Source organism: Heterodontus francisci, chromosome 16, assembly GCF_036365525.1.
Source record: "Heterodontus francisci isolate sHetFra1 chromosome 16, sHetFra1.hap1, whole genome shotgun sequence".
Classification (NCBI taxonomy): domain Eukaryota; kingdom Metazoa; phylum Chordata; class Chondrichthyes; order Heterodontiformes; family Heterodontidae; genus Heterodontus; species Heterodontus francisci.
The window spans coordinates 96,197,845-96,319,740 of record NC_090386.1 but is presented as its reverse complement, the minus strand read 5'-3'; the positions used below and the strand labels follow the sequence as shown (position 1 = coordinate 96,319,740).

At 44.9% G+C, this 121,896-nt stretch overlaps 1 protein-coding gene across 2 annotated transcripts; it reads right to left on the bottom strand.

The window, feature by feature from the left end:
- Window positions 1-367: 367 nt before the first annotated feature.
- On the bottom strand, window positions 368-108,966 carry rims4 (regulating synaptic membrane exocytosis 4). 2 transcript variants are annotated; one of them, XM_068048876.1, is made up of 7 exons: window positions 108,928-108,966; window positions 76,343-76,349; window positions 52,083-52,224; window positions 15,565-15,677; window positions 8,629-8,730; window positions 5,342-5,481; window positions 368-586 (listed from the first exon to the last, which is right to left on the bottom strand). In XM_068048876.1, the coding sequence occupies exons 1-7, from the start codon at window positions 108,949-108,951 to the stop codon at window positions 368-370; spliced, it is 747 nt and encodes a 248-aa protein (XP_067904977.1). In that variant the 5' UTR covers window positions 108,952-108,966. The 2 variants fall into 2 exon arrangements, with proteins under 2 accessions (XP_067904977.1, XP_067904976.1); XM_068048875.1 differs by lacking the exon at window positions 76,343-76,349 and having other exon boundaries at window positions 108,924-108,966.
- Between the last annotated feature and the right edge of the window lie 12,930 nt (window positions 108,967-121,896).

Below are 121,896 nucleotides of genomic sequence, written 5' to 3'. Positions count from 1 at the left end.
AATGTGCTGGTTCACAGAATGAACCTCTAAGAAATGGTAAAAAGAAAATCAACTGGCACATTGACAAGGTGGTGAGGTCATAGAAGTCTATAAAAAAAACTGAGCATGGTTTTAGACAATTGCCACATGAAACAATGCAATTATAACCCGCCCTCACAGGGACGGTGTCAATCACGGAGGTGTAAATTACCTCCTCCCCTCTTTGACGCCATTGCCAGTCGCTCGATTATCCTTTTGCCGAAAGAGGCTCCAGGGGGAACGACCGAGTCAAACATGCATCGCGTGGAAGGACACCCCCTCCCTTCAAGGGGCTCTCACAGCCCGTACACCCAGCAATAAATAAAGACTGAGAAAGGTTTCGCTGTCGTTATGATCGGTCACAGCAGGGTCCGACGGTGCTCTCCAGGGAGAGCTGTGAGGCGTTACGCAACAGTGGGGCCATAGGCGGGTCCACCATGGAGCAGGTGGGGAAGAGCTTGTACCATCCAGTCGCTGTACTCGAGAGATCCAACTCTTCCAGCAGTACCTGGGCCACGCCCATGAAGTACTTGCGATCCATTCTGCCATAATTACCCCACACAATAACCTTCCAGGGTAGAGAGAAAGGAAGAAAGTCAATTGCACTGGTGAATTTTAATCATGCAATCATTGTAAACATACTTTTTTATTTTAATATGTATGGTGGGTGGTAGAAATTGCTTCTCGTTGTGCCCAGTTTCCAGACAGGGACAAAAGGCGATCAATTCCGAAGGCCCCAAGGCCATTTTGTTTGCGATCGTTTTGCAGCCACCCTCACCATTTCCCCATAATAAGCCTGTAATTTTTTTTTCTCCTTCAAGTATTTAATCCGATTCCCTTTTGAAAGCTTCTATTGTATCTGTATCCACAGGAGCCAGAGATTAACAAAGCAAAGTGTCAGCAAGAAAATAAACCACCTCAAAAATAAGGAACTTGCATTTCTATAGTGCCTTTTACCACCAATGGAGTGCTTTTGAAGTGCTGTCACTGTTTTAATATAGGGAAAGCAGCAGCCCTGGGGAGCTGCCTGCCATCCACTGAGAAAGGGAAAACTTCCAAGGCACTCTGAAACGCATGGAGAGTTGGCATTCCCCAATGGCAATGATCTAAGATATGACAGCCATAAAGTCTAAAGTAACAAAGGTGGATCAGACTCCAAAACATAACATTGCCAAAATGGTCTTTCTTCATTCTTGAAGTCACTTAAGACATGTTTCAATAATAAAATATCTATTTACTAAAAAAGGAGTTCTACGTTATATTCAATACAAAAATTCATCAATCTCAGAAATTAAATGATGAATTGAGTTGACATCTACTGCTTTTTGTGGGAGAGAGTTTCAAACTTTTACTACCCTTTGTGTAAAGAGGTGTTTCCTAACTTCTCTCCTGACTGGTCCGGCTCTGATTTTAAGGTTATGTCTCTTTGTCCCACACCCACACCACCCCACCCCCCCCCACCCGACCACGACCCCCACCATCGGAAATAGTTTCTATCAATTCCTTTCAAGATCTTAGAAACCTCAATCGAATCACTCTTTAAGCTTCAATATTCCAGGGAATACAAGCCTAGTTTGTGTAATCTAAACTCTCGAGCACTGGTAACGTTCTGGTGAAATTGTGCTGAAAAATCACACTTTAATTATTTTTAAGCTACTGGATTTATTCTTAAACCTTTGCAGAATCACCAGTCCTCAGTAAGTAGCCAGACCTCATTGTTTGCTCCTGGTTTAAACTGTTACGGAAATAAAACTGACCCAAGTGAATGTGTAAACAAATTTACAACAGCAATTCTAACATCCATTCCTTGAAGGGACGTCAGTTCAAGGTTATGTTCTGTACACTATTCTGTCCAAGTTAAGCAACACAATCCATCGAATCATAGAATAGTACAGCACAGGAGGAAGCCATTCGGCCCATTGAGTCTGCATCAGCTCTTTGAAAGTGCTATCTAATTAGTCCCACTCCCCCTACTCTTTCCCCGTACCCCTGTAATTTTTTCTTCTTCAAGGATTTATACAATTCCCTTTCAAAAGCTACTATTGAATCTGTATCTACAGAAAGCAGAGAATGATGAAGCAAAATATCACCAAGCAAATAAAATCCATCAGAAATAAGGAATCTGCAATTCTACAACATATATTCCAGTCGTTGAAGTACTTTTGTAAGTGCTGTCACTGTTGTAATGTAGGAAAGGTGGCAGCTAATTTGTGCACAGCAAGCTCCCACAAACAGTAATATGATCATGACCAAATAATCTGTTTTAGTTAGTTGGTTGAGGGATAAATATTGGCAGTGCCATGGGATCTTTTATATCCACCTGAGCAGGCAGATGGGGCCTTGACTTAACATTTCATCTGAAAAAAACAGCACCTCTGACAGTGCAGAACCCCCTCAGAACTAGCACTGGGGAGGGGGGGGGGGGGGGGGGGGTGTCAGCCTGGATTTTGTACTCAAGTCTCCGGAGTGTGGATTGATCTCACAAATTTAAATGTTTATCCAGTGAAATCAATGCAAGCAGTGAGCACAGAGGATCTAACTTAATCCTCTAAGAATCTGATTCATCAGGAAAGATGTCCCAGGAGTTGCCTGTACTCAGCTTTTACGGGTGTGCTTGCACTGTGGGAAACACTTTAAAACTTTATCATGGGCTCTAAATATTTAAATGATGTGTGGCGGGTTGGGGTTGGGGGATATGGCCTCACTATTTGTCTGTCAATTGATGACGTGAGGATATTTGTCCAATTCTCTGACCCACATTGTTTGCACGGGTGGGTCCTTGGAAAGCCTGGGTTCCTCAGTCAAAACCACCTGCCTCTTTGACCAAACCTTTCGTCACCTGTTCCTAATATCTCCTTCTTTGACTCGGTGTCCGATTTACGCTGCTGAGAAGCACTCCAGGGCATTTTACTATGTTTAAGGTGCTATATAAATGCGAGTTATTGAAGTCACTTGTCAAACTAGCTGTGGAAAATGTAGCAGAAGTTACATGGCCTCTCAAGAATGCAAAGGTCACCTGTGAGTGGGGATTTAAAGCCCACACTCAGAGCTTTGCAAAGCTACGTACAGCTCCTTAATTGCTAACACATCTATAATAGCAGATATAATTAACAATTAAACAAAGGTCTCTTGCAAACAGAGGAATGATCACTGACCCTTCCTCACACACAGATATAATCAAGTGAAGCAGGGTGCAATGTAGTCATTTGCAAAATTTGTTCACTGCGGGACTGATATCAGGGGACAAAATAACGGTAACTAGATTATCCATGAGGAATTCTTTAAACAAAGGACAATGGAATTCTGGGGTCTTCAGGGAACAGCATTGGCCCTTGTGGTCAACAGGCAATGCGTAGAATCAGTCACCACCATTATCCTGTCCCAAATCCCATGGATGGGGTCATTTAAATCAGGGTGGATATACAATGGGAGTTGCAGGAGGTCTGGGCTGTCCCGAGGGAGTGATGGACTCTCCAATGAGATCAAGGAATCAAAGACTTCCCAACCTCTTTTCTGCAATTCCCGGGATAATGCTTCCGTAATTGTAACAGCAATCAGTTAATTGCATTTTGAATTTAGAATCATTAAGGCCATATCCGGTCAGAAACAACAGCAACTTGTGTTTATATATAACACCTTTAACACAGCAAAATGTCCTAAAGTGCTTCACAGGCACAATTATCAGGCAAACTTTAGTGCCGGAGCCACATTCACACTCACAAATATACACACACGCTCACACACACTCTCTCACATACTCAACATACACACACACCCACACACACACTCACAAACATACACACGCACTCACACACACTCAACATACACACTCACACATACTCACACACACACACATCACACACACACACTCTCTCACATACTCAACATACACACTCACACACACCCACACACACACTCACAAACATACACACGCACTCACACACACTCAACATACACACTCACACATACTCACACACACACACTCACACATACTCACACACACGCACATCACACTCACACACACACACTCTCTCACATACTCAACATACACACACACACATACACACACACACTCTCTCACATACTCACACACACACATCACACTCACACACACACACTCTCTCACATACTCAACATACACACACACACACACACTCTCTCACATACTCAACATACACACACACACACACTCTCTCTCACATACTCACACACACACACTCTCTCACATACTCAACATACACACACACCCACACACACACTCACAAACATACACACATACTCACACACACACATCACACTCACACACACACACTCTCTCACATACTCAACATACACACACACACACACTCTCTCACATACTCAACATACACACATCACACTCACACACATACACTCTCTCACATACTCAACATACACACACACCCACAAACATACACACATACTCACACACACACACACATCACACACACACACTCTTTCACATGCTCAACATACACACATCACACTCACACACATACACTCTCTCACATACTCAACATACACACACACCCACACACACACTCACAAACATACACACACACTCTCTCACATACTCAACATACACACACACCCACACACACACTCACAAACATACACACATACTCACACACACACATCACACTCACACACACACACTCTCTCACATACTCAACATACACACTCACACATACACATACACACACACTCTCTCACATACTCAACATACACACATCACACTCACACACACACACTCTCTCACATACTCAACACACACACATCACACTCACACACACACACTCTCTCACATACTCAACATACACACATCACACTCACACACACACACTCTCTCACATACTCAACATACACACATCACACTCACACACACTCACAAACATACACACACACTCTCTCACATACTCAACATACACACTCACACATACACACACACACACACATCACAAATATATACACGCACTCAAACATACACAGTCACACACACATCACACATACACACACACTCACAAACTCACTCACACACAAACATTCACATGTTCACATGCATACTCACACAGACACACACTCGCGCATACTCACACAATCACACTTCCACAATCGCACACTCACTTACACACACATGTGGATGAAGCCTGCAACACTGTGAAGTTTGTACCCAGTTGATCTGTGCACTGTCCATTTGCTCACCCAGTCCTGCGACCTGTGACCTCTGAGTGTGACAGCCCTGCCCACTCTGTCCCTTCATTTACACATTGTCACCTTAAGACTCTCAATCCTGCTCCGTACTGACCTGCAGGATCTTTCCCTGTGGATTCTCAGTGAAGACCAAGATCTGCTGATACAGGGGGTCCAGAGATTTCCGGGCCATCTTTGTTTTCTTTTTTGCAACACAAGTTCCGTTCTCCAACAGGTAGAGTTTAATATAAGCAGCTGAAATAGGGGGAAAGAAACAGATTATACACCAAGAGCATAAAATTTACTCCATCCTGTAAAAAATTCTCCTTTGTCCGTGAGTGGAGTGATAAGAAGAGCAGAGACTCACCAGGAAAAACAAGTAACAATTTGTAGTATTTTGCAGCATTGAGAACCTCAGTCTGGGCAAGACTGGGGCGACCATTAATCCTCAAAGGGACTCACACAGCTGTTGGTTCCATTGTGGATTTTAAAGGCATAAAAGAGTCAATTCAATTCCACCCCAAAAAACTACCTCCCCCAGATTGAGGGAGGGGCAAACGACAAATTCAGGGAGTCAAGTGGATAGTCAGGGGTGGAGTTTTTTTATATTCATTCATGGGATGTGGGTGTAACTGGCCAGGCCAGCATTTATTGCCCATCCCTAATTGCCCTCGAGAAGGTGGTGGTGAGCTGCCTTCTTGAACCGCTGCAGTCCATTTGGGGTAGGTACACCCACAGTGCTGTTAGGAAGGGAGTTCCAGGATTTTGACCCAGTGACAGTGAAGGAACGGCGATATAGTTCCAAGTAAGGATGGTGTGTGACTTGGAGGGGAACTTGCAGGTGGTGGTGTTCCCATGCATCTGCTGCCCTTGTCCTTCTAGTTGGTAGAGGTCGCGGGTTTGGAAGGTGCTGTCGAAGGAGCCTTGGTGAGTTGCTGTAGTGCATCTTGTAGATGGTACACACTGCTGCCACTGTGCGTCCGTGGTGAAGGGAGTGAATGTTTGTAGATGGGGTGCCAATCAAGCGGGCTGCTTTGTCCTGGATGGTGTCGAGCTTCTTGAGTGTTGTTGGAGCTGCACCCATCCAGGCAAGTGGAAAGTATTCCATCACACTCCTGACTTGTACCTTGTAGATGGTGGACAGGCTTTGGGGAGACAGGAGATGAATTACTCGCCACAGAATTCCCAGCCTCTGACCTGCTGTTGTAGCCACAGTATTTATGTGGCTGGTCCAGTTCAGTTTCTGGTCAATGTAACCCCCAGGATGTTCATAGTGGGGAATTCAGAAATTGCAATGCCTTTGAACATAAGGGGAGATGGTTAGATTCCCTCTTTTTTGAGGTGGTCATTGCCTGGCACTTGTGTGGTGCAAATGTTACTTGCCACTTGTCAGCCCAAGCCTGGATGGTTGAGGGGGAGTGGTTGGTCGAGGGGGAAGTGGATGGTCGAGCAGGGAGTGGATGGTTGAGGGGGGAAGTGGATGGTCGAGGGGGAAGTGGATGGTCGAGGGGGGAGTGGATGGTTGAGGGGGAAGTGGATGGTCGAGGGGGAAGTGGATGGTTGAGCAGGGAGTGGATGGTCGAGGGGGAAGTGGATGGTCGAGGGGGAAGTGGATGGTCGAGGTGGAAGTGGATGGTCGAGGGGGAAGTGGATGGTCGAGGGGGAAGTGGATGGTTGAGGGGGAAGTGGATAGTCGAGGGGGAGTGGATGGTCGAGGGGGAAGTGGATAGTCAAGGGGGAAGTGGATGGTCGAGGGGGAAGTGGATGGTCGAGGGGGAAGTGGATGGTCGAGGGGGAAGTGGATGGTTGAGGGGGAAGTGGATGGTTGGGGGGGAAGTGGATGGTCGAGGGGGGAGTGGATGGTTGAGGGGGAAGTGGATGGTTGAGGGGGAAGTGGATGGTCGAGCAGGGAGTGGATGGTTGAGGGGAGAGTGGATAGTCGAGGGGGAGTGGATGGTCGAGGGGGAAGTGGATGGTCGAGGGGGAAGTGGATAGTCGAGGGGGAGTGGATGGTCGAGGGGGAAGTGGATGGTCGAGGGGGAAGTGGATGGTCGAGGGGGAGTGGATGGTCGAGGGGGAAGTGGATGGTCGAGGGGGAAGTGGATGGTCGAGGGGGAAGTGGGTCGAGGGGGAAGTGGATGGTCGAGGGGGAAGTGGATGGTCGAGGGGGGAGTGGATGGTTGAGGGGGGTGGATGGTTGGGGGGGAAGTGGATGGTCGAGGGGGAAGTGGATGGTTGAGGGGGAAGTGGATGGTCGAGGGGGAAGTGGATAGTCGAGGGGGAAGTGGATGGTCGAGGGGGGAGTGGATGGTCGAGGGGGGAGTGGATGGTCGAGGGGGGAGTGGATGGTCGAGGTGGAAGTGGATAGTCGAGGGGGAAGTGGATGGTCGAGGGGGAAGTGGATGGTCGAGGGGGAAGTGGATGGTTGAGGGGGAAGTGGATGGTCGAGGGGGAAGTGGATGGTCGAGGGGGAAGTGGATGGTTGAGGGCGAAGTGGATGGTCGAGGGGGGAGTGGATGGTCGAGGGGGAAGTGGATAGTCGAGGGGGAGTGGATGGTTGAGGGGGAAGTGGATGGTTGAGGGGGAATTGGATGGTCGAGGGGGGAGTGGATGGTCGAGGGGGAAGTGGTTAGTCGAGGGGGAGTGGATGGTTGAGGGGGAAGTGGATAGTCGAGGGGGAGTGGATGGTTGAGGGGGAAGTGGATGGTTGAGGGGGAAGTGATTGGTTGGGGGGGAAGTGGATGGTCGGGGGGGAAGTGGATGGTTGGGGGGGGAGTGGATGGTCGAGGGGGGAGTGGATGGTCGAGGGGGAAGTGGATGGTCGAGGGGGAAGTGGATAGTCGAGGGGGAAGTGGATGGTTGAGGGGGAAGTGGATGGTCGAGGGGGAAGTGGATAGTCGAGGGGGGAGTGGATGGTCGAGGGGGAGTGGATGGTCGAGGGGGAAGTGGATGGTTGGGGGGGAAGTGGATGGTTGAGGGGGAAGTGGATGGTTGAGGGGGAAGTGGATGGTCGAGGGGGGAGTGGATGGTTGAGGAGGGAAGTGGATGGTTGGGGGGGAAGTGGATGGTTGAGGGGGAAGTGGATGGTTGGGGGGGAAGTGGATGGTCGAGGGGGAAGTGGATGGTCGAGGGGGGAGTGGATGGTCGAGGGGGGAGTGGATGGTTGAGGGGGGAAGTGGATGGTTGGGGGGGAAGTGGATGGTTGAGGGGGAAGTGGATGGTTGGGGGGGAAGTGGATGGTCGAGGGGGAAGTGGATGGTCGAGGGGGGAGTGGATGGTCGAGGGGGGAGTGGATGGTTGGGGGGGTGAAAGTATGACTAAGGTTGGAGGTGGGGAGGGGTCGGTAAAATAGGGGGTAGCCACATCAAGATGGCTCTGCAATGCATTCCCACTGCTAATTACCTGGCAGAGACTTTGTGCCTGATTTCGGGGTGAGTCCACGGGCTTGAATCACCTCCACCTCAAGCTGCCCGTTCCTCTCCAAAATTCCAATTTCCACATCACCTGTCAATCAAATTAGAGCAAAAAAATCTCTGGAATGTTAGTTGATCAGCCCTGCATAACCTGAAGCTTCCCAAGTTGGCAGAATGCGGTTAGGATGGCAGGAAAGGAGAGAAAGACCTGCCTTTCTACAGAATCAATATACTGTGCATGCTGGAATTCTGAAATAAAAATCAGGAAATGCTCAGCAGATCAGGCAGCATCTGTGGAGAGAGAAACAGAGTTAATGGGCTGGATTTTCCCGGGGGCGCCAGGACCCAACATTGGGGCCAAATGGGGTCCCAAGCCCACACTTGCCAGGAGGGAGACCGGCTCAGCATTCACCAGGGTGGCGGCTTCTTTAGTAGGGCACCTTCATGCGCACTGTTCTATTAAAGAGGTAGCTGAGGCTGGAGACCCAATCAGAGGGCCTGCAGTTCTGGAGCCTTGGCAGCCCCACTGCGAGAGGTCAGCGCTGCTGAGACAGGTCGTTGACCGAGAGGGTGCCTCAAAATGAAGACACCTCATTAGCCTGCACAGTGGCGATCATATATCCAGGATCTAGACTGGTAGGACCAACGGGCTCCGATGGAGCAGTATTGGTCACAATTGTGGCCTTTCCTACCTGGGCCCCCTTCTAGATGGAGCCTCTGGCCTCAATGGCCCACCAGCCTCCTGCTGTCAGGCTACCTCTGTTCAGCTGGTGGCCTTCGCACATGGCGGGGGAGGGGGTCACTCTGCCAATGGCAAAATCCCAACACTTCCACAAAATCATCTCTAATTGAGCATAATTGGCTGCCCGCCTCTGTGGAGTGGAGTGGGCAGCCAATCCTCTTCCCAGCCCACTATTAGGAAATATCCCTGGTAGCGGGAATGCATCAGGGAGACATGGCCCTCCCATCTTCCCAGCCCCCACCTCCAAACACACCATCACAGGGCTGGAAAAATTCAGCTCAACGTTTCAGTTATCTCTGTCCCTCTCTCCATTGTTGCTGCCAGGCCTGCTGAGTATTTCCAGCACTTTCTGTTTCTACTGCATTCATATAGCACCTTTCATGACCCAGGATGTCCCAAAGCACTTTACAGCCAAAGAAGTACTTTTTCAAATGTACTCACAGCTGTAATGTAAGAAATATGGCAGCTAATTTGTGCACAGCAAGCTCCCACAAACAGCAATGTGATAATGACCAGATAGTCTTTTTGAGTGATGTTGGTTTCGGGATAAATATTGGACAGCACACTGGCAAAAATTCCCCTGCTCTTTTTCCAATCGTGCTGTGGGATCTTTTACATCCACTTAAAGGTGCAGTTGGGTCCTTGATTTAACATTTCATCCAAAAGGCAACACTTCCAACTGTGCTCAACCCTGTACTGGGTGCATCAGCCAAGATTCTGAAGCTGGAGTCTCCAGAAAGCTACCTGACCTTATGAGTCAGAGGAGAGATCATTACCCACTGAGAGAAAACTTCAAAAATTAAGTTTTCTTTCTCTGTTCAGTCACATAACTCTTGGTGAGTCAAACACATGCTCAGTATATTTTTGGATGTAGAGTTGTGTGAGTTTTAAAGCTGTGATTTAATTAGGGGCCCAAATCACCTCACGAGGCATGGGACTAAAATCGGATTGTTACTGATAGCACCTAACTCCTGAGATTCAATTACTGACTGCTGACCATCTGTTATTATGAGATTGACAACTTTCTCATGAAGCGTTAATGTTATATTAATTGAAACCTGGGAATCGGGTGAATAAGTGTCAGCTGGTTGGCCTGCAATTACAGTGGGGGGTTATTACTGCGTTCTGAACACCACTATGAGGAATTGTTTGCAGGAGCTTGATTATTCTCAATTATTCACAAGAATCATTTCAATTCTTAAGAGTTTATTCAATAGTTTGAAGGAAATGGGAATATAGAATATTGGAGCAGGGCAGGTACATGGGATTAGGATGTTGATCATGTGGAAAATAAACACCAACAGTGACTGGTTGGCAAATGGTCCTTTTCCATGTTGTAACTTCCATGTAATTCAGTAACTTTGGTGAATAATTTTCTTCGTGATTCAGAACAAAGTGATACACTGACACCATGTGGTAGAAAAGCAGAATTGAGGCTGCATCAGAGACGGGAGGGCGATCCAACAGGGGGAGCCGACAGCAGTACTGAAAAACAGGCAACTTCTTTTAAAGAATCTTTAAAGAATCTCTGCTACTCAGTGCCTCAAGCATTATCGGTCTATAAAGGTGACCTGAAAGAGGTCTTGTAAGAGAATTAGATGGCTGTATTGGGTCCCTGTTGAGGGATATTTCCAGTTTAACTGATTAGGAAGCAACAGGGGACATGGGTTTAAACTGTGGTATAGACTGAATGTTGAGTAGCTCCTCTTATCGCAAGGAGTAGTGAGCGTCTGCAATATGTTCCTGGCTGGTGTGCTGAGTGCTGATCTCTGCCTTCAGGAGGGACCTAGACCAGTTCCTGACTGGGACAGAGCTATAGACGGCAAATGGCTGTACAGATATCACTTGGTCCCTGGGATCTCCTGGACTAGTTTTGATCATCTGAGGGGGTTGGAATGGAATTTTCCAGAGTATTTTTTCCCTTGTTCGCTTTTTTTTGCCGCTCCTGAGAGATCACACGGCTGTGGGGGAAGGGGAAGGCAACGGAAAGACTTGCATGTAAGGAACAGAAGCCCTTTATTGACACAATTTTCAAGCTGGGCATTCAACCAGAATGCTTTGGGAAGCTGCGAACAGTGTTGATGGTGGAAAAGCTTGTGATAAAATTAAATCCTGCAGATCTTATGCAAAGCAGCAAAATCAGATGGTGCAATCAAGAAAGAACAAAGTGAATGTGTAGCTAAAGAAGACGCCTGGGTAAACAATAAGGAATTAAGCCTGGATGAGATAACACAGAACTCAACTGGGCCTCTTCAATAAACAATCCTTATCAGATAGTTTGTCAGCTAATGGTTGAGATTTGCAGAACTGTCCAGCCAATCAGCTGTTACTGTGGTCTTCATATGATGGAAATCTTAAGTAAGATGGACAATGTCAGGCTGGTTTTAACTTTAAGTTTTAAACAAAGAATGAGATATATTATTGGTCATCATGATCTAAGACTATCATCGATAGGTCAATGAGGCCTTGGCGATGTAACATCCTGTCCACTATTGAAAGGAATAGATATAAAAGAAGCTGATGATGATCATTACTGCAGTCAAGGGAACCGATGATTGGAAGGAGAGCTGCAATCAAAAGGAGATGACCACTTCACAGTGACTGCATGACCATTTACTTCGAACATATTTGGTCTTTGCATTGCTGGACCGCGAACAACAGATGCCCCTCTACATTGCTTTCATTGATCTCACCAAAGCCTTTGACCTCGTCAGCAGACGTGGTCTCTTCAGACTACTAGAAAAGATTGGATGTCCACCAAAGCTACTAAGTATCGTCACCTCATTCCATGACAATATGAAAGGCACAATTCAACATAGCGGCACCTCATCAGACCCCTTTCCTATCCTGAGTGGCGTGAAACAGGGCTGTGTTCTCGCACCCACACTTTTTGGGATTTTTTTCTCCCTGCTGCTCTCACATGCGTTCAAGTCTTCAGAAGAAGGAATTTTCCTCCACACAAGATCAGGGGGCAGGTTGTTCAACCTTGCCCGTCTAAGAGCGAAGTCCAAAGTACGGAAAGTCCTCATCAGGGAACTCCTCTTTGCTGACGATGCTGCTTTAACATCTCACACTGAAGAGTGCCTGCAGAGTCTCAACAACAGGTTTGCGGCTGCCTGCAACGAATTTGGCCTAAACATCAGCCTCAAGAAAACGAACATCATGGGACAGGACGTCAGAAATGCTCCATCCATCAATATTGGCGACCACGCTCTGGAAGTGGTTCAAGAGTTCACCTACCTAGGCTCAACTATCACCAGTAACCTGTCCCTAGATGCAGAAATCAACAAGCGGATGGGAAAGGCTTCCACTGCTATGTCCAGACTGGCCAAGAGGGTGTGGGAAAATGGCGCACTGACACGGAACACAAAAGTCCGAGTGTATCAAGCCTGTGTCCTCAGTACCTTGCTCTATGGCAGCGAGGCCTGGACAACGTACGTCAGCCAAGAGTGACATCTCAATTCATTCCATCTTCGCTGCCTCCGGAGAATACTTGGCATCAGGTGGCAGGACCGTATCTCCAACACAGAAGTCCTCGAGATGGCCAACATCCCCAGCTTATACACACTAATGAGTCAGCGGCGCTTGAGATGGCTTGGCCATGTGAGCCGCATGGAAGATGGCAGGATCCCCAAAGACACATTGTACAGCGAGCTCGCCACTGGTATCAGACCCACCGGCCGTCCATGTCGCCGCTTTAAAGACGTCTGCAAACGCGACATGAAGTCCTGTGACATCGATCACAAGTTGTGGGAGTCAGTTGCCAGTGTTCGCCAGAGCTGGCGGGCAGCCATAAAGACGGGACTAAAGCGTGGCGAGTCGAAGAGACTTAGCAGTTGGCAGGAAAAAAGTCAGAAGCGCAAGGGGAGAGCCAACTGTGTAACAGCCCCGACAAACAAATTTCTCTGCAGCACCTGTGGAAGAGTCTGTCACTCCAGAATTGGCCTTTATAGCCACTCCAGGCGCTGCTTCACAAACCACTGACCACCTCCAGGCACTTATCCATTGTCTCTCGAGATAAGGAGGCCAAAGAAGAAGAATTGCTGGAACATCTTTATTGTTAAGAGGAAAGTAAGAAGGGAATTGTGTTGCCATTTAAATATATCAGCACTTTTTTCTCTTTCTTCTTTTCCTTTAATAAATGACCCCATTTAACTGAAGGGCTATTGGGTGAGTCATTAATTATTTCCCTTGTAATTTGTGGGTCAAAATGAACTACAAGCTTGAGAATAGGACAGCAAGTCTTACAGCATTTATAGAGCACTTTTCACGCCCATCGAAGGTCCCAAAGCACTTTACAGCCAATGAAGTATTTTTGAAATGCAGTCACCGTTGTAATGTATGAAATGCCGTAGCCAATTTTCACACAGCAAGATCCCACAGACAGTAATGTGATGATGATCAGATGATCTGTTTTTGTGCTGTTGATTGAGGGATAAATATTGGCCAGGACACAGGGGAGAACTCCCCTGCTCGCCTTCAAAATAGCACCTTGGGATCTTTTATAGTCACCTGAGGGAGCAGATAGGGCATCTATTTAACATCTCCTCCAAAGGACAGTGCAGCACTCCCTCAGTACTGACCCTCCGAAAGTGCAGCACTCCCTCAGTAGTGCAGTAACCTTGACTTCTGTGCTAAGGTTCGAGAGTCAGACTTGAACCCACAACCTTTTGATGTGTTACTAACTGAGCCATGGTTGGCAGTTGAACTATTAATTGGAAGTGTCAATGTTGCAGCCATCATGAGATGTGGGGCAGTCTCAATGGACCAGCTACACTTTATTTGCCTGCGAATGTCGACTGTTCACTGAAGTAAGCAGCAAAGTTTCCATCACCTTGAGATAGCAGTAACTGCAGCAAAACGTTCCTAAATATGTAAAATACATCTCCCCGGCTATTTCACTGAGATTAATGCAGTTTAGTTAAAAAGTTCATCTTTTACAACTGGCGAAGTAAATGTAGTGTGGTGTTTTCGAGATGAATATATCTCAATAGGTCTGGAATTGGGGATGGAATAAAATAATCATTGTGGAAAGGAGAATGAAACCAGCTGCAAATAAGGAATGTATTTCACATTTTAATTCATTTTATGAGAATATGTCACCAAAACCAGACCATAGGTGGAATAAACTCAAGAAGGATTCCGAAAGTACCCCACTGTTACTGAAACCATCAGTGTTAATAACTTTGTTCAAATAGCAGAGAAGAATATCAATAAACATATTTACACATTTATCACGGCAATTAATTGTGCAATTTCAACCTAAACGTCTGTGATTCTCGATAATATACACAGGGGCTGTGATTCTCTGCAACATAAACATATTAAAGCATATATTATCCCAAAGCTTCTGGGATCTTGCTGTGCACATTTAACAGCTGTGATTTTCCATAGTACAACATTTCAAAAGCAGTTTTTTGGCCATAAAGCACCTTGGGACATCCTTGCTACAGAAATGCAAATTGTTTTTTTCTTTCTTTCTGTATGGGAAGGGTTTTGACAGAATTCAACCTCATTCTTTATCTCTCACATTCTGTCTTGCCAATGTTTACTGGTCTGTCACTTTCTCACTTTTGCTGTCTCACTCTCTGCCTCTTTAACTCTCACTGATTTTCTCTCACGCTCTCAAACACATTAGCCCACCCGCCATGATATGCGCTAGTGGGTCGAGGGGGTTCATATTTTAAAATCGGGGGCACGCCCTCAACCCGCCATATAAAAACCTGCTGCCATTCTTATAAGAACATAATAACTTAAGAACGAGGAGCAGGAGTAGGCAATTCAGCCCCTCGATCCTGCTCCGCCATTCAATACGATCATGGCTGATCTCATCTCGGCCTCAACTCCACTTTCCTGCCCGTTCTCCATGGCGGTGGGTTACGTGATGTGTATGTGCCCTGCAGGGAGGCAGGGCAAGTCACTGTCATATTTAAACCAGGCTCCCAGGGTGAAGATAGGAGCCTGATTTGAGTTGAACAATTGCGGCCAGGCTTCTCTGGGCCCGGAAGACTCGTCAGTGTAAAGGAAGTGGGAGCTGCCGGTTCCAGCAGGTTTAGTGGCTCTTACAATTCTCCTTGTAAATCAGGAGGACCATATTCTCTCAGTATCTTTCACACATGGCGCGCAAAAGCTCATAGGGTTGATACTTAAGTTCTAACTAACAAGGTACCAAGAGTGTCTTACCCATCGATGGTGTGGCCAGAGTTTGACGACCCACAAACTGTGCAGGACCCATTCCATCCAGGAAATCCCTGAACAGCCCATCAGATGCCAGGCAAACGCCACTGTAGTTCAAGCTGAAGAGAGAAGAACTGTCCAGTTATTGGTAAGACAATTTAAATCTAACAAAACAAATACCAACATACGAATTAGGAGGAGAAGTAGGCCATTCAGCCCCTCCTGTCTGCTCCACCATTCAATAAGATCATGGCTGATCTGTTTGTGTTTCGAATTCCACACTCCCATCTACCCCCGATTATCTTTGATTTCCTTGCCTAACAAGAATCTATCTACCTCCACCTTAAAAATATTCAATGACTCCGCCTCCACCACCTTCTGAGGCAGAGAGTTCCAAAGTCGCACAACCCTCTGAGAGAAAAAATTTCTCCTTATCTCTGTCCTAAAAGGGCAACCCCTAATTTTAAAACAGTGCTCCCTAGTTCTAGACTCACCCACAAGAGAAAACATCCTTTCCACATCCATCTTGTCAAGATCGTTCAGGATCTTACAAACTTCAATCAAGTCTCCCCTCACTCTTCTAAACTCCAGTGAAAACAAGCCCAGTCTGTCCAACCTTTCCTCATAAGATAACCCGCTCATTCCAGGTATCAATCTAGTAATCCTCCTCTGAACCACCTCCAACACATTTACATCCTTCCCTAAATAAGGAGACCAAAACTGCACACAGAATTTGAGAGTTGGTCTCACCAATGCCCTGCATAACTGAAGTATAGCATCCTTACTTTTATTTTCTATTCCTCTCGTAATAAAGGATAGCATTCCATTAGCCTTATTTATTACCTGCTGTACCTGCATACTAACTTTCTGTGACTCCTGCATTAGAACACCTAGATCCCTCTGCACTTTGGAATTCTGCAGTCGTTCTCCATTTGAGTAATACTCTGCTTTTTTATTCTTCCTGCCAAAGTGAACAACTTCACATTTTCCCACATTATACTCCATCTGCCAGATTTTTGCCCTTTCACTCAACCTATCTATATCGGTCTGCAATCTCCTTATGCCCTCTTCACAACATACTTTCCTATATGGCTGTAACATAATAATTAAAGCAAAATACTGCGGATACTGGAAATCTGAAATAAAAACAGAAATTGCTGGAAATACTCAGCTGGTCTGGCAGCATCTGTGGACCGGAAACATTGAGCTGTATTTTATAAGCTCGCCACCAATTTCGGCAGCTGCGGGCCACACGCCAAAGAGCCGCCAAGATTCCAAATGCGGCGGCTCATTTAAGTAGCCGGGGCGGGCCACCCCCCCCCCCCCACTCCCCCCACTCCCTGATCATGTGGAAGGGGCAGGCTGTCCGTCCCTGGCAATGGCGTCAGCTGCCTATTGGCAGGCGCTGACGCCATTTTTAAAGGGCTGTTAGCTCTAACGACATATTTAAACATTTAAAGAAAAATTTAATTAAATTAATTAAACACATCTCTTTTGCCCCTCTCCCCCCCATACCAATTAAATTGATTATTTTCCCGTTACCCCCCCCCAAAAAAAACTTACCTTTACCATATGAACTACCCCCCCCAAACTGCACAAACTTTAGACTACATCACTTCCCACCATCCTCTACACCCCTGCCGTTAATTTGACCCCATCCTCTCTGCCCCCGCACTGAGAAACGTACCTCTCCGCCCACCCCCTCCCCGCCAGTGTTGCACCTCATTTCCCCGGATGAGGAGCTGAAGGCGTGGGAGTGCCGACTGCCGGGCCAAAGATCACAGCGGGACACCAGGAGGCGATGTAAGTTTATTTAAATTAATTATTTTAATTGATTTAAATATTCAAATTATGGTCCTGTCGCCCAGTGGCAGGGGAGGCCGCTACGGTGCCTCGCTGTCACCGGGAGGATCAGGCCGGGCCCTGCCGGCATCGAGATCTGTGGCGGGCCTCATCCGGAACCATCTTCAGGCACCCACCCCCCCTCACGGATCCCGACGTCGAGGGCTCCTTAAAATCCAGCCCGTTTCTCTCTCCACAGATGTTGCCAGACCTGCTGAGTATTTCCAGCACTTTCTGTTTTTATTTTTGGCTGCAACATAATCCTTTTATTGTGTTCAACCGAATCCAGACACACGCAACGTCTTTAAGCAGTAGACATACTGAATAGAAGCATAACTTTCATCAATCCTTCCCATCCTGACTCGCTCTACAAATTGTTGAGGAAACCTCAAGATCTTTATAAGACTTTAATCATGTACATAATTTAGATAGTTTGTTATATCCTGATAACTGTTATTGTGAACAAGACCATCAGAAATGAGGTAGCTCTTACAAAAAAACAGACGCCAACTTGTTACCATGGTGCTATATTGTCCACTTCCTATCTCAAGAATGTCTTATTTATCTCATTTCTCAATGTGGTCACAAAAATATGTCAACAGACATGAATCCCTCATCCTGCACTTTCAGAAGCTAAACAGCACAGTCGGTTAAATTGTACCCTAACACATTAAGTGCTAAAGCATCTGGGAATGAACAATTTTATCTCTTTCATTATTTCTAGCTACAATACATATCCATAAAAAGAAAGCAAAAACCAAAATATGTATGTCTACAGAGCCCTGAAGGTAGCAGGACAGGCAAGTAAGGTGGTCAAGAAGACATATGGGATACGTGCCTTTGTTGGCCAAGGTTCAGAGTCTAAGAGCAGCTAGAGTACAGTGTACAATTCTGGTCACTGCATTATGAGAAGGATGTGATCACACTTGAGCGGGTACAGAGGAGATGTTGCCAGGAATGGAGAATTTTAGCTATGAGGAAAGATTGGGTAGGCTGAGGTCTTTTTTGTTTGGAAGAGAGGAGGCTGAGCGAAGATTTAATTGAAGTGAATAAAATTATGAGGGGCCTAGATAGAGATAGGAAGGACCTAATTCCCTTATCAGAGAGGTCAATAACCAGAAGGCATGGATTTAAAGTAATTGGTGGAAAGATGACAGGAGAGTTGGGGAGTAATATTTTCACCCAGAGGGTTGTGGGGGTCTGGAACTCACTGCCTGAAAGGGTAGTAGAGGGAGAAACCCTCATCGCATTAAAAAAAAGCAGTTGGATACGGACTTGAAATGCTGTAACCCACAGGACGACAGACCAAGAGCTGGAAAATGGAGTTAGACTCTTTTTCAGCTGGCACAGACACGATGGGCTGAATGGCCTTCTCCTGTGCCGTAAATCAATCTATGATTCTATGACAACAGCAACTACACTTCAGAAATACTCCATTGTCTGGGAAGCATTTTGGGACATCCTGTGGTCATGAGAAACACTATACATTGAACGTCTAACCACATATTCATGCCATCACTAAGAGCGCCTAGTTACACCTCCATAACATTGCCCTACTTCACCCCATCTCAGCCTATCTGCTGCTGAAACCCTCATTCATGCCTTTGTAACCTCTAGACTTGACTCTTCCAATGCACTCCCACATTCTACCCTCTGTAAACTTGAGGTCATCCAAAACTCTGCTGCCTATGTTTTAACTCGCACCAAGTCCCGTTCACCTATCACTCCTGTGCTCGCTGACCAACATTGACTCCTGGTCAAGCTACATCTTTTTTTAAATTCTCATCCTTGCTTTCAAATCCCTCCATGGCTACACCTCTCCCTATCTCCTCCAGCCCCACAACCCTTCAAGATCTCTGCACTCCTCTAATTCTGGCCTCTTGAGCATCCATTGGCGGCCGTGCCTTCTGTTGCCTGGGCCCCAAGCTCTGGAATTCCCTCCCTAAACCTCTCCACCTCTCTTTCTCCTTTAAGACACAAGCTTTTGGTCACCTGTCCTAATATTCCCTTACGTAGCTCAGTGTCAATTTTTTTTGATAAGCCTCCTGTGAAGCACCTTAGGACATTTAACCAGGAAACCAATTATTAGGGGCAGGTTACATTAATTTTACGCAATCTGACTTTGAAATTGTTATTCAGCAGTATTATAAAACCAATTCCAAACTGGGATTGAGTCATATGTTGTGTCTGATTTATTGTTTTGGCTGAATATTACAGCCTAGAGTGATTGTTAAGAAGCTGCATCAATGGCCCTTTGATTATATGACTCTGTAACAACACTGGACAATACAGCCGTAAACCATGATCACATGTTCACATTCCGGGTCTGTATTGAGTCAGGGTGTCAGTTCAAGGGAGCTTCAACTGGGCTCAGTCTCCCTGGATTAGTTAGAAAAAGGTTAAAATAAAAAGTTGCTGTAGTTTTTAACTATTAATTGCTCTATAGTGCCTCCTTCTGCCAGAAACTGTAGAAGCAATTCCACAAACAGCAGGAAAGGATGGGCTGGGTAGGGGGTTAACAACTGAACTGGAGCAGATCTATTTCCCACTGATTCCCATTTTAATGCACTGGTTAAAATAAAATCAGAAGGGGAAATGGATAAATAAACTGAGTAAATCAATCCTTGAACATGGCACAGGCTTTTAACATGAGCTCACCCCTTTATTTAAAAGCAAAATACTGCGGATGCTGGAAATCTGAAATAAAAGCTGGAAGTGCTGGAAATACTTTCTGTTTTTATCTCTTACCCCTTTACTTGTCCAGTTCACCCTCCCTCTCTCTTGCTGTTTCCTTCCTTCTGCCTCTCTCTTTCACAGACACAGGACAAGGTAATCAAGTTGTTCATAGATTTGCTATATGCATTACTAAATAAACAGTAAGACAAACTACAATTTGTTAGTTGAATGGAGAGATGACACTTTCAGCTGGTGGGAGCTCTCACAATTAGCCAAGGAAAAATGAAAGAATGCAGCTCAAATTTGAAGCCTTCGCCTCCAGAGTGTGCTGTCAGATGCATTTTGACAACATTTATTCATAAGAGATAAATAATTGTTCTAAGTTCTAGGAGGTAATGGGATAGATCACCAATATTGAATAGTCAGTTATCTAAACATGAACAAGTGGAAGAGATCTGTCAGAATCATGAATAGGATTGAAGTTTCTGTGCCTGAATCTGCAAAATTATATCAAGGGCAGGAATGACGTAAATTGGTGACTTTCAATTTTATAGTTTGGAAGTGACTCGAACATCAATATTAGATTTCTATAGAGCAACAATGGCCCCGATTTTTCTGTCAAAGTAATGTAGGTATTTAGCCCTGAATGGTATGACATTTGCAGGCAAGAAGGAAATGCGCAGTTAAACGCAAATATCCAAAGGTCGTGCCGTTCCACTGTTAGCTTCACACAAACTGCATCTCGCTCAGGGCTTACCACTGAAATACGTTGAGCGGCATGACGTTGCTGTATTTGCGCATTAGATATGAACTAAACACGCCACAGGAGCTTAAATCTTGTCCATTTCAGTCTAAGTACCCTTTTAACAATGTGATAAATGCTAATTGCTGCCAATCAACCTTTCTGGTACTGAAAATGAACAATTACAAGTCTCATTCCTTCAGGTTTTAAGAGTTTTAGAATTAAAATTTCTTTTAAAGTCCTTTTCCTTTCTCTCTTTCTTTCCCCCTCATTATTTCCCTTTCTGTACCTGCTATGGTGTTGAATAATCCACTCTAATTTACACTTCCTTCTGAGTCCTTGCCAACTGTTAATTTCACAATCCTTCAGTTTGAATCATAGGACCGGATTTTATTCCAGCAATAGGGGTCCCGCTGGCAGGCCAGAAGGCAGGTGTGGGAGACCCTGCCTCGGCCCTCCTGCAGACCCCCATTGCTATTTAATGGCAGGCAGTCTGATAAATGCCCGCTGTCAGGGATGGCTCCCGCCTCCAAGAGCTGCCGGTTTTATGATTGGTTGGCAGCTCTGCAATACCAGCAGTGCCACTGGGAGCGATGCCCACTGCCAGTACAGCAGAGGAGGTGTCCGGTGACCCCGGGAGAGGTAATTGGGGTCAGGATCACTGGAGGCCATTCATGCAGGCCCCGGCAACAAGGCTGGGGAGAGAATCGTCCTGGGTGGGGAGGGGGGGAGGTGGCCATTGCCACTGGGGTGGGGGGGGGGGTACCCTCTGGGGATCCTTGATTGCCCCCAAAGGAGGGAACCTCCATTGACTACACTAGGAGGCTGCCAGGTTTCACCTGGCAGTGCCTCCCCACAGTGAGGGACCCCTCCACCTTCAATAAAATTGAGTGGAGGCAGAAATAGGCCCTTACATGGGTGGCCATTTAATGGCCTCAATTAACCTGAGGCAGGAAGGCCGTCCTTTCCCGCCCAGGACAAAATGGCAGGGGGCCCGGGTGATGTTAGGAATGGTGGTACCTGCCATTTTGTTTCCAGCCCACCCCACCCCTCCCCCGGCCTCCGAGCCTGTCTCCAGATGAAGCACAAAATCCTGCCCATTGTGTCATAGAAAATTACAGCACAGATGGAGGCCATTCAGCTTGTCGTGTCTGTGCTAACTCTTTGAAAGAGCAGTTGGGCTTTGTCCCACATCCTGATTTTTGTCCATAACTCTGAGCGTTCCGCATCCTCAAGTACCCGGCCAACTCCTTTTAAAAATTATTTATGGAATCAGCTTCCACCACCTCTTTAGGTCAACATTCCAGATCCTGACAATTCTGAGCGAAGAAATGTCACCTCATCTCCCCTCTAGATCTTTTGTCAATGATTTTAAATCTGTGATCTCTGGTTATTGATGCACTCGCCAGAGGGAAACCTTTTCCCTATTTATTCTATCAAAATCATCTTGAGATGAGAGACACCTCTCAACCTTTTCTGAACCAAAGAAAACAGTCCCAACTTTTCAAAACTCTCCTCATAAATGAAGTCCCTCATCCCTGGCAACATCCTGGTAAACCTCCTTTCTACCCTTTCTACTGCTTTTACATCTGATTGGTTAAGAAGGTACCCTGTCGCTTGCCCTCTTCACCCATGTCCCAGAGGCCCTGTTTCTCCGACAGGAATCTCCGACAGGAAAAGGTGGTCCAATGTTTAGGAAATAATCCCACTCATTGGATTCTGAAGAATGAATTCAATAGGTATGACTGAAACTAATGACATTTTATGGGATATAGAGAGATAGCAATTGGGTTAGGTCCACTGGGATTCAATGCAACAGGATGAATGAGAAGTTTTGTTCATTCAAATTCTTCCTAATGGGAGTGAATCGAGAGTGGTTTTGTCTGTTTAAATTTTACACAATAGAAATGAATGACAAGGGAGTTGCCCATCGAAATTCTACACAATGGCAGTAAAATAGGGAGGAGTTTGTCCATTGAGACCCTGCATAATGGGAATAAATGAGAAAGGGTTTGATCCAGTGGGATCTGAAACACTGGAAGTGAATGGGAACAGGTCGTCCCCACTAGAATTACATATAAAGGGCTTGGCCATTGGCAACCGTGCAATGGGTACTATAGTGTAGTAGTTATGATACAAGGCTAGCAGAGATCTTGAGTTTAAATTGTTTCATAGTAAGTTATGAAATGCATATAAATCTGGAAATTTATAACGAGGGGAGCTGTTGGATTGCTGTTAAAACCCAACAGGGAAGGATGTCAAACACAAAATAAAAGCAAAATATTGCAGATGCTGTAAATTCGAAACAAAAACAGAAAGTGTTGGAAATACTCAGCAGGTCAGGCAACATCCATGGAGAGAGAAGCAGAGTTAACATTTCAGGTCAGTGACCTTTCATCAGAACTGGACGTCAAACTCCTTTACCTGATCTGTCTTACATGTAACTCCAGTCCCACACTAGAAGGTTGATTCTTAGTGGCCACTGAAGTATCTTTCTTTGTTGAAAGAATCACTACAGAAATCCCACCAACTTCTCAGAGCAAAAGGACGGGCAGTGATTGTGGAAGCAATATACATTTCCAGAACAAATGCAAAAGCAGGTTGGTGGGATGGGCAGACACGTGGCCGATGACATTTAATGCAGAGAAGTATTAACTGGTACATATTGGCAGGAAGAACGCGGAGAGGCAACATAAAATAAAGGATACACTTTTAAAGTAGGTTCAGGAGCAGAAGAACCGAGGGGTATATGTGCACAAATCTTTAAAGGTGGTAGGGCAGGTTGAGAAAGCAGTTAATTAAGCATGTGGGATCCTGGGCTTTATAAATGGAGGCAGAGTACAAGAGCAAAGAAATAAAGTTAAGGTGGCGCAGTGGTTAGCACCGCAGCCTCACAGCTCCAGTGACCTGGGTTCAATTCTGGGTCCTGCCTGTGCGGAGTTTGCAAGTTCTCCCTGTGACTGTGTGGGTTTCTGCCAGGTGTTTCAGTTTCCTCCCACAGCTAAAGACTTGCAGGTTGATAGGTAAATTGGCCATTGTAAACTGCCCCTAGTATAGGTGGTGGGGATGTGGTAGGAATATGGGATTAATGTAAAATATAGTATAAATGGGTGGTTGATGATTGGCACAGACTTGGTGGGCTGAAGGGCCTGTTTCAGTGCTGTATCTTGAATAAAAAAGTAAAAGTTATGATGAACCTTTATGAAACACTGGTTTGGTCTCAACTGGAGTATTGTGCCCAATTCTGGTCACCACACATTAGGTAGGATCTGATGGCATTAGAGAAGGTGCAAAGAAGATTTATGAGAATGATTCCAGAACTCAGGAGCTTCAGTTACATGGATAGGTTGGAGAAGCTGGGGCTGTTTTCCTTAGAGAAGAGGAGATTTGATAGAAATTTTCAAAATCATGAGGGGTCTGGACAGAGTAGAGAGGGAGAACCTGTTCCCATTGGCAGAAGCATCGAGAACCAGAGGACACTGATTTAGGATGGTTGGCAAAAGAAGCAATGGCAACATGAGGAAAAACCTTTTTTACTTAGTGAGTGATTAGGATCTGGAATGCACTGCCTGAGAGTCTGATGGAGGCAGATTTAATCATGGCTTTCAAAAAGGATTTGGATAAGGACTGAATTGGATTTCTCTGAAGGGAAATAAATTGGAGGGCTATGGGGAAAAGGCAGGGGAGTGGGACTAGGTGAGTTGTTCTTGCAGAGAGCTGTCACAATTCTATGATTCTATATTATCCATTGGGATTCTACACAGTGCAGATAAACGGGAAGGGGTTTGATTCATTAGAGTATAATACAAAGTGAACAAAAGGGCAAGGGACAATATGTGTTAATAGGAAGCGATTCTCATCAATGGGAATGATTGGAAAAAGTGCATTGGTCCACAAGAATTGTGGCCCACACCCTAGGGTTCTAAAAGCGATAGCTACAGAGATAGTAGATGCATTCATGATGATTTTCCAGAATTCTTTAGATTCAGCAATGGTCCCATCAGATTGGAAGTTGGCAAATGTCACACCACTTTTCAAGAAAGGAGGAAGAGAGAAAACAGGGAATTACAGGCCAGTTAGCCTAACATCAGTCATTGGGAACATGTTGGAAACTATTATGAAAGAAGTCTTAACATTGCACTTGGAAAAGCATAGTATGATTAGAACAAGTCAGTATGGTTTCACTAAAGAGAAATCCTGTTTGAAAAATTTATTAACATTTTTTGAGGATGTAACTAGTAGGGTAGATAAAGGAGAACCAGTAGATGTAATATACCTGGATTTCCAAAAGGCATTCGATAAGGTGCCACATAAAAGATTAATAAGCAAGATAAGGGCTCATGGTGGTGTTGGGGGTAATATATTAGCATGGATAGAGGATTGGTTAACAGACAGAAAGCAGAGAGTGGGCATAAATGGGGAATTTTCAAGTTGGCAGGCAGTCAATAGTGGGGTGCCAGAAGGATCAGTGCTGGGGCCTCAGCTATTTACAATCTATATTATGACTTGGATGAAGAGACAGAGAGAAATGTATCTATGTTTGCTGATGATACAAAGCTCGGTGAAAAGGTAAGTTGCAAGGAGGATGTAGAGAGGCTGCAAAGAGATATAGACAGGTCAAGTGAGTGGGCAACACAATGGCAAATGGAATATAATGTAGGGAAATGTGAAGTTCTTCACTTTGGTCATAAAAATGGAAAAGAATATTTTTTAAAAATGTGTGAAACTGGTAAGTGTTGATGTTCAGAGAGACTTGGGAATACTCGTACAAGGAATGCACAAAGTTAACATACGGGTACAGCAGGCTATTAGGAAGGCAAATGGCATGTTGGGCTTTATTGCAAGGGGATTAGAGTACAGGAATAAAGAAGTTTTACTAAAATTGTACAGGGCTTTGGTGAGACCGCACCTGGAATACTGTGTGCAGTTTTGGTCTCCACATTTAAGAAAGGATATACTTGCACTGGAGGCAGTGCAGCGAAGATTTACTAAATTGGCTCCTATGATGAGAGGCTGAGTAAATTGAGCCTATATTCTCTGGAGTTTAGAAGAATGAGAGGCGATCCAATTGAGATATACAATATTCTGAAAGGGCTTGATGGGGTAGAAACTGAGAGATTGTTCCCACTGCTGAGGGAATCTAGAACACGGGGACACAGTCTCAGGATAAGGGGTCAATCATTCAGGACTGAGATGAGAAGAAGTTACTACACTCAAAGGGTCTGATGAAGGGTCACTGACCTGAAACGTTAACTCTGCTTCTGTCGCCACAGATGCTGCCAGACCTGCTGAGTATTTCCATCATTTCTTGTTTTTATTGCACTCAAAGGGTTGTGAATCTTTGGAATTCTCTACCCCAGAGGGTTGTGGATGCTTCGTCATTGAATACATTTAAGGCTGGGATAGATAGATTTTTGGTCTCACAGGGAATCAAGGGATATGGGCAGTGGGCAGGAAAGTGGAATTGAAGCCCAAGATCAGCAATGATCATATTGAATGGTGGAGCAGGCTCGATGGACCACATGGTCTACTTCTGCTCCTATTTCTTGTGTTCTTTTGTTCTTGTGAATGGAGAAATGGAAGTGCATCAGGTAGGATTTGTCCATTGGAATGCTATTCAATGGAAGCGGGAGGAAAGGGAATCGCTCAGTGAGTTTTCATGCAATGGCAGTGAATAGGAAAGGGCTAGTCAATTGGGATTCTTGTAAATCGGAGTGAGGATGGGTTTGTCCATTGGGATGCTACACAATTGGAGTAGATGAAAGGAAAGTTTGAACATCAGAAAGCATTGTCTAGATCCAGCCTCAGTACACTGGGAGTTGACTTTAATAAAATAATCAAACAAAGTGCAATCAGCAAAAATTTTCAACTGATCTTTTCCTTAAAAAGAAATCTATCTGGTCAATTAACATAAGAGGATGGCTGCAGTGCATCAGCAGAAAGTTTAGATAAATCTTGTTCAACTACTTAACAAAACAAAATGCACTCAATTAACATCATTAAAGAAGGATTTATTGATTGTTCACCAAACAGCCGACTGCTCTGCACTGGATTTTATTGGGGACTAGTGGAATTCTTGTCCTGGGTACTGTGCTGTGAGTTAGTGAGTGAAGGCCAACATAATTAACTTTTTAAAGGGTAAACGCTCACAGTTTCTCCTGCAAATTTTCTTCATTAAATAATAACCCAGAATAATACCAGTGATGAAGTGGGATGGAATGAGCTGGTAGCAGGGATTTTTTGCTGCCCTTCACCCAGGTTGATAGCAGAAAAGAGAAATGGGACGGAGTTCTGTAATGCAGGATCTCCACCCACTCCAGGAAGGAAAATAAAAATGAGGCAGTAATAACGTGGTGACATCAATTCCTCCATTTATTGTAATTTCTGCCTGATTCAAATTGATTGCATAGAACTACATAGAAGTTATAGCACAGAAGGAGGTCATTTGGCCCAACCTATCTATGCTGATGTTTATGCTCCATACGAGTCTCCTTTTTTTTTTATTCATTCAGTGGATGTGGGCGTCGCTGGCCAGGCCAGCATTTCTTGCCCATCCCTAATTGCCCTTGAGAAGGTGGTGGTGAGCTGCCTTCTTGAACCACTGCAGTCCATGTGAGGTAGGTACACTCACAGTGCTGTGACTATAAATATAAAATAGTCACCCAAAAATCTAATAGAGAATTCAGGAGAATATTCTCTACCCAGAGAGTGATTAGAATGTAGAACTCGCTACCACAGGGAGTGGTTCAGGTGAATAGTATAGATGCATATAAAGGGAAGCTGGATAGACGCCTACGGGAGAAAGGAATAGAAGGATATGTTGATCGAGTGAGATGAAGAGGTGTACGACGAGACTCTTGTGGGGCATAAACAACCAGCATAGACCGGTTAGGATGAATGGCCTGTTTCGGTTCTGTAAATTGTTATGAAGGTGCTTCCATTATTAATATTTTTGAGGACTTGTGTTTAAAAGACTGTGGAAAATACCTGAGGAGATGCTGGGTTTGTTCTTTTTTAAAGGGTCACTGGAAGGACACTTGGGACTTTGTTTAAAAACAGACACTTACTGGAAGTCACATGCCTTAAGCTAAGTAAACAGCCGGAGCCTTATGGACGATGGCACTATTTGAACTTAGAGAATTCACATGTCTGGGTTTATGGCTCAGGAGTTTTGGTTTCATTTTTGAATATTGTTTGAAGTTCAGTTGGGGTGTGAGCCTGCTAAGAGAGAGAAGCCACCAACTCAGCCTGTTCCACCTCTTTGAGGAACTCTGAGAATCCAATGTGAGAACTGAAGAAACTGATGCAGCATTTCTCCTGAGAAACTTCTGCAATACTTCCTCCCAACATCTCCTGAATGACCTGCTTGTGAAACGATCCTCGTGACAACTGCATGTGTCCAGTGAGACCCATCTACATGTACCTAGATGCCAGATCACAGAGCCATCTGGAACATTCCCAATCTTAGCCTTCTTCTTCATGAATGATCAAATATATAGCCAAAGTATTTTTGTTTTTTGTAAAGTTGATCTCTGCAGAAAAGCTTCTTTATTTTTCCTTTAACCGGTGTGCATGTGTGTTTGGTTATTTTAGAAGGGTATATATTTCAAACTGTGTGTTAAAGCTTTGCATCTTTATTGAATAAGTCTTGCTTCGTAATAAATCAATAATTTTGTTGTTTACTAAAGAAACCTGGTTGGTGGATTTTTATTCTGAAACTAAAATAGATAAAGTATATAATTGACCGTATCCATATTTTTAAATGTATATTGTGACCTGTATAATAGTGGGACTAGAGGGAGACAGTGCACTCCGCTAACCTCGCTCGTAACAAAATACAATATAATTCTATGCCATTCAGTCCCTCAAACCTGTTCCACCATTCAATTAAATCATAGCTGCTCTGTACCTCAACTCCATCCACCCACCTGGCTTCTATAACCTTTAATACCCTTACCCAACAAAAATCTATCAATCTCAGTTTTGGCATTTTCAATTGACCCGCAGTCTCAACAGCTTTATAAGGGAGACAGGTCCAGATTTCCACTACCCTTTGTATGAAAAGATGCTTCCTGACATCATCCCTGAATGGTCTGGCTCTAATTTTAAGGTTCTGCCCCCCCTTGTTCCCCCACCAGAGGAAATAATTTCTCCCCCATCTACCCTGTCAAAACCTTTAAACACCCCAATTAGATCACCTTTAATTGTCTAGACTCAAGGGAATAAAAGCTTAGTCTATGCAACGTGACCTCATAATTTAACCCTTTTCGCTCCGGTAACATTCTGGTGGATCTGTGCTGTACCCACTTTAGAAAGAATTATGCAGTGAGCAGCCTCCAAACCCACTCTTTGTTCTGGATTCTTCCCTCTTCCTCAAGGGCATCTTTAATCATTTCCAGCTGCCCTTTTAACCCCTCTGTAAAGGGGCTTTGGTTAGAGATAAACCAGCCTCCCTCTTGCCTTTGATGAATGGAGAACAAACTCTGCTGTCGACATGTTAATGGTTGTTCATCAGAAAAGAAGTGATTTTTTAATTTTTGTTCAGCAGGCCACGTTGGCATGGCAGTCGGTTAGGTACAATATGTGCCATTATGTCTGACGGGTCTGTGCTGTACCCCTTTTCATTTAATCACTCCTTACTTCCACCCAATCACAAATCTCCCTTTTTTTTTCTTTTCCTCCCCTCCCACCTTGCCCCGCCGCTGCTGTTGCTTAAAACCTGTTACTTTTCCCAGTTCTGATGAAAGTTCACAGATCTAAACGTTAACTCTCTTTCTCTCTCCATAGATACTGCCAGACCTGCTGAGCATTTCCAGTATGTTCTGTTTTTATTTCAGATTTCTAGCATCTGCAGCTATTTTGCTTTAGTCTTTACCCCTCAACAGTGCAGGGCCATCTAGCCCTCTGCGATAACATCGCTAAGTGGATAAATAGTAGGAAAAAAATGACTCGGGGGTGCGGGGGAGGGGTTACATAGAATTACACAGACTGTTCACAACAGTAACAGTCTATACTCCCAGCCTATCCCCATCAACATACTCTCTACTTCCTTATTCCTCATGTATGCTTTTAATACATCTATGTTAATTGCCTCAGCCACTCCCTATGGTTGCGAGTTCCACATTCTCACCACTGTCTGGGCAAAGACGTTTGTCCTAAATTCCTCTTACAGTTATTAGTGACTATTTTATATTATAGTCCCTAGTCCCAGTCTCCCCCACAACTGGAAACATGGGTGGAATTTTACCGGCCCCCATGTCGTGGCCTAGGAGGAGGGGGTGGCTGGTAAAGTGTCAGATAGCAACATTGGGATGGCTCCCAGCGGCAGCAACAGCAGCGGCTCGGCTGCCCACCGACTAGAGGAGGGCAGACAATTTAGACAAATAAAGCCTCAATTAAGGGCCATTTTCCCGGACCACTGGCATTTTCCTGGTGGCAGTTATGCCCCTTGCTGCAGAAGGAGGTCATCAGCGGCGAGGAGCCGCCTCCCTGGCAGGTGAAGGCCTCCTTACGCAGATTCCTGGAGGGGACTATTGGAGCCAGATGGCCCAAGGAGGAGGCCACTAGTAGCAAAGGCCACCCTCGCGGCTCCGATGCCTCCGCTTGAGGGGCTCCCCTGATCGTTGGGGCCTGCCTGCTTGGTCCCGGTGGAAACAGAAACTCTCTGTCAACCTCAAAAATGGAAATGCACTCATGTTTCCCTTTCTGCCTCAGCAGCAGCCACCTCTCTTGGTGGCACTGCCGAGGCTGCAGAGCTGTCGGCCCTCTGATTGGGCTGGAACAGTGGAAGACCCGCCTGCCATCCTTAATTGGCCGCCTCCCCTGCCTCACGGCTCTTGATTGCCTCCTCCTGGCAATATCGCTGGGGGATGTCCAGCCTCCCGCCCAAGTGTGCTGGCCACCCGTAAAACTCACTGATGCAAGACTTCGCCCCCCCCCCCCCACTGGGAAGGTTCATCTACCCTATCAAACTATTCATAATTTTAAAGTCACTTTCAGCCTTCTCTTTTCCAGAGAGTTGGAATGAAGGATGTCTTCCACTCCTGAACTCAGGTTCAAAAACTATGAGCAAGTCCTCAGCAGCCAGTGTTGTTTTGTGGTACACATCCTACCCTAGGCACATACAAATAGGAGAACAATTGGTAGCATCATGGTTATGTTATTGGACCAGTATTCCAGAGGTCCTGATTAAGGATCTGGAGCCTTGATTTCAAACCCCTCCACAGCAACTGGAGAATTTAAATACATTAAAAATCTGGAATATAAAAAACTAGTATCAGTAATGATGACCATGTAACTACCAGGCTGTCATAAACATCCATCTGGTTTATTAGTTTTCTTTAAGGAATGAAATCTCTGTCCTTACTCTGTCTGGCCTATAATAGACTCCAGATCTACAGCAATGTGGTTCCCTTTACAATGGCCTAATAAGCCACTCAGTTAAGGGCAATTAAGGATGTGCAATAGAAGCTGGCCTTGCAGTTGATGCTCACATCCCATGAATAAAAGAAAGGAGGCCACACAGGTCCTGTTTTGCCATTCAATTAGGCCATGGCATCCAGTTCCACAGGTACCAGTTGTAATCAACCTCACCCAAGCGACCATCTGTCATACATGAGTGAGTGCTCAAAGGCTATGGGAGCCTTTTCCTCTTTGTCAGATTTTCTGTGTCTCCCTCTCCATCTGCTGTTCAGCTGTTACCATTTACACCTCCTCTGGACCCATCCTTTCTTTCTCTGTCTCTCCACTTCCCTCTTCTCTGTTTAATCTATCCCTGTGACCAAGCTGCCCGAATATCTCCCAATGTATCAATGTTTGTCGAATAACACGCATGCAAAGCGTTTGGGAAGTTTTATCGTATTAAAGAAACTAAATAAATGCAAAATTATCGTTGTCCCATTTAGCCTTGCACCATTAATTCCTTTTGTCATTTAATGACTCCCGCCCTATCACAAACCTTTTGTTCTTTCTCTATCTCCCCGTCCTTTTGCCCTGTCTCTCAAAATCTGTTAACTCTCTATCATCTTCCAGTTCTGACGAAAGGCCATCGACCTGAAACATTAACCCTGTTTTCCTTGTTTTTCACTGACGCTGTCTGACCTGCTGAGTGTTTCCAGAATTTTCTGTTTTTATTTCAGATCCCAAGTATCTGCAGTTTATTAGTTTTGTTTTTACTTCCCTTTGTCAAGTTTTGGATGCCAGCTCAATATTGCCAATGAGGTTGGTCAGGCAAGATCTACCAAAACAAGTTATACCCCCATCTGTAGAACTGGTCATTTCTGAACGCCTCAGGAGGGATATGGGTGGGAGGGTGAGTTGTGAGGAGGATGCAGAGAGGCTTCAGGGTGATTTGGACAAGTTGAGTGAGTGGGCTAATGCATGGCAGATGCAGTATAATGTGGATAAATGTGAGGTTATCCACTTTGGTAGCAAAAACAGGAAGGCAGATTGTTATCTGAACGGCTATAAACTGAGAGAGGGGAATCTGCAACGGGACCTGGGTGTTCTCGTACACCAGTCGCTGAAGCATGGCTGTCTGACAGGCAGTAAAAAAGGCAAATGGTGTGTTGGCCTTCATAGCGAGAGGATTCGAATACAGGAGCAGGGATGTCTTGCTGCAATTATACAGGGCCTTGGTGAGGCCACACCTGGAATATTGTGTGCAGTTTCGGTCTCCTTATCTGAGGAAGGATGTTCTTGCTATAGAGGGAGTGCAGTGAAGGTTTACCAGACTGATTCCTGGGATGGCGGGACTGACGTATGAGGAGAGATTGAGTCAGTTTGGATTATATTCGCTGGAGTTCAGAAGAGTGAGAGGGGATCTCATAGAAACCTATAGAGTTATAACAGGACTTGACAGGGTAGATGCAGGAAGGATGTTCCCGATGGTGGGGAAGTCCAGAACCAGGGGTCATAGTCGAAGGATACGGGGTAAACCTTTCAGGACTGAGTCACCCAGAGAGTGGTGAGCCTGTGTAATTCGCTACCACAGAAAGCAGTTGAGGCCAAAGCATTGTATGTTTTCAAGAAGGAGTTAGATATAGCTCTTGGGTCTAAAGGGATCAAAGGGTATGGGGGGAAAGTGGGAACAGGCTACTGAGTTGGATGATCAGCCATGATCATAATGAATGGCGGAGCAGGCTCGAAGGGCCGAATGGCCTACTCCTGATCCTATTTTCTATGTTTCTATGACCTTGGAGAGGACACAGCACAGATACACCAGAATAATACTGGCACTTAAAGGGTTAAATTACAACTGCAGGCTGCATTGACTAGGCTTGTATTCCCCTGAATATAGGAGATTAAGGGATAATCTAATTGAGGTGTTTAAAATGATTAAGGGAGTTGACAGGGCAGATAAAGAGAAACTATTTCCTCTGGTGGGGGAATCCAGAAGGATTGGAAGGAGGGCAAGGCAAGTCTGGGATGTGAACAGCTCACGCTAGTGCAGTGGAGGTATCAGGAGTGCTGCTGTTCTTCCAAGCTCCAAATTCAGACAAGTTAGCATGCATAAACGCATGTCCTTGTTGACAGACTCCACTGATCCCTTTAACAGCCACTAGTTAGACAACAGCAACTGCATTTATATAGCACCTTTAACGTAATAAAACGTCCCAAGACAGTTCACAGGAATATAATCAGACAAAATTTGACACTGAACCACATAAGGGGACATTAGGACAGATTGGTCAAACAGGTAGTATATATAAATGAATTGGAGGAAAATGTAGCTGGTCTGATTAGTAAGTTTGCGGACGACACAAAGGTTGGTGGAGTTGCGGATAGTGATGAGGATTGTCAGAGGATACAGCAGGATATAGATCGGTTGGAGACTTGGGCGGAGAAATGGCAGATGGAGTTTAATCCGGACAAATGTGAGGTAATGCAGTTTGGAAGGTCTAATACAGGTGGGAGGTATGCTGTAAATGGCAGAACCCTTAGGAGTATTGACAGGCAGAGAGATTTGGGCGGACAGGTCCACAGGTCACTGAAAGTGGCAATGCAGGTGGATAAGGTAGTCAAGAAGGCATTCGGCATGCTTGCCTTCATCGGTCGGGGCATAGAGTATAAAAATTAGCAAGTCATGTTGCAGCTGTACAGAACCTTAGTTAGGCCACACTTAGAATATTGCGTGCAATTCTGGTCGTCACACTACCAGAAGGACGTGGAGGCTTTGGAGAGGGTACAGAGGAGGTTTACCAGGATGTTGCCTGGTCTGGAGGGCATTAGCTATGAGGAGAGGTTGGAAAAACTCGGATTGTTTTCACTGGAACGACGGAGGTGGAGGGGCAACATGATAGAGGTTTACAAAGTTATGAGCGGCATGGACAGAGTGGATAGTCAGAAGCTTTTTCCCAGGGTGGAAGAGTCAGTTACTAGGGGACATAGGTTTAAGGTGAGAGGGGCAAAGTTTAGAGGGGATGTGCGAGGCAAGTTTTTTACACAGAGGGTGGTGAGTGCCTGGATCTTGCTGCCAGGGGAGGTGGTGGAAGCAGATACGATAGTGACGTTTAAGAGACATCTTGACAAATACATGAATAGGATGGGAATAGAGGGATATGGGCCCCGGAAGTGCAGAAGGTGTTAGTTTCGGCAGGCATCAAGATCAGTGCAGGCTTGGAGAGCCGAATGGCCTGTTCCTGTGCTGTACTGTTCTTTGTTCTTTGTAGGTTTCAAGGAGCGGTAAAGGAGGAGAGAGAGCTGGAGCAGCAGAAAGGTGGCTCCTCAAATATCCCCATCCTCAATGATGGGGGAGCCCAGCACATCAGTGTGAAAGATAAGGCTGAAGCAGTTGCAACAATCTTCAGCCAGAAGTGCCGAGTTGATGATCCATCTCGGCCTCCTTCCATCACTGATGCCAGACTTCAGCCAATTCGATTCACTCCGCGTGATATCAAGAAACGACTGAAGGCACTGGATACTGCAAAGGCTATGGGCCCTGACAATATTCTGGCAGTAGTACTGAAGACCTGTGCTCCAGAACTTGCCACACCCCTAGCCAAGATGTTCCAGTATAGCTACAACACTGGCATCTACCCGGCAATGTGGAAAATTGCCCAGGCATGCCCTGTCCACAAAAAGGAGGAAAATCAAACCCAGCCAATTACCACCCCATCAGTCTACTCTCAATCATCAGTAAAGTGATGGAAGGTGTTATTAACAATGCCATTTAGCAGCACTTGCTTAGCAATAACCTGCTCAGTTTGTATTCTGCCAGGACCACTCAGCTCCTGACCTCATTACAGCCTTGGTTCAAACATGGACAAAAGAGCTGAACTCCTGAGGTGAGGTGAGAGTGACTGCCCTTGACATCAAGGCAGCATTTGACCGAGTATGGCATCAAGGAGCCCTAGCAAAACTGAGGTCAATGGGAATCAGGGGGAAAACCCTCCGCTGGTTGGAGTCATACCTAGCACAAAAGAAGATGGTTGTGGTTGTTGAAGGTCAATCATCTGAGCTCCAGGACATCACTGCAGGAGTTCCTCAGGGTAGTGTCCAAGGCCCAACCATCTTCAGCTGCTTCATCAATGACCTTCCTTCAATCATAAGGTCAGAAGTGGGGATGTTCGCTGATGATTGCACAATGTTCAGCACCATTCGTGACTCCTCAGATACTGAAGCAGTCCGTGTAGAAACGCAGCAAGACCTGGACAATATCCAGGCTTGGGCTGATAAGTGGCAAGTAATATTCGTGCCACACAAGTGCCAGGCAATGACCATCTCCAACAAGAGAGAATCTAACCATCTCCCCTCGATATTCAATGTCATTGCCATCGCTGAATCCCCCACTATCAACATCCTAGGGGTTACCATTGACCAGAAACTGAACTGGAGTAGCCATATAATTACCGTGGCTACAAGAGCAGGTCAGAGGCTAGGGATCCTGTGGCATGTAACTCACCTCCTGTCTCCCCAAAGCCTGTCCACCATCTACACGGCACAAGTCAGGAGTGTGATGGAATACTCTCCACTTGCCTGGATGGGTGCAACTCCAACAACACTCAAGAAGCTCAACACCATCAGGACAAAGCAGCCCACTTGATTGGCACCCCATCTACAAACATTCACTCCCTCCACCACCATTGCATAGTGACAGCAGTGTGTACCATCTACAAGATGCACTGCAGCAATGCACCAAGGCTCCTTAGACAGCACCTTCCAAACACGCGACCTCTACCAACTAGAAGGACAAGGGCAGCAAATACATGGGAACACCACCACCTGCAAGTTCCCGTCCAAGTCACACACCATCCTGACTTGGAACTATATCGCCGTTCCTTCACTGTCGCTGGGTCAAAATCCTGGAACTCCCTTGCTAACAGCACTGTGGGTGTACCTACCTCACATGGACTGCAGCGGTTCAAGGCAGCTCACCACCACCTTCTCAAGGGCAATTAGGGATGGGCAATAAATGCTGGCCTAGCCAGTGATGCCCAGATCCCATGAATGAATTTAAAAAATGGTTTACGGAGGGAATTTCAGAGCTTAGCGCCTAGGCAACGGAAAGCAAGTCAGAAGAACCTGGATAACTGATCAGAGCGTGGCTGGCTCAGTGCTGGCGAATTTTAGCTCGGGGTCATGTAACATGTAGGAAGTTCTATTACCATCCATGAGGGGCCTTACATCTGGCAGATACCAGAACACCTATATAATCGCCCAAGCCAAGCCCCGCGAAATTAGTGCCTCTTCCCCCATTGTGTGCCTGATGAAAGCAGCACACCTTGGGGGCCCAATTTCTCCTTGTTGATTCTCATTAAATGTACAAACAGTTCAAGAATGCAGGTTATCAACTTCCCTTGAAATGAGTTTCTTTAACTTGTTTTGTGTGCCAAGTCAGTGATTTAAATGTTAATCGCTTCGAAGAGACAGGAAGGTTCTGCCGCGATCAGAGGCGACCATGGCTGTGACTGTGACTTGGGAAAAGGACGCTGTGTGCTGACAGACAGACAATAACAAGGATCAGCCTGGATTAGGGAGAACTGAAATGATTCACGAAGCAGGCAGGAAGAAGAGGAGCTCAGTGCCGAACTAGAAATGTGATTTGACAGCCAGTTAAGACAGGCTGTTTGTACAAAAAGCACTTCAGACAGAATCAGAAGGCGAGGTCACGATGGAACAGAGACGACAAGAGAAATGTTAATTATGGGGTGAACTCATTGACAGAGCAACTACATCCAGGGAATATTAATGCGAGCCCTGGAAACAGCTGAAGAGGCTGGGGCTCTTTTCTGTAGAAAAGCAATGGCTGAGAGGTAAACCTGATTGTGTCTTTCAAATTAAGTAGGAGTTTGATAGGGTAGAAGCAGAGATGTTGGGCAGAATTTTGCTGACAATGAGGAAGCCACGATGTTGGGACACAAATCGGGTGACAGGCCACACGGGTGGGGGCTAGAAGAGGAAGTGCAATTTGATCACGGCCGTCCAACTACCCCAAGCGTGGGAGCCGGCCATAACGCGGACTGGGCGGGGAGGAAGTACCAGCATCTGACAAGCCAGCGCCATATTTAAAGGGGAGGCAGCACTCTGTGGTAAGGCAGCACAAGCAGAGGAGAGTGAAGGGGAAGCCTGACAAGTATGGCGACAGTGATATGGTGGCATCTAGAGGACGGGTGGTGCCCAGGTTCAGCAATGCCTCCCAGGAGGTGCTCCTCCAGGCAAAGGCGCAGAGGGAGGTCTTAAACCTTCGTGACGGCAGGAGACGTAATATTACTTATTATTAATAGCAGGAGGAGGTCAGCAGCTGTGGGTGGTCCCATGGACATGGTTGCAGTGCCGCAAGAGAATTTTTTTTATTGATTCACTGGATGTGGGCGTCGCTGGCCAGGCCAACATGTATTACCCATCCATAATTGCCCTCGGGAAGGTGGTGATGAGCTGCCTTCTTGAACCGCTGCAGTCTATGTGGGGTAGGTACACCCACAGTGCTGCTAGGGAGGGAGTTCCAGAATTTTGACCCAGTGACAGTGAAGGAATGGCAATATAGTTCCAAGTCAGGATGGTGTGTGACTTGGAGGGGAACTTGCAGGTGGTGGTGTTCCCATGTATGTGCTGTTCTTGTCCTTCTAGTTGGTAGAGGTCTTGGGTTTGGATGGTGCTATCTAAGGAGCCTTGGTGCATTGCTGCAGTGCATCTTGTAGATGGTACACACTGCTGCCACTGTGTGTCTGTGGTGGAGGGAGTGAATGTTTGTAGATGGGGTGCCAATCAAGTGGGCTGCTTTGTCCTGGATGGTGTCGAGTTTCTTGAGTGTTGTTGGAGCTGCACCCATCCAGGCAAGTGGAGAGTATTCCATCACACTCCTGACTTGTGCCTTGTAGATGGTGGACAGGCTTTGGGGAGTCAGGAGGTGATTGCTTGCTGCAGGATTCCTAGCCTCTGACCTGCTCATGTAGCCATGGTATTTATATGGCGACTCCAGTTCAGTTTCTGGTCAATGGTAACCCTTAGGATGTTGATAGTGGGGGATTTAGCGATGGTAATACCATTGAATGTCAAGGGGAGATGGTTAGATTCTCTCTTGTTGGAGATGGTCATTGCCTGGCACTTGTGTGGCGCGAATATTACTTGCCACTTATCAGCCCAAGCCTGAATATTGTCCAAGTCATGTTGCATCTGGACACGGGCTGCTTCATTATCTGAGGGGTTGCGAATGGTGCTGAACATTGTGCAATCATCAGCGAACATCCCCAATTCTGACTTATGATGGAGGGAAGGTCATTGATGAAGCAGCTGAATATGGTTGGGCCTAGGACACTACCCTGAGGAACTCCTGCAATGGTGTCCTAGGACTGGGATGATTGATCCCCGACAACCATAACAATCTTCCTTTGTGCTAGGTATGACTCCAACCAGCAGAGAGTTTTCCCTCCGATTCCCACTGACTCCAGTTTTGCTAGGTCTCCTTGATGCCACACTTGGTCAAAGGCTGCCTTGATGTCCAGAGAAGTCACTCTCATCTCACCTCTTGAATTCAGTTCTTTGTTTGTGTTTGGACCAAGGCTGTAATGAGGTCTGGAGCTGAGTGGCCCTGGTGGAACTCATACTGAGCGTCATTGAGCAGGTTATTGCTGAGTAAGTGCCACTTGCTAGCACTGTCCATGACAACTTCCATCACTTTACTGATGATCGAGAGTAGACTGATGGGGCAGTAATTGGCTGGGTTGAACTTGTCCTGCTTTTTGTGTACAGGACATACCTGGGCAATTTTCCATATTGCAGGGTAGATGCCAGTGTTGTAGCTTGGCTTGGGGCGCAGCAAGTTCTGGAGCACAGGTCTTCAGTACTATTGCTGTAATGTTGTCAGGGTCCATAGCCTTTGCAGTATCCAGTGCCTTCAACTGTTTCTTGATATCATGTGGAGTGAATCGAATTGGCTGAAGTCTGGCATCTGTGATGCTGGGGACTTCAGGAGGAGGCCGAGATGGATCATCAACTCGGCACTTCTGGCTGAAGATTGTTTCAAATGCTTCAGCCTTATCTTTTGCACTAATGTGCTGGTCTCCCCCATATTGAGGATGGGGATATTTGTGCAGATTCCTCCTCCAGTTAGTTGTTTAATTGCCCACCACCATTCACAGCTGGATGTGGTAAGACTGCAGAGTTTAGATCTGATCCGTTGGTTGTGGGATCACTTAGCTCTGTCGATTGCATGCTGCTCTGCTGTTTGGTACGCAAGTAGTCCTGTGTTGTAACTTTAGCAGCCTTCAATGTCACAAAAGGTACATATGAAATGTAAGAAGAGGGTGCCCACCCAGTCATCCCCATCGGCCATGACCAGGTACCATCATTCGCTGTCAGATACATAGCAGCCCCTCTCAGTGGAGGAAGCTGGTCAGTCAGAGCTGACCACTGCACTGCCGATACTGACTGGCTGAATGCAGCAGGCATCACTGTGGTGTAATGATGGACATTGAGGCTGCCACCAACATAGGCGTGCAGTGTGGCTAAGATAGGAAAATTTCAGTCTATTTCTGTGGTTGCAGGAGAAGAGCTCACAATGCTAGAGAAAGGCGAAGGACTGGAGAAGGAATAACTCATGCTGCTGATCCCGATGGAAGAAGAGGTGATGGAGCTCAGCAGCCTGGAAGCAGGACAGTCTGTAGCTGATGGTGAGATGGTTCCAGAGACACAAGACAGTGAGTAATAGAATAGGCCATTAAACCTTCTGGTAAGCAACAACTCTAGCACTCCTATGCCCATAACTGAACACACACAGCTCCAGTTGAAGGAGGTAGTTGAACGTGCAGTGCCCTCATCACTCTTCTCTCTCTCTCTCACAGGTCAATTCAAAGACGAGGCAGCAGCCGCACCAGCGGGAGAGCTTGGCGCCTAAGAGGAGGAGGATGTGTCACTTTCCACCTCACCCTCCACCAGCGCAGAGATTTTGACATCAGTGGGCATTCAGTCGTGTGTAGGAACGGTGGCACCATTGAGTGAGCACAGCACAGATGTGCCCAAACAGTTGACGGAGACAGTGACAGTTGCGGTCACTGCCAGTCGGAGGATAATGGAAGGGCATGGCGATGCTCAGCTTCAGGCTGATGACATGCTTCAAGAGTGGTCAACAAGGTAGCAGATGCTGGAGCTGCAACGTGAGGTGTGTGGACATCCGTCAGAACTCACAGAGGCTTTGTGCACCCACCCACAGACGATGGAGGAGTCCATCCAGGCCACGTGTGCAGCCATGACTCTGGCGTGTGCGTGCATGGCCTCCTCCATTGAGACAGTGGCGACCCTCCTGGAGAGACACATCCAGCATACCACCCAGGGGATGCCAGAGATGCACGATGACCTGAATGCCCTCACCTCTTCCATGAATTCTGTGGAACAATGGCTGGGTGAGAGGGGCATGAGTCACCTGGAGACCTCGCCAGATGTTCATGCTTCTCTGGTGAGCAGCGAAGGACAAGCAGGCTTGAAAGGATGGGGGAGCAGCTGCCTGACGCCCCTAGGGGCTCCTCTCTGGGCACCCCTGACATGGACAGCAACTCCTCAGCCGCTCTGACTGTGACACCAACACCTCAGGAAGCCGCAAAGACGGAGGCAGCTCTTGCACAGGTACAGGAGACCCCCCCCCCCCCCCCCATTTGCCAGGGTTCTCCAGGCCTCAGGCAATGGACATCGAAAGCAAAAAGGTAAGCAGTCTGACTCCACCTCAGCTGCTTGCACAGGGGGAGCACAACATAGGAGCACCCGCAAGCGCACACCTAAATCCACCTAGCTGCACTTGGAGATCACTGGGTGGTCGTTTGTTATTACCTATCCGTGTGAAATGAAATGTAACCTGCTGCACCACAAAATGATTCCTGCACCATTGGGCCCTTAGGACCTGGAGTGCTGTTGATGAGAATATGATAGAAAGATCCATTCCACATGATGCTAAAGCATTTTCCAGGTCTTGGCCTAATGTCATGACCTTAAGATTGTAAGAATATTCAAGAAAAGGGCAACAAGGCTGTAGGAGGGAGAGGATTTAATTTTTTACTTGGCCGTCTAAGGAAAGCTAATTGTGTTATTCCACACTGCTCTGTGTACAAGCACAGCTAAGTGTCCTATGCAACTATGTCATTTATGAACATCATCAGTGATTATATTACACGCTATGACACACATTGCGTATTTTCTGTACTATGTCTACACCAGGTTATTTTTCTATTTATAAGTAGCTATGATGCTGTAAAGTCATTATGGACATGAAGTCCAAGGCGGTCTACGAATGGTTATCATGATGGTTTAGTGAAGACAGTAGCACTGGTTTTCCTCCGATGCTGCTTTCTGGGGGCTATTTGCACAGGATGTAGTGGAAGTATGCTCTCCCAGGTACAAAACATCAGCACCTAAACATCTAGTCCGGTCTAATTCGATTAGTCTAAGTCAGGGGCAGCATAGTGGTAATATCACTGAATTAGTAATCATAGAATCATAGAAGGTTTAAGGCACAGAAAGAGGCCACTTGGCCCATCGTGTCTGTGCTGGCTGAAAAACGATCCACCTATTCTAATCCCATCTTCCAGCATTTGGTCTGTAGCCCTGCAGCTTACAGCACTTGAGGTGCATATCCAGACTCCTTTTGAATGAGTTGAGGGTTTCTGCCTCAACTACCCTTTCAGGCAGTGAGTTCCAGACTTCCTCCACCCTCTGGGTGAAAAAGTTTTTCCTCATCTCCCCTCTATTTTTTTTCTACCAATTACTTTAAATCTAGGCCCCCTCATCACTGACCTCTCTGCTTTGGTGAATAGACCCCTCACCTCCACTCTATCCAGGCCCCTCAAAATTTTGTACATTTCAATCAGATCTCCCCTCAGCCTTCTCTGTTCCAAGGAGAACAACCCCAGCCTATCCAATCTTTCCTCATAGCTGTATTTTTCCAGTCCTGGCAACATCCTCGTAAATCTCCTCTGTACCCTCTCTACTGCAATTACATCCTTTCTGTAATGAGGTGACCAGAACTGCACACAGTACTCCAGTTATGGCCTAACCAATGTGTTATACAGTTCCAGCATAACCTCCCTGCTCTTGTATTCTATACCTCAGCTAATAAAGGAAAGGATTCCATATGCCTTCTTAACCACCTTATCAACCTGCCCTGCTACCTTCAGGAATCTGTGGACATTCACTCCAAGGTCCCTCACTTCCTCTATACTCAGTTTTCCCACTAATCATGTATTCCTTTGCCTTGTTTGACTTCCCCAAATGCATCACCTCACACTTCCCCAGGTTGAATTCCATTTGCCACTTTTCTGCCCACCTGACCAGACCATCAATAACTTCCTACAGCCTACATCTATCCTCCTCGCTATCTACCACACAGCCAATTTTTGTGTCGTCTGCAAACTTCTTGATCATGCCCCCTATATTTACGTCCAAATCGTTAATATATACCACAAAAAGCAGGGGACCCGGTACTGAGCCCTGTGGAACACCACTGGAAACAGCCCTCCAGTCGCTAAAACAGCCGTCAACAATTACCCTTTGTTTCCTGCGACTGAGCCAATTTTGTATCCACCTTGCTGCATTTTCTTGGATCCCATGGGATTTTATTTTTTTAACCAGTCTGCCATGTGAGACCTTGTCAAAAGCCTTGCTAAAATCCATGTAGACCTCATCAACTGCACTACCCTCATCTATCATCCCTGTTATTTCTTCAAAAAATTTGATCAGGTTGGTCAAACAAGATCTTCCCTTAAATCCATGCTGACTATCCTGGATTAACCTGTGCCTTTCTAAGTGGCAGTTTATGCTGTCTCGCAGAATAGATTCCAATAATTTGCCCATGACTGAGGTTGGACTGAGGTTGTAATTATTTGGTCTCTCCTTCGCTCCCTTTTTGAACATGATCTGAAGGCTGAGGCTAATACTCTTGGTACATGGGATCAAATCCCACCATGGAATTCAATAAATTCAATTAATTAATTAAAAAATCTGGAATTGAAAGCTAGTCTTAGTAATGGTGCTATGAAACTATCAATTGTCGTAAAAACCCATCAGATACACTAATTTCCTTTAGGGAAGGAAATCTGCCATCCTTACCTGGTCTGGCCTACATGTGACTCCAGACCCACAACAATGTGGTTGACTCTTAACTGCCCTCTGAAATGGCCTAGCAAGTCACTCAATTATCAAGGGCAATTAAGGATGGGCAACAAATGCTGGCCTAGCCAGCGACACCCACATCCCATCAAAGAATAAAAAAAGAGAAACGTGTCAGTATTAGTGACTGGCAAGGCTCCATGAGATGTGCCTTGCCTGAGCTCCCTCAGCTGCATTGGCATTATCTGTTTGGTCTGCAGCCCTATCCAAATCTTCCTCTGAGGAGGAGAAGGAGGTGTTATGCTCTTGGAAGTCCTCACCCTCCACAGGTTCTCCCGTCTTTAGTGCCAGGTTGTGCAGAGAGTGGCACATCACCACGATGCGTGAGACCCTCGATGGTTTATTTTTTATTCGTTTGTGGGATGTGACATTATCACTATGCCACCGCCTCCCTCTATATTGAAGGACTCCATCAGATCTATCTCGGCATCCGAATCTCATTTTCCGAAGCCCTACAGCCTGCACAATGATCGTCCTTGTTGCCCTGCAACAGTTGTTGGATGCTTCCTCGGCATCTATGCTGGGTTTCCACACAGGTATAAGGAGCCATGTCTTCAGTACATGGCATTTATCACCCAGTATCCATCCTCGAAGGCATGTGGTTGGCCTGAAAAGCTGTGGAACCTGGACTGCATTAGTACGAAGGTGTTGTGACAGCTTCCCAGGTACGTTGCACAGACCTAAAGGATCCATTTGTGCTGATCAGAGACCAGTGAGTGAGTGGAAGCCCTTCCTGTTGATGAAAGCTGCCGCCTGGTCCATGAGAGCCTTGATGGCCACATGTGTGCAGTCACTTATACCCTGCACCTGGGGGAATCTAACAATGGCCCCAAATCCTCTTTGCCTGACTGGCCAGATTGGTGTGAAACCACACAAATTGACTGGCCTTCCTGAACACAGCAATCGTGACTATCTTGATGCAGCAATGAGCCGTAGACTGGGAGATCCCACAGATGTCTCCAGACGAATCCTGGAATGATGTTAAGGCATAATAATTCAGCTGTGACTTTTACTATAGGCAATGGGTTCCCACCACTTCCCACTGGGCCCATTCCCCTCCATCATAGCACACAACTCCGTGATCGCCTCCCTAGACAGGCACAGCCTTCAGCAACACTGTGCTCCGATATCTGCAGGAAGCAGAGCCTCTGCTGGTAAACCCTCTCTGATGGGTAGCATCTTCTGCGCATGAGACTGGTTGCGTGCCCCTCTGCACCCTCCTCGTCTGTTCCCCCTTCCACCCTCATGATGCTCCTGCCCCTCTGATTGTTGCAGCCTCTCTCATGCTTCTCCTCACTGGAGGTTTCAGAACTGGACTGCAGGAGACACATTGTCACTTGCAGGTCTCACTACTCAAGGCCACTCACCACCCTTACACTGCGTACATAAGTTCCACCTTGGAGAAAGTGCTCAGTCTGTATGCCTCTGATGTGATCGCCATGTTTGTGCAGTCTCCAACTTGTCACTCGTGCGATTTATTCGCTCTCACCCTCCCTGCACTGAAACGCTGCTGCTCTCACTCGCTGCCAAATGCAGCCAACACTGACCTGTCGCTGAGCGCCCACCTCCTTATAGGCGGTGGGGTTCTGAAGCTTCATTCTTCTTGTGCACCCTTTTTATGATTCCAAATCCTCCAGAAAGTAACTTTTAATTGGCTCCTTAACAAGCTCAATTGCCTGCCTGCCACCGACAAGCATGGTCACCACCCGGCAGCACAGCCGCCTCTGGAAAAATTCAACAGTGGCGTGAACACATCAGGCTTCTGTAGTAACATGTTCCCTTGCCATTTTGCCATTCCTCCTGCTTCCCAGCTCATCGGCAAGGGTGCAAGAAAATTCCACCCTTTGTTTCCATTTTTGGGGGAGTCCAAAACTAGGGGCCATAAATGTAAGATAGTCACTAATAAATCCAATCGGGAATTCAGGACAAAGCTCTTCACCTAGTGTAAGAAAGGGCGCAGTGCAGATCCTCCAGAATGATATAGGGGCTAAAAGGATTAAATTATGAGAACAAGTTGTATAGACTTGGCTTGTATTCCCATGAGTGTGGAAGATTAAGGGGTGATGTAAATAACGTCTTTCAGATGAGTGAAGGATTTGATAGGGTGGATTAGACAGAAACTATTTCCTCTGACAGGAGAGTCCAAAATAAGGGGACATTATCTTAAAATTCGAGCTCGGCCATTCAGGAGTGAAATCAGGAAGCACTTTTTTCACACACGGTTTAGTGGAAATCTGAAACTCTCTCCCTCAGAGGAGCTGTTGGGGCTGGGAGTCAATTGGAAATTTCAAAACAGCGTGATAGATTTTTGTTAGGCAAGAGTAGTAAATGTTACCAAACCAAGGGGTTAAATGGAGTTAAAATGCAGATCAACCATGATGTATTGGTGGAACAGACTCGAGGGGCTGAATGGCCTTGTCCAGTTCATATGAACATACAAACATATGAATTAGGAGCAGGAGTAGGCCATTTAGCCCCTCGAGCCTGCTCCCCCATTTGATAAGATCAAGGCTGATCTGATTGTGGCCTCAACTCTACTTTCCTGTCTACCCCCGATATCCTTCGACTCCCTTGTCAATCAAGAATCTAACTAACTCAGCCTTAAAAATATTCAATGACCCTGTCTCCACTGCTCTCTGGGGAAGAGAATTCCACAGACTAACAACCCTCAGAGAAAAAAATTCTCCTCATCTCATCTTAAATGGGAGACCCCTTATTTTTAAACTGTGTCCCCTAGTTCTTAGTCTCTCTCAAGGGGAAACATCCTCTCAGCATTCACCCTGTCAAGTCCCCTCAGGATCTTATATGTTTCAATAAGATCACCTCTCATTCTTCTAAACATCAATGGATACAGACCCAACCTGTCCAACCTTTCCTCATAAAATAACCCCTTCATCCCAGGAATCAGTCGAGTTAATCTTCTCTGAACTGCTTCTAATGCAATGATATCCTTTAAGTCAGGAGACCAAAACTGTACACAGTACTCCGGTTGTGGTCTCACCAACGTCCTGTACAACTGTAGTGAAACGTCTCTACTTTTATATTCTATTCCCTTGCAATGAACAACAACATTCCATTTGCCTTCCTAACCACTTGCTGTACCTGCATACTAACTTTTTGTGATTCATGTACCAGGACAGCCAGATCCTGGCTGTGTACCACCGAGTTCTACAGTCTCTCTCCATTTAAATAATATACAGCTTTTCTATTCTTCCTGTCAAAGTGGACAAGTTCACATTTTCCCAAATCCAATTTTCTATCAAATAAGTATGATGTTGGTGTTTCTATAGTTTGAAACATGAGGCCAATGGAAGATCGAAATGCGACAAGGTTTTCCAGCATTCGTTAAGAGAAAAGAAGTCTTGCATTTCTATAGCACCTTTCACAACCTCAGGATGTCCTAAAACGCATCACAGCCAATGAAGTATTTTTGAAGTGTTGTGATGTAGGAAACGTAGCAGCCAATTTGCACACACAAATAGCAATTTGATAATGACCAGAAAATCTGTTACAGTGATGTTGACTAAGGGATAAATATTGGTCAGGACACCGGGGAAAAAGTCTTCAAAATAGTGCCATGGAATCTTTCTACATTCTCCTGAGAGAACCTCAGTTTAATCCCTCATCCAAAGGACAGCACCTCTAACAGTGCAGTGCTCCCTCAGTCTGGATCCTCCAACAGTGCAGCCCTCCCTCAGTACTGTAGTGGGAATGTCAGCCTGAAGTAGGATTGAATGCACAGCTTCCTCCCTCTGTAAAGGAGAGAGGTAGCACTGAACTGTGCTGCCATTCTACCAGTGCACTACTTGGGTCTCCTGCTGTAATGGCAGCAGGGATTAATGAATGCTATCACTGTACGGTGGGGTGAGACATGGGGAGAAGAGTAGAGACTAATAATACTTTAGCTGGTTTTGTTGTGAATCTTTTGTTCCATCGTCTAGTTTTTGCTCTTATTTGCATATTTATTTCCCTTGTCTGCAATTTGAAACTAACTTCATATTACAAGAAAGCAGCACTGCTGTTAACAGAGCCCTGCACTCGTAAAATTCATTCACTGCTGATGACATGATGCTCGTAAAATATTGGGGATGAAATTCGCCTTGGGGAGATAGCACAAAACAGGCGCCAGCGAATCAGCAACTCATTTCACACTCCACCTGATTCTCTATTGCATTGGCCTCGATTGTCAAGAATATCAGACCGAGCGTGAAACAGGCTGCTGATTCGCTATCTGTCAAGACCAATTTCACCTTGGTTTTTTTCTTTGTTTGACTGGATTATTCCCAACTTGTGTTCCCTAGCAACACAATGAACCGGTTCATTATCTAAGCTTGGCTTGTACGCCCTTGAGTTCAGCAGATTGAGGGGTGACCTGGTTGGGATCTTTCAAATGCTCAAAGATTCAGTAGGGTAGATAGAGAGAACCTATTCCCTCCGGTGGAAGAATCCATATGAAGGATATCAAGAGAGATGGAGCAGAGGCGGATAAATGGAGTTGTAATACAGATCAGCCATGATCTGTTTGAATGGCGGAGCAGAGCAGAGGGTGATAGGACTCCTCCTGCTCTGTGTTCCAGCTCTCTCTTGAAGGAATTCGACAGATCAGCATCCAGTGCTGTAACTGGCAACCTGTTCTACAGGTCCACTATTCTCTGGGGAAAAAAATTTGAGATCTGGACTTCACTTGGCTTTCTGTTGGTAATGTAATATCTGTTTTTATTTCACACTCAGTGAGTAACAGGGGAAGGAAAATCAGGGTGGTCCATATAGCAGTTGTATTCCAGAAAGCCAGGCAGTGAAGGTTAGAACTGGAGCCAAGCTTTACACACTTTTATGAGCATTTATTTACAAAGATACTCATTACAAGCATGTACCTTCTAATCCAACCACCTCAGTTTCACTTTGTTCCCATTTATAGGAACACAAGTGATTCCCCAGCTAATTGCCTACCATCTGAATACAATTAAACACAATTAATATACAATTAACAATATCTGACAGCCAATCTGCTTGCTTTACATCACTGGAGACTTTGAAAGCTTCTGGATTGGTTGATACATCTCTGGGCATGGTGACTGAACCATACAGCTCAACAAGATCCCATGTTTGATTCCTTGTCTGTGTTTGTTCACTGTGGTGGTGGTAACAGGGGCTGTGCAAGGCAGAAAAACGCACACAGGTCCACAACGCGCAATCCCAGGGGTTCCCGGTCCAATACAGGGCCCCCACAAGCATGCCTCATTTAAACCAAGTGTATTGTGACATGATATGCTGTATTTAGATGTCAGGATGTGGTTTTTCCCAAAGAATGGTGTACCTCTGGAACAAGCTGCTGTCTCTTTTGATGAACCCTGACTTGATGAATTCCTTCAAGTGAGAGCGCGACCTGTGTCTGGCTGGGCTGAACTTCATCTCTTACATAGGGAAGGTGGTGCAAGGAACTTAGGGCCAGAGTGATCTCCTGGACTAGTTTTTCTTGTCTCAGGGTCTTGGAGAGAAATTTCCTGTCTGGATTTTTAGCTTTTGTTTGCCTCTCTCAGGAGATCACATGGTCTCAGTTGGGGTGGAGGGTTGATATGTTGTGAGACACAAGGTATCACAATTGTGTGGGACCGTCTGAATGGACCAAAGTGTCATTCATTACCTGTCGGTCATTGTTCGTATTTTCGAATATGAACATGAATGTGGCCAATTCCTTCACCATTTTGTTACATGTTTGGGGTGGTGGGTGGGATTGTCTGCAGGATTGTGGAGGGACCTCGACTATTTGTGGTGCCCAGGGACTCAGGAATTCTTTATCCAGCTCTGGTGCCAGACTTGGGTACAACAGCCCTGGTCCAGGGAGAGTAAATAAGTCACCTGGGCTTCCTACTCCTTACTGCTCTTCAGTGACTCCTGCTGGGAAGTGCAGGTCAGCAGACTTGCAACTGAGGATATATTGAATGCTTGAGTATGATGCCTGCCATGGGCAAATAACTCTAAGACCACACACAAATAAGGTAGACCAGAGAGCAGCTGTCAACTCTGGAGCCATGGCCCACTTCCCAGGGGATTACATGGCTGGGGGGAGCTGGGGAGGAAGGGGGGAAGTATCTAGTCATGATCCTTGGATCATCATGGTGTGTGGGGAAGGCTTGATGGAGCAGCTGATCTCCTGTCCATCACTTTTGGATGTTTGTAAGAGCTTAAAGTACCTCAACTGATGAGTTATGGGAGAAAATTAGGATCAGGAACAAGTGAAACATAATAATTGCACGATTTTTGATGGTAGACTTGTGGTATTGGGAAATTATTAGGAAATGGACCCATCATCAATTGTTAGACTTGTTCTCTGTTCTGTTTCACAATTGCTTTGACAAAGAAGAGATTTGAAACATTGGACTCACTCACTGGGCAGGAGGTAAAATTAGGAATGAATCTGCTGTCTGATTGACCAGTCCTTTGTCTCCTTCATCGTCAGGTCAGACTACCTGAAGGTACTGGGAATATGGTTTGGAGGGGCCGGGGTGTGTGCCAAAACCTGGAAGGAGCGAGTAGCCATGGTAAACGATAAACTGAGCATGTGTGAGCAGCATTCTCTCTCCTTTGTGGGTAAGAACCTGGTCATCAGGTGCGAGGCGCTCACGTTGTTACTGTACGTGGTGCAGGTCTGTCCCATACCCCAGTCCTGCTCTGTGGCGGTCACCCGAGTCATCTTCCACTTTATCTGGAGATCCAAAATGGACCATGTCCACAGGAACACAATGTTCAAACCTCTAGATAAAGGGGGCAAAAACATACCCAACGTTGCCCCCATCCTGATGGCCACCTTTGTGTGCGGCTGCATCAAGCTGTGTGTAAAACCCCAGTACGCAAACATGAAGTAACACTACATGCTGAGGTTCTATCTGCCCCCGGTGTTGTGAAGGACGGGTCTGGCCACATTGCCGCGGAACGCTCCATCCAGTTGCCGCGGAACGCTCCATCCAGTTGGACTGTGCCGTACCAGCTATCTTTCGTGGAAAAGTTTGTGCAGAAAAACCTTTAACCACCAATCCATCAGGCAGTGGTCTGCACAGAATGTCCTCAAGGCCCTGTGGGAAAAGGAGATGGTGGATCCTGTTGGATGATTCCCCGAGAAGATTGCCAAAGTCATTTGGCAGAATGCCTCATCATATCAAACAAGCACCAAGACGTAGATTGGCTGATGGTGAAAAAGGCCCTTCCCGTCAGATCCTTCCTGCAGGCCAGGAATTTCACTGCCTCCACACGCTGCCCTTGAGGTGGATGTGGTGGGGAAGAGACTGTTGCCCACCTCCTTCTGGAATGTGCCTTCTCAAAGCAGGTGTGGAAAGACTTGCTGTGGTTTTTGTCAAGGTTCATCCCAAGCAGCTCTAACACAGGAGTCTATGCTTTATGGTTTGTTCCCAGGTACGTAACTCAGATAAATATCAACTGCTGCTGGAGGAATTTCAATTCGGTGAAAGACGCTCTTTGGTCTGCCTGCTCTTGAAGACCAGCAAGTTGCAAAGAGTTGTCCACGACCAAGTGTTGCAGACTGGTACATTCTAAGGTCCAGGACTACATGCTGAGGGACGCACCAAAGCTTGGGGCAACCACCGTAAAGGTTCAATGGGGAAAGACCATAGTGTAAGGTCCTCCCGCCATAGTGAACCGTGTGGCTGGAACCTGTGTAAAACTCATCGGGCTGAATGCACCAAAATGTTTTTTACTATGTCATGCCAAATAAAGGCCTGCTACCCGACCCGAACCCGACGGGTCTCGACGACGTGTGTTGGGTTTGGGTCGGGTTGGGTTGCACTTCTGGGTCCGGCGTTTGGGCTCGGGTCGGGCCAGGTCGGATACGCTCTATCACAGGTAAGTGGCTCCGCTGTTAATGTAATTTTTTGACAAGAAAGTTGGTTTTTTTACTGTTATTTTAAGCTTGTGCAGATCAGCAAGAAAGTGAAAAACGGAAGGTAAGTTTGCAAAACAGGTCTGGAAAGGGATGCAATGGTTTTTGTTGAGTTTCATCCTGAGCAGCTCCGTAACGCAGGACTCAATGTTCCTAGGGCTGTTCCCAGGGACACACTGAAATAAACATCAACTGCTGTTGGAGGACCATCAACTCAGTGAAATACATAATTTGGTCTCCCAGAAACCTGCTGGTCTTCAAGTGAAAAGAGCTGTCAACGACCGAGTGTTGCAGACTGGCATATTTCAATTTCCAGGACTATGTGCTGAGGGACACACTAAAGCTTGGGGCAGCTGCTCAATGGGGAAAGGCCACTGTAAGACCCTCCCGCCGTAGTGAACCGAGGAGATGGAAATCTGTAAAGTCCCTCGGGCCGTATGCACCAGAGAACGTTTGACGTGAAATATAAATGTGCATTGTAAATATAATCTGTAAAGGCAAGTGTATTGAGGCACCACATGTACTGTATTGAAAGAAACTGATCTGTATTGCACTTAATGTAATGTCAAATTTGAACTGTTATTGCATAAAATTTGTAAAAATACATTGCATAAATATATTTTTGGAAAAGAAAATCTCTTCCATTAACTTCAGTTTCACCTTCACTTGGGAATGATAGATCAACTCAAATGCCGCTTTTCTTAATTCCTCACATTCGCCTCTCACCACATCGAAGCCCCAAGACCCTCAGTTGGTCACGCCATTCATTTTACTACTTACTTCCCTTCAGATCCATAGCTGTTCATGCTTTCCTCAATGGACTCATGGCTGGCTTGACGCACGGTTCTGCTTGGCATTTCGACAGCAAGTCCCGTCTCTGTGCTGCGTTGGATTGCACCTCGTAGTTTTCGACCATCTCCATCTGCAAGAAGAAGATTAAACTGTCAGACAGCACTGGAGTTCCATCCCACAGGAATATATGACTCCTAATCATTTTCCCCATACTGGCCTTCTCAAGTTGAATCATTAGAAGAGTAAATCGCAGATAACTGGAGAATGCCTTGGTCAGGAATTTCACGCAGGCATTATTGAATAGGTCTGAGCTGGAATTGGAAGCATGCTGACTCTGTAGAAGGCCTGCAGACAATAACATGGGGATCGCTAGCTGGAGAACGATCAAGGTCCATCTACTTTGCCTTCTGCCATCCTGGTAGTCACAGGACACAGCAATGGAGTTGTTGACTGATCCTAGCAATCAATCTCCATACTCCAATCTTCCAAGGGAGATAGTGGAAACAGTATTGATTCATTCAGATGCAAATTAAATAGATTTCTTTCAAACAATAACATTTTGCGATGCAGCCATTGAGTAATCTGAGACAGTACATGCGTTGAGTGTAATGTGCTTGGAAGGAACAGGTGAGTTTGGACCTATGGTTCCCAAAATTCTCCACCACTCTGTTGTAGACTCATTGATAGGGATTGATCGCTGTGATTAGTCAATAACTCCATTACCACTGTATCATGTGACTATCAGGATGGTAGAAGGAGAACTGAGTGGACTTTGGCCTTTTATCGTCCAGTGATTCCCAAGTACCTGAGACACTAATTTTTTGTGTAGAAACCATGACAGAACAAACAGAAACCAGCACGTTACTCCAACCTGTGCCAACTTCCCTTTATTTGACTTTGGGGCTCTGGATTCCATAATATTTATCAATATTAATTTAGGCTCCATCTACCATATTAAAATTCCCAGTAATAAAAATGGCTCAAGAAATGAAAGCAATTATAGTTTAGCATTTTCATTTCCAAGTAGCTCATTATAAATATGTAATTGATTTATGAAAAATCTGATTCTAACTGGATAAAAAGAAGTTGCAGAAGCTACAAGAACAGAATGATCCAGCTTTTAATGGTTTGGATAGAACATGTCCTATCGCAGATAAGAAATTATAGTTATTGAAGAGAGAATTGAGATACTGGGTATATTTCCACTGGACCAAAGAAGGCCAGGAGAATTAATGGAGCTTTTTTTAAAACTGTGAAAAGTTTTGAAAATGTGAGTCGGTAAATACTCTGCCTAGGAAGTTAGTGAACAAAGACAGAAAGACGTGAATTTATATAGCACCTCTCATGATCTCAGGCTTGGGACATTTTTCCAGAGGGCGGGAGAAACTTCTTCAGTGTTGGGAAACTTTGGAATTCCCTTTAAGGGTTAATGGCTGAGACAGAAACAATACCAAGATTAGATCAGATGAAGGGGATATAGGAGCAGGGCAGGTAAATGGAATTTGGATTATTTGCTCAAGTGGAGTGTAAGCACAGTTATGGACTGGTTGGACTGAATGGCCTGTCTCTGTGTGCCGACACCATCATTAACCTGTTTATTTGGGTACAGTTCCAGGGGCCTTCATCTGCCCTTCAGAACCTCATCCAATTGACCTTGTGCATATATGAGCTCAGACCATGGTGGGGGTAGGGGGGGGATGCGGGGTGGGGGGTGAGGAATGACACCCACTATCCACTTCCCAGTGCAGTTCACTGGCTTGTGATCAATAGTGGGAACTCCAGTTGACTTCTTCCTTTCCTGGCCCCAGGCACTGAGGTCAATTGCAAGCCCCCAATTGGTGCCTGAAGGTTTGTGCAATCCGATCTCTGCTTACTGAACAAATATGTGAACAGCTCACTCACGTTAATCAGGTCAGTGCTAATTACATTCAGAGTCCATTTTTGGCTGAGGAAATCAATTGGCAGAAACAGCTGTCAAGGCAGAGTTTGATTTAACACTTTGATTCCCACAACCAATTCATTCAATCTGTTACATGAGACAGTCTGCTTCAAGTGAGAGCATTGTTTTTTTTACCTCCAGACTCAACAATTTGACAGCTCTCCTGACTGGTCTCCCACATTTTACCCTCCTGCTATCTTTTCCAAAACCCTGCTGTCTCTTATTCCTATTCGCACCAAGTCCTGCACATCCATCACACCCTGTGTTCGCTGACCTACATTGGCTCCCGGTCAGGCAACACCTTGAGTTCAAAACTTTCATCCTTGTGTTTAAATCTATTCAAGACTTTGCCTTCCCTATTTCTAACATTCTCCAGTCCTACAACACTCTGTGATGTCTACACTCCTCCAATTCCAGCATCTTGTGCATCCCCCATTTCCTTCATGCTAAAATAAAAGCAAAAGATGCTGGAAATCTAAAACAAAAACAAAAAGATGCTGGAAATACTCAGCAGGTCTGCCAGCATCTGTGGAGAGAGAAGCAAAGTTAACGCTTCAGGTCAGTGACCCTTCATCAGAACTGGCAAAGGTTAGAAATGTAATGGGTTTTAAGCAAATAAAGTGGGGGTAGGGCAAAAGAGAACAAAAGGGAAGGTGTTGACAGGACAGAGGGTCACAGAGAATAACTGACAAGGAGGTCATGGGGTAAAGGCAAAGAGTGTGTTAATGGTGTGGTGAAAGACAAAGCGTTAGTGCAGAGAGGGTGTTAAATGACAGAATAATGAAAACCCTAGCCAAAGGCACAAACATGAAAAAAGACAGGCACATGGTAAGAAAAAAAATTGAATGATGAAACAAACTAAAATAAAATGAAATAAAAATAAAAAGTAAAACTAAAAGTAAAAAAGAGGGGCCAGTCATGTTCTGAAATTATTGAACTCAATGTTCAGACCGGCAGGCTGTAGTGTGCCTAATCGGTAAATGAGATGCTGTTCCTCAAGCTTGCGTTGATGTTCACTGGAACACTGCAGCGAGCTCAGGACAGATGCGAGCATGAGAGCAGGGCAGGGGGGTGGTGGGGGGTGTTGAATTGGCAAGCGACCGGAAGCTTGAGGTCATGTTTTCAGACTGAGCAGAGGTGTGCCGCAAAGCGGTCACCCAATCTGCGTTTGGTCTCCCCAACGTAGAGGAGACTGCATTGTGAGCAGCGGTCTTCCTTTTTCCTTAACCGAGGATTCCCCCCCACTGTGGTTGACAGGGCTCTCTACCGCGTCCAGTCCATTTCCCGCACCTCTGCTCTCACCCCTTCCCCACCCTCCCAGAACCACGGCAGGGTTCCCCTTGTCCTCACTTTCCACTCCACCAGCCTCCACATCCAAAGGATCATCCTTGCCATTTCCGCACGTCCAGCATGATGCCACTACCAAACGCATCTTCCCCTCCCTTCCCATTAGCATTCCAAAGGGATTGTTCCCTCCGCAACACCCTGGTCCTCTGCTCCATTACCCCCACCACCTCGTCCCCTTCCCACGGCACCTTTCCATGTAATTGCAGGAGGTGTAATACCTGTACTTTTACCTCCTCTCTCTTCACTATCCAAGGCCCCAAACACTCCTTTCAGGTGAAGCAGCGATTTACTTGTACTTCTTTCAATGTAGTATACTGTATTCGCTGCTCACAGTGTGGTCTCCTCTACATTGGGGAGACCAAACGCAGATTGGGTGACCGCTTTGCGGAACACCTCTACTCTGTCCGAAAACATGTCCTCGAGCTTCCGGTTGCTTGCCATTTCAACACACCCCCTCTGCTCTCATGCCCACATCTCTGTCCTGGGATTGCTGCAGTGTTCCAGTGAACATCAACGCAAGCTCGAGGAACAGCATCTCATTTACTGATTAAGCACACTACAGCCTGCCGGACTGAACATTGAGTTCAATCATTTCATAGCATGACTGGCCCCTCCTTTTTTATTTTTAGTTTTACTTATTATTTTGTATTTTTAGTTTTATATAGTCATAGAGTTATACAGCACAGATACAGGCCCTTCGGCCCACAGTGTCCGCACCGGCCATACAGCACCTATCTATTCTAATCCCATTTTCCAGCACTTGGCCCGTAGCCTTGTAGGCTATGGCATTTCAAGTGCTCATCTAAATACTTCTTAAATCATTTGAGGGTTCCTGCCTCTACCACCCCTTTAGGCAGTGTGTTCCAGATTCCAACCACCCTCTGGGTGAAAAGACTTTCTCAAATCCCCTCTAAACCTCCTGCCCCTTACCTAAAATCTATGCCCCCTGGTTATTGACCCCTCCGCTAAGGGGAAAAGTTTCTTCCTATCTAACCTATCAATTCCCCTCATAATTTTGTACACCTCAATCAGGTCCCCCCTCAGCCTTCTCTGCTCTAAGAAAAACAACCCTAGCCTATCCAGTTTCTCTTCATAGCTGAAATGCTTCAGCCCAGGCAACATCCTGGTGAATCTTCTCTGCACCCTCTCCAATGCAATCACATCTTCTTATAGTGTGGCGACCAGAACTGTACACAGTACTCCAGCTGTGGCCTAACTAGCATTTTATACAGCTCCATCATAACCTCCCTGTTCATATATTCTATGCCTCGACTAATAAAGGCAAGTATCCCATATGCCTTCCTAACCACCTTATCTACCTGTACTGCTGCCTTCAGTGATCTATGAACAAGTACACCAAGGTCCCTCTGACCTTCTGTACCTCCTAGGATCCTACCATCCTTTGTATATTCCCTTGCCTTGTTAGTCCTCCCAAAATGCATCACCTCACACTTCTCAGGATTAAATTCCATTTGCCACTGCTCTGCCCAGCTTACCAGCCCATCTATATCGTCCTGTAATCTAAGGCTATCCTCCTCACTATTTAAACCACCACCAATTTTCGTGTCATCCACAAACTTACTGATCATAACTCCTATATTCACATCTAAATCATTAATGAACACTACAAACAGCAAGGGTCCCAGCAATAATCACTGTGGTACACCACTGGTCACAAGCTTCCAATCGCAAAAACAACCCTCGACCATCACCCTCTACCTCCTGCCACTAAGCCAATTTTGGATCCAATTTGCCAAATTGCCCTGGATCCCATGTGCTCTTACCTTCTTAACCAATCTCCCAGGCGGGACCTTATCAAAAGCTTCACTGAAGTCCATGTAGATTACATCAACTACCTTACCCTCATCTACACACCTAGTCACCTCCTCAAAAAATTCAATCAAATTTGTTAGACATGATCTCTCCCTGACAAATCCATGCTGACTATCCTTGATTAATCCCTGCCTCTCCAAGTGGAGATTAACCCTGTCCCTCAGAATTTTTTCCAATAGTTTCTCTACAACTGATTTTAGACTCAGTGACCTATAATTACCTGGTTTATCCCTGCTACTCTTCTTGAATAATGGTATCACATTTGCTGTTCTCCAGTCCTCTGGCACCTCTCCTGTGGCCAGAGAGGATTTGAAAATTTGTGTCAGAGCCCCTGCAATCTCTTCCCTTGCCTCACATAACAGCCTGGGATATATCTCATTTGGGCCTGGGGATTTATCCAGGATTTTATTTCATTTTATTTTAGTTTGTTCCATCATTCATTTTTTTTTAACCATGTGCATGCCCATTATCATTTTTCATGTTTGTGCTATTGGCTAGGGTTTTCATGATTCTGTCATTTAACACCCTCTCTGCACTAACGCTTTGTCTTTCACCACACCATTAACACATTCTTTGTCTTTGCCCCATGACCTCCTTGTCAGTTATTCTCTGTGACCCTCTGTCATATCAACATCTTCCCTTTTGTTCTCTTTTGCTCCACCCCCCACTTTATTTGCTTAAAATCTATTACATTTCTAACCTTTGCCAGTTCTGATGAAAGGTCACTGACCTGAAATGTTAACTTTGTTTCTCTCTCCATAGATGCTGGCAGACCTGCTGAGTATTTCAAGCACGTTTTGTTTCTTTGGATATTACTTGCAGTCCTGTGAATATTACAATACTTCACATACCAAAGGAACAAGTAATATTACATGGTGGCAATGTTTGGCATACATTTTTTTCCTGAAGACAACCAAATATTACATCAGGACAGCATTTGTTTTTTTTTCTGAAGAATGCACCAAAACAGAACAAGGAACAGCTGATTTCTGGAGTGGCTGAAGATTCATGCAGAAAGCACAGAGAGGACCCTGGGAGGTGTTGAAACTTTGAGTACAGTAGCCAATTTGCCAGGAGATTGGAACTTTCAACTAATATGGCAGTGGGTCAAAAAATTTGATAGGTAGTACAGCTATTACTGCTTTCGTTTTCCCACTTTGTGGGTGGGGCCTATGTTAAAACAAGCAGGAAGTGCTCAACAGCAACAATCCAGCACAAAGTAAAAGGCTGGTTGTGGCGGCTGCAGGTACTACAAGCTACAGCCCTCTTAAATAAAAACTGCTCTCCATTTTTAAAAAATGAATAAGCTGTGCAAACAAAAAGTTGCTGCTATCCTCCCACTCTTAAAAGGGGAAGGCCTCAAAAAAGAAACCTGTCTAAAAATGGAAACAAAGTTGTACCTGTGAAAAAGAAAATCTGTTAGAAGGCCTATATGTATTTAAAAAAAGCAGAATCATCCAGAAAATGGCTTTCAGGTATCCAGTTATGAACTGGAAGGCATCCCAGAAGGGATTAGGCATCTGCATCATGCAGGACGAGAAGCCAATCACCTTCGCGAAGGATTTTTCACAAACCCAATCCAATTACTCTAACATCTAACATGAAACCTTAGTTTTTGATATCACTTGGTTTCACGCCTACTTGTTCGGAAAACATTTTACCGTGGAGGCTGACTACAAGCCACTTGAAACCATACGGTGCAAACTGCTTACAAGTGCTCCTCTGTGGTTGTGGAGACTTGGTGAGGGTCCAGGGCTACGATTGTGATGTCCGATATAAACCAGGCAGCAAAGTGGTCACATCGGACACCCTGAGTTGTTTGCCCAGCCCGAATAAAGATGCAGATGTCTTGCTAGATTTGTATGTCCACGGTGTGGATACAGAGATTGAAGATGTCCTGAAGATCGACCTCATGAGTTTTGGACCCCACAACTGTGAGTAACTAAGAGATGAGACAGTACGTGACCCTACACTATCATTGTTGTGGAAGGATGGCCTGACACCATACGAGAAGTAATTGAATGTCTGCGCTGTCTCTGGCCGTATCGAAACAAGCTCAGTAAAGCACAAGGGCTGATTTTCAAAGGCAAACCTGTCCTGATACCCGAAGCTCTGCATTCTGATATTCTAATCCAACTGCATCAAGGGTATTTAGGAATAGAATGTACCAGACACATTGCCAGAGAGATGGTCTACTGGCCAGGAATCAGTGATGTTGAGATGGTGGTGAAATTCTGTGAGGCATGTCAAAGTTGTCAATCAACTCAACAGAAGGAGTCCTTGATCCCACATGAAACACTTTCACATCCATGGGTGAAGATCGGCACAGATTTATTTCACATTCAAGGTGATGATTTCCTCCTTGTTACAGATTACTTCACCAAGTTTCCGATCATCAGACAGCTACGAGATACATCAAGCACACTGGTTGCTGATACAGTCAGTGCTCTGTTCAGCCTATTTGGTGTGCCAGAGGAAATTATCTCCAATAATGGACCGCAATATGCAGGAAGACCATTCCAAGATGTGTGTGTCAGGTGGGGAGTCCATCATGTGACATCGTCGCCACATTATCTAAAGTCCAACAACTGAAAGCATGGTGTGCACCATGCAATCACTAATTTTAAAGTGTCGACAGATGGGACAAGATCTCAAGGTCACAATGCTGCACCTCAGAGCTACTCCATCAGACATGGGCTTACTGTCGCCAGCAGAATTGATGTTTGAAAAGCAAGTAAGAACTACCCTGCCCAGTCATCATTTCTCTAAGTTTTCCACAGTAAAGGATATACTTCTTTCTAAACAGGGGAAGATGAAGGCATTATAGGACAGGCAAGCAGGACCAGAATTAGTTCTATTGCGAGTAGGACAGAAGGTCAGAGCCTCAATCATGCATCGGGAACTCGGTATCCTGTAGAGGTTGCTAGGATATGCAACCAGCCCAGATCGTACGAGGTCTGGCACCCAATAGTGCAATTCTCAGATGAAACTGAAGTCAATTCAGAGAGTTGTACGACAACACGACATGTGACAATCCTGTAGCATCGCGGACATGTTCAAAGACAAAGTCTGAAGATGAACACATGAGGCTACGAGCCAGAGGAAGAACATACTACCCAGAGATCCGAGTCACCAGAGTCTGAAGAGCCGACAAAATGAACTCAGCTCTGGGAGAGGTTTATGATAACAAGATTGGGATGAATCAGCGAACTTCTATGATTTAGAGAGTGTTAAACTTACTTACTTGGAAATAGAGTTTTGTTTTAATCATATATGGTTAGTTTCAACCGCAACATCATTGTATAGTGTACATATCTTTTTATCTTTGGGATGTTGTGGGACGTGGGACCACCTTAAGAAGCTGTAAGTGAAGATCACCAAAGGAAGTGATGTCATGTTACACATGGCCAGAGATTTGTGGGTGTACCTGATAGAGTGAGATGTGCTTTGGTGTGGTTCCTGTAGTAGATTGAAAATGTTTCAGTTATGTTATCATAAAAATCCATGTTTTCTTTCGATATTACTTGCAGTATTGTGAATTTTACAATAGTTCACATATCAAAGCAACAAGTAATATTGCAACCTCTTCACAAGGTTGCCCACAAAGTCCGAGGAACAAGCCTCACTGCAAACTGGATGTCTTGAACTTCCCAGGCTCCATACATCAAGCAAAAGGAAATCTGAGCACCTCGGGGTGTGGAATTAACCTCAGTGCCATTTAATATTTGCCCTGTATTAGAACTGAGAGATTACACTCATCAGGAAGGACTGAACAGGCTGAGGCTCTTCTCTCAAGAGAAAACAAGGGGTGACCTTGAAAATTTTGCAAGAGTTTGAGAAAGTAGACGTAGCAAAGGTGTTACCACGTCTGGGGGAGACCAAAGCTAAAGGCCATAAATATAAGATAGCCAGTACTAAATCCTCACTAATAAAGAATCACTAATAGGGGAAAAGTGTTCAGAACTAGAAGCAAGTAGTTTTAAAAAGGTGATTTCTTTATGAACATGTTTTGAAGCCAAACACCAGAAGTAGGAATACTGTGTAAAACATTCCAAACAGTGTTTCAGTTTGATGTAGATAACTTACTCATTTGAAAATAATTTTAGTCATCAGACAAAAGGGTAACGTTCATGGTCTGTAGCTCTTTTGTAGAGAGGTTAGGCTGCCTCAATATGCTTTTATTGTCATACACAGCAGCGCACTGCACTGAGCGCCTGAGTTTTATTCTGCTGATTACAGGCACAAATTTCTAATTGATGCAGGACGTGAGGGTGATTTGAGGTGATTCTGAGATACCAGAGCCACGGATAGCACAGCAACTCATAGGCAACTCAGGCATTGAATGCACAGCAGATACAGAACGATGTGATAATAAAAGCACAAAAGAACAGAAAAAGTGAGGGCGAAAAAAACAGGATGAGAAGAGCTGAGATTAATTGTGAAAAGAGAGAGATAAAGAAAAAGTGAAGGGGTGAGATGGAAAGGGTGAAAAAAAAACAAGAGTACAAGAGAAAGAGAGAGGATAGAAATTCATCTATCAATTGCTTCTTGGTGCTATCCACTCTCTCCTCCAATAAAGAGACCTGATTACAGGAACATATCAGTGATGCAAAGCTCAAAGTTGGCTGCTGCCTTATTACTTATGAATGGAAGAAGAAAGACTGACATTCCTATAGAACTTTCACAGCATCAAGATGTCAATTTTACAGCCAATGAAATCTAGTCACTGTTGTTTAAGTAGGAAATGCAGCAATCAATTTGAACACAGGAAGCTCCTACAAACAGCAATGTGATAATCCTTTTGTTAAAGGTGTAGACTGAGGGATAAATATTGGCCAGGACACCATAGAGAACTCCCTTGCTCTTCCTCAAAGTAGTGCCAAATAATTTTAATAACCACCTGAAAGGGCAGATAGGACTTCCGTTTAACATCCCATCAGTTCAGCGCTCCCTCAGTACTGACCCTCCGGCAGTGCAGCACTCCCTCAGTACTGACCCTCTGACAGTGAAGCGCTCACTCAGTACTAACCCTCTGACTGTGCAGCACTCACTCAGTACTGACCCTCTGACTGTGCAGCACTCACTCAATACTGACCCTCTGTCAGTGCAGCACTCCCTCAATACTGAAATTTTACATCTCCATCTTTTACCTCAGCCCAATATTTGTTCACATAACTCACACTCACTGTGGACTGTACTCTTACACAAGGGATTTTCTGTATGTTCCTGCATCCACTAAATGTATGTGGAGTGAGTGGTGGGGGGGGGGGGGGGTGGTGGTACAGGTGAGGGAGTGAGGGCATGAAAGGGAAGAAGTGAGGGGGTCAGTTGGGTGAAAGGATGAGTTGGGCGGGGTTGAGAAGGTGAATTGGGTGAGGGACTGAGGGGATATGAGGGGAGGAGATGAGAGGGTGAGTTGGGTGAGAGGGTGAGGGAGTGAGACGGTAAGAGGAGGTGAGAAGGGTGAGGGGTTGAGCTGGGTGAAGTAGAAGGAGGTGAGGTGGTGAGGGGGTGAGGGGTTGACGGGGTGAAGGGGGAGGTGGTGAGGTGGTAAAAGGGTGGAGGTGAGGGGGTGAGTGTGTGAAGTGGAGGAGATGAGAATAGGAGGGGGTAAGAAGTGGTGAGGGGTAAAGAGGGAGGTGAGGAGGGTTGAGGGATAAAGAGGAGTAGGTGAAGGGGTGAGGAGGGTTGAGGGGTGAAGGGGAGTAGGTGAAGGGGTGAGCGTAGTTCAGGGGGCGAGGAGGGTTGAGGGAGCTGCAATGCCCATTATGCTCCTGAGCTGTTCAGACCTGGCAGGTCCCCAGTCCGTTGCCCATTCGGGCTGGCAATACTCCTTGAGCTAAGGTGGAGAAAATCAGTCAGAGTCGCATCACAATCACTGGGCAACGTGAGTCACCCTCACTCGGCTGGTGTGATATCCCCCTTCCCCACACCCACAGTCAAACAGCACAACATTGCTCACTGGCTAGGCTCACACATGCAGCGGGCACTTAAACCCCAGGAACTGTCCGTGGTTTCAGGAGAAGACGAGGAAAAATGTTGAGGAGTAAGACGACAATTCAGTTTAATTGCTGAAATTAAAAATTCTGTGCTGTTAGAATCGGAGCCATTAGCAGATTGATTTTCAGTTGAAGAGGCCAGAGAGAGATGACATAATTTTTGACAGCAATGAATTGAAAAACTATACCTGTGGCTTTCAAATCTCCAATACAAATTCATCTGCTTTTGAATTGGAGCTGGTTGCTGACAGAGTAAGATTGGTCAGACAGAATGCAGAATTGAGCGAATAGAAGCTTCATTGCTAAAGACGTGAACGGCCACTATTTCACTGAGTTATCGCCTGGGGTCACAGTATTGAGCAAACACATTTCCAGTACTGCAAATGACAGTCAGTTAAAATTGGTGATTAATCTGTGACATTCTCGTGACATCATCCCTTGCACAAGTGAAGCCTCAGGAGTTGTGAAGAGTAAGTGGAATCTGAAAGTGAACCATTTCACTGAAAGACAATAATCAGGCTCTGATTAACCGGTAGGCAAAACAGGTACTTCCCTGCAGCAGTACACAACCCAAACTCAACCACCCGCTCCCTACCTCCCTACATCAGTGGCAGTAGTAGCTTGCTGGGTTGTGCTCTCACCCCAAAATTGTATGTTTATGGGTTCAAATCCTACTCCATAAAATTAAGTACATACTCCCCATTAGCATCCCTCGCTTTAATAAGGAGGATTGCATAGGAACATTTCTGCAGAGTTGCTGTGGGATCTCACCACCTACCCTAAATACCTCATTCAGGTGAATTGTACAGGAAATGAGAAAATACTGCATTGTCAGAGCTGAAATTTTCAACAGAAACCCTGTCTTTGTACTCAGGTGGGTGTAAAACATCCTTTCGCACTATTTGAAGAAAAGCAGGGAAGATTTCCGAGCTAATATTCATCTCTCAACTAACATTTAAAAAATCTCTATGGGATCTTGCTGTGCATACATTGGTTGCTGTGCTTACAGTACAACAGTGGCACCATTTCAAACAAGTAATTTATTGGCTGTAAAATGTTTCAGGACGTCCTGATGTCATGGAAAGCGCAATAGAAATGCAAGTCTTTATTTTAAAAATAAATCAAGGCAGTCAGCAAGTCTAGCAGCCTTTCTGCATTCACTCCAACCATCTGCAGTGCCTCTATTAATAAGATTTTAACAGGAACATCTCTACACAGGTGCTGTCGAGTCCCACCACCTAAACGGCAATATCTCGCTTACTGAGAATTGTTTATGAATCAGTAATATATATCACATAGCATTTAAGAACATAAGAAATAGGAGCAGGAGTAGACCATTTGGCCCCTCAAGCCTGCTACACCATTCAATACAATCATGGCTGATCTTCAGCATCAATTCCACTTTCCCGCCCATTCCCCATATCCCTTGATTCCCCAAGAGACCAAAAATCTGTCTTTCTCCGCCTTAAAAATATTCAATGATGGAGCATCCAAAACCCTCTGGGGTAGAGAATTTCAAAGCTTCACAGCTCCCTGGGTGAACAAATTTCTCCATATCTCAGTCCTTATCCTGAGACTGTGCTCCCGTGTTCTAGATTCCCCAGCCAGGGGAAACAAAGCTCTCAATGTCTACCCTGTCCAGCCCCTTCAGAATCTTGTATGTTTCAATGAGATCACCTCTCATTCTTCTAAACTCAGAGTATAGGACAAATTACTCAGCCTCTCACAGGACAACCCTCTGACCCCAGGAACCAATCTAGTGAACCTTTGCTGTACCGCCTCCAAAGCAATGTTATCCTTCCTGAGATATGAAGACCAAAACTGGGCACAGTACTGCATGGGAAGTCTTGCCAAAGCCCTAAACAATTGCAGCAAGTCTTCCTTATTCTTGTACCCCAATCCTCTTGCAATAAAGGCCAACATTCCATTTTGTCTTCCAAATTGCTTGCTGTACCTGCATACTGTGTTTAGAAGTTTCATGGGTTTTAAAAAATATGTTTATGCTCCACACAAATCTCCTCCCACCCTACTTCATCAAACCCCATCAATATATTCTTCTAGACCTTTCTTCCTTGTGTATTTATCTAGCTTCTCCTTAAAATGTATTAAGATCTCCTTAAATGAATCAGGAGATTAACAATGCAACAGAAACATGAAACTTTTGTGTAATGTCACTGAAGCATCTCTCCTACCATGGATCCCCACTAAACAGGAGCGTAGATGGGGGTGTGGGGTTTGGTCATTACATCCCAATCTCCGATCTGTGCTCTGGTCTAATGTACTGGGAGCCTGATGTCGTGGATTCATTGTCCTTTTCTAATTTTCCCATCTGCAAAGGCATTCACTGGGTCTCTCCAACACCTCGTCTATGTTCTTCATGTCAGGCCCTAGACAGTGACTTTAGGTGGTGGCATGGTGTCTTCACAGCTGAGTTTGGTCCTCTACATGCTGTCCCTCGATGGTCTCGCCCCTTCCTAACTGTGACCACCTCGCTCCAAAATCTCTGGGCTTCTTTAATTCTGGGCTCTTGCTTATTTCCAATTCCCATTGTTCCACCATTGGTGGCTGTGCCTTAAGTTGCATCAGCTTAAGCTCTGGAATTCTCTCTCTAAACCTTTCCCATCTCTACCTTTCTCCTCTGTTCAGTCACTCTTTGCAGCTGACCTCTTTGAGCAAGGTTTTGGTCACCTGATCTATTTATGTAGCTATGTGTCTGATAATGCTCCTGCGCAGCACCATGGGACTTCATGATTGGTCTCACTGGGTTTTGAGACATCCCACCTGCTGGAGGAATACAGAAATCTTGAAGGGTTCTAGGACTTACCTTCCCGGAGAGCAGTGGAGAGGACTGGACCTGCGGGAAGAACACAGAGCGGGGAGCTGATAAATACCGCCCAAGGATCGTGACCTACAACACTTACCTTCCGGAAGAACAGCGGAGTGGAGTCCAGGCATGCCGGAGTTTGAAAACAAAGTGAAAAGTGACATCACAGGAAAGGTGTAAGGTGATTTATTGGTGAGTAACTACTGTTAGGGAGTATCAGTAAATAGCCGGGTTAGTACATTAGTGTTAGAGTGCGTGTGTAAATAGTTGGATTAGTACATCACTATTAGGGTGCATGTGTAAATAGCCTAATAATAAGGAACAAGTTAGTAGCTGGGTTTTTTTGAGTAAGGTTTATTTTAACTAGTGAACTGTATTGATTTTTAGTAGGATTTATCAGTACTAATCAGGTTTTATTAATAATTCTAAGGTGTTGTAGTATTGGTAAGGTTTTTTTTAGCAGTAGCAAAGGGGTCAACTAATAAATAAAGGAATGGCCGGGTTGCTTTAACCTCGAGAGTGCACCTCCTGTGCTATTTGGGAGCTCCAGGATGCTTCCCGGATCCTGGATATCCATTTGTGCAGGAAGTGTCATCAATTGAAGCAGCTTGAGCTCCGGGTTTTGGAACTTGAGCGGCAGCTGGTTGCATTGCGATGCATTCATGAGGATGAGAACTATGTAGAAAGCACAATTATAGATGTGGATACCCACAGCTTAAGAGTATGCAGGGAGAGAGGGAATGGGTGATCACCAGGCAGTTAAAAAGAATCAGGCAGGTAGTGCAGGAGACCCCTGAGTGCATCTCACTCTCCAACAGGTATTCAGTTCTGAATACTGAGGAAAGTGATGCTTCACCTGGGGAGTGCAGCCAGAGCCAAGTCCATAGCACCACAGGTAGCTCAGCTGAACAGGGGGGGTACAGGGAAGACTGGAAGAGCCATAGTGATAGGTGATTCAATAGTCAGGGGAACAAACAGGTGTTTCTGTGGCCACAGATGTGAATCCTGGATGGTGTGATGCCTCCCTGGTGCCAGGGTCAAGGATGTCACTGAGCAGCTGCAGAGCATCCTGAAGGGGGAGGGTGAACAGCCAGCAGTCGTGGTCCACATCGGAACCAATGACATAGGTAGAAAGAGGGATGTGGTCTTGCAGTCAGAATTTAGAGAGTTAGGTAAAAAATTACCATGCAGGACCTCAAAAGTAGTCATCTCCGGATTACTCCCAGTGCCACACGCAAGTGAGTATAGAAATAGAAGGATAAGACAGATGAATGCATGGTTGGAAAGATGGTGCAGGAGGGAGGGCTTCATATTCCTGGGACATTGGGACCAGCCCTGGGAAAGATGGGACCTGTACAGGCCGGAAGGCTTGCACCTGAACAGAGCCGGGACTGTGTTCCTTGCGGGACGTTTTGCTAATGCTGTTGGGGAGGGTTTAAACTCATTGGCAGGGAGATGGGGACCTGAGGATAAACTCAGTTGGGACAAAATCACAAATTAAAATGGAAGGCAGAAAATTAATGGAGGAGTCTGGAAGACAGAGGAAATGAGGGCTAGAAAATAAAGAAAAGTTTGGTAGTGCTCAATGCAAGGAGTATAGCAAATAAAGCAGATGAGCTGAGGGCACAGATAGACACATGGCAGTATGATATCATAGCTATTACAGAAACATGGCTTAAGGAGGGACAGGAATGGCAGCTCAACATTCCTGGTTACAGGGTTTTCAGACACGATAGGGAGGGGAATAAGAAAGGAGGGGGAGTGGCAATTTTGGTAAAGGAAACTATTACAGCTGTGAGGAGGGATGATATGTTGGAAGGTTTGTCAATTGAGGCCATATGGATTGAGCTAAGGAACAAAAAAGGGGCAATCACACTGCTGGGAGTGTACCAAAGACCCCAAACACAGTCAGAGGGAGATAGAAGAGCAGATATGTAGGCAAATCTCTGAGAAGTAGGGGATTTTAACTACCCCAACATTAACTGGGATAGTTTTAGTGTGAAAGGAATTGAGGGAGCAGAATTCTTGAGGTGCATTCAGGAGAACTTTTTTGCCCAGTATGTAGCAAGTCCAACAAGAGAGGGCGCAGTGTTGGACTTAGTTTTAGGAAGTGAAGATGGGCAGGTGGAAGGAGTGGCAGTGGGAGAGCATTTTGGTGATAGCGATCATAATTCAGTCCGTTTTAGCATAATTATGGAAAAGGACATAGATAGAACAGGAGTTAGAGTCCTCAATTGGGGCAAGGCCAATTTTACTGAACTGAGAAGTGATTTAGCTACTTGAAGATAAATCAGTGTCAGAGCAGTGGGAGGCATTCAAAGGGGAGATTCAAGGGTTTCAGAGTAAACATGTTCCCACAAAGAAAAAGGGTGAAACGGCCAAATCTAGAGCCCCATGGATGTCAAGGAGCTAACAGGGTAAGATAAGGCAGAAAAGGAAAGCTTATGTCTGACACCGAGAACTCAATACTACAAAAAGCCGAGAGGAGTATAGAAAGTGGAGGGGTGAAATAAAAAAGGAAATTAGGAAAGCAAAGAGAGGGCATGAAAGAATATTGGCAAGCAAAATCAAAGTGAACCCAAAAATGTTTTATCAATACATTTAGAGTAAGAGGATAACTAAGAAGAGAGTAGGGCCAATAAAAGACCAAAAAGGTAACCTATGTGTAGGGGTGGAAGATATTGGTATGTTTCTTGATGAATACTTTGCATCTGTCTGCACAAAAGAGGGGGATGATGCAGATATTGTATTTAAGGAGGAGGAGCATGAAGTATTGGATGTGATAAACAAGGGAGAGGGGAAATATTAATGGGATCAGCATCCTTGAAAGTTGATAAATCACCAGGGCCAGATGAAATGTACCCTAGACTGTTAAAAGAAGCAAGAAAGGAAACAGCAGAGGGTCTGAGCATCATTTTCCAGTCTTCACTGGTTACAAGTGTGGTGCTAGAGGACTGGAGAACTGCTAACATTGTCCCTCTGTTTAAAAAGGGAGCGAAGGAGAGACCAAATAATTGCAGGCCAGTCAGTCTAACCTCAATAGTGGGCAAATTATTGGAATGTATTCTGACACACAGGAAAAACGGTCACTTAGAAAGGCATTAGTTAATCAAAGATAGTCAGCATGGATTTGTTAAGGGAAGATCTTGTTTGACCAACCTGATAGAATTTTTTGAAGAAGTAACAAGGAAGATAGATGGGGGTTGTGCAGTTGATATGGTCTACATGGATTTTAGCAAGGATTTTGACAAGGTCTCACATGGCAGACTGGTTAAAAAAATAAAATCCCATGGGATTTAGGGAAATGCAGCAAGGTGGATACAAAATTGGCTCAGTGGCAGGAAACAAAGGGTAATTTTTGACGGCTGTTTTAGCGACTGGAGGGCTGTTTCCAGTGGCGTTCCGCAGGGCTCAGCACTGGACCCCCTTCTTTTTGTAGTATATATTAATGATTTGGATGTAAATGTAGGGGGCATGATCAAGAGGTTTGCAGACGACACAAAGATTGGCCGTGTGGTGGATAGCTGTAGGCTGCAGGAAGATATTGATGGTCTGGTCAGAAGGGCAGAAAAGTGGAAAATGGAATTCAACTTGGAGAAGTGTGAGGTGATGCATTTAGGGAGGTCAAACAAGGCAAAGGAATACACGATTAATGGGAAAATACTGAGAGGTGTAGAGGAAGTCAGGGACATTGGAGTGAATGTCCACAGATCCTTGAAAGTAGCCTTTCATTGCAGCAGCTTTTTCGGGAGCAGAGTGTGAGCGAGTGAGCAGCTGGGAAGGTCAGTTTGAAAGTAAATTTAATTTCCTTTTGTTTTTCGGCGGAGGCCAGGGGGCTTCTGGGTAAGTAAAACACTATATATTTGGGCGGTTTAAAATAACTTTCCTTTCATTGCAGCAGCTTTTTCGGGAGCAGAGTGTGAGCGAGTGAGCAGCTGGGAAGGTCAGTTTGAAAGTAAATTTAATTTCCTTTTGTTTTTCGGCGGAGGCCAGGGGGCTGCTGGGTAAGTAAAACACTATATATTTGGGCGGTTTCTGAACCCGAGACACCACACTTGTCGTGTCTCCCACCCGCCCTCCTCCTCTAACCAAAAAAAAAGGACTCGGTGGGGTGTTTATAAGGTAAGGCTTTTTCGATTTCTCTGGTTTTATTGTGATTGGTAAAAACTTTTCGTTCCTTTTTCATTTAACTAAGTTAAGCTTAAGATTAAAAATGGCAGGAGATCTCAGACCCGTGTCATGCTCCTCTTGCTCAATGTGGGAGCTCAGGGACATGGCTGATGTCCCTGACTCCTTCACGTGCAGGAAGTGTGTCCAACTGCAGCTCTTGTTAGACCGCATGACGGCTCTCGAGCTGCGGATGGACTCACTTTGGAGCATGCGCGATGCTGAGGAGGTCGTGGATAGCACGTTTAGTGAATTGGTCACACCGCAGATTAGGATTGCTGAGGGAGAAAGGGAATGGGTGACCAAAAGGCAGAGAAAGAGCAGGAAGGCAGCGCAGGAGTCCCCTGCGGTCATCTCCCTCCAAAACAAGTATACCGTTTTGGATACTGTTGAGGGAGATGGCTCACCAGGGGAAGGCAGCAGTAGCCAGGTCCATGGCACCGTGGCTGGCTCTGCTGTTCAGAAGGGCGGGAAAAAGAGTGGAAGGGCTATAGTCGTAGGGGATTCGATTGTAAGGGGAGTAGATAGGCGGTTCTGTGGTCGAAAACGAGGCTCCCGAATGGTATGTTGCCTCCCAGGTGCACGGGTCAGGGATGTCTCAGATCGGCTGCAGAACATTCTAAAGGGGGAGGGTGAACAGCCAGTTGTCATTGTGCACATAGGCACTAATGATATAGGTAAAAAACGGGATGAGGTCCTACAAGCAGAGTTTAGGGAGTTAGGAGCCAAGTTAAAAAGTAGGACCTCAGAGGTAGTAATCTCAGGATTACTACCAGTGCCACGTGATAGTCAGAGTAAAAATGAAAGAATAGTCAGGATGAATGCGTGGCTTGAGAGATGGTGCAGGAAGGAGGGGTTCAGATTTTTGGGACATTGGGACCGGTTCTGGGGGAGGTGGGACTATTACAAATTGGACGGTCTACACCTGGGCCGGACTGGAACCAATGTCCTTGGAGGTGCTTTTGCTAACGCTGTTGGGGAGGGTTTAAACTAATGTGGCAGGGGGATGGGAACCAATTGAGGTCAGTTGACAGTAAGGAGGTAGTAACAAAAGCCTGTAAGGAACTAGATAATGAAGTCAGTGTCACTAAGGGGAAGAGCAGGCAGGGAGCAGATGATGAATATAAAGGGACTGGTGGTCTGAGGTGCATTTGTTTTAATGCAAGAAGTGTAGTAGGTAAGGCAGATGAACTTAGGGCTTGGATTAGTACCTGGGAGTATGATGTTATTGCTATTACTGAGACTTGGTTGAGGGAAGGGCATGATTGGCAACTAAATATCCCAGGATATCGATGCTTCAGGCGGGATAGAGAGGGAGGTAAAAGGGGTGGAGGAGTTGCATTACTGGTCAAAGAGGATATCACAGCTGTGCTGAAGGAGGGCACTATGGAGGACTCGAGCAGTGAGGCAATATGGACAGAACTCAGAAATAGGAAGGGTGCGGTAACAATGTTGGGGCTGTACTACAGGCCTCCCAACAGCGAGCGTGAGATAGAGGTACAAATATGTAAACAGATTATGGAAAGATGTAGGAGCAACAGGGTGGTGGTGATAGGAGATTTTAATTTTCCCAACATTGACTGGGATTCGCTTAGTGTTAGAGGTCCAGATGGAGCAGAATTTGTAAGGAGCATCCAGGAGGGTCTTCTAGAGCAGTATGTAAATAGTCCAACTCGGGAAGGGGCCATACTGGACCTGGTGTTGGGGAATGAGCCCGGCCAGGTTGTTGAAGATTCAGTAGGGGACTACTTTGGGAATAGTGATCACAATTCCGTAAGCTTTAAAATACTCATGGACAAAGACGAGAGTGGTCCTAAAGGAAGAGTGCTAAATTGGGGGAAGGCCAACTATACCAAAATTCGGCAGGAGCTGGGAAATGTAGATTGGGAGCAGCTGTTTGAAGGTAAATCCACATGTGATATGTGGGAGGCTTTTAAAGAGAGGTTGATTAGCGTGCAGGAGAGACATGTTCCTGTGAAAATGAGGGATAGAAATTGCAAGATTAGGGAACCATGGATGACAGGTGAAATTGTGAGACTAGCTAAGAGGAAAAAGGAAGCATACATAAGGTCTAGGCGGCTGATGAAAGACGAAGCTTTGAAAGAATATCGGGAATGTAGGACCAATCTGAAACGAGGAATTAAGAGGGCTAAAAGGGGTCATGAAATATCTTTAGCAAACAGAGTTAAGGAAAATCCCAAAGCCTTTTATTCATATATAAGGAGAAAGAGGGTAACTAGAGAAAGGATTGGCCCACTCAAGGACAAAGGAGGAATGTTATGCTTGGACTCAGAGAAAATGGGTGAGATTCTAAACGAGTACTTTGCATCGGTATTCACCGAGGAGAGGGACATGACGGATGTTGAGGTTAGGAACAGATGTTTGATTACTCTAGGTCAAGTCGGCATAAGGAGGGAGGAAGTGTTGGGTATTCTAAAGGGCATTAAGGTGGACAAGTCCCCAGGTCCGGATGGGATCTATCCCAGGTTACTGAGGGAAGCGAGAGAGGAAATAGCTGGGGCCTTAACAGATATCTTTGCAGCATCCTTAAACACGGGTGAGGTCCCGGAGGACTGGAGAATTGCTAATGTTGTCCCCTTGTTTAAGAAGGGTAGCAGGGATAATCCAGGTAATTATAGACCGGTGAGCCTGACGTCAGTGGTAGGGAAGCTGCTGGAGAAGATACTGAGGGATAGGATCTATTCCCATTTGGAAGAAAATGGGCTCATCAGTGATAGGCAACATGGTTTTGTGCAGGGAAGGTCATGTCTTACCAACTTAATAGAATTCTTTGAGGAAGTGACAAAGTTGATTGATGAGGGAAGGGCTGTCGATGTCATATACATGGACTTCAGTAAGGCGTTTGATAAGGTTCCCCATGGCAGGCTGATGGAGAAAGTGAAGGCGCTTGGGGTCCAAGGTGTACTAGCTAGATGGATAAAGAACTGGCTTGGCAACAGGAGACAGAGAGTAGCAGTAGAAGGGAGTTTCTCAAAATGGAGACGTGTGACCAGTGGTGTTCCACAGGGATCCGTGCTGGGACCACTGTTGTTTGTGATATACATTAATGATTTGGAGGAAAGTATAGGTGGACTGATTAGCAAGTTTGCAGACGACACTAAGATTGGTGGAGTAGCAGATAGTGAAGGGGACTGTCAGAGAATACAGCAGAATATAGATAGATTGGAGAGTTGGGCAGAGAAATGGCAGATGGAGTTCAATCAGGGCAAATGCGAGGTGATGCATTTTGGAAGATCCAATTCAAGAGTGAACTATACAGTAAATGGAAAAGTCCTGGGGAAAATTGATGTCCAGAGAGATTTGGGTGTTCAGGTCCACTGTTCCCTGAAGGTGGCAACGCAGGTAAATAGAGTGGTCAAGAAGGCATACGGCATGCTTTCCTTCATCGGACGGGGCATTGAGTACAAGAGTTGGCAGGTCATGTTACAGTTGTATAGGACTTTGGTTCGGCCACATTTGGAATACTGCGTACAGTTCTGGTCGCCACATTATCAAAAGGATGTGGATGCTTTGGAGAGGGTGCAGAGGAGGTTCACCAGGATGTTGCCTGGTATGGAGGGCGCTAGCTATGAAGAGAGGTTGAGTAGATTAGGATTATTTTCATTAGAAAGACGGAGGTTGAGGGGGGACCTGATTGAGGTGTACAAAATCATGAGAGGTATAGACAGGGTGGATAGCAAGAGGCTTTTTCCCAGAGTGGGGGTTTCAATTACTAGAGGACACGAGTTCAAAGTGAAAGGGGAAAAGTTTAGGGGGGATATGCGTGGAAAGTTCTTTACGCAGAGGGTGGTGGGCACCTGGAACGCATTGCCAGCGGAGGTGGTAGATGCGGGTACGATGGAGTCTTTTAAGATGTATCTAGACAGATACATGAATGGGCAGGAAGAAAAGAGATACAGAACCTTAGAAAATAGGCGACATGTTTAGAGAGAGGATCTGGATCGGCGCAGGCTTGGAGGGCCGAAGGGCCTGTTCCTGTGCTGTAATTATCTTTGTTCTTTGTTCTTTGACAGGTCGATAAGGTGGTTAAGAAGGCATATGGAATCCTTTCCTTTATTAGCTGAGGTATAGAATACAAGAGCAGGGAGGTTATGCTGGAACTGTATAAATCATTGGTTAGGCCACAACTTGAGTACTGTGTGCAGTTCTGGTCACCTCATTACAGAAAGGATGTAATTGCACTAGAGATTTACAAGGATGTTGCCAGGACTAGAAAATGCAGCTATGAGGAAAGATTGGATAGGCTGGGGCTGTTCTCATTGGAACAGAGAAGGCTGAGGGGAGATCTGATTGAAATGTACAAAATTTTGAGGGGCCTGGATAGAGTGGAGGTGAAGGGTCTATTCACCTTAGCAGAGAGGTCAGTGACGAGGGGCATAGTTTTAAAGTGATTGGTAGAAAAATTAGAGGGGAGATGAGAAAAACCTTTTCACCCAGAGGGTGGAGGAAGTCTGGAACTCACTGCCTGAAAGGGTAGTTGAGGCAGAAACCCTCAACTCATTCAAAAGGAGTCTGGATATGCACCTCAAGTGCCGTAATCTGCAGGACTACGGACCAAATGCTGGAAGGTGGGATTAGAATAGGTGGATCGTTTTTTGGCTGGTACAGACACAATGGGCTAAGTGGCCTCTTTCTGTGCTTTAAACATTCTATGATTCTATGACTGGGGTAGCTTACAGAGATTTTAAAGTTGCCATTGCCCCAGAGCGAAGTGTTGAACCAAAACCTGGGATTTCAGGATCTTAATGTTTCAACAGCTCATTGTTAAAACTCACTGTGGCATCATTCCTTTATAACTTCACTGGAACAAAGGTGACAAATCAGCCATGATCTCAGTAAATGGTGGAAGAGGCTCAAGGGGCTACTCCAGTTCCTATGCTCCTACATTCCTGCAAATCTAGGTTGACATTGCCAGATGTGTTATCATTCAGATTAAACCGAGGGATACATTCCTGTAACAAATCCCACGGCACTACTCAGAGCAGGATAGCTCTTCCCAGTGTCCTGGTCAATATTTATCACTGAATCAATACCACTGAAACAGGTCATTCATCTAATAGGACATTGCTATGTACTAATTGGCTGCCATGTTTCTCCTGCTTAATAACAGTGGCTATATATTAAAGTAGTTGATTGCCTGAGAAATACTTGGACACTACTTTCTGTTTCAGAGTCAGAGGCCTGTGGATTCAAATGCTGCTCCAAAGACTTGAGTATGTAATCCATCCCAACATTTCATTATGGTACTGAGGGAGGGCTGCACTGTCAGAAGTGCCGTCTTTCATGTGAACCGTTAAACCCAGGCCCTCTTTGTCCTCTCAGGGCCATAAACATCCCATTGGATTATTTTTGAAGAAGGACAGGGTGAGTTCTCCCTGGTGTGCTGGACAATTTTTAACCCTCAACCATTATCTGGTCATTTGTCAGATTGCTGTTTGTGGGACCTTGCTGTGTACACATTGTCTGCCACCTTTCCCGCATTTCAAGACAGAAATTGATAGATTTTTGGATACAAAGGGAATTAAGGGATATGGGATAGTGTGAGAAGGTGGAGCTGAGGGAGAAAATCAGCCATGATCGCACTGAATGAAGGAGCAGGCTCGAAGGGCCAAATGGCCTACTCCTGCTCCTATTTCTTATGTTCTTATACAAAAGCAAAATACTGTGGATACAGTGCCGACACTTCAAAAGTGCGTCATTGGCTGGAAAGTATTTTGGGATGGCCTGAGAAAAGAAAAAGAAAGAAAGACTTGCATTTGTACAGCGGCTTTCACAACCACTAGATGTCTCAAAGCACTTTACAGCCAATGCAGTACTTTTTAAAGTGTAGTCACTGTCGTAATGTGGCAGCCAATTTGCACACAGCAAGATCCCACAAACAGCAATGTGATAGTGACCAGATAACCTGTTTCAGTGATGTTGATTGAGATAAATATTGGGCAGGAGATGGGGAGGACTCCCCTGCTCTTCTTCAAAATAGTGCCTTGGGATCTTTTACATCCAGTTGAAAGGCAAGGCAGGGTGTCAGTTTAATATCGGAAAGACAGCACCTCCCTGAGTACTGCACTGTAGTGTCAGCCTAGATTGACACACTTAACTCCTGGAGTGGGACCTGAACCCACACCCTATGAACAAAGTGCAATCAAATGAGCCACAGCTGACACCAAGGCTGTGAAAGGGGCTAAATAAATGCAAGTCTTTCTCTGAGTTAGCTTATTCACCCAGTCAGGCTCAAGGCCGTTAAAATGGTACCTTGCATCCATGAATTGGAGAGGAGAATAAAATTAAAAAGAAGCACCCTGCAATCTCAGTGATGTTCAAAAAAGGGTGTAAATATAAGCCCAGCAATTTCAGGCCAGTCAGTTTAACTTCGGTGGTGGGAAAACTTCTATAAAAAATAATTTGGGACAAAATCAATAGTCACATGGACAAATGCGGGTTAATTAAGGAAAGCCAGCATGGATGTCTTAAGGAAAAATCATGTGTAACTAACTTGCTGGAGTTTTTTGAGGAGTCAACAGAGAGGGTTGATGAGGGCAATGCTGTTGATGTGGTGTACATGGACTTTCAAAAGGCATTTGATACAGTGCCACACAACAGACTTGTGAGCAAACTTATAGCTCATGGAATAAAAGGGACGATAACAACATGGATATGAAATTGGCTGAGTGACAGGAAACAAAGATTAGTGGTTAATGGATGTTTTTCGGGCTGGAGGAAGGTTTGTAGTGGAGTTCTCCAGGGATCAGTGTTGGGACCCTTGCTTTTCCTGATATATACTAATGACCTAGACCTTGGTGTACAGCACACAATTTCAAAGTTTGCAGATGATACGAAACTTGGAAGCATTGTGAACTGTGAGGAGGATAGTGTAGAACTCCAAAAGGACATAGACAAGTTGGTGGAATGGGCAGACAGGTGACAGATGAAGGTCAATGCAGAGAAATGTGAAGTGATTCATTTTGTTATGGAGAGACAATATAGAATAAAGGGTACAATTCTCAAGGGAATGCAGGAGCAGAGGGACCTAGGTGTATATGTGCATAAGCCATTGAAGGTGGCAGGATAGGTTGAGAGAGTGGTTAATAAAGCAAACAGTATCCTGGGCTTTATTAACAGGGCCATAGAGTACAAGAGCAAGGAAGTTATGTTGAACTTGTATAAGACACTAGTTTGGCCTCAGTTGGAGTATTGCGTCCAGTTCTGGGTGCTGCACTTTAGGAAAGATATGAGGGTATTGGAGAGAGTACAGAAAAGATTGATGAGAATGGTTCCAGGGATCAGGAATTTCAGTTATGAAGATAGATTGGAGAAGTTAGGACTGTTTTCCTTGGAGAAGAGAAGGCTAAGAGGTGATTTGATAGAGGTATTCAAAATCATGAGGGGTCTGGACAGAGTAGATAGAGAGAAACTGTTCGTGAAAGGATCGAGAATGAAAGGGTACAGATTTAAAGTATTTGTTAAGAGAAGCAAAAGTGACATAAGGAAAAACTTTTTCACACAGCGAGTGGTTAAGGTCTGGAATGCACTGCCTGAGAAAGTGGTGGAGGCAGGTTCAATTGAAGCATTCAAAAGGGAACTGGACAGTGATATGAAAAGGAAGAAAGTGCAGGGCTATGGGGAGAAGGCGGGGGAATGGAACTGAGGGAATTGCTCTTTTGGAAAACCAGTGCAGACATTATGGGCCAAAGGGCCTCCTTCTCCACTGTAACGATTCTGTGATTCTGATCGTCACGTAGTGACTCCATGGAAGCCAAGTGTGTAGAGCCTCTGGGTAAGGGTTTTACCAGGCTTGTTCCCTGTGAAATACCCAATCCACGCTCACTGTTCTCAGCTCAGAAAGGAAGGACAGCCATTTCCAGGGATACAGATTGATGGTCACAGTCTGGGAAAACATTCCAACAGGACTCTGCCCCTTAGAGGAGAGGGAATTTGGGGGTTACAGAGTCCAGGATTAGTAGAAAGAACCTTCCATCCAGTACAGTTGCTAGAGTTACTCTGGTGATTGAGTCCATAACCAGAGGTCATAGAGTTAAAATCATTGCCAAAAGGTCTAGAGCGGAGATGAAGAATATTTTCACTCAGTTGTCAGGATCTGGGACACTCCAGATGAAAAGGTAGCTGATTCCATTAAATAATTTTAAAAGGGATTTGGAAAGATATTCGGGAATGAGGAACTCACAGGGTTGCTGACAAAATGCGTGTTAACAGGACTAAGCATGAGTGCCCTTTCAAAGAGTCAGCACAGGCACAATGAGCTGAAAGGTCTCACCCTATGCTGCAACTTCTATAATTCTAGAGACAGCTTCTGCCTCTATAAAGAGCAGCCTACATTCCAATATCTGGGCAGTTACTATTCTTGCAAGGTGTGAGCATGAACAGCCGGAACTTGAGCTGCACCACAACTGGTATAAAATCCACCAGATGTTCACATAATCAGAGCCAAACTACTGGGAGAGCCGCCAACAGCGACTCCTGGACTCCTGGGAAGGTGACTGAAATGTGCACCAGTGACTCCATCCTTACTAATCCTAGATTCCAGCGTTTTATTTCACTCAAGCTTCAAAAACATATGACGATCCCTCGCTTTAATAAATGTGTCACCATGGGGACAGTTTCTCATTTTGGAGTCTTTCTCACTCACCGTGTGCTGTACCTAAAGTGTGGTAGTAACTCCAGGAATATGTGACACACACGCTGTTGATCTCACTCTCTCTGCTTCTACATTTCAAAAAATATTATTACACTTATTGCAGCATGGGAGAACACTGCCCTAAACACTGCAGTGTGAAATAATGCTGCAACAGACAGATATACTGCATACTGAAGCATTAAACAGTGACATTATACACTGTTACCCTATAGATTGCTGCGTTGTTATTCTTATATACACTGCAGTGTTAAATAGTGCTGTTACAAACTGCTGCTCTATATTTTAGAGTGTTAAATCAAGCTGTTATAAACTTCACCCTTATATACTGCAGGTTAAATAGTGATACTATATACTTCTGTCCTATATACTGAAGCATTAAATAATGCTGCTATTTATTGCTGCCCGATATAAGAATATAAGAAATAGGAGCAGGGTGTTCGACCCTTCAAGCCTGCTCTGCCATTTAAGATCCTGACTGATCGTCTACCTCAACTCCGCCTTCCTGCACTATCCCCCAATCCCTTAACCCCCTTAGTATCCAAAAACTATCAATCTCAGTCTTGAATATACTCAACAACTGAGCATCCACAAATTTCACAGCCCTCTGAGTGAAGACTGCATCTACTGATGTACTGCAGTGTTAAACCATACAACTTTACATTGCTCCACAATACAGGCATAGACTGCTTTTTTATCTGAGTTATATGCTGATAAACTGTATATTACGAGTTTGAAGAGTGCCATGAATTGTGTATGGCAGAAATATATAGTACCGGCATTTAAATGGTCTTTTAACAAATCAAATGTGCTTGTGAAATGCTCACCAGAGTAGAACCGTGTACATATATACTGTTCCCCTCCATGCTGCATTGAATCATACCGTTATATCCTGCTGCCCTACATAGTGCAGTGCCAATTGAACTTCCCTATTTGCATAAATGTATACATTTTACAATTTAGCACTGTTGCCACAGAAATGAGTAGCAAGAATTGAAGTGGAGTGTTGTTCCGCAAATTGGAAAACTGGCCCCCGTGCCCAGATCCCCAAAATGTGTTCTCATTCATCAAACACTAAAAATTGTAAAGTTTCCTGCAGTGCATGAACTAACAGACCAGAACCAATCACTCGCGCACACTAGAACCTGTCATTCACAGCACTCCTGTTCCCTGCTGGCTCCACAAGAATGTGTCATAGGTGTCAGCTGTATCTCAGCTGGGAGCATACTTTGAGTTAAGAAGGTTGTGGATTCAAGTCCTGCTGTAGAGACTTGAGCACATAATCCAGGTTGACACTTCAATGCAGTACTGAGGAAGTACTACATTGTCAGAGGTGCTGTATTCAGAGGAGATGTTAAACTAAGGCACTATCTGTTCTCTCAGTTGGATGTAAATAATCCCATGGCCATTATTCCAAGAGGAGCAAATGAGTTCTCCCTGGAATCCTGATCATTGTTTATCTTTCAACCAATAACAAACATAGAACAGTACAGCACAGAAGGCGGCCATTGGACCATTGCGTCTGGACTAGCTCTTAAAAAGAGCTTTCCAACTGGTCCTGCTCATTTCCCATAGCCCTATACATTTTCCCCCTTCAAGTATTTAGCCAATTCCCTTTTGAATGTTACGTTGAATGTTTCCCCACCACCCATTCAGGCTGCGCATTGCAGATCAAAACAACTCACTCCTTTAAAAAAATTCTCGTCCTCTCTGGTTCTTTTGCCAATTACCTTAAATCTGTGTCCTCTGGATACTGACCCTCCTGCCAGTGGAAACAGTTTCTCCTTATTTACTCTGTCAAACCCCTCGATTAAATCTCCCAGCCTAGTGAGAACAGTCTCAGCTTCTCCAGTCTCTCCACGTAACTGAAGTCCCTCAGCTCTGGTATCATTCTATTCAATCTCCTCCGCACCCTCTCCAAGGCCCTGACTTCCTTCCTAAATTGCAGTGCCCAGAATTGGACAAAATCGGTGTCAGGTCTTTCCGTTCCTGCACCCCCTCTAAAATTGTACTATTTTGTTTATATTGCCTCTCCTCTTTCTTCCTACCAAAATGAATCACTTCACACTTCCCTACATTAAATTTCATCTGACATGTGTCTGCCCATTCCACCAGTCTGTCCATATCCTCCTGAAGTCTGTAACTATCTTCTTCATTTCTTACTACATTTCCAAGCTTCATATCCTCACATAGAGTGATACAGCACTGAAACAGGCCCTTCAGCCCACTGAGTCTGTACTGACCAACAACCACCCATTTGCACTAATTCTACATTAATCCCATATTCCCTACCACATCCCACCTTCCCTCAATTCTCCTACCACCTACCTACACTAGGGGCAATTTACAATGGCCAATTTACCTATCAACCTGCAAGTCTTTAGCTGTGGGAGGAAACTGGAGCACCCGGCAGAAACCCACACAGTCACGGAGAACTTGCAAACTCCACACAGGCAGTACCCAGAACTGAACCTGGGTCACTGGAGCTGTGAGGCTGCAGTGCAAACCACTGGACCACCTTAGCCCTCTGCAAACTTTGAAGTTATAGCCCATATACCAGAGTCCAGGTCATTAATATTAATCAAAATGAGCAGTGGTCCTAATACTGACACCTGAAGAACAAGACTGTACACTTTGCTCCAGTCTGAAAAACAACAGTTCACCACTATTCTCTGCTTTCTGTCCCTTGGCCAATTTTTTATCCTCACTGCCACTGTCCCTTTAATTTCATGGCCATTAATTTTGCCAACAGGTCTATTGTGTGGTACTTTGTCAAACACTTTTTTGATAAACATCCAAATACACAAATGATTTGGTCATTTATCTCATTGCTGTTTGTGAGAGCTTACTGTTCGCAAACTGGTTGCCACATTTCCTACATTAAAACTGCAACTATACTTCAAAATTACTTCATTCTCCCGAGGTCATGAAAGACAATGGCCAGGATTTAATCAGCACACCATGTTTCCCAATGTGGGTCCTAAGCCAGCGAGGGCGAACAGCGGGATTGCAGTGACAATTTTATTGGCGGCTGCCTCTTAATTGGCCACCACCAGGACTACCATCCCTTTGAAGACGGCAACCTGCCTCTCCGAACTGCCAACCCAATCAGAGGGCCAACAGCTCTGTAGCCGGGGCAAGGCCACCAATAGAGGTGGCCACTGCTGAGGCTGCAAGGCGAAAGAGAAACACCTCCATATTTAGGCACCCTTGAAAGGCGGGGAGAAAAAGGATTGATGTGTCAGGACGAGGCAGGCAGGCCCCAGCGATCAGAGGTATGAACCCTCCAGCGGTGGCATCGGGGCTGCAGGGATGGCCATTGCCTCCAGTGGGCCCCTCTGTGAGACGTGGAGACTCCAGAAAGACCCCCACTCACCGTCAAACTGCTAGAAGGCCGCCTCAATGAGCCAGTGGTCTTCTCGTGCAGCAGGGGCCATTCCAATGCTCGTAAAATCTCAGCAGTCTGGTAAAATGGCTGCGGGAACACCTCATACTCCCCCCACCACACTCCCCAAGGCTAATTTTAACACCCCTCCCACCTCCCAGCCCATTTCAAACGGGCTGATAAAATTCTGGCCATCATATCTATCTTGGGCTGAACAAAAACCTGCAGAAGGTTCTTCAGCTCAAAAGGAGCCTTAACTCTGGCACCATAACATCATCAAACCCTCTGGAATTGGTTACCTTACTTCTAGCCTAAATTCTCAGTGGGGCTCACGGCAGCTCTCAGCTGGCGTGAGTTCTGCTGAGGCTTTTATAAGTGTAAAGAATGGAAATCCCAGGGAATCCAGAATGAGCAGATATATAACATTAAAATTAGAACAAGGCCATTCAGGAGTAAAATCAGGAAGCATTTTTTCACACAAACGGTCATAGAAGTTCAGAACTCTCTCCTCTAAAAGCTATGGATTCTGAGAGCAATTAGAGCTTTCAACACTGTGATTGATAGATTTGTTAGGCGAAGCTATCAAAGGATATGGAGCAAGGGCAGGTAAATGGAGATGAGGTGTAGATCGGGCATGGTCAAATTGAATGGTGGAGCAGGCTTGAAGGGTTGAATGGTCTCTTCTTGTTCCCAATGTTGCCAAGTTCCTAAACCCCCTTGAGCTGGGATGGTAGGAGGCAGATGATGTACCAGGGGTCCTTCCTCTTGGAAAATGGCTACACCTAAAACACATTGTCAGATGATGGGCAGAGTATGGTGCCTGAAACGTCGTGGTCCGCCCAGTTCTTCTCCTTTTTTCAAGGTAACAACTGTTCTTTTCAGAGCAAATTCACATGGTGTAAAACCGTAAAATTGCCTTAGGCAACATTACCGCACTCAGCATGAAAATCTTCAAAGAACTTTTTGAATTACTTTTGGAATACAGTCTCAGTTATCATGCAGCCAATTGTAAAGGCCAATTTGCACAGACTGTAAATGTTTCTATGACTGTAAAGGTTTCTATAGGTATGTGAAGAGAAAAAGATTGATGAAGACAAATGTAGGTCCCTTACAGTCAGAAACAGGGGAATTTATTATGGGGAATAAAGAAATGGCTGACCAACTAAATGCATACTTTGGTTCTGTCTTCACAAAGGAGGACATAAATATCATAACAGAAATGTTGGGGAACACAGGGCTTAGTGAGAGAGAGGGACTGAAAGAAATCAGTATTAGTAGAGATGTGGTGTTGGGGAAATTGATGGGATTGAAGGCCGATAAATCCCCAGGGCCTGATGGTATGCATCCCAGAGTACTTAAGGAAGTGGCCCTAGAAATAGTGGATGCATTGGTGATCATCTTCCAAGGTTCTATAGACTCTGGAACAGTTCCTACAGATTGGAGGGTAGCTAATGTAACCTCACTATTTAAAAAGGGAGGTAGAGAGAAAACAGGGAATTATAGACCAGTCAGCCTGACGTCAGTAGTGGGGAACATTCTAGAGTCTATTATCAAAGATTTTATAACAGAGCACTTAGAGAACAGCGGTAGAATCAGACAGAGTCAGCATGGATTTACGAAAGGGAAATCATGCTTGACAAATCTACCAGAATTCTTCGAGGATGTAACTAGTAGAGTTGATGAGAGGGAGCCAGTGGATGTGGTTTATTTGGACTTTCAGAAGGCTTTCGACAAAGTCTCATAAGAGATTAGCGTGTAAAATTAAAGCGCATGGGACTGGGGTAGTGTATTGTGATGGATAGAAAATTGGTTGGCAGACAGGAAACAAAGAGTAGGGATAAATAGGTCTTTTTCCAAATGGCAGGCAATAACTAGTGGGGTACCGCAGGGATCAGTGCTAGAACCCCAGCTATTCACAATATACATTAATGATTTAGATGAGGGAACTAAATGTAATATCTCCAAATTTGCAGATGACACAAAACTGGGTGGGAGGGTGAGTTGTGAGGAGGATGCAGAGAGGCTTCAGGGTGATTTGGACAAGTTGAGTGAGTGGGCTAATGCATGGCAGATGCAGTATAATGTGGATAAATGTGAGGTTATCCACTTTGGTAGCAAAAACAGGAAGGCAGATTATTATCTGAACGGCTATAAACTGAGAGAGGGGAATATGCAGCGAGACCTGGGTGTTCTCGCACACTAGTCGCTGAAGGTAAGCATGCAGGTGCAACAGGCGGTAAAAAAGGCAAATGGTATGTTAGCCTTCATAGCGAGAGGATTTGAGTACAGAAGCAGGGATGTCTTGCTGCAATTTTACAGGGCCTTGGTGAGGCCACACCTGGAATATTGTGTGCAGTTTTGGTCTCCTTATCTGAGGAAGGATGTTCCTGCTATAGAGGGAGTGCAGCGAAGGTTTACCAGACTGATTCCTGGGATGGCAGGACTGACGTATGAGGTGAGATTGAGTCAGTTAGGATTACATTCGCTGGAGTTCAGAAGAGTGAGGAAGGATCTCATAGAAAACTATAAAATTTTAACAGGACTTGACAGGGTAGATGCAGGAAGCATGTTCCCGATGATGGGGGGAGTCCAGAACCAGGGGTCATAGTCTAAGGATACGGGGTAAACCATTCAGGACTGAGATGAGGAGGGATTTCTTCACCCAGTGAGTGATGAACCTGTGGAATTCGCTACCACAGAAAGCAGTTGAGGCCAAAACATTGAATGTTTTCAAAAGGAGTTAGATATAGCTCGTGGGTCTAAGGGGATCAAAGGGTATGGGGCGAAAGCATGAACAGGCTACTGGGTTGGATGATCAGCCATGATCATAATGAATGGCAGAGCAGGCTTGAAGGGCCGAATGGCCTACTCCTGCTCCTATTTTCTATGTTTCTCTGATCAAGGTCCCACAAACACCAATGAAATAAATGACTAGAGAATCTGGCTTTTGTGGTGATGATTTGTTCATTTTATTCTTTCATGGGACGTGGGCATTGCTGGCAAGGCCAGTATTTATTGCTCATCCCTAATTGCCCCTGAACTGAGTGGCTTGCTAGGTCATTTCAGAGGGCAGTTAAAAGTCAACCACATTGCTGTGGGTCTGGAGTCACATGTAAGCCAATCCAAGTAAGGGCAACAGATTTCCTTCCCGAAAGTGAACCAGATGGGTTTTTACAACAGTTTGATAGTTTCATGGCACCATTACTGAGACTAGCTTTCAATCCGAGATTTTTATAAATTAATTGAATTTAAATTCCACCAGCTGCTATGGTGGGATTTGAACCCATGTCCCCAGAGCATTAGCCTTAGCCTCTAGATTACTAGTCCAGCAACATTATTACTATGCCACCGAGGGAGGATAAGTGACCAGGGCACTAAGAAATCTCCACTGGTCTTCAAATCACACCTGTCTTGTTGTGTCAGCAAACCATGCCTTACTGCCTCAGTGAATTCATCTGTAATTTCACCCATTATTTCACATACCATCCCCCACCCCCACCACCGATCTGTCTGATCAATCATTTCAATGCTGAAATCCCCTCTCTTTACAAAGGTCTGAAAACCCTCCTTGTTCAGCTAAGTAACTCCCTATCCACCAGTGCACCTTTTGATAGTGTCTATAGCAGTTACCAATTGCATTTACACTTACACGGAACTACATAGAACGTAAAACACAAAAACAGGCCATTCGGCCCAAAGGGTCCATGCCAGTCTTTAAGTTCCAGCCGAGCCTCCTCCCACCCTACTTCATCTCAACCTATCAGCATTTCCTTCTATTCCTTTCTTCGCACAGAATTACAGAATCGTTACAGTGCAGAAGGAGGCCAATCAGCCCATCATTGCCGCACCTGCTCTCTGAAACAGCAATTCCCTCAGTTCCATTCCCCCACCTTCTCCCCATAAACCTGCACATTCTTCCTTTTCAGGTAACTATCCAATTCCCTTTAGAATGCTTCAATTGAACCTGCCTCCACCACGTTCTCAAGCAGCGCATTCCAGACCTTAACCACTCGCTGCGTAAAAAAGCTTTTCCTCATGTCACTTTTGCTTCTCTTACAAAATACTTTAGTGAGATCTCTGAAAGCAACATAGAGGGGCCTCTGTTGTCCGTGACATTTCTCCTACATCTGGCAAAGGGAGAACAGCATGTCAATGGTGGATCTCTCTGCTCGAAAGCCACGCTGTGCCTCAGGGTAGACACGCTCAGCCAACTTCTGGAGTCTGTTTAAAATGAACGAGCGAAGACTTTCCCCACTATGCTGAGCAGGGAGATTCCACGGTAGTTGTTGCAGTCAACGCAGTCACCCTTGTTCTTATAGAGGGTGATTATTAGCATCGCGCATGTCCTTTGAACTCATCAGCAGACGTGGTCTCTTCAGACTACTAGAAAAGATCGGATGTCCACCAAAGCTACTAAGTATCATCACCTCATTCCATGACAATATGAAAGGCACAATTCAGCATAGCGGCGCCTCATCAGACCCCTTTCCAATCCCGAGTGGCGTGAAACAGGTCTGTATTCTCGCACCTACACTGTTTGGGATCTTCTTCTCACTGCTGCTCTCAAATGTGTTCAAGTCTTCAGAAGAAGGAATTTTCCTCCACACAAGATCAGGTGGCAGGTTGTTCAACCTTGCCCGTCTAAGAGCAAAGACCAAAGTACGGAAAGTCCTCATCAGGGAACTCCTCTTTGCTGACGATGCTGCATTAACATCCCACACAGAAGAGTGTCTGCAGAGACTCATTGACAGGTTTGCAGCTGCCTGCAATGAATTTGGCCTAACCATCGGCCTCAAGAAAATGAACATCATGGGACAGGACGTCAGAAATGCTCCATCCATCAATATCGACAACCACGCTCTGGAAGTGGTTCAAGAGTTCACCTACCTAGGCTCATCTATCACCAGCAACCTGTCTCGATGCAGAAATCAACAAGCGCATGGGAAAGGCTTCCACTGCTATGTCCAGACTGGCCAAGAGGGTGTGGGAAAATGGCGCACTGACACGGAACACAAAAGTCCGAGTGTATCAAGCCTGTGTCCTCAGTACCTTGCTCTACGGCAGCGAGGCCTGGACAATGTATGTCAGCCAACAGCAATGTCTCAACTCATTCCATCTTTGCTGCCTCCAGAGAATCCTTGGCATCAGGTGGCAGGACCGTATCTCCAACACAGAAGTCCTCGAGGCAGCCAACATCCCCAGCATATACAACCTACTGAGCCAGCGGCGCTAGAGATGGCTTGGCCATGTGAGCCACATGGAAGATGGAAGGATCCCCAACGACACATTGTACAGCGAGCTCGTCACTGGTATCAGACCCACTGGCCATCCATGTCTCCGCTTTAAAGACGTCTGCAAACACGACATGAAGTCCTGTGACATTGACCACAAGTCGTGGGAGTCAGTTACCAATGAACGCCAGAGCTGGCGGGCAGCCATAAAGACCGGGCTAAAGAGGGGCGAGTCGAAGAGACTTAGCAGTTGGCAGGAAAAAAGACAGAAGTGCAAGGAAAGACCCAACTGTGTAACAGCCCCGACAACCAATTTTATCTGCAGCACCTGTGGAAGAGTCTGTCACTCTAGAATTGGCCTTTATAGCCACTCCAGGCGCTGCTCCACAAACCACTGACCACCTCTAGGTGCTTACCCATTGTCTCTAAAGACATGGAGGCCAAAGAAGAAGACTTTAAATCAAATGAAACAATGGGTCTGCCGGGACAGTCCTGTTTGTGGATTTTGGGAAGGAGGTCGAAGCGGGCTGTCCGGCGTTATCAGGTCCCCTCCTCCATTACCCCCACCACCTCATCCCCTTCCCGTGGCACATTCCCCTGCTATCACAGGAGGTGGAATACCTGCCCATTTACCTCCTCTCTCCTCACTATCCCAGGTGAAGCAACGATTTACTTGTACTTCTTTCAATGTAGTATAATGTACTCGCCGCTCACAATGTGGTCTCCTCTACATTGGGGAGACCAAACGCAGACTGGGTGACCGCTTTGTGAACACCTCCGCTCAGTCCGCAAGCAGGACCCTGAGCTTCCGGTTGCTTGCCATTTCAACACTCCCCCCTGCTCTCATGCTCACATCTCTGTCCTGGGATTGCTGCAGTGTTCCAGTGAACATCAACGCAAGCTCGAGGAACAGCATCTCATTTACCGATTAGGCACACTACAGCCTGCCGGACTGACCATTGAGTTCAATCATTTCAGAGCATGATGGGCCCCCCCCCCCCCCCCATTTTATGTTTAGTTTTTTTTTTCTTTTTTCCTTTTTATTTGTTAATTTTATTTTAGGTTTTTTTAGTGTGTTTAGTTTGTTTCTACCGTGCCTATCCACTGTTTGTTTTTTTTATTTTAATGTTTGTTCTTGGAGTGCTTTGTGCTTTACAATCTATTTACACCCTCTCTGTACTAACACTTTGTCTTTCAGCACACTATTAACATACCGTTTGCCTTTGTTCCATGACCTTCTGGTCAGTTATTCTCTGTGACCTTGTCCTATCAACACCTTCTCTTTTGTTATCTCTTGCCCCAACCCCCGCACCCACCACCCCCCACCCCCCCACCCCCCACTTTACTTGCTTAAAATCTTTTACATTTCTAATATTTGTCAGTTCTGAAGAAGGGTCACTGACCTGAAACGTTAACTCTGCTTCTCTCTCAACAGATGCTGAGTATTTCCAGCATTTCTTGTTTTTATTTTATGTTAAACCCCTCTAGTGTCTGACTTACCTCCTCTTTCAACATTGCCTGGGTTGCATCTTCTTCCTTGGTAAAGACAGATGCAAAGTATTCATTTAATATCTCAGCTTTGCCCTCTGCCTCCATGTGTAAATCCCCTTTCTGGTCCATAATCAGCCCCACTCCTCCTCTTACTGCCTTTTTACTATTTATATGCCGATAGAAAACTTTGGGATTCCATTTAATGCTAGTTGCCAATCTCTTTTCATGCACTCTATTGACTTCTCTTATTTGCTTTTTCACTTTCCCTCCCACCAGACCTTCTATATTCAGCCTGGTTCTCAATAGTATTTTCTACCTGGCATCTTAATCTCTACCTCTTTTATCATCCAGGGAGCTCGGGATTTGTTTGCCTTACTTTTCCCCTTCGAGGGAACATACCTCGACTGTGCCCGAACTCTCTCCTCTTTGAAGGTAGCCCATTGTTCAGCTGCTGTTTTTCCTGCCAGCTTTTGACTCCAATTTATTCGATGCAGCTCCATTCTTGCCCCATTGAAGTTGGCCTTCCCCCAGTTAATTATTCTTACCCTGGATTACTCTTTTGTCCTTTTCCATTTTCCATAGACAGCCTAAACCTTATGATACAATGATCACTATCCCCTAAATGCTCTCCTACTGATACTTGATCCACTTGGCCCACCTCATTCCCAAGAACCAGGTCTGGCAGTGCCTCCTTTCTCATTGGATTAGCAACATACTGTTGTAGAAAAATTTCCTGACACTCTAGGAACTCTTGCCCCTCACTGCCCTTTACACTACTATTATCCCAGTCTATGTTTGGATAATTAAAGTCCCCCATTATAACTATCCTATAATTTTTGCACCTTTCTGTAATTTCCTTGTAAATTTGTTCCTCTATGTCCTTCCCACTTGCTGGTGACCTATAGACAACACCGAGCAATGTAACTGCACCTTTTTTGTTCCTTAGCTCTAGTCAAATTGATTCTGTCCTCTACCGCTCTGGGACATCCCTTTTCTCCAGCACTGCAATGTCTCCTTAATCAATACCGCCATTCCTCCCCCTTTTTCTCCCCTTTCCTATCTTTCCTGAACACCTTGTATCCAGGAATATTTAACACACAGTCCTGCCCTTCTTTGAGCCAAGTCTCTGTTATAGCCACATCATTATAATTCCACTTGGCAATCTGCGTCTGTACCTCACCAGGCTTATTAACCACACTCCGTGCATTCACATACTTACACTTTAACCCTGATTCAGACTTTATTATTTCCTCCCTTATTCTGACCCCACCTAATTATTATTCCCTACTCTTGTGCTGTCTATCTCCCCCAGTATTCTGCGCAGCTTGCTATTCCTCTGATACTTGCTTCTGGTTCCCACACCCCTGACAAGTTACCAGTTTTGCTTCCCTCCAATCTGAGCTCCCTCTCAGGATCCCATCCCCCTGATTAAACCCTCCACAACAGCACTAGCAAATCTTCCTGCAAGGATATTTATCCCAATCCTGCTAAGATGCAACCCGTCCATCTTGTACAGATCCCACCTGCCCCAGAACTGGTCCCAATGTCTCAGAAATCTGATGCCCTCCCTCCTACAGCAGTTCTCCAGCCACTTGCTCAATCACTCAATTCTCCTATTCCTATGCTCACTTGCACGTGGGACTGGGAGTAATCCTGAGATTACTGCTTTTGAGGTCCTGCTTTTTAATTTCCTTCCTAGCTCCCTAAAATCTGCTTTCAGGACCTCAGCCCCCTTCTTACCTATGTCATTGGTACTGATGTGGGCCACAATCTGACTGTTCACCCTCCCCCAGAAGAATGTCCTGCAGCCACTCCATGACATCCTTGACCCTGGCACCTTCTCATATATCTATCTGGAACCTCACCCTGCCCCTGTGGTAGTGGGTTCCACATTCTCACCACTCTCTGTCAATAAGTTTCTCTTGAATTCTTTACTGGATTAATTCGTCACTATTTCATGTTTCCATTCGTGGAAACATTTTCTCCATGTCTACCCTATGCCTCTTTGTAATTTTAAAGACCTCTATCAGGTCACCCCTCAGCCTTCTCTTTTCTCGAGAAATGAGCCCCAGACTGCTCAGTCTTTCATTTGCCCCATCTTATCATTATCTGGTTCTATCCATATTCTTTCCACCGTATCCCCCTTCTACCGCTGTACCTACACACTCTATTTCTGTTATCTTGCTTCTTATCTCCTCCTACTGCTGTCCCTATCTTTTCTATCATTCCTTACCAATAAAGCAATTCTTCCCATTCTCTCCAGAGATCTCTCTTTACAAACTTTTTAAACCCTCTGATCATTTCTCACTGTTAGTCATATTTCTGAAATGCCAAATTCGACTGATATTCTCGTTAATTCCAGATACTGCTGACTCTATTACTTGGTTTCTGACGTTCCTTATATGTGTTCAGTGCCTCTTCAAATATCCTATTTACCTCCTTTGCCAGTTCTGGTGAAGGAATCTTGCCTGAATAGCTTCCTTCTACCTCAGAACATGTCCTAGTTTTCTGGGAACTGGAAACTAACCCTCCCTCAATGTGTTTCTAATCCTGTTCAGCGGCACAAATCTACTTTTAGATTTAAACAAAATTTGTTCTGGCCAACATTAACGTGTATTTCTGATTTATCTGTCCTTAATTTTAACTGTTTTCTAATTAAGAATTAAGTGGTGCTTTAGAATCACAACTGAGACCATCAATGTGAGAGTGTTGAGCACACCTCCATTATGAAGTCCATTGGACACACCCTGACTGTCAGTTTAGTCCTGTCTTAAATACCAATGAAGATTTCTGGGCAAACAAGGCACATTCATAGAATCATTACATTGTATTATATAACACTTACAACACAGAATCACACCATTTGGACCTACAGGGTCATGCTGGGTTTTATGCGCCACACGAGTCTTGTCCCATCCTACTTCATCTTAGCTGATCATAACCCAATCATGGAATATTGCAGAACAGAAAGAGGTGATTTCGTCCATCGTGTCTGTGCTGCTTCTTGAAAGAATTAGCAAATTAGTCCCACTCCGCTATTCTTCCCTCATAGCCCTGAGCTTTTTCCCTTTTCAAATATTTATCCAATTCTATTTTGAAAGTTATTATTGAATCTGCTTCCACCGCCCTTTCAGACAGTGCATTCCAGATCACAACAACTCACTGTGTAAAAAAAAACTGTCCTCATCTCTTCTCCGGTTCTTTAACCAGTTACCTTATATCTGTGTCCTCCGATTACTGACTCTCCTGCCTGTGTAAAGTTTCTCCTTATGTACTCGAACAAAACCCTTCACAATTCTGAACACCTCTATTAAATCAGCCCTTAACCTTTTCTTCTCTAATCTAGCTTTTTCATCCCTCCACATAACTGAAGATACTCACCATAAGGCCAGGAGATCCATTTGGGCCACTACTAGGACAACAGAAAAACCTCCAAATATGTTCCCAGATTACTGGGAACAGGGCCAGATTTGTTGGCGGGAACAGCATAGAGAGCACCATGGAATAAGGCTGTCACTAGTCCTGGGAAGGTCATTGCCAAATCAACAAAGCATATTTCCAGGAAAATCAGGAACAAGGTGAATGGTTTCAACAGGAACCTCACTGGAATCCCATCAAGAACTAACATGAGGAATACCAGAACTTCATTGGGAACGTTATCAGGAACTTCAACAGGAATTCCATCAGGAATCACAGTAGCAACATTGTCAAGAACCTCTTCAGAAATTTCATCAGGAATCTCATTGGGAACACAGGAAGCACACTAGCAACCTCATGAAGAAACACATCAGGACTTTCATCAGGAACCACATCAGGAATCTCATTGGGAACATTCGGAACACAAGAACTTCACAAGGAATTCCATCAGGAATCTCATCAGGAACACAGGAAGCATGCTGGAAATTCCATTAGGACCATCTCAGGAATGCTGGAAATTTGTGACAATGCTCACCAGGAATTCCATCAAAGATCTCTTCGGAAACATCATCAAGAACTTCACTGAGACCGCCATCAGGAAGCTTGTTTGGAGAATAGCGAGGATTCTCGTTGGGAACATATCAGGAAGCTTTGCAGGGACAAGCCGGGAAAGGAGTTCTTGAGTTGAAGCAAATTAGAAATTTGAATCTGCCTTTTGTAAAAACTAACCTTCATGTTCTGCAGGTACTAGGACCTCACAGGAGCCCCTGTTACCATCCTGAGATCTTAGTTGCAAAGTAAATCCAGAATCAGCTCCTGACCTAACCAACTCCAGAGTGAGGCACTTTCAGACTTCCTTGAACCTAGCGGGGATCTTCTAAACCTCCCTGCATTCAATTTAAATGGTTGGACAACATGCCCATGGCCGCACGTTGCATCTGCCAGTCTTGGACCGGTGGCTGCAGTCTAAACGAGCCTTTAGAACAGGTCTTAGACACAGCCCATGGCAGCTTCCTCTGCAGGCATCTGCAAAGGTTCTGAGCGAAAGGAGTAGGAGCTATTTCAATCAAGCTCGAGGGAACAAGAGCAAACTGCCCTGAATTTGAGAAAATTGGCACAGGTCCAACAATTCCATCAGTAATTGGCTCGGGTGTATCAGGGAGCTTCAGTTTTAAAAAGTGCCTTCAAATTCAATACTGGAATGTCACTGCTACCAAACTACATCAAATTTGTCAGCAATAACATACAAAATCACAACAGCTCAAAACGGCTGAAAATACACTACAGTATCAATAAACCTAACTTGCTCCAATTCAAACCATTTGAACGTGGCTTTGGAGCCCCCGATCACTCAGATAAGCTGTGAGGATTGATGAATGCAATGACAGAGAATCAATGTTTGACTCAGCTGAGAGGTTCCCTGTTTAGGACCCTGGTCAATATAATGAAGAGAGAAAAAAAGAAAGAACCTCATACATATAACAAACTTCACAACCTGATGACGGCTGAAACAGCTTTACAGCCAGTGAAGTACTTTTGATGTGTAGTTACTGTTGTAATGTAGGAAATATGGCAGTCAATTTGTGCATAGCAAGCTCCCACAAACAGTAATGTGGTAATGGCCAACAACAAAAATTTGTATTTATATATCACTTTTAACATAATAAAATGTCCCTAGGTGCTTCACAGGAGCATTATAATGCAAAATTTGACACCATATAAAACAATATTGGGACAGATGGTGAAAAGGGCAGCACAGTGGCGCAGTGGTTAGCACTGCAGCCTCACAGCTCCAGGGACCCGGGTTCAATTCTGGCTGTGTGGAGTTTGCAAGTTCTCCCTGTGTCTGCGTGGGTTTTCGCCGGGTGCTCCGGTTTCCTCCCACATGCCAAAGACTTGCAGGTTGCTAGGTAAATTGGCCATTATAAATTGCCCCTAGTATAGGTAGGTGGTAGGGGAATATAGGGAAGGTGGGGATATGGAAGGAATATGGGATTAATGTAGGATTAGTATAAATGGGTGGTTGATGGTCGGCACAGACTCGGTGGGCTGAAGGGCCTGTTTCAGTGCTGTATCTCGAAATAAAAATAAATAAATAAATAAAATAAAGAGGTAGGTTTTAAGTAGCATCTAATGACCAGATAATCTGTTTCAGTGATAAATATTGGCCAGGACACCAGGGAGAACTCCAGTGCTCTTCCTTGAAATATGGACCCTTTACACCCACCTGAGAGGGCAGACGAGGCCTCAGTTCAACATCTCATCGAAAAGACAGCACCTCTGACAGTGCAGTACACTGCCAGTACTACATTAGGAGTGTCAGCCTTAGACTATGTACTCAAGTCTCTGGAGTGGGACCCAATCCAACAAACTTTGGGCTCAGAAACCTCTGAGCCACAGCTGACATGGACGATTGAGCCACATCGAGCCACATAATGCATCTGATCTGAGAGCTGTTTAATATCTTTTGTTTCTGTACAGAATGGATGAAAACCTTTCCTTTGCAGAGCTTTCATCTGTCACCTTGACAAGAACCATAAAAATATCCTCGACACATGTGGGCCAGCCCCTGTGAGGATGACAGCTGAGCTGGCTTGCCACTGGAGAGTGCATCGAAGCAGGCTTGGCACTCCAGATGGCATTTGCAGGGCACCGTAAGTGCAGCAGCAGCTGTCTGATCAAACACCTCATTCTGATAATTCACTTTCCCTGTTTTGTCATTCTTTACACATTACAGGAAGCATGGATTTCAGAGGTGAAAATTTTGATGGCTTGCTTTTTGACCTGCTGTTGTTTTTCCACTCCCCAAGCCGGGGAGTCGGTTAGCTCAGTTGGTTGGAGTATGCTACAGACTGATACCAACAGTGTGGGTTCAATCCCTGTAATAGTTGTGGTAGCCCATGGAGGCTTTCCTCTTTGTCTTGCCCCGTGCTTTTAGAGTAATGACCTCAAGCTATACATTATCAGCTGTCTCTCTCTAATGGAGAGAGATTCCTTTGGGACTACAGCTAGAATAAATAACTAATACTGTGCCAGATCTGCTCTCATCTCATTCTCAGTTCTCCCTGCCTGATAACAGGCTGTATAGAAAAGAGAAGACTGAGGGGTGACCTAATAAAGTTCTTTAAAATTATGGAGTTTGATAGGTTAGACACAGAGATGTTTAGACTTGTGGGGAAGTCTAAAACTAGGGATCATAAATATAAAATAGTCACTAATAAATTCAATAGGGAAATCAAGAGAAACTTCTTTACCCAGAGAGTGGTGAGAATGTGGAACTCATTACCACAGGGAGTGTTTGAGGTGAATAGTATCGATACATTTAAGAGGAAGCTGGATAAACATGAGCGAGAAAGGAATCGAAATATATTGTGAGATGACGAGAGGTGGGAGGAGGCTCATGTGGAGCATAAACATAGACCTGTTGGGACAAATAGCCTGTTGCTGTGCTGGAGACTCAATGTAATTCTACAACATTCCCCTGGGAGCTCAATTGCCTCGTAAAAACAGCCTGGGAATCAATGTTAATTCAGTAGCTTCTGGGGTAAAGCTCAGATGCATACAGCCCCCTCATATGCTGGGAATGCATACTGCAACAGTGTACTACAGTAGCACAGTGATTGTATCACTGAACTAGTATTCCAAAAAACATGAATTCCTATTCTCCCCCAGCCCTTCCAGGACAGTTTGAGAATTTGGATTCAGTTTCTTTTTCAAATTGGTAATAAAAATCTGGTATCAGGAAAAGTGACTGTGAAGCTGTCAGATTGTCGTTGAAAACAAACGGGTTCATTAATGTCCTTTCAGGGAAGAAACCTGATTTTCTTATCTGGTCTGTGCCAATATATGTGACTCCAGTCCCACACCAACGCGGCTGACTATTAAATGCCTACTCGGGTGGCCACTCAGATGCATCAAGCAGCTACAAAGGATGTGGTTCAACAAGGAGGACTACCACCAGCACCTTCTGAGGGGCAATCCGGAATGGGCAATGAATGCCAACTTTGCCAGCAACACCCAAATCGCAGAGAAAGAGCAGAAAGAAAATATCAGCTGCCGAATGAACATTGCTTCCTGTGATATTTTAAGGCTGCAATCCAGATCTGAAAGACCAGACAGTGGAATAAATAAGCAATGGAAATAATGAAAGATCAAAAAAGCAGTCCAATTAAAACAGTGAAGGGGAGCTATGCCCGAGATGTTCAACTCCTTAATAGCGCAGAGGAACAGTGAGCCTTCAGTGTCAAGTTGGATCAACAGCTGAGTTGAAGTCTGTCGATTCCAATCCTTCACCGGGGCTTGAGCACGTAATCTAGGCTGCCACTGCTGCACAGTGCTGCAGGAGTGTTATACTGCCAGAGTTGCTGTCAGCTCAGAGGAGACATTAAACATTAAATAGATTTGCAAACAATCCCGTGGCCCCTTTAGTGAAGGGGACCTTCAATTATCCCAGTGACCTGACCAATATTTATTCCTCAACTATTGCCACTAATCTGGTCATCACACTGCTGTGTTTGGGATTTTGCTGAGCATATTTGAGCCAATAGAGAGAATTCTGTGAAGTGCCATGATATTTGCATCATCAGTGAATGGTTATATGATACAAACATATGAACATATGAATTAGGAGCAGGAGTAGGCCACTTGGCCCCTCAAACCTGCTCCGCCATTCAATAAGATCATGGCTGATCTGATTGTAACCTCAACTCCACATTCCCGCCTACCCACGATAACCTTTTTTCATGAGAGTTATGGAAAAGCTAATAGAGGTTTTCAAAATGATGAGAAGATTTTGAGGGGATGAACTGGGATGAATTGATTGCACTGGTCATGAATTAATAGAAAGAGAAAGTTAGAAGGAAGATTTTCACATAGATGTCTAACAGAATATGAAATGCTTTATCACAATTGGCAACTCAGACAGAGTTACCTGCAGGATTGACTACTTCAGTGGTCTCCTGGCCAACCTCCCACCTTCCAATAACAACAACAACTTCTATTTATATAGATTCAACTCGCACCAAGTCCCACTCACCCATCAACCCTGTGCTCACTGACCTACAGTGGCTCCCGGTCTGGCAATGCCTCGATTTTAAAATTCTCATCCCTGTTTTCAAATCCCTCCATTGTCTCACCCCTCCCTATCTCTAATCACCTCCATACGAGATAGCGGCACTGAACCAAAACTGGCCTCTTGTGCATCCCCAATCTTAATTACTTGACCTTTGGTGTCCATGCCTTCAGCTGCCTCAGCCCTAAGCTCTGGAATTCCCTCCTTATACCTCTTCACCTCTCCACACTTAAAATGCTTCTTAAAACCTACCTCTTTGACCAAGCTTTTGAACATCTGGCCTAATATCTCCTTATGTGACTCAGTATGTGTCAAATTTTGTTTGATAACCTCTCCTGTGAAATGCCATGGGACATTTTACTACATTGAAGGCGCTATAAAAATGCAAGTTCTTGTTGTTGTTGAGATAATAGGGTTAACTCTACAATACACAAAGGAAGTACAGGTCTACTGCAGGATTACAACACTATAGCCTGGATTCTCCAATCCATACTCTGCCCAAAGGGTACAGGGGACCCTAGAAATACCCTACAGAAAACATCTGAAGCATGGAAATGTCATGCAGTGTGAATATTCCTCTGAGGATCATCAAGGCACATTTTGAGATGGTGTAGAGGAACCTTAACTCTGTATCTAACCCTGTGCTGTACCTGTCCTGGGAGTGTTTGATAGGGACAGTGTAGAGGGAGCTTTACTCTGTATCTAACCGCGTGCTGTATCTGTCCTGGGAGTGTTTGATAGGGACAGTGTAGAGGGAGCTTTACTCTGTATCTAACCCCGTGCTGTACCTGTCCTGGGAGTGTTTGATGGGGACAGTGCACAGGGAGCTTTACTCTGTATCTAACCCCGTGCTGTATCTGTCCTGGGAGTGCTTGATGGGGACAGTGTAGAGGGAGCTTTACTCAGTATTTAACCTGGGACTGTTTCATTGGATGGTGGTTACAAAAAGTTAAAGTGGTCCATTGTCGAGCACTAATACTCCTCTCCTTGATGAGCACAAAAAATAGTCACCAAGACAATGAGCTCAGTGTTTAAGATAGTGCGAGTCCTATGACCTCCGATATATCTAAGGCAGGTTCACAGAGGAAGAAGTGGTTTCAATCTTGAATTATGACACATTAATGCAATCTGAGAAATGCTTTTTAGACAGTAGAAATTGCTCAAATTCCTGTTATATAAACTGAGAGTGCTCGTACTCACGGTGCAGTTGCTATGACTCCAGTTGAAATTATGAATGAAAACACCTTGTGGAAGTATTACACTGCTCATGAATAGTAATATGGTAAAAGCATTCATGAAGGTTTCATTTTGCTGGATGTTTTAAAAGCTACTTTCATGATTTTACTACAGGTTTCAATCTGAACAAATACTGCCCCCTCACTTTTACATTTCAGATAAAATCTCTTTTTCAATGAGTATGATGTGTTTATATAGTGTATTGTGCTGGGTAACATGAAATCTAGGAATCACACTATAAAAAAACAAGGCAACAGAGGAGACTGCAACAATAAGGGCATCTCACTCCTTAGCATCATGGGGAAGGCCATTGCTAGGGTCATACTTAAAAGATTCCATTTACTTGCAGATCGAGTGTACCCGGAAACGCAGTGCAGTTTCCGTGCCGGCAGATCTACTGTGGACATGATCTTCTCCATACGACAACAACAAGAGAAGTGTAGGTCTCGCTAAGATCTCACTAAGGCATTCGACCCTATCAGCAGAGCAGGGCTCTACAAGGTTTTGGGAAAAATTGGCTGTCCGCCGAAGCTCCTCAGTCTCATCCGCTCCTTCCATGACAACATACACTGCACTGTACAGTTTCATGGCTCCACTTCCAATTGTTTCGGAGTGAAGAATAGAGTGAAACAGGATTGTGTCCTTGTCCCCACCCTGTTTGGCATTTTCTTCTCCATGCTCCTGACTTTCACCTTCCCAGCAGATATGGAGGGAGTCTACTTGCACACTAGGTCAGACGGCAAGCTCTACAATCTATCAAGGCTGAAAGCAAAGACGAAAAGACATCGCATCCTGATCAGAGAACTCCTCTACACTGATGCTACGCTAGTCGCTCACACAGAAACTCAACTACAAAGACTCATGGACTGTCTTTCCCATGCCTGTACTTTGTTCTCCTTGACTATAAGCGTCAAGAAAGCCATGGTCATGGGACAAGGTGTTTCACATCCGTCGCTGATCGCACAAAATAACGTCCCACTTTAAGTGGATAGGAAATTTGCTATCTTGGGTCCATGGTGACAGACAATAACTCCAGCCTCTCCTGTCTCTCCACATACCCGAGATCCCTCACCCTGGTGTCATTCTCATTAATCTTTTCTGCACCGTCTCCAAGGCCTTGACATCCTTCCTAAACTGTAGGATAATATGTATAGGACAAATAGAATTATAGAATGGCTACAGCACACTAAGAGGCCATTCGGCCCGTCATTTTTGTCCGGTTATCTGCAAGAGCAACTCAGCTCATCCCACTCCCCCTCCCCGTCTTTTCCCCATAGCCCTGATTTTTGTGCTCTTCAGATCATTATACTATTTGATTTTGAAAGCCATAGTTGAAACTGCTTCCACCACACTCTCAGGCAATGCATTTCAGATCCTAACCACTCACCTTTGGTTCTTTTGCTATTCACCTTAAATCAGTGTCCTTTGGTTCTCGACCCTTCCAACAATGGAAACAGCTTTTTTCTCTATTCGGACCCCTCATGATTTTTAACATCTCTATCAAATCACATCTCAACTTTCTCTAAGGAGAAGAGCCCCTGCTTCTCCAATCTATCCACGTAACTGAAGTCCCTCATCCCTTCACATCCTTCCTAAAGTGCAGTGACCAGAATTGGACACAATACCCCAGTTGAGGCTGAACCAGTGTTTTATAAAGGTTTAACATAACCTCATTGCTTTTGTACTCGATGCCTTTATTTCTAAAGCCCAGGATCCATATGCCTTATTTACCACTTTCTCAACCCGTCCTGCCACCTTCAATGATTCGTGCCTGCATCCCCTTAAATTGTATCCTTTATTTTATATTGGCACTCATTCTTCCTACCAAAATGTATCACTTCACACTTCTCTGCAATTTTAATCTGTCACGTGTCTGCCCATTCAATCATCCTGTCTATATTGTCATAAGTGTTTTTTTTTAAACTAAGAGGTCTGTGTGCCTTTAAGACCTGTTATTTTTCTGTGAACAGTGACTTGTGATATTTGAAGTCCAGGCTGCAGGGCATTTGTATCCAAACAACCTGAAGGTTTTACGATTGTCTTGTGACGCTTGTGAGAGAAACTGGTCCCACTCGTGAAAGAATCGAGAACAAGAGGGCACAGATTTAAATTATTTGGTAAGAGAAGCAAAAGTGACATGAGGAAATACTTTTTCATGTAGCGAGTGGTTAAGGTCTGGAATGCACTGCCTGAGAGTGTGGTGGAGGCAGGTTCAATTGAAGTATTCAAAAGGGAATTAGACAGTTAAATGAAAAGGAAGAATGTGCAGCGTTATGGGGAGAAGGTAGGGGAATGGAACTGAGAGAATTTTTCTTTCAGAGAGCCGGTGCGGACACGATGGGCCGAATGGGCTCCTTCTGCACTGTAACGATTCTGTGATTCAGTGATTCTTTCATTGCTTGTAAAAAAGGCTTTCAGTTTCAGTTCTGCAGTGAGAGAGACCAGTGGGGAACAGAAGAGCTAGCAGTGGCTGGAGCTGTGATTTGCTGATAGACCAGAGAAAAGGATCTAATCTCTGAAAATAAGCTCTACATTTCAAGGGAAAAAGTGCTACATTTAAGGTGCAGTTTTGACCTGCCTGAAGAGAGAGGAAGAGACCCAGAGAAAAGAGGAATTGCTACACTCTGTGGAGAAACACTGCTTTGGGGCAAGGAAGCCTGTATTTCGGTATGGCAGGTTACTGTTGCCTCCAGTCAAGAACCCCTGCCTTAAGAGTGAGTTCTGCAGTTGCTGTGCTCTGTGGAGATGGTTCCTTTGCTGCGAGTAAGCCCTGTTGACTTTTGTATTTTTGGAAGTTCCTGAAATCTCTAGAAAATTTCTACTGTTAGACTGCTACTTTAAAATTTAAATAGACTTGTTGCTACAACCTGTTGCTGAAAGATCTGTGTGACACCTGCTGCAGACGAACTACCTTGAATACCCATCATAGACTGTTCATTAATTTCACCTGGAGAGACATCGAGTGGCAGCTGACTATCCGACTCTGGGACACTCCACCGATCCGGAAACAACCCACCAGGAGTTACAACCCAGTTATTTTATTATCCCTAAGAAACTGTTATAAAATCAATGCAACCATATTCCCCGGTTAACCGTTGGTAATTGAATGTGTGTGTGTGCATGAGGGTTAGGAAGATTAAGGAGTAATAAAATCTTTCCATACGTATAGATTCATCTCATTATTGTTTAAAACTTGGTTTATTAATAAATAGTTAATTTTGTTTTTTTTTATTTAGAGATACAGCACTGAAACAGGCCCTTCGGCCTACTGAGTCTGTGCCGAGCAACAACCACCACTTATACTAATCCTACATTCACCCCATATTCCTACCACATCCACACCTTTCTCTGACCACCTACCTACCCTCGGGGCAATTTACAATGGCCAATTTACCTATCAATCTGCAAGTTTGGCTGCGGGAAGAAACCGGAGCACCCGGCGGAAACCCACGTGGTCACAGGGAGAACTTCCAAACTCCACACAGGCAATACCCAGAACTGTTTAAAAAAAACCTGGTTTGGCGTGCTTTATTCTGGGAATAAATAAAGTGATTGATTTGGCTATTTTTCCAGTAGGTGGGAAACTTCACTAATATGCTATAACCTGTGGAGTAGTGGGACTGAATTAACAGTGCATTACTCCCACCTCGGTCATAACAATATCCTTTTGAAATCGATCACTATCCTCCTCACAGTTCACAATACTTCCAAGTTTTGTGTCATCCGCAAATTTTGAAATTGTGCCCTATATACCCAAGTCTAGGTTATTAATATATATCAAGAAAAGCAGTGGTCCTAGGACCCACCTTGGGGACCCCCACGATATACCATCCTCCAGTCTGAAAAACAACTGTTCATCACTACTCTGTTTCCTGTCACTCAGCCAACTTTGTATCCATGCTGCCACTATCCCTTTTATTCCATGGGCTTTGACTTTTCTGACAAGCCTGTTATGTGGCACTTTATCAAATGCCTTTTGCAAAGTCCATATACACCACATCAACCACATTCATCAATCATCTCAGTTACTGCATCAAAAAACTCATCAAGTTAGCTAAACACGATTTGCAATTAAAATTTCCAGGCCGGCTTTCCTTAATTAATCCACATTTTTCCAAGTGACTGTTAATTTTGACCTGGATTATTATTTTTAAAAGCTTTCCCACCACCAAGGTTCAAATGACTGGCTGTTGTTGCTGAAGAAGGATGTAACATTTGCATTTCTCCAGTCCTCTGGCACCACCCCTGTTTCTAAGGAGGTTTGGAAGATTAGGGCCGGTGCCTCTGCAATTTCCTCCCTTAGTTTCCTCAGTATCCTCAGACTCATCTCATCTGGTCTGGGAATGATTCATGCTACAGATTGACAGAGCAACACAGGGGAACATGAGTGTTGTCAGCAACTGCAAAGAGCCATCAAACCCAAAAGGTTCATCCTTTTTGTTTGATCTCCACACAAATTTACATTAATTCTGTCTCCACAAATTCATCTTGAGTTCCTAAACTTAGACATCACTATTCACCACAGTAGCTTCACAAAGGTCATTGTGAAGGTGATTAGGGTTTCAGAGTGTAATTGTCTGACAATATTATGTAAAACCCCATTCCCCACCCCATAAAACTCCCTGATATTCCTCAGTATATGATGTGGGCTGTGGGGTGCATCAGACAGTGTGGGGTATATCAGTGAATATTATGGTGGGGTATATCACTCCCTGATATGCCCCACATCCCACACTGTAACACTCAGACGTATCCCACACCCCTCCCCATAATACTCCATGATATACCTCACACCCCACATTGTAACAAGGTTGCAAACAGACTGGCACAGGCTCAGACAGCAGCCAGGGAGAGAGATAGAGTCAATGGCTTGTGACAGCAGTAACAGGGCAGATATCAGTGAGACACCATTAACAGAACAGATTTTTTTATTCATTCATGGGATGCAAGGCCAACATTTATTGCTCATCACTCGTTGCCCTTGAGAAGGTGGTGGTAAACTGCCTTCTTGAACCGCTGCAGTCCTTGGGCCCACAGTGCTGTTAAGGAGGGAGTTCCAGGATTTTGACCCAGCAACAGTGAAGGAACGGTGATGTAGTTCCAAGTCAAGACAGTGTGTGACTTGGAGGAGATCTTGCAGGCGGTGGTGTTCCCGTACAACTGCTGCCCTTGTCTTTCTTGGTGGAAGAGGTCACAGGTTTGGAAGGTGCTGTCAAAGGAGCCTTGGTGAGTTGCTGCAGTGCATCTTGTAGATGGTACACACTGCTGCCACTGTGTGCGGTGATGGAGGGAATGAATGTTTAAGGTGGTGGTTCGGGTGCCAATCAAGCGGGCTGCTTTGTCCTGGATGGTGTCGAGATTCTTGAATGTTGTTGGAACTGCACCCATCCAGGCAAATGGAGTGTATTCCATCGCACTCCTGACTTGTGCCTTGGGGAGTCAAGAGATGAGTTACTCTCCACAGAATTCCCATCCTCTGATATGTTCTTGTAGCCACAGTATTTATATGACTGGTCCAGTTAAATTTCTGGTCAATGATAACTCCCAGGATGTCGATGGTGGGGGATTCAGCAATGGTAATGATGGCAATGGAAGATGGTTAGATTCTCCCTTGTTGAAGATTGTCATTGCCTGGCACTTGCATGGTGTAAATGATACATGCCGCTTAACAGCCCAAGCCCGAATGTTCTCCAGGTCTTGCTGCATGTGAGCACAGAATGCTTCAGTATCTGAGGAGATGCAGTTGGTACTGAACACTGTGCAATCAACAGCAAACATCCTCACTTCTGACCTTATGATGGAGATAAGGTCATTGATGAAGATGATGCAGCTGAAGATGGTTGGGCCTAGGACACTACCTTGAGGAACTCCTGCAGTAATGTCCTGGGACTGGGATGTTTTTCCTTCAACAACCACAACCATCTTCCTTTGTGCTAGGTATGACTCCAACCAGTGGAGAATTTTCCCCCTGATTCCCATTGACTTCAATTTACAAGATATTAGCGAGAGACGCAGGAACAGAATAGATTCATGGGCCACTCAACTTGGAGACAAAATATATAAGCCACAGTGCTGCCCTTAACATTAAAGTTTATTTAAATTGGCTCCTCATCAATATCTAAAGGTCAGCAAGACTCCACCAGGTAGTGCACAGCTCCTCTGTATAAAGCTGGTGTATGGGAGTACTAGGACCTGACAGGCTTCTTAAAGGGATTTCCAACTCTTCAACATTAAAAGTAACAATGCTGTAAAATGATTAGCCAATGGATCTGTGTCTGAAACATCCCGTTTAATTGTAAATAGCAGCCCTTGAAGAGCTACTGTCCCCATTCCCCAGCCACGTTACAGGTCAAGCTTTTTTTTGGACAAGCTTATCATGTGCCAGTAACCTATTCAAATTACTGGGGCAACTTAAATGGCTGGTTTTAAGATTCCATAGGAACTTTTCAAAAGGTAATTGGACATGGACTTAGAGAGGACAAACTTGCTGGGGAAAAAGCTGATGTGTGACAGTAAATGGGACAGCACTATCAAGGGGCCAGAATAGGCACGACAGGCCAAATGGCCTCCTTTTGTGCTGTAAGATCTATGATTCTAGGAGTCTACCTTTTCAATGGAGTAACAAAGAACATGGCTCATAAATAAATATCTTTATTTGAATCATAGGTGGATTCTATAATTGAATAGAATACACCCACTTGAATTAAGGTGGGGTGAGTGCTGTGTAATTATCTTTGACTCAATAGGGTTGGTTTTTGTAAACAGGATTTGGGGAATGTATCATTGGTCCAGAGACGAGTTCATTCCACGCATTCCCATCGCACTGGGTAATGGGTATGTGAATTGCTGAGACTAACCGCTTATAAGGGATAAGGTAGCTTTTATCTACACTCCCAGTGTAGTGCTGAGGGAGTGCTGCACTGTTGGAGGTGCCATCTTTCAGATGAGACATTAAAGCGAGGTCCCGTCTGCCCTGTCAGGTGAGCATAGAAGATCCCACAGTCACTATTTCGAAGAAGAGCAGGGGAGTTCTCCCAGGTATCTTGGCAAATGTTTATCCCTCAAACAAGATCAATAAAAACAGATTATCTGGTCATAGAGTCATTGATAGCACAGAAGGAGATCATTATCCAATTGATGTTTGTGGGATCTTGCTGTGTACAAATTGACTGCCATGTTTCCTACATTACAACAGTGACTACAATCCAAAAGTACCTCATTGGCTGTAAAGTGCTTTGGGGTATCTGAGGACATTAAAGGCACTTTAGAAATGCTAGTCTTTCTTTTTATATTAAACTAAATCTATGGAACTCTAGAAGTTCACAGCACAGAGGAAACTATTCGACCTTTGTTGGTCTGTACTGGGTCTTTGCTGGAATAATCTAATATTAATCCCCTTGTCCTGCTCTCTCCTTATAGCCTCGAATCTTCCCCACTTCAAATGCTCATGTCCCCTTAAAAGATGGAATAATCTCTGCATCAAGGACTCCCCGTAGCTAAGCATTCCATGCTCCAATAATTCTACTAAAGAAATTTCTCCAAGTCTTTCTCCTCATTCTCTCAGTGATAGTTTGAAGTGACGATCCCCTATTACTGACTTCCCAACTAGAGGAAATAATCATTCCTTAATGCCTCTATCAAAACCCTTCAGAATTTAAAATGAACCTCAATCCCAGTAAGGAAGGATAAAGGAAGGTAGAATAAAATCAGCAGTTTTAGGACACTGTTTGACTTATAAACTAACCACTCCTGAGTCCAGTGTGAAATTATCTTGTTATTTTTGTTGGAGATTTTATCATTTCTAGGAATAGTAGAATCTTCCCATTCCTCCGTATGTCGGACTCATCCTGCAGCTATTGACCAATTCAGCAGGCAGCTCCCATTCCCTCTATCTGCCAGTGACCCCTTCCCAATGTCCAACTCTTGCCAGTCATGAAATGCCATTGCCTTTCCTCAGTGTTCCCGTCAGAACCCAGATCTGGAGATATGCAGGGTGGAGAATATTACATTCCTTTGTCCATTCCACAACTCTTGAGTGTTAGACGTTCACCGACAACTTCCATTTACATAGCGTCTTTAACTTTAGTAAACTGTTCCAACATTCTTCACAGGAACCTTATCAAGCAAAATTTGACACTGAGTCACATGTGATGATATTAGGACAGGTGATCAAAAGCTTGGTCAATAAGCTGGGTTTTAAGAAACATCTTAAAGGAGGAAAGAGAGGTAGAGAGACAGAGAGGTTTAGGGAGGGAATTCCAGAGCTTAGGGCCCAGGCAGCTGAAGGCACAGCCAGCAATGGTGGAGCAATTAAAATCAGGGATGCTGAAGAGGCCAGAATTGGAGGAGCGCAGAGATCTTGGAGGGTTGTGTGGCTAGAGGAGATTACAGAGATAGGGAGGGGCAAGGCCACAAAGGGATTTGAAAACAAGGATGAGAATTTTAAAATCTAGGCACTGCCAGTCCAACAGTCAGCTATGATGCTGCAGGAACGTGTTCCAGATGAGTAGCTTCAAGTTCACAGGTGTAGTTTTGTACAGCGTTATTAAGTCTTCATTAAATGATTACCACAGGCTTTATATTCGAATTCAACATAAACATTATCTATTGTCTTACTTATCTACATTACATGATTTCAGGTCCAAGTCTTTTCTTCGCTGGCATGTGTGCGCTTTGCTAGCCACTTTGAGTGTGTCTCTGAAAATGGTGCCTCCTCCTTATATATGTCTGATGATATCATCAGTTGCATCAGTGGCCTGGCCTCTTAAAGGTACAGGTTCTTAAAGGTGAAGTCACCATTACACTACATTACAACAGGGACTGCTTGAGGTTCTTGGTGATGAGACTGACCTGTGAATTAACTGTTTAATGGAGTGGTATGATCTAGGATGTCTGACTAAATGTAGTCAGTTCCAATGAGTTACTCTGGGTTGTGGCAAGCAATGATAATGGTGGGGCAGTGAGAAAGTGGAGCAACACCACAGGACAAAGTCACCGAGGAGGAGAAAAGACACAAGAAGGGAAAAGAACAAAGTGAAACAAGCTGCCTCATTCTCACGCACTCCAGAATGGTTAACAGCATGGTTCTGACTCCTGTCTGCTCACTCAGTGCGACACAGGGGATGGGGACAAGCAGCAGATGACTTCCTCAGTCTGGGAGAACTGTATGGTATGAGGGGACAATTAGAATGTGATGAGTAATACTACAATGGACTCAGTTCAGTCTCTCAGTCCTGACAAAAGAAATCCTGAATGCTCACTAACGTTCACTTCAGATTTTACACCAAAGTGGTACTGATCTACATCCAATAATTCTGGGAATGCCAACTGTGACCTGTTGGACAGAACCAAGTCTACAATCACCACTTGCTCGATCACACAAGCCTTCAAACTTCACACATCACCTTGACTGAGCCTCACTGTGCAACGACAAGATAGATCTACTATCCCTTTATGCCTTCTCACTTTCACCAAAACATCCTTCTCTTTCACTCTGCTATCCTTTGTTTCTCTTTCACACATTCACACCTGCTTTCTTCACTTCCTCTCACCTTTTCAGTGAGAGCCATTCTGCCTGGTTCGCTTTTCTTCCTCCCCTTGTCTCCCGCTCACTAGGCTTAACAAGCGTTCTTTCTCTTGCTATAATACTCCTCCCTCACCGCTTCCACATTCCTACTGCCTATTGTTTGTGTTGCAAGACAGGTAAGAAAGAAAGAGCTGCTTCTACGAAACATTTATATCAGAAAATCACATATATTCAGAATAAATCAGCAATCCGAATACTTTGTCAAATTAGCTTGGTAGGAATGTGGGTTTACCAATACATAAATTACAGCATTTCTAAGTTTCATTCCTCACTCTCACACTCTTTGTATCTATCTTTCACCCTATAATTTTCACTGACTCTCTTTCATTCTGTCATTCTCCCTATCATTCACAGATACACACACTCTCTCTCATTCTATCTTTCTGCTTATCATTTCCACAGACTCTTGCCTCTCTCTTTCTCTCTCTCTCATTCTGCATTTCTCCCTATCATTCCCACAGACTGTCACTCTCTCTTTCTCCATTGCCTCTGGATCTCAACTCTGTACACAATAAGGCAACCTTCCCTTGTCATCTCTTTTATTTCCCTGACCAAGTTTGGATTCGCTCCATCGCACCCTGTTAAATCGGCCATGGGGATTCACAAGGTGACCAACCCACCCCTCCACGTACCGGCATCATCCTCATCGAAGGAGTTCATACATGGGAAGTAAATGGCCAGAGCTTCGAAGGAAGCTGACAAACTGATCCTACTCTGCGACCTCTCGATGTTAAATCCCGCTGGCCCCAGGTCGGAGGCGGGCGCTGGCTTTGGCGCTCTCGGGGGCGCATTTTTCACTCGTAGCACGGCACGCGGCGTCTTGGCAGTTTTGTAGGGTCCAGAAGCTAGCAAGAAACCCGTGACCTGGAGCCTTTCCCCCGCGCTGGTTCAGTGAAAGGCTGACCGTCTTCTTTCTAGGTCTTCACCTCTCTCTCGATGTTCCCGTCGTTCACAATCTCTCCCTTTCTTGTAAGTGAAACTACACGACACGCTTCAGCCTCAGTGCTGTTGCTGGGTCTGCTATTGTCTTTACGAGTGAGCTTTGTTCAGTCTCGCCCACAGTGGATAATTCTCACTGCTCTTCACGCTGCACAATGACATTTCTTAGCTGGTGGCTTCACACAAACCTTCAGCTCCAGCAGTTCCCTCTTCTTACACTCTAATTCACTGAGAGCTTAGTGTTTGGAGGAGGGGAGTGAGGTACAGAATGAGAGGTGGGACTGAACTCACATCTGACGTCTTAATCCACCAATCTGTGCCTGGGGAAGGAACTGGGGCGGGTAGCCACTTAGTGGAGGAAAGACTGAAGGAAATGAAATAAGTATCAAAATATGCAGCAGCTCTGCATCACACTGCCATTTTATATCATCCCCTGAATTACCTGTGTTTATCTGTGTGTATATCTATGTATGTCTGCGTGTCTGTGTATGTCTGCGTGTCTGTGTATCTGTGCCTGTGTGTGTGGCTGTGCGTGTTTATCTGTGTGTGTGTGTCTTTGTGCATTGATCTAAATATATGGGTACGTAAATGTGTGTATGTGTGTCTGTATGCATGTGCGTATTTGTGTGCATGCATGTGCGTGTTTGTCTCTGTGTGTATATATGTGTGAGTGTCTATATATTGATATCTTGTGTGAGTGTGTATATGCGCAGAAGGCATACAGAGATGAGTGCAGCACAAAGAGACAGCTGTCAGTCTTCAGGCAGGTTGAATGACTTTCAACCACATTCCCAGGTCATCAGTAATTTGAAAATACATTGTTCCCATACAGCAGTCAATGCAGCTGCTTTGAGTGCCCAGTTTTGATGGGCTTTGCAGGAACCTTTGCAATGGCCTGTCTAAATTCCTGCCAGTAAACTGTCACCAAAATAGGAAATAAAAGCAAAACCAAAATAGGAAAGATGAGTCAGTCACTTCTGACGAGATACACAATTGGTGGAAGCCTTGTCCTTAAACTCCTGATAGAAATATTGTTGAGACCAACTGAGAATTTCGTTCTGCCTCCAATTCAATCAAACAGGCAGGAGGTGAGTTTTTATTTACAGCTGAGCGTTAGGTAAACACATAAAAAGTGAACAAGGATTTATATATCTTTAAAGGATGGCTAAACAGCTACAGAACAGAGGTGCCATCTAAATGTAAACTCCACCTTTCATTCCAACTACCTGTCCTAATTTCTAATGGAAGATATTGTAGAATCATAGAATCACACAGCAGTGAAGCAGGCTATTCGACCCATTGTGCCTGTGCTGGCTCTTTGAAAGAGCTATCTAATGAGGGGAATTTTATGCTTTCCCCTGTGGTGGCTTTGGAGGTGGGGAGAGCATATAATTGGGTGGGATGGTGCTGGTGGGGGGGGGGCAGGAAGGTGTGTGACCGACCCTCCTGCCCCGCCGCCAATTGAGGCCCTTAACTGGGCAAATAATACCCAATTAAGGGCCTCATCCCACTACCTGTCCTATTAGTCATGCAGCGGGCAGCCCTGTCGCCACACGGGAACCATGGCACGAAAACCCGTGCGGACTGCTTCCCAGCTCTTGTGGGGGGGGGGGGGCTCTCATTAAAAAGCACTTAGTGCCTGAACGCGGGACCTTGCATCGGGAAGGGTGGACCCGCTGAGAGACCCCCTGCCCTTGCTAGCGATCCCCCTACACCGCCTCCCACCCGGCCCCCACCCGCGAGACCCCTCCCGCTCCGACCTACCTTTGGCCTGGGTCCAACACCGCTCCTGGGCCTCGGGTAGTTGCTCAACCGGCTGCAGCCACCGCCTCCACGGTGGTGCTACTCAGTGGAAGAGCTGCTGGCCCCTGATTGATTCCTTGATCCTGTGGAAGGCCCTGTCTACTTGTGTCTAATTAGCACTAGATTCGGCGGACCTACAACAAAAGAGGCGATGCGGGTTCTCGGAGTTGCTTTTTCTGGACGTTGAGACCCCTTGCCACCGGCATAAATTCCCAGCTCATTAGTCATGCTCACCCCCAGGTCTTTCCCCATAGCCCTACAATTTTTTCAAGTATTTATGAGATGAGATCAAAGCATTTGACCCTTGTGCTTTATTTCATCGAAAAGGTTAAAAGGGATGTTGACCTTTTTCTCAAGGGAGTCGGAATTCAACAGTGAGGAAGTGATGCTTCAGTTGTACAGAGACTTGGTCAGACCCCACCTGGAGTGACTGCGTTCAGTTCTGGGCACTGTACCTCAGGAGGAATATATTGATTTGAAGGGGTGCAGGGCAAATTCATCAGAATGATAAAGGGTTAAATTATGAGGCGAGTTTGCATAAACACTACTAGTGCTCCCTTGAGTTTAGAAGGTTGAGAGTGATCGAATCAAAGTGTTTAAAAGGATTAAGGGATTTGATAAGGTGGATAGAGACAAACTATTTCCTCTGGTGGTGGAATCCAGAGCAAAAGGGCATCGTCTTAAAATTAGAATTAGACTGGTGATGTCAGGAAGCACGTTTGCACACAAAGGATAGTGAAAATCTGGAACTCTCTTCCCCCAAAGGCTGTGCAATTCAGGGACAATTGAAATTTTCATGGCTGAGATTGATCGAGTTTTGTTATTCAAGGATTATGGAGCAAAGGCAGGAAAATTGAGTTGCAATACAGGTTAGGAATAATCTAACTGAATGGTAGAACAGGCTAAAGGGGCTGAATGGCCTCCTAGTGTGTCCTTTACATTTTGCCCATTCTCCGTTATGGATTGTCCATCTGCGAGGCTTTGTTCTGTGTCCATTTGACCCTCCATTACACCAGTTTGTTGGTCATTTCTTAGGCAATGAATTGTTATAGTCTAGAATACACTGCCTGAAAGGGTAATGGAAGTAGATTCAGCGGCTTTTCTAGTGGTAACAATGGTGAGACTGTCAGCATTCTTCATCATCAGTCCATCGAAACAGCAACTTCCATAGTCCACACATGCACAGTTAAACGCACAAGTCCAGAAGTTGTCAATGATTCTACGCTCCTCCAGAGGGTGCACTGTTGATGTCTCCCCAGAGTGCAATCAATGAGAAAGCTTTGCACTGACAAGAACTTCCCTTTTTACACTGTCAGTCTCGCTGTAAAAACCCTTGAAAAGTTACACTTTGTTGAAAGAGGTATAGCTGGCATTTTATGTGTTTTTACTTGTAGCATATTTAGAAAGAAAGGGGATGTTGTAGGATTGCCTTAAGAGTGTTGTCCCTTTAAGATCTCAGTTTGCTAATGAGCTAAGTACCAGGATGTAGACATGTGACTACAATCCAGAGTCACCCTGCAACTGTAACACCCAGATGAAGGTTCTGTAAATAGTTTTCTCTGTACTGTACATATTAGTTTAGCTGTTAATAAACCTGTAAGAGATCTTCAGCAAAACTAGACTACACACATTTCATTTATGTTGCATTAGACAGCACAAAGAACTTATTACACATACTAAGTTCATAATTACTGCTAAACACCCTCACTGATCCTTGAAAAGTTAATTTTGTATTTGTTGAATGTCAAATTTCTCCATTATGACCAAAAATGTCTAAATTTTTTTTTAAAAGCTTTTTGTAAGTTTGTTTATGATATTTTAGCTTGCATGTTAGTCCAATTTATTTATTTTATAGTCACTTATTTTGCTATCTAAAATTTTGAATTAGAAGTAAAGTGATTCACGCTTTTAACTTCCTGGTTTGCTGTCTGTGAGAATACTTCAATGTTTACCCTGTTTACTGACATCACTGCTGCTGCATGCCTAGAGATCCCCTTGACTTGGAGCCAGATTTAAAGTGACACCAGGAAAGACACCATGCCACAGAGATTGCTAGACCTTTGTGGGCAACTTTCTTAAAGGTCAGCAGCAAGCACCATTGTTTTGCCACTGACCACAAAATCCAGCCCAAAAGTAACACTCAAAAGGGAATTTGATAAATGTTTGAAAAGGGATAATTTGCAGGGCTATGGGGAAAGAGCAGGATTAATTGGATAGTTCTTGCAAAGAGCCAGCACATCCATGATGGGTCAAATGGCCTTCTTCAGTGCTACATAATTCAATGCTTCTGTCATATGGGGATGAATTTACAGATTAGGTGGCCTGATTTGGCTGGCGGGATTTGGGTATGTAGAGAACAAGGTAATTGTACGTTCAACAATCTTATCTGGACCCCTGAACAGCTTCTCTGAATTCCAAAGCTTTGGGCCTAGGTAGCTGAAGGCAGGGCTGCCATTGTGGAGTAATTAAAACCGGGAATGTGTAAGAGGCCAAAATTAGAGAAGCAGGAGATTTCGGAGGGTTGTGGGGTTGGAGTAAATTACAGAGATAGGGAGCAGCAAAGCCATAAATGGACTCGAAAACAAGAATGAGAATTTTAAATTCGAGGCATGGTCAGACTGGAAGCCGATGTAGGTCAGTGAGCACAAGGGGGTGATGGGTGAATAGAACTGGGTGTGAGTTAGGACACGGGCAGCAGAGGTTAGGATGAGCATGGGTTTACCGAGGATAGAAGATGGAAGGCCAGCCGGGAGTGTGTTGGAATGCTCGAGTCCAAGGCCTCCATAGCAGGGGTCTGAACATTTGAGAGATCTCCAAGTGAGTTGGAACCTCTGACACTGCAAAGTCTGCTGCAAATGTCACACCATCAGTGCCACTCTACCATTCTGCTAAGCATTCATTGACTGAAAAAGGAAAGAACTTGCATTTACATTCACCTTACATGACCTCAGGATGTTCCAAAGTGCTTTACAACCAATAAAGTACATTTGAAATGTCTTCTCTGTTGTAATGTACGAAACACAGAAGACAATTTGATCACACAAGCTCCCACAAATGGCAATGAGATAATGACCAGATCATCTATTTTGATAATTTTTTAAATATTCATTCCTAGAATGTGGGCGTCGCTGACCAGGCCAGCATTTATTGCCCATCCCTAATTGCCTTTGAGAAGGTGGTGGTGAGCTGCCTTCTTGAGCCGCTGCAGTCCATGTGGGGTAGGTACACCCACAGTGCTGTAAGGAAGGGAGTTCCAGGATTTTGACCAGCGACAGTAAAGGAACGGTGATATAGTTACAAATGAGGATGGTGTGTGACTTGAAGGGGAACTTACAGGTGGTGATGTTCCCATGCATCTACTGCCCTTGCCCTTCTAGGTGGTAGAGGTCATGGGTTTGGAAGGTGCTGTCTAAGGAGCCTTAGTGCATTGCATCTTGTAGATGGTGCACACTGCTGCCACTGTGTGTCAGTGGTGGAGGGAGTGAATGTTTGTAGATGTGGTGCCAATCAAGTGGGCTGCTTTGTCCTGGATGGTGTCGAGCTTCTTGACTGTTATTGGAGCTGCATCCATTCAGGCAAGTGGAAAGTATTCCATCACACTCCTGACTTGTGCCTTGTAGGTGATTGACAGGCTTTGGGGAGTCAGGAGGTGAGTTACTCGCCGCAGGATTCCTAGCCTCTGACCTGCTCTTGTAGCCATGTTATTTACATGGCAACTCCAGTTCAGTTTCTGGTCAATGGTAGCCCCTAAGATTTTGAAAGTGGGGGATTCAGTGATAGTAATGCCATTGAATGTCAAGAGGAGATGGTTAGATTCTCTCTTGTTGGAGATGGTCATTGCCTGGCACTTGTGTGGCGCGAATGTTATTTGCCACTTATTGGCCCAAGCCTGGATATTGTCCAGGTCTTGCTGCATTTCTACACGGACTGCTTCAGTATCTGAGGAGTCACGAATGGTGCTTAACATTGTGCAATCATCAGCGAACATCCCCACTTCTGACCTTATGATTGAAGGAAGGTCATTGATGAAGCAGCTGAAGATGGTTGGTTTAGAGATAATATTGGCCAGGACAGCATGGAGAACTCCCCTGCCCTTCTCACATATAGTACCATGGGACCTTTTACTTCCACCTGAGAGGGCAGACAAGGCTTTGGTTTAACATCCCATCTGAAAGACAGCACTCCCTCAGTCCTGCACTGAAGCATCAGCCTGGATATTGTGCTCAAATCCCTAGAGTGGGACTTGAATCCACAATCTTCTGTGGCAGAGGCAAGAGGGCTACAGCCGAGCCACAGCTGATATCTTCTTAGCTGAATCCTATCCTCACCCAGTGCCATGAATACGCATGCCCCAGTATTAACCAATGGGCAGGAAGGAGCTGGCCAACAGGCTGACTGACCCTCTCTAACTCGTTGTGCTCAGGCCAATGGTGGTATTGCTATCATTGTCATTCACCATTAATTACAGATTGAATGTGGGATCTTGCTGATCTGCATGGTTCAGTATTGCATTTGCCACTGAGCCAATGGTGCACTTAACAACTGCAATTTTTCAATGCTTTACTCAATCAGTTACATTTGAGGCTGTGAATCTGTGAATGAGACAAGTTATTTCTGGTTATGACACAGTTTCAGAAATACAACCCAGCTTTCTATTAATACAATAGAGGTATTGAGATCACTAAATATTCTGAATCTCTGCAATTATTTATGGAACCTATAATTGGACACGCTGAAGCAGTAATGGATGTGTGTGGGCTGGGTGGAGACATTTTAAAGCTCAGATGAATAATTGGAGTGCCAAGAAGCAGCTATATGAAATATGTATCTCTATCAAACACAGCCTGTACCCCCAACATGCAGTACTGAGGGAGTGCTGCACTGTCAGAGGTGCTGTCTTTCAGATGAGACATTAAACCAAGGTCCCATCTGCTCTCTCAGGTAGTTGTAAAAGATCCCATTGCACTATTCGAAAAAGAGCAGGAGAGTTATCCCTGGTGTCCTGGGACAATATTTATCCCTCAACCAAAATCACTAAAACAGGTGAATTGTGCACAAAATTGGCTCCTGTGTTCCCTACGTTACAACAGGGACTATACTTCAAAAATATTTAATTAGCTATAAAGTGCTTTGGAATGTCTTGAATTTGTGGAAGGTGCTATATAAATCCATGTTTTTTTTTTGTTTTAACACTTCCCCTCATACGGTAAAGGCAATTACAGGTAAGGTGCACTGATTGGCTGTTGGAGGTACATGCCAGAATCCAATCAGCCGCCTTAGAACTGAATCCCAGGAAAGGTCCCCTGATCTGACTGAGAGTAGATAACTCAGCACCAACTGTTAAGGACCCATTATTCCAGATATGAAGGGGTTTTGAGGTCCCAATACTATGAACGATAAATACTTACCCTCTCAATCATCCTCTATTGTTTTATTTTTATTTTAATAACAATCTCGTCCTCCAAATAATCCCATTCACTACCCAGCACACCAAGTATCAGCCGATGGGCATGGCTAAAGTGTGCGGGTGACTCAACATTGGAAAATCAGAAGCAGCCTCCCTCAGGCACATTCATTTGCTCATCTCTACGCAGTGAGAAAAAAAGCAGAGAGCAGGATTGATCACAACGATATTAAATTTCATGTGGGAGTCCTGCAGTTCTCTTAGCCCAGCCGCTCTGGCAGGGTGCTGGGAGATACGTGTGTTTAGCTTCCTCATGGTCATATGGTTATTCAGTCGTGCCCGACAAATAGGGAGAAGAAATTTTACAAACTCTTGGTTTCCCTCCTCCTTTCCACCAATTTTCTCTCTTTCTCTCTCAGCTTCTGAAAGTATTGACTTCTTGCAAAGTGGAGGTTCAATAAATACTCAACATCCTCAGTGCTGTGGGTGAGTCAGTCATGGTGCCCAGTCCTGATCATTATCCAGTGAAAATGTTGGAAAGTGTGTCTGTGTACAGTTGTGTGTACATGTGTTTGTATAAATCTAGGTGTGCATGCGTGTGCACATTTGTATGCCTAAGTGTTTCTAGCGTGTATGTGTGCACATTTGTGCATATAAATGTTTGTATATTTGTATATGTATGTATTTGCGCATTTGTACGTATATGTGTGCATGTGTATGTGGATTGAGGACACAGTCACCTGGACAATGTACGTCAGCCAAGAGCGACGTCTCAATTCATTCCATCTTCGCTGCCTCCGGAGAATACTTGGCATCAGGTGGCAGGACCGTATCTCCAACACTGAAGTCCTCGAGGCGGCCAACATCCCCAGCATATACACCCTACTAAGCCAGCGGCGCCTGAGATGACATGGCCATGTGAGCCGCATGGAAGATGGCAGGATCCCCAAGGACACATTGTACAGCGAGCTCGCCACTGGTATCAGACCCACCGGCCGTCCTTGTCTCCGCTTTAAAGACGCCTGCAAACGCGACATGAAGTCCTGTGACATCGATCACAAGTCGTGGGAGTCAGTTGCCAGTGATCGCCAGAGTTGGTGGGCAACCATAAAGGCGGAGCTAAAGCGTGGCGAGTCGAAGAGACTTAGCAGTTGGCAGGAAAAAAGTCAGAAGCGCAAGGAGAGAGCCAACTGCGTAACAGCCCTGTCAACCAATTTTATCTGCAGCACCTGTGGAAGAGTCTGTCACTCTAGAATTGGCCTTTATAGCCACTCCAGGCGCTGCTTCTCAAACCACTGACCACCTCCAGGCGCTTACCCATTGTCTCTCGAGACAAGGAGGCCAAAGATGAGGAGATGATGTGTATGTGGATTGAGGACACAGTCACCCGAGTGGCAATTCCTCATGTGTGACTTCAGGCATTTTCTGTCACCAGGTGTTCCGCTGTGGGTGGCACCACAGCTCAGACCAATCCCGTTTACTCCTGACATGCTCAGTTCCAGTAGGGATCACTGGAATGTGATCAGGTGCAGGAACCATGACCAGCTCTGCCACCTCCCCCACCCCCACCCCACTGCCGACCCTGGGGCTACTGAAGGAGAGTTGCAATGTTAATTGTACTGGGCTGGTTGAGTCCAGCTAACAGCACAGACTGGGAATCAAACTTGGGACCTTCCTGCTTTGTATTCAGAATGATGAGGGGATTTGGTAGAGTAAGTAAGGAGAAATTATTTCCACTGGCGGGAGGGTCAGTAACCAGAGGATAAAAATTTAAGATAATTGGCAAAATAGCCAGAATTGAAATTCGGAGGAATTTATTTTACACAGTGAGTTGTTGTGATTTGGAATACACTGCCTGAAAGGCCATTGGAAGCAGATTCAATAGGAACTATTAAAAGAGAATTTGATATACACTTGAAGATGGAACAACAGGGGATTAGGATTAATTGGATAGCTCTTTCAAAGAGCTGGCACAGTCACAAAGGGCTGAATAGCCTCCTGCTGTGCTGTATGATTCTACCATCATATGTATACCAAGCTGATCACTGCCTTAACCAGCTGAGCCCTGAAAAATACTTTTCATTAAAGATTAACATCTCTTTAAGATGCGCTAATTAAACATTAACATTCACATAAAACCTGCTACCTTCTCCTGTACAGAAGAGTTATGAGGGGTGATGGGGTGATGGCACCTGATTTAGAATAAATTTGGTCTTTTTATTTTTAAGTGTTCTTTTAATTCAAAACTAGTTTTTCTGTGGATTTGGGTGCCGGTAAAATTTTGCATATAATCACCATAATTAAACATCCAATAATTGACGCTCAGGGCCATATTTCAAAGCACAATACTCTGGTGCCATTGCTAACTTTAGGATCAAGCACGGCCACTTCTGACCTTCATGCGATGAATCCCATTGCAGCGCGGAACTCACTTGCTAATATCTCCTGGGGCTCACCCCAGAGTGTTGTGATTGTTTATATCTTCTACGGATTTGCCATTGCCTAGTTCCTGATCTCTGCTTTTCCTCTCTTTTTCAATGCTGATAGGGTATCAAGGTTCAAAGCAATGGATGGGTGGCTCCCACAATTGAAATATGAGTTTTGAATATTCGATATATTCGGTCGTGTATTTGGGAACACGAGGTATGTGTGGTCGTTCTAAAGTTACCAATGTCCTGAGGCTTTCCAGGTAATTTAAGACCGGTTATCTTCAGATGGACTAGTGATGTAGATTGGCTGTAGTATGAAGATAAGCAGTAAGAATGTGGAATTTGCTACTACAGGAACTAGTTGAGATGAATAGCAAAAATAGATACATTTGAGGTCAAGCTTGATAAGCACATGATGGAGAAGGGAGTAGAAGATTATACTGCTTGAGTGCAAAGAAAGAAAGGCGTACAAGGTTATGATAAGCTTAGATAAGTTAAACAAGGAAAACTATTACCATAAATTAATGGCACAAGGACTAGGAGATACAGATTGAAGGTTTTTGGCAAGAGATGCAGGGGGGGGGGAATGTGAGGAAGAACGTTTTTACACAGCGAGTGGCAATGACCTGGAACTCACTGACCCTAAGGGCGGTGGATGCAGAAACAATGTTTTAATTGTTTGGTTACTTGAAGGGCTACGGGGATCGAGTGGGGGAGTGGGACTGACTGGAATGCTCCATGGAGAACTGGCATGGACGCGATGGGCCGAATGGCCGACTAGTTCTTGTAGTAGCATTCTTACTGCTTATCTGCCATATTTCAGCCCATCTACATCACTGGTCTATCTGAAGATAACCAGTCTTAAATAGCCTGGAAAGCCTCAGGTCATTGGTAATTTGAGATCTACCACACACACACCTCTTGTTCCCAAATACATGACCAAAAATATCTAATATTCAAAGTTCATATTTCAATCATGGGAACCACCTGTCCATTGCTATGAGCCTTGATACCCTATTAACACAGAAAAGGGAGGATAACCAGAGTTCAGGACTTGAGCAATGGCAAATCTGTAGAAGATATAAACAATCACAACACTTTGGGGTGTGCTGTGCTGTATTTGACTCTATGCGTTGCATTTCCGTAGCGCCTCTCAAGACCTTAGGACTTCCCAAAGTGCTTTACAGCCATTGAAGTACTTTTGAAGTGTATTTGCTGTTGAAATGTAAGAAACAAAGCAGCCAATTTGCACACAGCAAGCTCCCACAAACTGCAATGAGATAATGACTGGGTAATTTGTTTTAGTGATGTTGGCTGAGAGGCAAATAGTGACCAAGGCACTGGGGAGAACTCTCCAGCTCTTCTTCAAATGAGTACCACAGGATCTTTTACATCCCCTGAGGGAGAAGACAGGACCTCGGTTTAACGTCTCATCCGAATGATGGCACCTCCAACAGTGCAGCACTCCCTCAGTCTAAATGAGGTGCTGGAGTTAGTGAGATGAAGTAGGGGTAAGAAGGAGCTTCATGTGGAACATAAATAACAGTGTAGACCAGTTGGGCCAAATGGTCTGTTTCTGTGTTGTAAATTCTATTTGTGTTTGGAGTTTATTTCATCTCCCCTAATTTTGTGGCAGTAGGATATTCAAGAGGAAGTAATCACAGTCTGTACACTCCGGGAGATTGCAGGACGATGAGGCTCACACAGAAAGTTCATGCGTTTCCCATCTGTTGAGGTTGTCTGATCTCCAGAGCTGACCATCGACCTTTAACTGAAGATTAAGCTGATTAAATATTTAGTTCTGAAGCATCTATTAAATATTTTTTAGACCTTGGTTTCCAAGTGTTGCTTCAGTTCTTCATCCGAAAATCTTTTCCTTCATTTCTTCAGTTAAAATCAAGACTGATTACAATAGCTCCTGCTCCAACGAGGGTTGCCAACTCTCCAGGATTGACCTGGAGTCTCCGGGAATTGAAGATTAGTCTTCAGCATCCTACAAACAAACCAGGAGAAAAATCACGAGGCATTAAACAAAATGTGAGTTCTCTTCGAACACATTTGTTTATTAGCCATAAAAATATTGCAGAGGGGGTTAAAGGTCATTTGACTGATAGTCAAAAGCATCCAATTGGTAATGAAGAATCTGGTTGCTTTCCAATTGGTTGTGGAAAGGCGGGGCACTGTAGGGGTGGACACGTGAAGTGGGTCCGAGGCTGTTGGAGGCAGCAGGCCACATAATAAAACCTCCAGGAATAAAGCCAACCTAAGTCAACAACTTTCCTGTTAATTGTATATTAATTGTGTTTAATTATAAGCAGGTGGCGGACATTAACTAGGGCTTCACTTGAACACCTATGAATAGACACAGATCAAACTGTGGTGGTTGTGTTAGGAGGTGTGTGCTTGAAATGCATAATTCTGTAAATAAATATAAAAGTGTGTAAAGATTGGCTCCATTTCGAACCTTCACCAACTGGCTTTCTGGAATAGAACACATACTGCTGACTTAATCAAGTCAGGACCTCAAACCTGTAGAACTCCTCATCTTGCTAGGCTGTTTGTCAGGAATGGGGAGCTATAGCCATGAGGAGAGATTTCTGGGACTATTTCCACTGGAGCAGAATGGGCTAAGAACAGATTAAAGAAAGAAAAGACCATGCGTTTATGTAGCACTGTTCAGGATGTCCCAGAGCACTTTACAACCAATGAAGTACTTTTGAAGTGCAGTCACTGACGTAATGTAGGAAACTATGGCAGCCAATCTGTGCACAGCAAGATCCCACAAACAACAATAAGATAAATTAAGTTCCTTTTAAAATAATGAAGTATTTTCATAGACTGAATAGAGACTGAACAAGTTTGGAATAAAAACAAGAAATGCTGGAATCACTCAGCAGGTCTGGCAGCATCTGTGGAAAGAGAAGCAGAGTTAACGTTTCGGGTCAGTGACCCTTCATTGGTTTGGAGTCAGTAATAAGGGGTGGTCAATTTAAAATTGTTCTTGAGAGAGTGAGGAGAGAGGTTTTGAGA

Bases quoted from the DNA above. Each gene is read 5' to 3' on its own strand.
- rims4 (XM_068048876.1), bottom strand. From the start codon at position 108,951: ATGAACTCCTTCGATGAGGATGAT. The intron at 5,482-8,628 runs GTAATTAGCAGT...CCCCTATTTCAG, and splicing joins AGGCACAAAGTCTCTGCCAG to CTGCTTATATTAAACTCTAC. The intron at 587-5,341 runs GTCAGTACGGAG...CTACCCTGGAAG, and splicing joins CACAGGGAAAGATCCTGCAG to GTTATTGTGTGGGGTAATTA.